Raw genomic sequence first — 144,179 nt, forward strand, 5'->3', positions numbered from 1 at the left:
GCCCTGGGCTTTTGTTTTTTGCGAAATTTTTGACCACTGTTTCAATTTCAGTGTTTGTAATTGGGTTGTTCATAATTTCTATTTCTTCCTGGTTCAGCCTTGGGAGGCTGATCTTTTCTAAGTATCTGTCCGTTTCCTCTAGGTTGTCCATTTTATTAGCATATAGTTGCTCATAATATTCTATGATTCTTTGTATTTCTGTGTTGTTTGTTGTAACCTCTACTTTTTATGTCTAATTTTATTGATTTGATTTTTCTCCCTTTTTTTCTTGATGAGTCTGGCTAATGGTTTGTCAATTTTATTAATCTTTTTAAAGAATCAGCTTTTAGTTTTATTAGTCTTTGCTATTGTTTCCTTCTTCTTTTTTTTTTTTTTTTTCATTTATTTCTGCTCTGATTTTTATGATCTCCTTCCTTCTGCTGATTTTTGGGGGGTTTTGCTCTTCTTTTTCCAGCTGCTTCAGATGTAGAGATAGGCTGTCTCAATTCAATGCTTTTCTTGCTTCTTGAGGTATGATTATATCACTATAAACCTTCCTCTTAGAACTGCTTTTGCTGAGTCTCATAGGTTTTGGGTCATCGTGTTTTCATTGTCATTTGCTTCTAGGAATATTTTGATTTTTAAAAAATTTCTTCAGTAACCTCTTTGTTATTTAGTAATGTATTATTTAAATCTTCATGAGTTTGTGTTTTGTTTTGTTTCCTTTAGTTGATATCTAGTCTCATAATGTTATGGTTAGAGAAGATACTTGATACAATTTCAGTTTTCTTAAATTTACTGAGGCTTGATTTGTGGCCCAAAATGTGGTCTATCCTAGAGAATGTTCCATGTACATTTGAGAAGAAAGTGTATTCTTCTGCATTTGGATGGAAAGTCCTGAAGATATCAATTAGGTCCATTTGGCCTAATGTTTCATTTAAGGTTTGTGTTTCCTTATTGATTCTCTGTTTTGATGATCTGTCCATTGATGACAATGGGGTGTTAAAGTCCCCTACTATTATTGTGTTGCTGTCAATTTCTCCTCTTATGTCTGTTAGTGTTTGCCTTATGTATTGAGGTGCTGCTATGTTGGGTGCATAGACATTTACAATTGTTATGTCTTCTTCTTAGATTGATCCCTTGATCATTTTGTAGTGTCCTTCTTTGTCTCTTATGATATTCTTTATTTTAAAGTCTATTTTGTCTGAAATAAGGATTGCCACTCCAGCTTTCTTTTGGTTTCCATTCTCATGGACTATCTTTTTTCATCCTTTTACTTTCATTCTGTATGTGTCTCTAGGTCTGAAGTGGGTCTCCTGTAGGCAGCATATATATGGGTCTTGTTTTTGTATCCATTCAGTCAGTCTGTATCTTTTGTTGGTGCATTTAATCCATTTACATTTAAGGTAACTATTGATACATATGTTCCTACTGGCATTTTCTTGATTGTTTTGGGTTTGTTTTTGTAGGTCTTTCCTTTCTCTTGTGTTTACTTGCTATGTATGGCCCTTTAGTATTTGTTGCAAGGCTTGTTTGGTGGTGCTGAATTCTCTTAATTTCTGCATGTCTGTAAAGCTTTTGATTTCTCCATAAATTTTGAATGAGATCTTTGCCAAGTATAGTAATCATGGTTGTAGGTTTTTCTCTTTCAGTACTTTAAATATATCCTGCCATTCCCTTCTGGCCTGTAGAGTTTCTGCTGAAAGATCTGCTTTTAATCGTATGGGTTTTCCCATGTATGTTACTTTTTGCTTTTCCCTTGTTGCTTTTAATATTCTTTCTTTGTGCTTAATGTCTGTTAGCTCGATTAATATGTGTCTCAATGTGTTCTCCTTGGGTTTAACCTGTAGGGGACTCTGCACTTCTTGTACTTCATTGTCTATTTCCTTTCCCACATTGGGGAAGTTTTCAACTATAATTTCTTCAAAAATTTTCTCAGTGCCTTTCTTTTTTTCTTCTTCCTCTAGGACCCATATAACTTGAGTATTTGTGTGTTTAATATTGTCCCAAAGCTCTCTGAGGCTTTCCTCAATTCTTTCCATTCCTTTCCCTTTATTCTGCTCTTCAGCAGTTATTTCCACCATTCTATCCTCCAGCTCACTTATCCTTTATTCTGCCTGTTATTCTGCTATTGGTTTCTTCTAGAGTATTTTTAATTTCAATAATTGTGTTTGTTATTCATCTCTGCTTGCTTTTTCTTTATTTCTTCTTTGTCCTTGGTAATTGTATTAACTGTGTTAAATGCTTCCTGCATTTTCTCCATTCTATTTTCAAGTCTTTGGAGCATCTTTATTATCATTTTCTGAATTTTCTTTCAGGGAGATTACTTATTTCTTCTTCATTTATTTGGTCTTGTGTTTCTACCTTGCTCTTTTATTTGTGTTGTATTTCTCTGTCTTTTCATTGTCTTTTTTTTTTTCCTAACTTACTCCACTTGAGGTCTCTTTTTCCCAGGCTTTAGAGTTGTATTACTTCTTCCTTTTGATGTTTGCCCTTGGAGGGAAATGTTGGTTGGGTGGTTTGTGTTGATTTCTTGTTGTGGATGTCTTGTGCCTGTGTTCTGGTGGGAGGAGATCAAGTAGGTAATTAGAGAAATACTGGGAAGTACTGGGACTGACACACACTTCCACACATACAGTTATAACCAAAGCATTCTAAAGAAGACAGTACAGGAGATTGACCTGGTGAGCAAGGGAAACCAGAGGTGATATCAACCAGTTGAAAGCAGAGTTAGCTAATGCTCAATCTAGAAATCTGAGCATGAGCAGAAGGCCAACAGGGGAATACAGCATAGAGAGCTCAGCAATTTAACTTACTTGGTGAAAGAAGAAAGAGTGAAGGAGAAAAGGGAGAATAAAAAAAGAGAGAGAGAGAAAAGAAAGAGGAGAAGGGAAGGAAAAAAGAAAAGGAAAGAGTGGTGAAGAGGATAAAAAAAGATTTAAAAAAGAGAAAAGAAAAGATAGAAAAGTAAAGATGAATGTGTGGAAAAGATTTATATATACTCAGGAATGGCTACAGCTGGTAAAGAACAGTAGGAAAAGCAGTTGAATTTATTTAAAACAAAATCCAAAACACTCATCAAGAAAAAAGAAAAACAAAAAGTGAGGAGAAAAAAAAAAAACAAAGAAAACTAAAATGAATTTTTTCTTGCTTTTTTTTTTTTCTTGCTTTTTTTGACAAGAAACACAAAGAGGAAAAATCCACAGTACCGCAAAAGGCTAATATGAATGTGGAAATATGTAGCGGGAATAAAACATGTGATTTATATGAAAAAAAAACTTAAAAGGAAAACACCACAGCACTGCAAAAAGCTAATGTGATGGTGGAAATATGTTTCAGAATAAGCAGTGTGATTATAAGAAGAAAGAATCCTAATTTTTTTTTTAATAAAAAAAACGAGGAAAACTCCACAGCACTGCTAAATGCTAGTGTGAAGGTGGATATATGTTGGAGGAATAAACAGTGTGATTTATAACAGAAAAAAAAATTTTTTAAGGGTTTTCAAGGTCAGTTCTTGGCTGTCAAGTCTGCCTCAGTGGATAGGGTTGGGTTAGTATCCTGAGACTTTTTCCTGGTCGGCGGAGCTTGTGCCTGTGTTCTGGTTGATGGAGTTGGATCTCCTCTCTCTGAAGGGCAGTGCAGTGTCCAGTAGTAGGTTTTGGAGTGTCTTTGGGTTCAGTATGCTTTTGGGCAGTCGTTCTGGCTTTTGCGGTGTTAGGTGCGTCTACTTCCGCAGCAGTCAAAGTGACTCTCAGCGTAACTGCAGTGCAGCCAGTCCCCTACTTGTCCCTGGGATCATTGCTGGTGCATCTGTTCCCCTGTCCCACCCTGCGTTGCTGGCAGAAACTTGCTAGATAGGTGCTTGTGTGGATCCTTCTGCGTCACAGCAACTTGGGTGGGCAACCCTCAGCCTCCTAAGCTCACCTGCTGTGTTGCAGGGCTGTGTGCACTTGATTCTCAGTTCCCGAAGTCCACCCTCTGAGTCGTCGGCTTGTGCACTTGTCTCAGGGCCCGGCTGGTCTCTGCGTCGAGGAGCTAGTGTGGACTTGTTTCGGCTCCCCGTGCCCGCCCTCTGTGTCATGGGGTTTATGTGCACTTCTTACGTCTCACTGACTGCAATCTTTGTCGCGGGGGTTATTTGTTCTTCTTTTGGCTGTGCTGGGAGGGTTGTATGCATTGCCCAAGTCTGTATGCCTCCCCTCTATCAGCACCACAGTCCCGCCCTTTGCACCGGCTGTGTTTGTCTGCCGGCTACCTGGGCCCGCCCTCTGTGCCATAGGTTTGTATGCGGTGTCACACTCAGCTACCTAGGCCTGCCCTCTGTGCTGCAAGGGTTGTGTGCGCTGGCTGGGTTTGTAAGCCGCACCTCTCTCGGTTCATCTCACACGCTAGCTAAGTAATGCTCAAAATTCTTTAAGCCAGATTTCAACAGTACTGTCCAAAAATACACAAATATGTGAAGATTTTCTGACTATAACCTTCATGTTTCTCACCCTGTGGGTTTTATTTTTTATATCTTTGTGGTTTTGTGTTTCATTCTGGATAGCTATCTCCCAGTTCACTGATTTTCTCTTAAATTGTGTCTGGTTGCTAAATAAATCAGGAACTCCTGATTCCTGGGACTTCCTTGACATTTCAATGATTAAGACTCCACGTTCTCAATGCAGGGGGCATGTGTTCAATTCCTGGTGGAGGATCTGGGATCCTACATGCTACTGGTGGGGCCAAAATAAATGAAATTTTTAAAATGAAATTAAAAGATACATCTACTGAATTCTTAACCTTGATTATTCATTCTTATCTTGATTATTCATTTTCTTAAGCGTATTTTTTCAGTGACAGGAATTATCTTTTGCTCTTACATAAAATATCTTCTATGGGGAAACTGAATAAAATACTAGGAACACAAGCTCTTAAAGAAAGTATCTTCTCCTTTTTTGTAGTGTTAGCTAGAATATGTCAACATCTGCCTTCTATTCTGAGTGCTTTGGTTACCAATAGGATAAAATCATGATTTAGTCATTCTACACCACTTTGGAAGAAACTGAGAGTGGATGACTTCACGTTCTAGGATGTCTGGCTCTAGGGGAGTGATCACACCATCGTGATTATCTTGGCCTTAGAAAGCATCACTAGGAACAAAGCTAGTGGAGGTGATGGAATTCCAGTTGAGCTATTTCAGATCCTGGAAGATGATGCTGTGAAAGTGCTGCTCTCAATATGCCAGCAAATTTGGAAAACTCAGCAGTGGCCACAGGACTGGAAAAGATCAGTTTTCATTCCAATCCCAAAGAAAGACAATGCCAAAGAATGCTCAAAATACCGCACAATTGCACTCATCTCACATTCTAGTAAAGTAATGCTCAAAATTCTCCAAGCCAGGCTTTAGCAATATGTGAACTATGAAATTCTAGATGTTAAAGCTGGTTTTAGAAAAGGCAAAGGAACCAGAGATCAAATTGCAAACATCTGCTGGATCATCAAAAAAGCAAGAGCATTCCAGAAAAACATCTATTTCTGCTTTATTGACTATGCCAAAGCCTTTGACTGTGTGGATCCCAATAAACTGTGGAAAATTCTGAAAGAGATGGGAATATCAGACCAGCTGACCTGCCTCTTGAGAAACCTATGCACAGGTCAGGAAGCAACAGTTAGAACTGGACATGGAAAAACAGACTGGTTCCAAATAGGAAAAGGAGTACGTCAGGCTGTATATTGTCACCCTGCTTATTTACCTTCTATGCAGAATACATCATGAGAAATGCTGGGCTGGAAGAAGCACAAGCTGGAATCAAGATTGCCAAGAGAAATATCAGTAACCTCAGATATGCAGATAACACCACCCTTATGGCAGAAAGTGAAGAGGAACTCAAAAGGCTCTTGATGAAAGTGAAAGTGGAGAGTGAAAAAGTTGGCTTAAAGCTCAACATTCAGAAAACAAAGATCATGGCATCTGGTCCCATCACTTCATGGGAAATAGATGGGGAAACAGTGGAAACAGTGTCAGCCTTTATTTTGGGGGGCTCCAAAATCACTGCAGATGGTGACTGCAGCCATGAAATTAAAAGACGCTTACTCCTTGGAAGGAAAGTTATGACCAACCTAGATAGCATATTCAAAAGCAGAGACATTACTTTGTCAACAAAGGTCCGTCCAGTCAAGGCTATGGTTTTTCCAGTGGTCAGGTATGGATGTGAGAGTTGGACTGTGAAGAAAGCTGAGCACCAAAGAATTGATGCTTTTGAACTGTGGTGCTGGAGAAGCCTCTTGAGAGTCCCTTGGACTGCAAGGAGCTCCAACCAGTCCATTCTGAAGGAGATCAGCCCTGGGTGTTCTTTGGAAGGAATGATGCTAAAGCTGAAACTCCAGTACTTTGGCCACCTCATGCGAAGAGTTAACTCATTGGACAAGACTCTGATACTGGGAAGGATTGGGGGCAGGAGGAAAAGGGGACGACAGAGGATGAAATAGCTGGATGGTATCACTGACTCAATGGACGTGAGACTCAGTGAACTCCGGGAGTTCGTGATGGACAGGGAGGCCTGGTGTGCTGTGATTCATGGGGTCTCAAAGAGTCGGACACGACTGAGTGACTGAACTGAACTAAAGTGTTAATAATGTGGATTTATAATTCCTTTATCACATCCTCATTTTTTCAGTTAATTTAAATCATTTGTAAAATTTAACTAAGATTTAATACTACCATAATCCTGTATTCCTCTTTATTCAGCAATAACTCAAATTACTATGTTATCTATGAGAATATATGGTTCCTGCCTAATATTATTTTCAATAATTTTCTTTCTTTTTTTATGCCATCTAAGCATTTAAATTACTGTAAAATGGAAGACCAATATTGATTGTAAGAAAACAAAAATGCATAGGAATCAAAAAATTATACTGCTGACACTGTGCTACATTTGACTCATAAAATAGTATTTTGCCAGCTATTTAGACCTCCCCATATATTCCTTCTTTTGATAACATTTCTCTTCCCTCCAGACCTCCCTACTATCCCAATTGTTACAATAATTACTCATTTGTTTAACTTGAGAGTTTTGCCACTAATCTTATAAGTTTCAAAAACTATACAGTTTACCTATTTTTAACTATATGAGTCTGGAATTTCAGTGCATTTTTTTATATCTTGATATTTCCCCTCAATTTCCTATGTGCATTATTATCTATATAGCTCTGATTTGTTGATTTTTTGTTATGTAAATTCAATTAAAAACATATAGCTCTATTTTTTCATTTCATTGCTGTGTAGTATTCTATTATACCAGTATTCTATAGTACCCAATTTATCAATGATGGAAACTTTGGTGACATCTCAATTCTAGCCACTCAAGACAATAGCGATATGCACATTTCTATATGTGTATCTTGATGTAGAGGTACAAAGATTCTCTAAGGTACAAAATTACTGAGTCAGCATATTTATCTTCATCTTACTTAAACAGTGTCATATTACTGGCCAAAGTAATTGGACTACTGTATAATCCTAGGAATAGAGTATGAAAATTCTCACTGCTTCATATTCTTTACAAAATTTGTAATGTGAGAGTAATTTTACAATTATATTTATATGAAAATTATTCCACATTACATTTTAAAATCCTTTTCCTATTCCAATTTTGAATTGATGTTTAATTTTAAAAATTATTTTACTCTTTTTGCTTTCTATGATGTGATTTCATACACATTTATTTATATCACATTGGAAATCAGTCCTGAATACTCATTGGAAGGACTGATGCTAAGCTGAAACTCCAATCCTTTGGCTACCTGATGTGAAGAGCTGACTCATTGAAAAAGACCCTGATGCTGGGAAAGATTAAAGTCAGGAGGAGAAGGGGACGACAGAGGATGAGATGGTTGGATGGTGTCACTGACTCAATGGACATGAGTTTGAGTAAACTCTGGGAGTTGGTGATGGACAGGGAGGTTTGGTGTGCTGCAGTCCATGGGGTGGCAGAGTCAGACACAACTGAGTGACTGAACTGAACTGGTATTATATATATTACTATTCCATTACATATTTTTAATCTCTTTCTTAAAGCCTCAAATACTTTTTTTGTTACCAGCAAATGTTATTATAGCAGGCATATTTCCTTTAATCAAACATTGTTTCAAAACACTTTGAGAAAATATAATTAATTAATGACTGGTTGTAAGGGAAACCTTACAAAGACCTGATGAAAGGTCCTAAATGGACCTGATGAAAGATATGTTAAAACTGAAAATGAATCTACAAGTTCTTCCATTAAGGCATTTTCTCCAGAATACATAAAGTACATTTAAATTCTGTCCATGAAACTAATGATCTTGGTTTTCTCAAAGAGAATATAAGATTCAAAATTAAACTCAAGGTGATCTTTCTTAGCTTGCTAATCCCCGAAATTAAAACATAAGAGGACCCAAAGTGAAGACAGTTGAAATCTTCATGACAAACATCATGGCCTGATACTGCTGTACCTTAAGAAAGATCCAGCTCCCTAATGGAGTGGAAAAAGTAAATGATGAACAGGAAGAGGAAGGTTGTCACCCTTTTCACGGTCCTTTTATGGGCCTCTGAGCTGGTGTCTTCTGAGCCATTCAGGTTGAGTTGGAAATTCTTGGTGTGTCTCACCAAGGAGAAAAATAAAAGCACAACGAGGCCAGGGAGAGATGAAAATGGATAACATAGGTCAAGCTAAGAAGAATAAGGCATCTAAGATAGAAAATTTTATTTGCATCTAAATGCAAAGCTGTGTTTCTTTCAGGCTCTCTATAGCTACTCATCCACAACTCACCAAGAGCATTAAGAGGTTAATAGACAGTTAGAGCAAAGAGCCCAGGAAAAGTATAAGAATCACTCTGTTCCTTCTCCACTCCAGCCATGTGAAGAAGAAATGAGAGAAATTGGCTATCTTAAAGAAATGGAACACACTTAGGGGTTAGCAAACCAGGTAGTTAAGTGATTCGTTAGTGCCCAAAAAAGAGTAATCACCTCTGCTAGTTTGCTGGTAGCATACAGATGTGAAAATAGCCCCGCTGTAAATGAACCCAATAGTGTTACCCACATTTGAATGATTCTCTCCACAGCTAAGCAGGTAAGGATGAAACCAGCTGATGAGACTTTCCTGTTCTTGACCCATTTCTCAGCACTCCTAAGATGAGTTCTCCTGTTGCCACTAGTAGAAAGAGCCCTTCATTCCAACTGACATTTGTATTAAAATATTTCCCTTATTGTGCTTCACTGACAGCTTTATGGTAAAACAGTTGTAGACTTACAAACGTTAATGATGCTTTCTTTACTGTTTTCATCATAATTTCAAAAAGAACAGTCAAAACTCTGCAATGTGATTTAGTTGTGAAGATATTCATAGAGAGAGTAGTCTATTCTACTTATACTGTATTTCCAGTGCTACATCAAATGGTCCTGTTAACAGATGCAAAGCTTCATGAATACCTTTTTTATGGCTTACAGTCAGTAGCTATATAATTTCCAGAGTAAACATTAATAATGTCCATTTATCCTTGATGCCAGCTGCAATTTCCCATTTATGCTAAGACTAAAAGGATGATTCAGCTATGTAAACACACAAATATGAGAGAACTGGTTTCCACTAATTTGTGCTTTTATCTCCCCTGAGTCATATATTTGAATGCAAATATTTTAGATTTTGAGTAGGAATTGCTAGGAAAAAAATTATATAGCTCAGACTTTATTCACCATTCATCAATAGGATCCTTCTGTCAAGAATTTTGTTGATTCTATATAATTTATAGGAATAAAGAAATTATGAATAGTTCACATTTCACACCCAAGTCCTAGGAAAAATAACTAGAAACATTAGAACAGAACATTATACTAGCTAAGTCAGAAATTACAAACAGAATAGACAGGCAAAATACATGAAGAAGCTACAAGTGCTACAGTGCACAATCAGCTATGACTTTCAGTTCAGTTCAGTCACTCAGTCGTGTCCAACTCTTTGCGACCCCATGAATCGCAGCACACCAGGCCTCCCTGTCCATCACCAACTCCCGGAGTTCACTCACACTCACGTCCATCGAGTCGGTGATGCCATCCAGCCATCTCATCCTCTGTCATCCCCTTCTCCTCCTGCCCCCAATCCCTCCCAGCATCAGAGTCTTTTCCAATGAGTCAACTCTTCGCATGAGGTGGCCAAAGTACTGGAGTTTCAGCTTTAGCATCATTCCTTCCAAAGAACACCCAGGGCTGTTCTCCTTCAGAATGGACTGGTTGGATCTCCTTGCGGTCCAAGGGACTCTCAAGAGTCTTCTCCAATACCACAGTTCAAAAGCATCAATTCTTTGGCACTCAGCCTTCTTCACAGTCCAACTCTCACATCCATACATGACCACAGGAAAAACCATAGCCTTGACTAGACGGACCTTTGTTGGCAAAGTAATGTCTCTGCTTTTCAACGTGCTATCTAGGTTGGTCATAACTTTCCTTCCAAGGAGTAAGCATCTTTTAATTTCATGGCTGCAGTCACCATCTGCAGTGATTTTGGAGCCCCAAAAAATAAGGTCTGACACTGTTTCCACTGTTTCCCCATCTATATTCCATGAAGTGATGGGACCAGATGCCATGATCTTCATTTTCTGAATGTTGTGTTTTAAGCCAACTTTTTCACTCTCCTCTTTCACATTCATCAAGAGGCTTTTTAGTTCCTCTTCATTTTCTGCCATAAGGGTGGTGTCATCTGCATACTCCAGGTTACTGATATTTCTCCCGGCAATCTTGATTCCAGCTTGTGCTTCTTCCAGCCCAGCATTTCTCATGATGTACTCTGCATATAAGTTAAATAAGCAGGGTGACAATATACAGCCTTGACATACTCCTTTTCCTATTTGGAACCAGTCTGTTGTTCTATGTCCAGTTTTAAATGTTGCTTCCTGACCTGCATACAGATTTCTCAAGAGGCATGACTTTATGAAGATACAAACATGTAAGGTGAACTTGAATTCTTTGCAGTTGATGAAGAAATAGAAAAAAAGAACTCAAGACAAATATAAAGGCATGTAGATATTATCAAAATGACATGAACAAGCTATACCATGCTTCTTAATGGAGAAATTTCTTTTCTTTTACAGTGACTTGTTGCTATTTTAATTGAAATATAACTAAGTGCCCTCCCACTTCCACCATCTCAAGTCCATGTTCTTCGTTCTGGGCTAGAGAGTGACCACATTTCCCGGTCCCCTAACAGATGATTGTGGCAAGCTGATCAAAATCTGAACAATGTCATGTAAGTGAAAATTACATCCACCCTTTTTAGGCCCATTCCAAAATCTTCCCCATTGACAGTATGCCCCACGCCTTTTTCTCCCAGCTTTCTCGTATGGAAATAATCCCAAGCAATCTTAGAAACCGCATGATAAAGATGGTAAACTTGGTTGGCCTGATTCCTGTTATTCAACTGCCTAAAGAAGGCCGCTCAGACATACCAGTCCTCTTCAAAGGGCAAAATGAAATGTGCACTGTGTTTGAGCCACTTTATGCATGAGAGCCTATTTGTGGCAGCAGTTTGTCTACTCAGTTTAATTCAGAAACTGGAATTGAGACTGTGTAGATTTTGTAGAGGCAACTGAATGGTGAGGAAAGAGAACTAGGAAATCCATGCGACCTGCAGAGTTTGTGATTGGTTTCATTTTCATTGGTTTTCAGCCCTCATAGTTTATTCATCCATTTAGTGACTAGAATATCATTTGGATGAACTCTTCTATAGCCTGTTTTTTATGTCCAAGGATAGGGTAGGAAACAGGATAGACATGATTCCCACATTGTAGGGTTTACATTGTCCTAGGACAGAGAGATAATTAAAAAGAATGAATAAGTCAGTGTGGATTAGTAAGTCACAATGAACAAGCACTGTGAAAATGATTTACCTTAAGTTTAGATCATGTTATAATTTTACAACTAAGAATTAATGTAGACATGTAAATTCAGTTGTTGAGCAACATTATACACTTCTTTCCTCTAGCGAAAATTGTTATCAATACCATGTCAACACACTTTTTCTATTTCATCATTTTCCATGAGATTGTTATAAAACAGATCTTGAAGACATTTCCTATAATTATTACATAGACAGCATAGATACGACTTTAATACATACAAAAAAGCCATTCAATCATATAGCAAAATTTTTTACTTTTCTTAAACGGAATGTATTTTTAAGATAGGGAAGGTCTGTGTCTTCTTGTCTCAAGGTTAAAAGGAATTTTTAGGTAGCAAAATGGAAGAGATGATGAGCATTTCAGAGGAAGCCCCAGGTGGTTTAGGGGGAAAATGAATAATCTGACATCAGATCTCCATTTCAACATGTCTTCTTAGTTCAAAATTGTAAAAAGTGACTTTCCTTAGTGCATGTGGAAATATACCAGCCCTGAAAACAAGCCATAATTAATATTTTCTTATTCATCCATATAACAGAACTGATTTTTTTCTAAGCTTTTTTGTCTGCGTATTAAATATAATAGTCCCTTATGGAGTTGATTGTACAAATATGTAAAATTTATCTAAATATGATTGTTATTCTTGAATTTTATTGTGGGCATCTTTTCCTAACAATGTTGCTAATTACTCTCAAATAACCATAAAGTAAGTGATGGATGGAAGTAAGTGATGATGGAGTAACATCTATCTCAACTATATATCCTCAATGTGTGATCTAGAATTGAAGGTCATTACCATCCAAATGATTGGAAGCTCAAACAATAGAATCTAAACACACCATGGTACTAGAGTGAAAATAACGATGAATTCCTAAGTTGTCAGTTCTTTAAAATTCATAACTATAGATCATAAATTTTTCAATTAGAAGGTGATAACATAGAATATGTAGGTGAAACACACATTGCTTCATAATTCTGAAGAATTTCACATAATATTTTGTACAGTTAGAATGCTTATCTGAAATATATTGGTTAACAGTATGGTAATATTGTTATCAGGACTTCCTAGATGGGGCTAATGGTAAAGAACCCACTTGCCATTTCAGGAGACGCAGGAGACTAGGATTCAATCTGTGGGTTGGAAAGATCCCCTGGAGAAGGAAATGGCAACCCATTCCAGTATTCTTGCCTGGAAAATCCAGAGACAGAGGAGCCTGGCAGGCTACAGTCCACAGGGTCTCAATGAGTCAGACATGAATGAAGTCACTTAGAATGCAAGAATGCAATTTTATCATCTTTCTTATATCTTTCATAAACACACACAAAGACACTTTTTGTTATTAGCTTGGGTAAAAGACTTTTCTAGGTAAACCTTTGGATATTTACTCAATTATAACACATTTTTTCAAAAAGCAGAAGAAAATATAAAATGTAACAGACTTTATCCTTTAATTTTCTGCAAGAAGATATATGTCTCTACCTAGTTCCTTTTACTTTTAGCCAGCATCTTGGCTGCCACAGAAATGACAGAAAGGTCTGTGTTAATTTCCTGTTTGTCCAAATCAGGATAAATGAGTGTATTGAAGGATATGTGATTGCAAGAGCCTGGAAAAGCCTTTGGACCAGTTCCTTCTGCAGCTCATTAGAATTCCAAATTGTTAAAATTACAGTCAGCATGTAAGTGGCAAACAGGAAAAGAAAGGAGATGACAGTTTGCATGGCTTTTATGTGGACCTTGGTGCTGGGATCTTGGGATCTTTTGCCGTTGAGCTGCATCTTCCTGAGATGTTTCCACAGGAAAAAGATTAGCAGCAGAAAAGATATCAGAGACATAGTGAAGGGTATGAAGTTTGTTAGTGTGAGCAGGGTCATATTTGAAAGGTGTAAAATGTCCCTTAATTTGGTCTTCTCAGTGATGTTTCTTTCATATTCACTTGTCTGAATAGTCTCATCTATACTTAACACTGCAACTTGAAAAAACAAAATCACTGCAGTCCCCAACATCATCATGAGAACTACACTTTTAACTCTCCACTTCAGGTGAAGAAAAATTAGGCTGGAGAAATTAGCTATCTTGAACAAATAAAATATACTGAGGCTAGTAGCAAGCCAGTTACTAAAATGGTTGCTTACTGTCCAGGCAACACGGATAACAATTCTTAAACTATATAGAGCTGGATTATACATAGTTGCATACCAATTTATTAATATTGTCCAGAGCAAAACAATTCTGCAGACTGCCAGAGCAGTGAGAATCCCATCAGCTAAGGAGACCTTTTGTTTCCTGAGCCAGTCATTGCAGTTCACCAGTGCTATGAAACCATACACAAAATTTCCCAGAACAAATTCTGTCATGATTAGAATGGAAATAATGCTCGATATTAAAGTTATCATGTCTAAAAAATCCAAGTCTAATGTCACTGTTGCGATTCCTTCGATATTCTGACCTTAAATTCTTTATGAAGTTGATTTCTGGTTGTGCAGTGAAGTTCTTATTTCTTTCAAACTCTGTGATGAATGTCAAGCAGAAAAGCACCAGGCAATAATATTGGAAGAGCTCAATGACATCTCGATGAAAAACACTGCTATTCCCTAGCAGCTCAAATTAGCTCTCTTCATATACTTTGTGCCCTACTATGGGATGGATTACTTCATAAGTGACTTTGAAGTAAAATATGAATTCTCATTTGCCAGATGCAAATAAGGACTCATCGTTTTACAAAATTTCCCCTGTCTACCTCTTCATAATTTGTGTTCATCAACTTTTGTTGTTAGTGAGGAAAATTTTGAAACCCAGTGCAGAGGATGCACAGTGAAAGCTTAAATAATTTGATCAAGCTTGATCATAATTATGCTCTACATTATCAGGATAATCATTAGGATCTTGAGGTGATTTGTAATGCAAAACAGACATCTACTATAGTGCTGGAAACTTTCTTTCTTTTTTTTTTTTACAAAGAGAAAAATTGAACTGTTTTTTTTTTTTAAAGCACAAAAACCCTATATACTATTTTTAGACAGAATCAGGATCTATTTGTAAATTTTATATGTGGAATAAAGGGTGGAATTGGAGAGCTGAATAAGTGGGCAACATTGGACAATTGCTACTATTTTTAGTCACCCAGGAACTGAGTTCTATTCCTGAAACCATGCACTATGAGATCTAGCTCTCATTTTAGGAAATGAAATTGAAATACTTTCTGAGTCTGCCTTGAAATTACAAAGCTGCCACTTTAACCACAGAATAAGAGGATGGGAAAAAGTAGCTATCTTCAGGAAAGAGAGGATGCTGAGGCATATGTCAAACAAGACACTCAAGTGGTGGATCATTACACAAAATTGAATATTATTTTTCCCTGTTTGATCAGTGTTATGTAGCTCTGCGTAGAGCATCAAAGTAGATATTAATCAATCAGTACTAAGATTAAGAAACATAACCTACTTATGGGTAAGCTAGTGAGAATGAGGTTAATGAAGTTGATTTTCCAGTGTCTTCCCAGTTGCTTCAGTTCATTATTCCAATCAATGCATTTCCCCAAATGCCAACTATGAATTTCATAGATTAAAAAAAATAGAGTCCTTATCTTGTATGTTTCACATTTCTTCTGAGTGAAAAAAAACTCCCATCCCAAATACCACTACTGATGATTAATGGTTGAGAACTGATAGTTTTGAAGTACTTTTTTGTTTTTATTGTGGTTTCCTTTCCATTCCAATAAATGCCAGCTTCTATTATCACACTGGTCCTCAGCTAACACTGAAAAACATTTAAATTCCTTTAAAATGACTTAGTATGTGATTTCCCTGCCAACAAGAGTGACTATTTCTTCTTTTATTATAATGTCTGATGCAATATTTTGTTATAATATGTATGAAAGAATAGAATTTGGTTTACTTAAATGGTGATCAAGAAAGATTCTCTACCAAAGTTTCACCTCTGAGTTCCCTAAAATAATTTTAAAAAGCATGAAAACCCCCAAGTAGGAGTTTCTAAGAGCCATTTTTCAGAATTAAAATTGTGATTTTAGGAATGAAATTTTATCATCATCTTTGTAATCAGCAGCCTTAATTGACTATAGAGCCAAAGAAGAAAACATGTAAAAAGTAACAATAATTCAACTTGGTCTAGGTGAAGGAAGGTAGGCAACTGAAAATAATTCATAATAATTAAAATAAATAAATTTAAATAAAAAAATAAACTTATACAAGTGAATCTCAGTAATTGAAGTTTAAAGGAAACATACTATTTTTACCAGAATAATCTTCATTTTGATGATTATAATAATAGTAATCAGCATTTAGAAGAAGGCAATGGCACCCCACTCCAGTACTCTTGCCTGGAAAATCCCATGGACGGAGGAGCCTGGAAGGCTGCAGTCCATGGGGTCACTGAGGGTCGGACACAACTGAGAGACTTCATTTTCACTTTTCACTTTCATGCATTGGAGAAGGAAATGGCAACCCACTCCAGTGTTCTTGCCTGGAGAATCCCAGGGATGGGGGAGCCTGGTGGGCTGCCGTCTATGGGGTCGCACAGAGTCGGACACGACTGAAGTGACTTAGCAGCAGCAATCAGCATTTGCTAGATATATCCCTATATATTACAAATATTCTTGTCTTTGACATCATATTTGCTTCTCAAAAACCTCATTTACTAGAGATAATGTGAGTAACTTTCCTCGGATAACAGCTTGTCTGTCATTATGGGGAAAGTCAAGGAATAAAACGTGATCTCAAAACACCATTCAAATGAGCAAACTATATACATTGATGACAGTGACACCATCCTATATGCATGCTACGTGTGCTCAATCATTTTGGTCATGTCCAACTCTTTGTGACCCTATGGACCGTAGCCCTCTCTCCATGGGATTCTTCAGGCAAGAATACTGGAGTACACTCTAAAGCCCTCTGTTAAGAGCTTGTTCATAAAGGTTATTTAGTTTATCTTTTTTATTAAAGGAATTTAATTTAGTAAATGAAATAATTTGTGCAAGTAATACATTTTAAACTAAAAAATTTAATTTATAAATATACTCATTTTGACTTAATTTTTTTTCTTCACTAGGCTAAGACATCACTTCATGGGAAATAGATGGGGAAACAGTGGAAACAGTGTCAGACTTTATTTTTCTGGGCTCCAAAATCACTGCAGATGGTGACTGCAGCCATGAAATTAAAAGACGCTTACTCCTTAGAAGAAAAGTTATGACCAACCTAGACAGCATATTCAAAAGCAGACACATTACTTTGCCAACAAAGGTTTGTCTAGTCAAGGCTATGGTTTTTCCTGTGGTCATGTATGGATGTGAGAGTTGGACTGTGAAAAAGGCTGAGCGCCGAAGAACTGATGCTTTTGAATTGTGGTATTGGAGAAGACTCTTGAGAGTCCCTTGGACTGCAAGGAGATCCAACCAGTCCATTCTGAAGGAGATCAGCCCTGGGATTTCTTTGGAAGGAATGATGCTGAAGCTGAAACTCCAATACTTTGGCCACCTCATGCGAAGAGTTGACTCATTGGAAAAGACTCTGATGCTGGGAGGGATTGGGGGCATGAGGAGAAGGGGACGACAGAGGATGAGATGGCTGGATGGCATCACTGACTCGATGGATGTGAGTCTCAGTGAACTCCGGGAGTTGGTGATGGTCAGGGAGGCCTGGCATGCTGCGATTCATGGGGTCGCAAAGAGTCAGACACGACTGAGTGACTGATCTGATCTGATCTGAGGCTAAGACAATGTTAATCTTTAGGAAATTACTTAGATACTGTCCAAGTTACATTTATAAGCATCACTAAATGACATAGTTCGTGATGATGATGATGTCAGCAGTGAAATGGGAGAACTCTAATAGATGTGATATCATCCAGTTTCCACAGTGGCAAAATTCACTGTGACAGGTGAACACTAGCCAATCTTTCCTATTAGGTACTTCAGTCATTCTCAGCATCAGAGCTAGCATGAAAGACTATCTTTACCTACTACGTCATCAAGAACAACGTCAAACTGACATACTCTAATGATTTACTTGCTGTTTTTTTCCTTTACTTACATTCTGACAATTATGGCTAAAGTTACCTCAAACAGTACTTTGTTTTTATTGAATTTTCATATGGAAATGAAAAAATATATATACAATAATACACTATACAATCTTCTTTCATATTTTAATACCATCATTAGCAAGCTAAGTTCTCTCACCTGCTTATTTATATTTCTAGCTACTGTGATTAAATCTAGGTAATTTATTAAGCAGTCAAAGTACAACAACATACGCACAAACATTTTCAAACATTCCACTGAACCTGTATTGAGTTGTAACAAATTTACCTGTCTATGTCTTTTTTTCCCTAACAAGGAACTAAAAAATTTATAACAACAAAAACATATGCATCAATACACGTGTACATACACATACACACGCACACACATTCTTAGTGTGTGATTGATTATAGATGGAAGCACAAAATTGTTATTTAATTTTAAGATAAACTATCATATTTTTTATATTTAGGTTTAGTTCATAGGAAATTCACTAAATTTTGCTCTCAAAATGTGTGTGTGTCTGTGTGTGCTCAGTTGTGTCCAACTTTCTGCAACACCATGGACTGTAGCCCATCAGGCTCCTCTGTCCATGGGATTTTCCAGGCAAGAATACGGGAGTGGATTGCCATTCCTTACTCCAGGGGATCTTCCCAACCCAGAGACTGAACCCATGTCTCTTGAGTCTCCTGCATTGGCAGGCAGATTCTTTACTACTAGCACCACCCGGGAGTGAGTGGGTATTTGAAAAAAACAAAAAGTGTCTAGGAAAACTAAGATATTTTGAATTTGAGATTTTAATGGGAGCTGGAAGGAAGGTTCAAGAAGGAGAAAACACATGTATACCTATGGCTGATTCATGCTGATGCATGGCAGAAACCAACACAATATTGTGGAGCAATTATCCTTCAATTAAAATTAATAATTTTTTAAAAAGCACAAATAATGTGGATTTATAATTCTTGTATCATGTCTTCCTTTTTTCTATTAATTAAAATTATTTTTAAATTTTAACTCAGGCTTCATACTACCATATGTGGTTTCAGGTTAATATTATTTTTAATAATTTCTTTTTCTGCTTTATATACATATTCATTATTGTAAAACATAATACCTATAGAGATTAAAAGGAAATACAAATACATAGGAATCAAAAAATTATAGTGTTAATACCCCTTTCACATTTGACTCATAATACAGAATTTCACCAGGTATCTAGACCCTCCCCCATATATTCCTTTCTATTGATACTATTTCTCTTCTCTCTCCACCCTCCATACACTCCCAATTGCTATAGTAATCACTAATTTGTTTTACTTCAGAGTTTTGTCACTAATGTAATGCTTCAGAAACTATCATCAACCTATTTTTTAACTTTGTATGTCTGGAATTCCAGTGAATTTTTTAATCTTGATATTTCTCCTCAATTTCCAATGTGCATTATTATCTATATAGCTCTAATTTGTTGATCTTTTGTTATATAAATTCTACTGACATCATGTAGCTCTATTTTTTATTTCATTGCTGTATAACATTATTTTATACCAGCATTCTATTATATCCATCTTACCAATGATGGAAGTCCAGGTGATGTCTTAACTCTAGTTACTCAGAACAATAATGACAGGGACATTCGTATACATGTATCCTGATACACAGTACAAAAATTCTCTAAGGTACAAAATTTCTATTATATATTAAATGTATTAATATTTCATTATATAGTTTTAATCATAATACAAAAATTGTAAGAAATTATTTTCCTGAGTGTGATAACGCTACAGCATTAAAAACAAGTCATGATTATTTTTTTCTTCTTCACCCCTATCACGGAAGTGTTAGTCCCTCAGTCGTGTCTTACTCTTTGTGACCCCATGGACTGGGGCCCGCCAGGCTCCTCTGTCCATGGAATTCTCCAACCAAGAATACTGGAGTGGGTTGCTGTTTCCTTCTCCAGGTGATTTTCCAGACCCAGGGATCAAACGTGGGTCTCTCTGCATTGCAGACAGATTCATTACTGTCTGACCTACCAGGGAAGCTCACCCCTATCTTAGGATTTCATTTTTTCCTAAGATTTTAGCCTACTTATAAAAATCTAATATTCTTCAGTGAAATTTATTACACACATATATAATATACACAAAATGTTTATTACTTTTGAATTTAAGGTGATTCTCCTTTCCTAACAACATTTCTAATTACTCTCTATTGACTATGAAGTAAGAATCCATGATGAAATAATATCTATCCCAAACATACATCAGTTCAGTTCACTTCAGTCACTCAGTCATGTCTGACTCTTTGCAACCCCAAGGACTGTAGCACGCCAGACTTCCCTGTCCATCATCAACTCCCAGAGCTTACTCAAACTCATGTCCATCAAGTTGGTGATGCCATCCAACCATCTCATCTTCTGTTACCCCCTTCTCCTTCTGCCTTCAATCTTTCCCGGCATCAGGGTCTTTTCAAATGAGTCAGCTCTTCTCATCAGGTGGCCAAGCTTCAGCATCAGTCCTTCCAATGAATATTCAGGACTGATTTTCTTTGGGATGGACTGGTTGGATATCCTTGAAGTCCAAGGGAATCTCAGGAGTCTTCTCCAACACCACAGTTCAGAAGTATCAATTCTTCAGTGCTCAGCTTTCTTTATAGTCTAAATCTGACATCCATACATCCTCAGTGTGTAATTTAAAATTCAGAGTTGTTACCATCCGAACAATGGATATATGTGAAAAACACAATGCTTCATCACCCTGATCAATTGCACAATATTTTGTAAAATTGTATTGCTTACCTGAAAAATCTTAGTTAATGGTAAAGTAAACACCATTTTCTTAAACACACACAAAAATACACTTTTTGTAATAAGCTTTGGTGAAAAACTTTTCTAGGTAAACCTGTGGGTATTACTCAATGACATACAGAATTAAGAAAGGAGTAGAAAGTATAAAATGTTACAGACTCCATCAATTCATTTTTTGCTAGAAGACACATGATACCCACCTATTTTCTCTCTTTCAGCCAGCACCCCAGCTGCCACAGAAACAACAGAAAGGCCTGTGTTAACTTTCTGTTTCCCCAAATCAGGATAAATGAGTGGACTGAAGGATAGATGACTTTGACTGTTGGGAAAAGCAAGAGAAATGGTTCCTCATGCAGTTTTTTAGGCCTCCAGATTGATATTATTAGAACCAGAAAGTAAAAGGCAAATAGCAAGAGAAAGGAGATGACAGTTTGCATGGCTTTTATGTGGACCTTCGTACAGGGATCTTGGAATCCTTTGCCATTGAGCTGCATCTTCCTGAGATGTTTCCACAGGGAAAAGATTGGTAGCAGAAAAGATATTAAGAACATAGTAAAGGGTGTGAGGTTTCCTAGAATGAGCAGGGTCACATGTGAAAGCCATAAAATATCCCTGAGTTTGGTCTTCTGTGTGAAGTTTCCTTCAAATTCACTTCTCTGCATAGTCCCACTTACGCTTATAACTACAACTTGTAAAACCAAAATGAATGAAGTTCCCAGAAGCATCATGAGAACTATACTTTTAACTCTCCACTTCAGGTGAAGAAAAGTTAGGCTGGAGAAATTGACTATCTTCAACAAATAAAATATACTGAGGCTAGTAGCAAGCCAGGTGCTATAATGATTGCTTATTGTCCAGGCAACATGAAAAATAGTTCTTACTTTTAGACTATATAAAGCTGGATGAAGCAAAATATAATACCAATGTATTAACATTACACAGAACAAAACAATTCTGGAGACTGCCATAGCAGTGACAATCACATCAGTTGAGGAGATTTTTTGTCTCTTGACCCAGTCAATGCAGTTCACCAGGGCTATGAAGCCATTGGCAAAATTTCCCAGAACAAATTGTATTATTCCTAGGATGGAAAAATGGTTGATAGTAGAGTTACCATGTCTAGAAAAAAAAAAAGCCAAGTCTAATATCACTGTAGTGATTCCTTCAATATTCTGACCTTAAATTCTTTGGGCAGCTGATTTGGGGATGTGCAGTGAAGTTCTTGCTTCTTTTAACTTCTGTGACCAATGTCAAGCAGGAAAGTACCAGCATATGTAAATGAAAGAGCTCAGTACTGTCTTGACGTAATAATTGCTATTACCTAAAAGCTCATATTGACTTCTCTTCATGCACTCTGTATCCTTGCACTCACATTTGTGGGATGGGTTATCGCTCACCTGATGTTGAAACAAAATAAAAATTCTCATTTGCCAGCATGCAAATAAAAACATATTGTGTTGCAACTTTTCCCTATTTAACCTCCCCATAATTTGTGTTCAACAAATTTAGTTGCTGGTGAATAAAATTTTTAAACCCAATACACATGCCAGATTTACAAAGAAAGAATTCATGATTTTCTTATCAAAAATATCTAAGATTTCCTTGGGGACCCCAGGAAAACCAACACACAATAAAAATTGGTTGCTGATAACCAATACAAAAACAAGACTGGGAGCTGACTGTGACTCAGATAATGAATTCCTTATTGCCGAATTCAGACTTAATTTGAAGAAAGTAAGGAAAACCACTAGACCATTCAGGTATGACCTAAATCAAATCCCTTACAATTATACAGTGGAAGTGAGAATAGATTCAAGGGATTAGAGCAGGTAGACAGAATGCCTGAAGAACTATGGATGGAGGTTCATGCCATTGTACAGGAGGCAGTGATCAAGAAAAGAAATGCAAAAGAAATGCAAAAAGGCAAAATGGTTGTCTGAGGAGGCCTTACAAATAACTGAGAAAAGAAAGGATGCAAACGGCAAAATAGAAGAGGAAAAATATATCCATTTGAATGCAGAGTTCCAAAGAATAGCAGGAGAGATAAGAAAGCTTTCCTCAGTGATCAATGCAAAGAAATAGAGGAAGACAATGGAATGGGAAAGACTAAAGATCACTTCAAGAAAACTAGAGATACAAAGAGAACATTTCATGCAAAGATGGGCACAATAAAGGACAGAAATGGTATGGACCTAGCAGAAGCAGAAGATATTAAAAAGAGGTGGCAACAATACACAGAAGAACTATACAAAAAAAGATCTTCATGACCCAGATAACCATGATGGTGTGACCTGGAGCCAGACATCCTGGCATGTGAAGTCCAGGGGGCCTTAGGAAGAACCACTATGAACAAAACTAGTGGAGGTGATGGAATTCCAGTGCAGCTATTTAAAATTCTAAAAGATGATGCTGTGAAAGTGCTGCATTCAATATGCCAGCAAATTTGGAAAACTCAGCAGTGGCCACAGGACTGGTAAAGGTCGGTTTTCCTTTTGTTCCCAAAGAAAGGCAATGCCAAAGAATGCTCAAACTACTATAATTGCACTCATCTCATATGCTAGTAAAGTAATGTCAAGATTCCCCAAGCCAGGCTTCAACAGTACATGAACCGTGAACTTCCAGATGTTCCAGCTGGATTTAGAAAAGGCAGAGGAACCAGAGATCAAATTGTCAACATCCACTGGATCATCAAAAAAGCAGGAGAGTTCCAGAAAACATCTACTTCTGCTTTATTGACTATGCCAAAGCCTTTGACTGTGTGGATCACAATAAACTGTGGAAAATTCTGAAAGAGATGGGAATACCAGACCACCTGATCTGCCTCCTGAGAAATTTGTATACAGGTCAAGAAGCAACAGTTCAAACTGGACATGGAACAACAGACTGGTTCCAAATAGGTAAAGGAGTACGTCAAGGCTGTATATGGTCACCCTGCTTATTTAACTTACATGCAGAGTACATCAGGAGAAATTCTGGGCTGGATGAAGCACAAGCTGGAATCAAGATTGCCAGGAGAAATATCAATAACCTCAGATATGCAGATGACACCACCCTTATGGCAGAAAGCAAAGAAGAATTAAGAGCCTCTTGATGAAAGGGAAAGAGGAGAGTGAAAAAGTTGGCTTAAAGCTCACCATTCAGAAAACTAAGATCATGGCATCTAGCCCCATCAGCTCATCTCTAATAGACGGGGAAACAATGGAAACAGTGACAGAGTTTATTTTGGGGTGCTCCAAAATCACTGCAGATGGTGACTGCAGCCATGAAACTAACAGACACTTGCTCCTTGAAAGAAAAGCTATGACCAACCTATTAAAAACAGAGACATTACTCTGCTGACAAAGGTCCATCTAGTTAAAGCTATGGTTTTTCCAGTAGTCATATATGGATGTGAGAGTTGGACTATAAAGAATGCTTTGAGCAAGCTCTGGAATTTGGTGATGGACAGGGAAGCCTGGCATGCTGCAGTCCATGGGGTTGCAGAGTCGGACTTGACTGAGCGACTAAATGAACTGAGCTGAACTCCTGTACAATGTTATGAACCTCTGTCCATAGTTCTTCAGGCACTCTCTCAGATCTAATCCCTTGAATCTATTTGTCACTTCCCCTTTATAATCATAAGAGATTTGATTTAAGTCATACTTAAATGGTCTAGTGGTTTTCCCTACTTTCTTCAATTTAAGTCTGAATATGGCAATAAGGAGTTCATGATCTGACTCACAGTCAGCTCCCAGTCTTGTTTTTGCTGACCATATAGAGCTTCTCCATCTTTGGCTGCAAAGAATATAATCAATATGATTTTGGTATTGATCATCTGGTAATGTCCATGTGTAGAGTCGTCTCTTGTGTTGTTGGAAGAGGGTGTTTGCTATGACCAATGGGTTCTCTCTGTAAAACTCTGTTAGCCTTTGCCCTGCTTCGTTTTGTACTCCAAGGTCAAACTTGCCCATTACTCCAGGTATCTTTTGACTTCCTACTTTTGCATTCTAGTCCCCTATGATGAAAAGAATATCTTTTTGGTGTGTTAGTTCTAGAAGGTCTTGTAGGTCTTCATAGAACCATTCAACTTCAGCTTATTCAGCATTAATGGTTGGGGCATAGACTTGGAATGCTCTGCTATTGAATGGTTTGCCTTGGAAACAAAGAGATCATTTTGTTTCTTTTGAGATTGCACCCAGGTATGGCATTTCAGACTCTTCTGTTGACTATGAAGGCTACTTCATTTTCCCTAAGGAATTCTTACCCACATTAATAGATATAATGGTCATCCACATTAAATTCGCCCATTCTGGTCCATTTTTGTTCACTGATTTCTAAAATGTCGATGTTCACTCTTGCCATCTCCTGTTTGACTACTTGCAATTTACCTTGATTCATGGACCTAACATTCCAGGTTCCTATATAATCTTGTTCTTTACAGCACTGGACTTTCGTTTCATCACCAGACACATCCACAACTGGGCATTGTTTTCACTTTGGCTCATCCTCTTCATTCTTTCTGGAGCTATTTCTCCACTCTGGTAGAATACAGATGTGGAAAAAGCCCCACTGTAAATTACCCACAGTTAAATGAATTTGGCCACAGCCAAGCAGAAAAGGATGAAATCCGCTGATGAAACGTTCCCATTCTGGATCCACTTGCAGTTTACAGTTTACCCATCCAGTGAGCCCACTTCTCAGCACTCCTAACACAAGTTGCCAGTGTCAGAAAGAGACCTTAATTCCAACTGACATTTTGATGAAATTGTGATATTGTGCTTCACTGAAAACTTTATGATCAAACAGCTGCAGACTGAAATCCATTTATGATGCCTTCTTTAAAGTGTTCATCATAATTCCAGAAAGTACAGCCAAAATTCTGCTTTGATATAGTTTCAGATCTTCACTAAAAGAGTAGCTTATTCTAAATTTCAGTGTTAAACCAAATAATTCTGTAACAGATACAAAGCTTCATGAATATCTTTCTTATGACTTACACTCAGTTACAATATAATTTCTATAGTCAACATTAATAACGTCCACTTATCCTTGACACCAGTGCAGTTTCCCATTTCTGAAAATGACTAAAACGATGAAGTCAGTATGTAAACACGCAAAAATGAGACAAACTGGTTTCCACTAACTTGTACTTTCGTCTCCTCTGAGCCACATGTGCTGAGTGCATGCTAAGTCACTTCAGTCATGTCCAACTCTTTGCAAACTAATGGACTGTAGCCCACCAGGTTCCTCTGTTAATGGGATTGTCCAGGCAAGAATACTGGAGTTGGATGCCATGCCCTCCTCCAGGGGATCTTCCTGACCCAGAGATTGAACCCACGTCTTTATGTCTCCTCCATTGACAGATGGGTTCTTTACCACTAGCACCACCTGGGAAGCCCTGTGAGCCACATATTTGAATGCAAATGTTTTAGATTTTGAATAGGAATTGCTACAAAAAATTATATAACTAAGCCTTTGTCACTCATCAATAAGATCCTTCTACCTAAAAAAGTATTTTGTTGATTTAATTTCATTTATAGAAATAATGTGGTGGTTAAAACAGTAAAGAATCCACCTGCAATGCAGGAGACTTGGATTCAATTCCTGGGTTGGGAAGATGCCCTGGAGAAGGAAATGGCAACCCACTCCAATATTCTTGCCTGGGAAGTCCCACTGACAGAGGAGGCTGGTGGGTTACAGTCCATGGGGTCACAAAGAGTCATACACAACTGAGTGACTAACACACACACATAGAAATAATGTGAGGAAGTTATTTACAGTTCAAATTGCACACCCAAGTGCCAGGAAATATAACTAGAAATATTAGTACAGAATATCATAGTAGTTAAGTCAAAAACTGTAAGCAGGTTAGGCTGGAAATATACATTAGGAGGCTACAAGTACTATAGTACAGAGTCAGTTATGACTTTATGAAGATATAAATATGAAGTGTGAACTTGAATTCTTTGGAATTTGTGAAGAAATAGAAAAAAACTCAAACTGATGTAAGTGTGTGTGCATATCATCAAAATGACATGAAGAATATACATCATGCTTCTAAAGGGAGGAACTTCTTTCCTTTTACAGTAACTTGTTGCTATTTCAAGTGAAACGTGACTAAAGGCTCTCCCATTTCCATGTCCTCAATTCCATGTTCTTCTCTTATTTCTGGGCTAGAGAGGGAGCACATTTCCCAGCCTCCCTTACCTTTGGTTGTGGCAAGGTGATCAAAACCTGAACAATGTTATTTAAGTGAAAATTTTGTGCAATATTTTAGGCCCATCCCCAATACTCTCCTCAGGGACTGTCCTCCCTATGTTTTTTTCTCCCAGCTTTCTTGAATGGAGAAAACTCCACCCAATCGTCCAGATCCACATGTTAAATATGACCAACTTCTGATCAGCCTGATTTCTTGGATAACTACCTAGAGAAGTGTGCTCAGACATATCAGTACCCTTAAAGAACAATATTAAATGTACACTGAATTTGAGTCACTTAATGCTTTGGAACGGAGAAGGCAATGGCAACCCACTCCAGTACTCTTGCCTGGAAAATCCCATGGACGGAGAAGCCTGGTGGGCTGCAGTCCATGGGGTCGCTGAGGGTCGAACACGACTGAGCAACTTCACTTTCACTTTCCATTTTCATTCATTGGAGAAGGAAATGGCAACCCACTCCAGTGTTCTTGCCTGGAGAATCCCAGGGACGGGGGAGCCTGGTGGGCTGCTGTCTCTGGGGTCGCACAGAGTCGGACACGACTGAAGTGGCTTAGCAGTAGCAGCAGCATGCTTTGGAACCTATTTGTCTACTCTGTCTAATGCAGAAACTGGAATTGAGATTGTGTAGATTTGTGTAGAAGCAATTAAATGTTGAGGAAACAAAACTAGAAAATCCATGTGACCTGCAGATTTTGTGAAGAGTTTCATTTTCACTGGTTTCCAGCTTTCATGTAGTTGTTCTTTATCCAAATAATCATTAGAATATCTTTCATATAAACTCTCCTGTAGGGTGATTTTTATGTCCTGGAAAGTTAGCATAAAACAGGACAAGCATGATCCTCACATGCTAAGGCTTATGTTCCACTAAGCAGACAGATGATTAAAAATAGTGAGTAATTCAGATGTGGAAATGATTTACCTTAACATTTAGATAATGTTGTTACACTATCATAATACCAAGAATTAATAGAGTCATAGAAATTCAGTTGTTGAACAAGGTTATATATTTCCTATAGTGAAACTTGCTATCAATCCTGCTATATGTCAACACACTTTCTATTTCATCATTTTCCACAAGATTGTAATAAAACAGATCTTCAAGACATTTCCTATAATTATGACATAGACATCATAGACACCATTCTAATACATGCAGAAAGATCATTGAATTAAGCATCATAATTTTTTTTACTATTCTTACACTGAATGCATTTTTAACATTGGGAAGACCTAAGTCTTTTGTCTGAAGTTTAAAATGAATTTTTAGGTAGCAAAATAGAGGAGAAGATTGACAATTCAGAGGCCCAATTTTGGTTTAGGGGAAAACTGAGCAATTTAAAAAAAATATTTATTTGGCGGTGCTGGGTGTTAGTTGCAGCATGTGGGATCTTCAGATCTTCCTTGATCATGTGAAACCTTCGGTTGTGGCTTGAGTGCTGTTAGTTGTGGCAGGCTAGATGTAGTTCACTGACCAGAGATGGACCCCAGGCCCTCTGTTTTGGGATCACAGAGTCCTAGCCACTGGACCACTAGGGAAGTCCTGAAAACTGAACTTGAATTTGACACCAGATCTCAACTTGAAAAGAGGTCTTCTTAATTGGAAACCTCTAAGAAATAATTTTCCTAACTGCATGTGAAATATAGCAGCTATGAAGACATCATGATTATTTTTTCTTCTTCATCCTTACTGTAGTATTGATTTTTTTCTAAGTTTTTTGACTACTAGTAAAAATCACATATTCTTTAGTACAGTTAATTATACACATACATAAACTTTAATCTAAAAATATTTGTTACATTTGAATTCTATTGCAGACATCTTTGCTAAGCACATTGTGATACTAATTTCAATGGAAAATAGCAATAATGTCCTGAGATAAGCTCAATTCTTAAAAAGACATAAATACAGATTATAAATACTTCATTTGAAGATAATAGCATAGAATATACATGTGAAATACACATTGCTTCATAACCCTGAAATTATACATCATTTTGTAAAATTAGATTGTTTATCTGAAAAATATTGGTTAGTGGTATCATAATCTTATCATCAGTTTTATAGCATTCATAAACATTCACATATATACTTTTCATCATAAGCTTGAGGAAAAGACTTTGCATGTTAACCTTTGGAAATTACTCAGTTATATTCACATTAGAAAAAGCAGCAGAAAGTATAAAATTTTACAAACACCATCAGCTTATTTTTTTGCTGGAAGACACATGATGTCCACCTATTTCTTTTCTCTCAGTCAGCACCTTAGCTGCCACAGAAATGACAGAAATGCCTTTGTTAACTTCCTGTTTCCCCAAATCAGGATACATGAGTGGTTTGAAGGATAGAGGAATCCAAGAGCCTCAAAGAACAAAAAGACAGTTTCCTTCTGCTGCCTTTTAAAACTCCAAATGGATCCCATTTAGAGCCAGGAAATGAATGGCAAACAGCAAGAGAAAGGATATCACAGTTTGCATGGCTTTTATATGGACTTTGGTGCTAGAATCTGGAGATCCTTTACCACTGAGCTGCATCTTCTTGAGATGTTTCCACAGGGAAACAGTTAATAGCAGAAAACATGTCAGGGACATAGTAAAGCATATGAGATTTCCTGGCATAAGCAGAGTCACATGTGGAAGCCATAAACTGCCCCTCAATATGGTCTTCTGAGGAATGTTTCCTTTGTATTCATTTGTCTGGATAGCCTTATCGTTGTATATCACTGCAACATGAAAAACCAAGGAGAATGAAGTTCCCAGAAGTATTATGTGCATGACACTTTTAACTCTATTTCAGGTGAAGAAAAATTAGGCTGGAGAAATGGCTATCTTCAACAAATAAAATATGCTGAGACTAGTAGCAAGCCAGGTGTTATAATGGTTGCTTACTATCCAGGCAATATGAACAATAATTCTTACTTTTAAACTATATAGAACTGGATTCAACACAACTAAGTACCAATTCATTAACGTTACCCAGAGCAAAACAATTCTGCAGACTGCCAGAGCAGTGAGAATCCCATCAGCTGAGGAGATCTTTTGTCTCTTGACCCAATCAATGCAGTTCACCAGTGCTGTGAGGCCATGGGCAAAATTTCCTAGAACAAATTCTGTTAATACTAGGATGGAAAAAATGGTCCATAGTAAAGTTATCATGTCTAGAAAAAAAGCCTAGTCTAATATCATGGTTCTGATTCCTTCAAGTCTGACCCTAAATTCTTTGTGCAGCTGATTTCTGGATGGGCAGTGAAGTCCTCCTTTCTTTTAACTTCTGTGACCAATGTCAAGCAGGAAAGTACTAGCATATGCTAATAGAAGAGCTCACTGCTATCTTGATGAAATAATTGCTATTCCCTAACAGCTCAAATTGACTCCTCTTTATGCACTCTGTGTCCTTGCCATGGGATGGATTACTTCATAAATTTAATGGAGAGATGAAATGTCATTTGCCAGCATGGAAATAAGGACATATCGTGTTGCAACTTTTCCCTGTTTAACCTCTTCATAATTTGTACTTAACAAATTTAGTTGTTAGTGAGCAAAATTTTAAAAATCAACACATAGAATGTACAGAGAAAGCCTAAACTATTAGACGGAGCTCAATCATAACCTGGATCATCATTCCAATGGATTTTTTTTTTTTTCCTAATACTGGATTTATGTAGAAATAATTCAAGCTTTTCTTATCAAAACTATCCAAGATTTTCTTGGGGACCCCAAGAAGACCAAAACACCCTATAAGCTGGTTATATATAACTTTATTGCTTATAAGCCTATGAACACATTAACTCAACCAAATGCACATTCATCTCACTGATGAAATTATTTTCCTATAATTTCCAAAACTGAAGTGAGTCTTGGGGAGGTCACCTGGTTGTAATCTCTTTTCCAGTAGGCTTTTCCTTCCACCATTTAAAGCTGTCAAAAATAACTCTCATGCTTAGGTCTTTAATAAAGCTAACTATTTAATTTAGTTAATATTTAAATATTAATTTTTAAATAAAATATTAATTTTGTCAATATTTCTTGGGCACTTCAAAAGAATATGTGTTTTCCACTGCACATTGAAAACTTCTCCATATATGAATATTCAGTCTTATTTTTCTCGTTTAATTCATTTTTGACTGTAATTTTTTTTAAGAACAGATGTTGAAATCAGGTATACTTTTGGATTCTCTTGTTTCATTTTTTATAGTAGAAGTTTTTAAGGAGAGGATCTTGGAACCGGACTGACAGGATGGAAAATCCAGATTTCCTGCTACCAATCTCTGATCTTTTACTCTGTTTTAAAACTACTGTCTGCTTCAGTATACTCCTCAGCAAAATGCAGATAATAATGATATCCTCTTCCAGAGATTGTTACTTATTCATTTGACCCTGTGTCATTTGATACTTCACAGTTAACCTGTTAGAACTTCCACTTATGAGTTGAAGATAGCAAGTGCAAAAAGGCAAGATTTTCTCCTACAATGACCAGGATAAGGGGAATAAATTTCCAAATTACATTTTAAATTGATAAGAGAGCTGTTCAAGGAAAGAGGACAACTGAACTAAAATCTGGAGTGAGGAGACTCTTTCCAGGTCAAGAGATTATCTATATATTCAGGACAATCTCTATCAAATCCCACAAATCCTTGCAGAAAGCTGAAAAACTATTCTTAAAATGTACATGGAAATACAAAGCTCCCAGAAGAGACAAGGAAGTTTTTTTTAAAAAGGAACATAATTAGACGACTGCAGTTCCTGATATCAAAGCTAATCATTGCTGCTGCTAAGTTGCTTCAGTCGTGTCCAACTCTGTGCGACCCCATAGATGGCAGCCCATCAGGCTCCTCCGTCCCTGGGATTCTCCCCACTAAACGGCATCAATGAAAATAGAGTAGTACTTTCATGAAGACAGACATATATAATAGTTAAGCACAATTGAGAATCCATCTTAACATTTACATTCATGGGCAATTGATTTCAAAAAAGGTATCAAGGCAATCAAGGGAGAAATAGCCTTTATTTTTCCAACAAATGAAGCTAGGACTTTATTAGATACCCATATTCATAAAGATGAATTTATACCATTATTTCTTACCACATAAAGATTAAGTCTAAATTGATCTTAGACCTAAGTACAAATGCTCAAACTACAAACTTTAGCAAAAAAAAAAAAAAAATGGCAGAGAACTTTTGCAAACTTGAGTTAGACCTTTTAGATATAACACCAAGAATATGACTCAGAAAATTCTAAGCTAACCAATTAGAATGCACCAAAATTGAAAACATACTCCACATGATTACTGCTCCCTGATTGTCATACCCTATATAATTCCCTCCACCTCAGTGTGGTGGCTCAGATGGTAAAGAACCTCCCTGCAGTGTAGGAGACCCGGGTTCAATCCCTGGGTTGAGAGGATCCCTTGGAGAAGGAACTGGCAACTCATTCCAGTATTCTTGCCTGAAGAATCCCATGACAGAGGAGCCTGGCGGGATTGAGTTCATGGGACCACAAAAAGTGAGACTTAGTGACTAACATACACACACACAGTGTGAAACAGACCTGCGACTTATAATTCTTGCCCCTTCAGTGTGACAAAGACCTTTTAAGCTGCAGCATTTGGCAAGAATGAAGGGATTTTTCAGTTAAGTTCCATTCAGTCACTCAGTCGTATCCAACTCTTTGCCACCCCATGTACTGCAGCATGCCAGGCCTCCCTGTCCATCACCAACCCCCAGAGTTTACTCAAACTTATGTCTGTTGAGTTGGTGATGCCATCCAACCATCTCATCCTCTGTCAGCCCCTTCTCCTCCTGCCTTCAATCTTTCCCAGCATCAGGGTCTTTTCCAATGAGTCAGCTCTTCTCATCAGGTGGCCAAACTGTTGGAATTTCAGCGTCAACATCAGTCCTTCCAATGAATAATCAGGACTGATTTTCTTTAGGATGGACTGGTTGGTTCTCCTTGCAATCCAAGGGACTCTCAAGAATCTTCTCCAATACCACAGTTCAAAAGCATCAATTATTTGTTACTTAGTTTTCTTTATAGTCCAACTCTCACATCCATGGATGACTAGTGGAAAAACCATAGCCTTGACTAGACAGACCTTTGTTGGCAAAGTATGTCTCTGCTTTTCAATATGCTCTCTAGGTTTGTCATAACTTTTCTTCCAAGGAGTAAGTGTCACCATCACTGCAGTCACTATCTGCAGTGATTTTGGAGCCCAGAAAAATAAAGTCTGACACTGTTTCCACTGTTTCTCTATCTATTTGCCATGAAGTGATGGGAACAGATGCCATGATCTTAGTTTTCTGAGTGTTGAGCTTTAAGCCAACTTTTTCACTCTCCTCTTTCACTTTCATCAAAAGACTCTTTAGTTCTTCTTCACTTTCTGCCATAAGAGTGCTGTCATCTGCATATCTGAGGTTATTGATATTTCTCCTGGCAATCTTGATTCCAGCTTGTGCTTCATCCAGCCCAGCATTTTTCATGATGTACTCTGCATATAAGTTAAATAAGCAGGGTGACAATATACAGCCTTGACATACTCTTTTTCCTATTTGGAACCAGTCTGTTGTTCCATGTCCAGTTCTAACTGTTTCTTCCTGAGGGGCACACAGCTTTCTCAAGAGGCAGGTCAGGTGGTCTGGTATTGCCATATCTTGAAGAATATTCCATAGTTCATTGTGATCCACACAGTCAAAGGCTTTGGCATAGTCAATAAAGCAGAAAAAGATGTTTTTCTGGAACTCTCTTGCTTTTTTGATGATCCAGCAGATGTTGGCAATTTGATCTCTGGTTCCTCTGCCTGTTCTAAATCCAGCTTGAACATCTGAAAGTTCACGGTTCATGTATTGCTGAAGCCTGGCTTGGAGAGTTTTGAGCATTACTTTACTAGCCTGTGAGATGAGTACAGTTGTGTGGTAGTTTGAGCATTCTTTGGCATTGCCTTTTTGGGATTGAAATGAAAACTGACATTTTCCAGTCCTTTGGCCACTGCTGAGTTTTCCAAATTTGCTGGCACATTATGTGCAGCACTTTCACAGCATCATCTTTCAGGATTTGAAATAGATCAACTAGAATTTCATCACGTCTACTAGCTTTGTTCATAATGATGCTTCCTAAGGGCCCCTTGACTTCACATTCCAGGATGTCTGGCTCGAGGTCAGTGATCACACCATCGTGATTATCTGGGTCGTGAAGATCTTTTTTGTAAAGTTCTTCTGTGTATTCTTGCCACCTCTTCTTAATACCTTCTGCTTTTGTTAGGTCCGTATCATTTCTATCCTTTATTGAGCCCATCTTTGCATGAAATATTCCCTTGGTATCTCTTTCTTGAAGAGATCTCTAGTCTTTCCCATTCTATTGTTTTCCTCTATTTCTTTGCATTGATCATTGAGGAAGGCTTTCTGATCTCTCCTTGCTATTCTTTGGAACTCTGCATTCAAACAGGAATATCTTTCCTTTTCTCCTTTGCTTTTCACTTCTCTTCTTTCCATAGCTATTTTTAACGCCCCCTCAGACAGCCATTTTGCTTTTTTGTATTTACTTTTTTGGGGGGATGGTCTTGATTCTCGTCTCCTGTACAGTGTCATAAATCTCTGTCCATAGTTCATCAGGCGCTCTGTCTATCAGATCTAGTCCCTTATCTATAGCTCACTTCCATTGTATAATCATAAGGGATTTGATTTAGGTCATATCTGAATGGTCTAGTGGTTTTCCCTACTTTCCTCAATTTAAGTCGGAATTTGGCAAAAAGGAGTTCATGATCTGAGCCACAGTCAGTTCCTGGTTTTGTTTTGCTGACTGTATAGAGCTTCTCCATCTTTGGCTGCAAAGAATATAAGCAATCTGATTTCGGTGTTGGCCATCTGATGATGTCCACGTGTAAAGTCTTCTCTTGTGTTGTTGGAAGAGGGTGTTTGTGCTGACCAGTGAGTTCTGGTCAACTGCTTGACCAGTTGGCAAAACTCTGTTAGCCTTTGCCCTGCCTCATTCTGTACTCCAGGGCAAAATTTGCCTGTTACTCCAGGTGTTTCTTGACTTCTTACTTTTGCATTCCAGTCTCCCATAATGAAAAGGACATCTTTTTTGGGTGTTAGCTCTAAAAGGTCTTGTAGGTCTTCATAGAACCATTCAACTTCAGCTTCTTCAGCGTTACTTGTCAGGGCATAGACTTGGATTACCGTGATATTGAATGGTTTGCCTTGGAAATGAACAGAGATCATTCTGTCATTTTTGAGATTGCATCCAAGTACTGCATTGCAGACTCTTTTGTTGACTACAATGGCTAATCCATTTCTTCTAAGGGATTCCTTCCCACAGTAGTAGATATAATGGTCATCTGAGTTAAATTCACCCAATCCAGTATTTTAGTTAGCTGATTCCTAGAATGTCAACGTTGACCCTTGCCATCTCCTGTTTGACTACTTCTAATTTGCCTTGATTCATGGACCTAACATTCCAGGTTCCTATGCAATATTGCTCTTTACAGCATCGGACCTTGCTTCTATCACCAGTCCCATCCACAACTTGGTGTTGTTTTTGCTTTGGCTCCATCCCTTCATTCTTTCTGAAGTTATTTCTCCACTGATCTCCAGTAGCATATTGGGTACCTACTGATCTGAGGAGTTCATCTTTCAGTGTCCTATCTTTTTGCCTTTTCACACTATTCATGGTTTACTCAACAGAGTATAGAAAGTCCTAGCAATACCAATTAGGCAAGATAAAAAATAAAAAGTGCCCATACTGAAAAGGATGAAGCAAAACTGTCTTTATTTGCAAATCGCATATGTTAAAAAAAAAAAAAAAAACCCTAAAAACTCCACACACAAAACAAAAACTGCTAGAACTAATAAATTCAGGAAACTTACAAGATATAAAATCAATATCCAAAATTCAGTTGCATTTCTATACATTAACAACAAAATATCAGAAAGACAGATTAGAAAAACAATCTCATTTATAACTGCATCAAAAAGAATAAAACACCTCAGAATAAATTTAACTAGTTAGGTGGAAGATCTGTACACTGAAACCTGCAAGACATTCAAAGAAACTGAAAAAGGTGAAGAAAATAATAAGTAGAAAGCTATTCCATACTCATGGATTGGAAGAATTAATATTGTTAAAATATCCATACCACCCCGAGAGCTGTAGATTGAATGCAAGTTCCATATTATGAGTTTAATTAAAACATTAATTAATTTATAAGTATTATTATAAATTTATAATGTAAAAATTATAATTTTATGTATTTTTCACATAAATAGAAAAACCTCAAAAGACTGTGGACAGCTAAAGTAATCTTGAGAAAGAACAAAGCTGGGAGCATCACACATTCTGGTCTCAAACTATAGTTCAAGCTTTAATAATCAGAACAGATGGTATTGGCATAAAAAACAGACACAGTTCAATGGAACAGAATAGAGAGCCCAGAAACAAACATAATTTGATGTTGCAGCTAATGATTTCCTTCTGTATGACATATATTTGATACTTGAATGTGCAGTCTTATTTCAGAAATTGTAGTTTTATTATGGGATCTAATCATTGGTATCAGCTATTACAATTTTTTTCCTTTTAACAAGTTTACTACCTACATAACAGTTTCCACTAAACTTCAGTTCCTGATGTGATGCCTGCAGAAAGACTAAATTCAATTTGTCAGCCTGCAAACGTGAGACTTTAATTGAGTTGTAATTTTTCTCTTGTGTTTAGGGTTGGATCATTTGATTCAATCCTTGCATTCTGAATGTATTTCTTATACAGTAGAACACTTACATTAGCAAATTCCTTAAAAAAGGAGTTGAGAATTTGCCAATATGGTAATTTTCAGACCCATAACTACCAATTACCAATATGGTAAATTTGGTACCAATTGCCAATATGGTAAATTTCAGACCCAAAATTTACTAATATAGTAAATTTCAGACCCGTAATTACAGCTTACCTTTAAACTTTCAAGCTGCATTAAACTTAACAAGCCATTAAAAAGTACTAAATTTCCAGGCTTCCCTTATAGCTCAGTTGGTAAAGAATCTGCCTAAAATGCAGGAGACCCAGGTTCAATTCCTGGGTTGGGAAGATCCCCTGGAGAAGGAAATGGCAATCCACTCCAGCATTCTTGCCTGGAAAATCCCATGGACAGAGGAGCCTGGCAGGCTACAGTCCATGGGTCGCAAGAGTCGGACACAACTTATCAACTGAACCACCACCAAATTGGCAATTTTAGGGTCAACAATAGGAATATAAGATTTAGAAAGGAAGGGCAAGTTAAAGGGTCAATGAAATATTGTCTTCAGGAATGGATTAATACATGTTGATAACTTACTTATATGTGCCTACTTGGCAACAAGTGTGGATCTGTCATTCAAGTCTAAGTATCAAGGGACAGAATAAAAACCACAATCACGTAAAATACTGATCCTATCCCACTCTCCAGTCACTTTCACACGACAGAAATCTTTCAACAGCTCTACAGTATTAAGGATAGGAGTTGGAGCTTAGTAACTACTCTTTTTTTGCCTGTGTGTGCTTAGTCACTCAGTCATGACTGCGACTCCATGGACTGTAGCCAGCCAGGCTTCTCTGTCCATGGGGATACTCCAGGCAAGAATACTGGAGTGGATTGCCATGCCCTTCTCCAGGGGATCTTCCCAACCCAGGGATTGAAACCAGTTCTCCCACATGGCAGATTCTTTACCATCGGAGCCACCAGGGAATCCCTATTCCTTTCCAATTAGAACAGGAAATCTGTTACTTATAACAGCCATTATAAGTAAACGGCTGCTATTTTCCTGGGGGTTTCCAATGGAAGACCCGGTTTTCACGGAATTAATCAAAGCTAAGGGTGAAGGGAGTGAAGAGCAGAATGGTAGAAGAGGATGAGTCCACATTGTTTTAGGTAGTTGGAAGAGGAAGATTCAGGGACTTAATGATTTGTGTGGCACTAATACCCACAAATTGTACTTCTATACCAAAAATTTACATCTTCTCTTGGTTCTGAATTGTCATTATCTTACACTTTCCTTTAGTCTCCAAATCAGTATTTCATAAATTGCCCTAAGTGAGCAGTCATCAGTTCCTTTAGGTGCTGTCTAGTTGATGGGTTGGTACTGGTCTAACAAAGCAGCAAAAGAAACTAGTTGGGGATACACAATTCAGCTTTACAAATTGCACAAGGGCATGTTATTTGTACCAGTCTTATCATCAGTAGGCTGTACAAAAAAACAGAGGTCCTTCAGGGTACATAAATTGTGCTTTGAACAGTTGCTACAATTATTCAGTGCAGGGTGAATTCTGAGATATTGAAAGAACGCTTTTCGGAACTAGACCATAATCTGAGTTATAATCAGTTACATGTCTGAATAAGTCACGAATGTAGAGGTGGTCTATGAGGAAAAATACAGTGCTTACTAGTTAAAATAGATTATATAAGTTAATGAAATGGGCATCACTTAAACACCAGAAGAATATGGACGATCCATTAAGATGTTACCTTAAGGGTATTCGGGGCTTGGAAGTAATGTCAGTAATATTCTAAGCCTTCCCCGCCTAACCACATATTTCACAGGTGCCCATGAAGAAAATTATAGAAGCCTTCATACATAATCTGAACGTTTCATGGGTTTACATGAGGGAAAATTTGATATTTGCATGTAATATGTACCTCAAAAAATAATAATCTGTGTTTGCTTTACATGTGTTAATTTCCGGCACTTCCAACTGAAACAGTCCTAATACATAGGAAAATCATTGCCTGAGATTGTGACTCTTTAAGTTTTAATAGTATGTTGTGAATACAGAGACTCTGCCCTAACTGGCTTATTTAAACAGATTAATGTTATGAAATCGAACGGGAACAGTTCAGAGCAGAGTAACCCGAGTTTTAACGCGAGCTTTGGACGGGGCTCCAGGGCAAATAACAGAATTTTACTTAGTTTCCTTTCTTCATTTTAAAGTGAAACGAGTATCTGTAAGGCTGTTTGTAATGGCTATATAAAATAACTGTGTGGCATATATGTAAATAAGTAACCCGTTCCGGACCTACCAAGAGTTAAACTCTAAACGCTGAATGTCACTTTAAGCAGCAGACAGGAAGGGGAGGAGCGCCAGCCGCAGCCCCAGCCTCACCGCCGCTCGGAGAGAAGCGGTGTCTGCGTGAGGCGGGAGTGCTGGCCGGAGGCCGCTAAGTCCCCGGCCCCTCCAGGTCATCGCCATCAGTTGGGGGTCCGCGGGGTCTGCGGTCACCCTCGGTTCCAGGCACCGCACCGGGCTAGCGGCAACATCGCGTCCATGGCCACCACGGCGGCTCCGTCATCTTTGGCCCTCAGGGCCTCGAGCCCGGCCGCGACCCCCAGCTCGTACGGGGTCTTCTGCAAGGGGCTTTCCCGCACCCTGCTCGCCTTCTTCGAGCTGGCCTGGCAGCTGCGCATGAACTTCCCGTATTTCTACATCGCGGGCTCCGTCGTTCTCAACATCCGCTTGCAGGTACATTTTTAGAGCCCTGGGGATGCCGCCGGCGTTCCGGGCCTGCGTTATGGCCGACTCCCAGGAGGCGCCGCGGCACCGTGGAGCTTGGGGCGAGCAGTCCCGCTGTCTCGCGAGAGTGCTTGGTCTCCCTCCACCGCTGCGCTCTCGCCTCTCTGCCGTCTGCTCTCCTCCGATCCCCTGAACTGGCACCGAGACCTCCTGAGTGTAGGAAGAGGAAATACGCGATTCCGGGAACCGAGAACTTCAGTTAAAACCCACTACAATATTTAAGAAGCTGTGCATCCTTAAAAACGGGACGAACAGGATGTATTATAACAAGGGAAGGCTGTCAAAACTTTCAGGACAGAAATGTACAAGCTCATGGTCCGTGTTCATAAATAGTAAATTTCGGGAAGATGAGACTGGATTATAAACAGGATCAGTCAGAAGCTGAAGATCTTAAGGATATGCAGTGGAAGGCAAACATCTCTTCATTCCACAACAGAAAACTATGACGATCAGAAACTTTAAGTGAAAAAAAAAAACAACGTTGTAAGAGGAACACATCCTTCAGATAACCAAACAATGTAAAATACTGCAGGGTTTTGACCGAGGGTTGGAGTGTAAGAAGGTGGACTCAATTTCAGTGTCACTCTAATTCGCATTGTGGTTCAGAATCTTGGAGCCAAAAAAAAGGAAATCCAGTCATAGCACAAAGCTTGGTGGTTTATTGAATAACATTTAAATAATCATAATGGAAATGCTGTTTATGGTTTTCATGTTTTTAAGAGAATGCTTAATTACGGTTACAGAGTTGAGTGTCAATATTATCAGCCTTGATGGCGTAAAAGTGCAATTTACAAGGTAGGATGGCAGGGCGGGTGCCTGGAAAAGTAATGGTGTCTTTTAAAGTGGGAAGTCGACAGGTAGAGTCTGTTGTCGATGGGGGAAGAGGTCATTTTATTTTACTTAAAGAGTGATGATAAAGTTCTAAAATATAACCATATAACAGAGAAGAAGGGAGAACAGCATGAGGTCAACAAGAAATGCCTAAAGATGATAGTTCAGGTGGAATGTCTTAGAAAGGAAAACGGATACATTGTCATGTATTTATAAATATAGGGTCAAGAGGTTTTTAGGTGTTAGAGAGTCTGGAGACGAATTAGTGGTCTGCGTATTTTTTTTCTAATTAAGGAAGCAAAATTGAGGCAATTATGAGCCTCAGGAAAAAGAAAAGTTTTCAGAAGTTACACTGCATTAAGTCAACTGTGAATAATGTTAGTCATCATATAAAGTCAGTCATATTTATGTAAACACTGAATACAAATAATAACAAATTATTAGGTAACCCTAGCAGAATTGGAAAGAAGTATATATGTAATGGAGAATACATCAAGATCTGATACAGAAATGTCGGTTTAAAAAAAAAAGCAGTATAACTTGTCACTTAGAAAGAAGTACAGTAACAAATAGCTGAAGAGTTAAAATTGGTAGTCTCTGGTGAAGGAAAATCAGGGATGGGCAGAGAAAAAGTGGAGAATTGCTGTTTTTTACTACTGGTCTAACAGTAAGTGTTTTTTTCTTAGCCCTGTGTGTATGTGTATATCACACACACCTCTGTTAAAATACAAACTAATTTTGTGGTCCAGATGAGCCCAACAGTCTGCCTAAATCCCTGTTTTCTCAAACCTGTTAAATGAGAATAAACATACCCAATGGATAGATCAGTCTGAGAGTTAAAAATAAGCCTGCCTTAGTGCTTGATATATACACAATACAAGTATTTGTTTTATAGAATATCTCATTAACTTGTGAATAAACCTTAAAACTCTGGAGTGCTTGCTTTACAAGTGGAAGGTTTTAGTACTGAAAGATATTTGTAGATTACTGACAGTAAGGGTAGCGGGAAGCCCTTCCAGAAAGATACTGGTGAGACGTTTGAGCAGAAAGGGACAGTCATTCGTCAAGGTAAAGATTGAAACTGTAATGTTCTGTATTCCACATTTCACTAATTGTGTCCAACAAACAAGTGTACTCTAGAGTTGTAAAATAAGTGCCTCCTTCAGCAACATGTCTGGCTTTGAGTAATTGTTCTTCCTACCCTTCATTCCTTGTCTCCAGCTGAACTGGAGCACAACTTCCTCTTTCTTCTTACAGTTTCTTCTGCCTTCTGTACCTGTGGGGTTTTTGTTTGTTTGTTTGTTTTGTCTGTGGTTACTCTGTATTTCAAGGCCAAACTTGGACATCACTTTTTCCACTAAGGTTTTCCCAGATTCTCCTAATCAGATTAGAGTTCATTTCTTTTAGTCCATCTAAAAGGCTGTTAGTATCAACCTATACCAGTATCATAGGCTTCTTTATTCATTCTTAATTGTGCATTAATTAGTGTATTTAGGTGTTTTTTTTTTAATATTCAAGAAGACAGGCTTCCTATACTATAATCTCTTCCCTTGGTAATTATATGTTCCTATGAAAGTACAGGGACTAGAATATCCTAGTCTAAACTATGAGAAATGTAATTAGATCAATGAAATAATTCAGTAATGCCAATGAGCTGGCAAATGGTGGGCATCACTTTCATAGAGGCACTAATATCCCAGTTTGTAACACAAAAGAATGTGGCTGCCATTAGCCCTGGAATGGTGACATACAGGAATACTCCATTTGGGTGGTTCATGAACATATGCTTTCCTCAGCCTTTTCTCTTCTGTTCGTCTTCTGCTACTCTGAAGAAGGGCTTCCCAGGTGGTTCAGTGGTAAAGAATACGCCTGGCAATGGAGACACAGGTTCAATCCCTGGGACTGTCCCCTGAAAGAGGAAATAGCAACTCACTCCAGTATCCTTGCCTGGGAAATCCCATGGACAGAGGAGCCTGTCAGTAGGAAAAGCTGGACACGACTTAGTGACTAAATAACAACACTGAAGACAGTAAGGTGCTTGAGCAGATTTATTAGTATATCATCCAACTAGATTAGAAGCTCTGTGAGGGAAGATACTATATCCTATCAAATTTTACAGCCTATACTGTCAGCAGGTATAGAGTAGGAACTGAATGAAAGCTCTGTGATTTACCACTTATTCTTTTTTAAATTTATTTTTAATTGAAGGATAATTGCTTTACAGTATTATGTTGGTTTCCACCAAACGTCAACATGAATCAGTCATAGGTCTCCACTTATTCTTAACAATTGCTTTTAAAATCAGATGTCTATTTTTCTTCCTACATATTATAGCTCAGTGAATTTTCCCAAAGAAGAAAACAAGATTTTTGCCCTCACTGCTTGTTAACCACTTACTATTCCACTTTACAGGTAATTTTATTCTTCCCGTTATCCATGAAGCCAAAGATTTTGTCTGTTGCTCTGTTTCCAGCCTAGAGCTTTGCCTAATGTGATATTAGGTAAATTGTTGAATGAATGCCATATTTGTTGATTTTCCTATACCTAGTCAGCAGTCAAAGAAATAAGAATATATTTGTCCCTGATAAAGGCATCTACTTTATTGCCCATAAATCAAGTTTTTACAGGCCATGGTGAATATTAATTTGCCCAGAGAGCTCTCAAACTGGAAGAAGCAACAAGGTGGCATAATTCTGATCAAGAAAGGAAAAAACTTGTTTATGCAGTGTAGCTGAAAAAAATTCTAAGAAGTAGAGACTATTAAAATTTAACTGTGAAGGGAGACATAATGATCATAGTAAACACATAACCTAAGTGATTACTTGGCAAAAAAACATAGCATCGCTATCAATAGTTTTTAAAGTGATTAACATTTTTTAAAATTTTATTGAGCTTTTAATATTAGGAACTATGAAAACTTATTTACTTATATGGTCATAATCCTTGTGTGTACCCTACGAGGAAGATACTTTCACCATCATTTTTCAGATAAGGAAACTAGGATTTTGTGAGGTTGAGTATGTTTCCAAGGTCATAGTAACTGGCCAAACCACAAGTGAATCTCAGGTTTATTCCTAAAGATACATTTGATAAGGAATTCAGTTTTTTTTAACTATAGGTAATTATTTTCATTGGAAAAGACCCTGATGCTGGGAAAGACTGAGGGCAGGAGTAGGGACAGCAGAGAATGAGGTGGTTGGATAGCATTACTGACTCAGTGGACATGAGTTTGAGCAAACCGAGATTGTGAAAGATAGGGGAGCCTGATGTGCTGCAGTCCATGGGGCAGCCAAGAGTTGGACGTGACTTACTGACTGAAAAACAACAACAGCAATTCCAAATAATCCCATTGCTTTTCTCAGATTCTCAAACAAAAGTATTACCTATGTAATACTTCAGGACATCTTTTTTTAAATATAATTATTGAGGGCCTTTTGTATTAGAATATATTTAACATTATTTGAGAGCTTTCCTTGAGGCTCAGCTGGTAAAGAATCTGCCTGCAATGTGAGAGACATGGGTTCGATCCCCAGGTTGGGAAGACACCCTGGAGAAGGGGAAGGTTACCCACTCCAGTATTCTGGCCTGGATAATTCCATGGACTGTGTAGTTCATGGGGTCATAAAGAGTTGGACACGACTGAGCGACTTTGACTAACAATATTTGATTGGCTCAGATGGTAAAGAATATGCCTGCAATGTGGGGTACCCAGGTTCGATCCCTGCTCAGGAAGATCCCCTAGAGAAGGGAATGGCAACCTACTTCAGTATTCTTGCGTGGAAAAACGGGGTCACAAATAGTTGGACACAATTTAGCAACTGAACAGTAACAACAATTCTGAATAATCCAATTACTTTTCTCAGATTCTCAAACAAAAGTATAACCCAAATAATATTTGAGGATATATTTAAAATATAATTGTTGAGGGTCTTTTGTGTTAGAATATATTTAACATTATTTGTTAGGGCTTCTGTGCTGGCTCAGGTGTTAAAGAATCTGCCTGCAATGTGGGAGACCCGGGTTTGGTCTCTGGATCAGGAAAATCCCCTAGAGAAGGAAATGGCAACCCACTCCAGTATTCTTGCCTGGGAAATCCCATGGAGAGAGGAGTCTGATGGGCTACAGTCCATGGGGTCACAAAGAGTAAGGCATGACTGAAGGACTAACACTGACTTTTTAACATTATTTGATGTGTAAATTCAAGTGTTTTATACTCTGATGCCTACAGCCATTTGGCCTATTTGTGGAGAAGAGCGGGGAAGATGATGGAAGAGACAGAGGAAAGGACATTTCCCCTAGGATGGAAAGAAAACACTTTCCTTCCCATGATGTAGGTAGAGATCAGTTACAAACATAAATTTTGAAGCTGAATCATCAATGTCCTAAGGAGACCTAACTAAATTTTCTGTTAAAATTTCTGCAGTCCTGTTTTAATGGGGACTTTTCCTGGTGCATCAGCAGTATTTGATAGAGTCAAAAAAAAAATAGGACTTACACATGGAGACATACAGGGGTGGCAGAATAGAAAGCTTATGAGTATAGGGACAAAAGAAGGAGAGGGAAGTCCTAATGCCTGGAAGGTAGTCTGGGGAGTAGATTTGAAATGTTCCAAACAACTGGACCAAGAAAAAAAACCCTGCAAGAACTGTCAGAATTTTCAACACTTGGGCTGGATTGAGTCACATCAAGTCTACTTTTTGAATTACCCTGAGTGTGGGAACTACCTGGAAATTTCAACAAGAGCCCTGGATGTTTCCCAGCAGGGTTTCTACCAGATCAGGTCATGAATCTTTTCGCAGCTGAAGCCAACTCCTCCCCACTTCTGCTTCTCACTGATAGGGATCTCGGCATTGCTCTTAGAGGAGCTGAAAGGCCAAAGGACATTCCTGAGTGCCTACAACTAATGACGAAACAATAGAATTCTTAGTAAAGTACATCAGAGGGCACTCCTGCCAGTTTCTGTCCTAGTTAGGGATCTACAGTGAGCATTAGAAATTCCTGGTCATCCTTAATGGCTTTCAAGGACCAAGTGGGTTTACTCACAGCAAGCTGGATGAAGTGCCATCAATGAACAATAAGGAGGAATAGAGGCCTTCCATATATTGAGTGAGGGAGAGTGGGTATACTTTTTCATGCAAATCAAAGTGAGGAAAAATAAATCATCACACCACCAAAAAGCAAAAACCACTAAGGAAATGCTGTACTATACTTAGAACATCTGACTCTGAAATCATTGGCATGGTAGTATAGATTGTGTCCAGCAGATAAAGAAACAAAAAAGATGTTTAAAAAAAAAAGCTGTTTTTTAAAAGTCTATTTTAGCTTTTTAACTGATAAAACGTCTCAAACTGCAGTCAAAGAGGAATACAATTAATAGAGGCCTTAAAATTTAGAGGTTAAGCTAAATCTGTATAGAAGGAAAAGAAGATATTTTAGAACTCATTTAAACATGGGACTAAGAAATAGAGGTACTAATATACAAGTTAAGATAGTGTCTTAGTCTTCTGAAACAGAAAACTATGTATCTAGTTATCTATGTTGGTATCCCTCCAAAATTGAAAATAACCCATCTGTCACCTGTACTTTTTTTCCCTCCAAAAAATATATATTGTCTAAATTGACCAAACCAACCACCTGATCCGTTTTATAAATGAAGGTTTGTTATGGGCAATCCAGCCCAAAGCATAGATCTCTATACACAGCACTAACCAAGGTCAAAGTGTGTGGACTGTGGAAGAATGGGTTTTTCAGGTGTCCCTCTGGCTTCTGTATTTCAGTTTGAAAGTTATAAAAGTCTCTGGCTCAGAGGACCTGAGGTTTAACCAACAGCAGCGGACAAAATACCTGAACAATCACAGATTCAGCATTCTGTATTAATCTGTGCAGATTTCTGCTGGGATCTCTCCTTTCAGCAAAGTTCAGGACAGCATGGCTTGAACACTAAAATATCTTTACAGTTTAAGTTCTAGCCTCTTTTGACATTGGGGGCTTCCCTGGTAACTCAGCTTATAAAGAATCTGCCTGCAATGCAGGAGACCCCTGTTCAATTCCTGAGTCGGGGGGATCCTCTGGAGAAGGCATTGGCTACACACTCCAGTATTCTTGGGCTTCCCTGGTGGCTCAGCTGATAAAAAATCCACCTGCAGTGTGGGAGACCTGGGTTCGATCCCTGGGTTGGGAAGAGCCACTGGAGAAGGGAACGGCTACCCACCTCAGTATTCTGGCCTGGAGAATTCCTGGACTGTATAGTCCATGGGGTTGCAAAGAGTCGGGACACCACTGAGCAACTTTCACTTTCACTTGACATCAGAAACAGCTTATTTGCAACACTCCTGATCTTAGGTGTGGGCAAACTGAAAAAACAAACAAACAAACAAAATTCTCTACACCGAGACTATAAAAAGTTTATTTTGGAGGGAAGTGATCAGCAGGCAAACATTGACAATCGTTTTATTTTCCCAATAATTTGGTTCCAGTGTAGAATCCAGCACTCTCCAGATTGCATGAGACCAGCTATGAATGTGATACTAGTAGCTTTTCTTGGGTCAAGACTGGGGTCTCTAACACAGGCTGTGCCATGGTAAGGAGAGGCACAGAGTTGTGTTTTGTTTCGTTTTTAATTTTTTGGACTATAATTGGTTTACAGCCTTGTATTAGTTTCTGCTGTACAACAAAGTGATATATTCTCTCTTTTTAAAATTTCCTTCCCCTTTTTAGATGTCCTTTCCTTCATTGATAATATAGGTTGCCACAGAGCATTTACTAGAGTTCCCTGTGATATCCCATAGGTTCTTGTTATCTGTTTTATAAGTGTGTGTGTACTAGTCTCTCAGTCGTGTCTGACTCTTTGCGACCGCATGGACTGTAGCCCTCCAGGCTCTTCTGTTCTTGAAATTCTTCAAACAAGAATACTGGAGTGGGTTGCCATTCCCTTCTCCAGAGGATCTTTCCAACCCAGGGATGGAACCCAGATCTTCTGCATTGCAGGTGGATTCTTTTACCATCTGAACCATCAGGGAAGTCCATTTTATACATAACAGTGTGTATATGTCAATCCCAATCTTCCAGTACATCCCACCCTGCTCCCCCCCCCCCACCCCTTGATATCCATTTGGTGTTCTCTACATTGAGAGGCACAGAGTTTAATCTCTAAATGCCAGTTTAATAGGGAGAAGACACAAAATACATTGGTAGCCACTGTCTGACCTATTCTCCAGGCTCTATCTTTTATAGTCATTTTTCTGTGTGCCTATTATTTGAAATAGGCTCCTACTTCTTACAGCTTATCTCTCCAAGATTAGTACATGAGAAAGAAGGATTTAATCCTAATGAGACATTTGCTGCTAAATCGCCTCATAAGCATCCAGGGCTATGCATAGTTGCTTGAATCTATTTTTTAATCTTAGTCAATAAAGAAAAGTTTAGTAACACTGAAATGCAAATCTAAAAAACTAAAATTGTGCTTCTTATAAGTACAAAGGAATTTTTAGCTTTTTTTACTGAAAGGAATTCTAAATCAAAGTATCCTCCATATTGAATTTAAATATAACCAGTATAATTAGAATTTCACCTTTCCTAAAACAAGGTAATTCCAGTGACAATCATTAGGAAATTCAAGTTTTCTTTCACTTTTATTGAAATATACTTGACACAGCACTCGATAAGTTTAAGGTATACACATAACAATCTAACTTACATATATTGCAAAATGATTACCACAATAAGTTTAGTTAACATCCATCATCTAGTAAGAATACAAAAAAAAGATATATTTTCTCCTGTGATGAGAACTTTTGTAATCTACTCTCTAAGCAGCTTTCAAATTTACCATGCAACAGTGTTAATTATAGTCATCATTTTATACATTACTTTGCTACCACTTATTTATCTTACAACTGGAAGTTTGTACGTTTTGACCATCTTAATCTACTTCACCCACCCAAGAAACTTCTTATATAGTGTCCAACATAATGAATACAGCTAAGAAATCTAAATCTTTATGCTGCTGCTGCTGCTAAGTCGCTTCAGTTGTGTCCGACTCTTTGCGACCCCATAGACGGCAGCCCACCAGGCTCTACCATCCCTAGAATTCTCCAGGCAAGAACACTGGAGTGGGTTGCCATTTCCTTCTCCAATGCATGAAAGTGAAAAAATAAAGTGAAGTTGCTCAGTCGTGTCCGACTCCTAGCAACCCCATGGACTGCAGCCTACTAGGCCCCTCCGTCCATGGGATTTCCCAGGCAAGAGTACTGGAATGGGTAGCCATTGCCTTCTCCACTAAATCTTTATAGACCTGCATATACATGTATCATCATCTCCTCATCATCCTTAACATCAGAGCACACCATCGCTCAGTTCCCTGGAGTAAGGGTACACTTAACAAAGCCCTTATGCTTCCTAGTGTCAGACCTGACCTACTGCTCCATCAAAATCAACTTATAACCACATATTTTCATATATTTCATAAATATTTTCAACATTTATTTTCTGGTTCGCTGGGTGAGTGTTTGTTTTTTTGCTTCTACCATTGAAAAATTATGGCAATTCTAGCAAAGATTTCTTCTTTTTTTATGGTTTTTTTTTTTGGGGGGTGGGGTTTCCCAGGTGGCCCAGTGGTAAAGAATCTGCCAGCCAATGCAGCAGATGCAGGAGACTTGGGTTCAATCCTTGAGTCAGGAAGACTCTATGGAGTAGGAAATGGCAGCCCACTCCAATATTCTTGCCTGGAAAATTCCATGGACAGAGGAAACTGGTGGGTTATAGTCCATAGAGCCTCAAAGAGTTAGACACCACTGAGCAACTGAGCACCACCAATGTCATTAACAAGCACAAATTTGCCACATGCTGGTCTTAAGATGCATATACATTTTCAGCTGCTTTTATTTTATTTTAATTATTATAAACATCAACTCAGCACTACACATACACAACATACACACACACACACACCCATAAACATGTCCAAAAATTCTACAAACAGGTGACATTCTCCTGTAAATTTCCCTTTCTGTTTTTACCCCTAGTAAATTGTTTTTGTTCTCTTTGACAAGCGACATTATTGTTCATACAATTCTTATACACACACACACACACACACACACACCCACACTCACACACACCCCCACACACAAATTTGATATCAAAGTATGATTTTGATCCATGTAAAGTAGACAGAAAAATATTAAGTAGACAGAAAAGTATCATTATACACAGGATAATTATACAGTCTCTTTTTATAGGTTCAGTTAATTTTTTTCTTATTCTACAAGGTACTGGCTAGTCTAGCTTGGATTCCTAATATTAGTCTGCTCCTTTTTCTAAAAGATATGTTGGCCAAGTCAGCTACGAAATGCCACTTGCCATCTATCTCCATAAGGATTAAATCATCTACTGTTGCAGCTGCTGATTTTCGAGATTCCCTAAAGGAGTTCAGGGTGGAAAACAGAAATAAGGTACTCTGAGCTCAGGGAAAAACCGGCAGAACAGGTCTTCAGATAGTTAGATATTTTCAGGAGACAACTTTATGAGCGCCTAGTTCTTGTATCTCCTCATATGTAAAAAACACTAAAATCCTTCATGGTGACGACGCTCTGTGTGACTAGCAGAAACATTCTGCAAAAACCCTGCTTGATTGCATATATTCCCCCTTTACCAAAATCACCTCTGCACTGACCTTCTCCCCTGCCGCTTTGGAGCAGTCTCTCAGAGCTACCTGAGGTGCTGAATCGAGGGCTACTGTCCTCATTTTGCCCTAAGAAAAACCTAACTTGCAAAATTCACACTGTGCATTTTTTTAAGTCGACAGCCATTTTAAGGTTCTGTGCTTTCAACATTTTTAGCCCTTCATTTATCTATTGTTTATAATTCAGCTTCTTTATTTTTCATTTGGGGCTTTCTTGGTGTTCACTGCTGTGCAGGCTTTGCTCTAGATGCGGAGAGTGGGCTTCTCATTGTGCTGGCTTCCCTGGTTGCAGAACACGGGCTCTAGGGTGCACAGGCTTCAGCAGTTGCAGCACAGGGGTTCAGAAGTTGCGGCTTCCAGGCTCCAGGACACAGGCTCAATAGTTGTGTGCAAGGGCCCAGTTGCTCCATGACATGTGGGACCTTCCCCTGTCAGGGACTCAACCCGTGTCTCCTGCATTGGCAGGCAGACTCTCCACCACTGAGCCACCAGGGAAGCCCCCTTGATTTATTTATAGCTTAATATTATACAAATATTTAACCTGCTCTACCTTGCAAAGGATGGGCATGTCCAAATGATTGTGTATTTGTCCTTATATATTCAGTGGTAAACATACACCCATTTTTTGATTAGTAGAACTGTTAAGATGACCATGATGCTTGCTTTGTAAAACATCGATTCACCTCTGTGAGTAGATTGTTAGTTTATAGGCCATTCTAGGGAAAGTTTCTGATGCTCAGTGGAATTTACCAATACAATATTATAAAGTTAAAAAATAAAATAAAATAAAAAAATTTTTAAAGGAATCCAGTAAGAAAAACAGAAGTTAAAAATGAGTCTTTACTGTCTCTTGATTAATTCAATGCTCTTGGACTATAGAAAATTCTGGATAAATCTATGAAGCTAAAGATTTCACTCTTTTCGGGTGGCAGTTAAGATACCACAGTAGTCGTAAGGCATTCTGTCTCAGCTTGCTATTTCCCAAAATTAGGATAAAGGAGTGGCTTGAAGGAAAAACAGTCGAAGTTAACACAACCACCAATTGGGCCAGACGTCCCTGCAGTTTAAGGAAAACCCAAGCTATTAATAGGATGGAAGAGACATGAATGATGAAGAGGAAGAGGAAAGACATCACGATTTTCATGGCTCTTTTATGGGCCTCTGTGCTGAGATCCTTTGAGCTGGGGTTGAACTGCAAATTCCTGATGTGTCTCATCAAGGAGAGAACTAAGAGGAGCAGTGAGGTCAGGGACAGAAGAAAGGGGATTAAGTTGATGAAGTTAAAAACAATCAACTGGTGAAGATAATGAGTTTCACTTACATCTGAGGACCACGTTGAGTTTCTTACATATATTTTGTAGCTGTTAGTTAAGATATGACTAAGTGTATATATTGATTCATAATTCAAAAACAGTAAGGACAAAGACCCCAAGAGAAGCACCAGTACCACACTACGAATTCGCCACCGCAGCCAAGTGAAGCAGGGGTGGGAGAAGTTGGCTACTTTAAAGAAGTAGAAAACACTTAGACAGGTGGCAAACCAGGTAGCTAGGTGATTGGACAATATCCAAAAACTACTAACAACTTTTGTTAGTTTATCAATGGCATATAGGTGTGGCCATAGTACCAATAAAAATGAGTCACATAGTATTACCCAAAGTTGACTGATTCTGGAGATAGCCAGGCCTGTGAGGATGCAGTCAGCTGATGAGAGCTTTTGTCTCTTCACCAGGTCAATGCAGTTAACTAGTACAATGAACCCATTCCCCAAAATTCCAATCAGGAATCCTCCTATTGTTGCTGCTAGAAAAGTGTTTTCAATTCCAGATGGCATTTCTGTAGAAAGAATCCAGAAAGCTAACACTATTTTTCACTGATTTTTTTCTTGCTGCTGTTGCTGTCCAAGTGTTGTAGAACGATACCCAGTTTGATCTTTTTCAAAAATGCTTAATGAACCTCAGATACCATCTCACATATCTTCATAAAGATCTTTCTCTTTTATTCCAGCCGAAGTTCTGAAATTTATGCAAGGAGATCCACTCCCATAGCTCTAAATGGAAAACTTGAATTTTGCTTTCAATCAGCTACTGATTTCCAGATTAAGCAGTGAATGTGCCCACTCATCATTGGTGCTGGCATCAATTTTCTACTTGTGGAGACATCTGGAAAAGGAAAATCAGGTATGCAAACATGCAAATGTGAGACAGATTTCTTTACACTCATTTGTACTTCCTTTCTCAACTCATGTTTCTCAATTTTAACAGTAGTTTCAGAAAATAACCTCCGAAATAGAATCATTGTTCATGGATTTCATTTAATAATATCCATAACATTTCAGATACTGTTACAGATGAAAGAAACATAATAAAGAGAAGTAATATATAGGATATCACAGAGTTACAGAAGAAATAACTTTAAATAAACTATTTCTGATGTATATGACAAAAACTTGACCAAAATGCAGTTGTAACACTGAGGATAGTGTTACAAAATCTATAGTTGATAGTTAATTCTCGTTTCCTAAGGACAAAGACAACTGGCTTAGGGTTTGAAGCTACTTAAGATTTCTTGAAGAAATAGATTAAAAGGGAAGTGATCTTCCAGATAATGTGCAAAGGTACCAAAATCACACCTCTATCTGAGCTCCTACTGTGGATTTTTGAACTTTGTTTCCAAGGAGCTACTGCCTATTTGATTCTGAATTAGCTATCATCAACTGAGAGGACAAAATACTAAGAAAAAAGCCAAAAAAAGCTAGTGATGGATGAATAGGAGATAGGTTCTCCTTTTCATTAATTCTGCTTTTGATAAAATTCTTCATCTCATAAAAAACTGATTTATAAGTAAACTGTATTTTCACTTCAACTAACAACTAACTCTAATACAATGGTTTACAACCTTGACTGTAAACTGGAGCCTCCCTCCCACCGCCCACCCCATCTCATCCCTCTATTTCATCACAGAACCCCAAGCCCATTGAGCCAACTCTGACTGTGGTTGACAAACAACCTACTTCATGTCCATCTCAGCCTCTCTGTGTGATGCAAGGCACTCACCTGGGCTGAAACTACCTGTGGGAGTCCTCACAGACATTTCCCCACCAGCCAGTGTTGCCTCCGGACTGGCTGTTTTGGTTCTTATTATGATTGCAAGACCCACCTCAGTAGCAACCATCAGGTAAAAAGCAAAGTTTATTACTCACAGATCCAGAGGGTACATGACACATCCAGGGCCATACGGTGAAGTCATAAGGAGAGAGGAAGAAAGCACCTGGGACTCTGCCTTTCAAGGGTTGAGGGTAGGGTGCCTAGGGTTTCACAAGTTCACTCTTTAATGGTGAAATTAAAATGTAAGAGAGGGAATTAGGGCTCTTTAGGGGAGGAATGGAGTCACTTGAGTGAATGGTCAGTTATCTAGTTTACCTGGCATTTTCTAAAGGGGAAACTTCATGGGTTGGGGGCAACCTGGCATCTTATCTAGGTGTTGATTAGTACTTACAGACAGCTGGCAGTATGTCCTGTCAAGATGGAGCCTTTAGGACCTCCTTGGTGGTCCAACAGTTTCACTGCCGAGGGAGTGGTTTCAATCCCTGGTTAGAGAGCTAAGATCCCACAAACCACATAGCCCAGCCAATAAAAGTAAAAGACAGAGGTCCTAGAGATGGATGCCTCAGCAATCAAAAGCTTATTGTCAGGCACTTATATTATATGACCTTAGTCACCTTGGCAGTCACCTACACTCCATGAGGAAAGGAACTATTTTCTGTCATCCACTGATATCTTTCCAATTCCTAGAATAAGGAGGGCCTGGCAAATAGAAGGCCCTCAATAACTATTTGTCCAGTGAATGAATGCTAACTCGGTTGGTAATCTTATTGAGAACACAGAAAAAGAGAAAATGAGTTAAGACTTGATGGTGAAGCTAGTATTAGAGCAAGAAAAGATGGAAACCCTTTAAAGCTAGAGACAGTTTTGTAACATATGAACTCATGAGAGATTTCTGTACTCACCTGAAATAACCAACACCACTCTTTAGTCTTCTGGTTCAAATCAGAAGTCATACTGAATCATCAAGGTCATTGTACACATCTGGCAACCAAGATGTGGGAGTTTTTGAAAGAGAACTACTTTAAGCCCAAAGATTTGAAAATGGGTAGAAAACTCTAGATTTTGTGGCAGGGGAGCAAGAAGGCCTAGAGATCACTGATGTTTTCAGAAATGATCTGACCTGGTATAGAAGGCTACCTGAGAAGCAGACTTCACTGATAGGTGTGGCTTAGCAGTGACAAAAAACAGACAGCAAATCAGCCAATAGGTGCTCAGTCATTAAAAAACACTTGAGTTCATAGTTATACACTTTACACTAAAGGAGAAACTCAGTCTAAAGGATATAATAACAAATTTAAAATCACAAGTGCCATACGCTATAAGTTAAATTCAAAGTCCAAGGTAACAATCATAGTTTAAAAAAATCTACATAACTGCAGAACTATCTCAGTTGCTGGGGAACTGCCTTTATGTCCTTTATTCTTACAATGATTGATTTATACATGCAAAAGAAAGTGCTATGGTATGTTTAAATGAAAAGCATATTGTTGCAAAAATTTTAGGTAGATAATGATTCATTAAATTTATGTATATGCTACAATAACAATCCAAACTAATCAGTCTAAACTTACCATAATGACTATAACTGAAGTCAGTAAATTTGTGAACATTGAGTTTCTAGTTGTCAATAGGAAGAATCACATTTCATCCAAGAAATAGTGAGAAAACACATTGAGAGAAGCTAAAGCAGAGGATATGAGGGAAGGCCTGTAGGGAAGGTCCCGTGGGGGCCTTTTCCCTTCCCTGAGCCCACACATTTAGATTTCCCGATAGTCTCAGACATGAGGCAGAATTAGAGGAGAATAAAGTTTATTAGAGTGGGAGACTCTATTAGAACAGTGGGCCAGCTCAAGGAAGAACCAACAAAGAGTCTGACAGTTGCAAAGGGTTGGACACGCCTGAGTGACTGAACTGAATAGTCTCAGAGAAGCCAGCAAATTCTCCCCTAGTTGTGATGCTCTCTGATCCTGTTAAAGATGTCCCATTTATTTGCAAGCAAAGAAATAGCCTCCTAATTCTTTTTGAATCACAACTTAGAGCTTCCACACATTGACCGTAACAACCACTTCTTTTCTAGTCACTAAATGAAAGCACTAGCCTTTGTGTTTTTCAGGTAAAAGGGATCTTCAATGTTTCTTTGCCTTCAGTGTTTCTAGGACAAGAAGCAGTCTACTGGGACCAGGGCCACAGTGTGAAGGGACAAAGATTTAGTCATTCATACCTGAAGGATATTTGCTCAGCTTAATCACTACTGTGGCGCTCCCAAGGTCGCACAGTGGTAAAGAATCAACTTGCCAATGCAGAAGAATCAGGAGATGCAGGTTCAATCCCTGGGTTGGGAAGATCCCCTAGAAAAGGAAATGGCAACTCATTCCAGTATTCTTGTCTGAGAAATGCCATGGACAGAGGAACCTGGAGGGTTACAGCCCATAGTGTCACAAAGAGTCAGACACAACTGAGCACAGGGCACAAGCACACAATCCCTACTGTCTGCAAACATCTCTTGTTTCCTGGTACATTTTTGTTTCACTTAGAATTCTTTTCATTTTTGTAACTGAGGTTACAAAATTAGGTTTTGCTATTAGGTTTCTTTTCTCCCCAAAATCTTTAAAGGGCAAATATATCCCCTGATTCCTCCTCATGGCAAAACTAAGACAATCTAACTTAATAAATTCCCACACTGGTAACCGTTAGTATCTCAAACTCAAAGTAAGAATGCTATGCTATGCTAAGTCACTTCAGTCGTGTCCGACTCTGTGCGACCACATAGACGGCAGCCACCAGGCTCCCCCGTCCCTGGGTTTCTCCAGGCAAGAACACTGGAGTGGGCTGCCATTTCCTTCTCCAATGCATGAAAGTGAAAAGTGAAAGTGAAGTCACTCAGTCGTGTTCGACTCTTAGTGACCCCATGGATTGCAGCCTAACAGGCTCCTCCATCCATGGGATTTTCCAAGCAAGAGTAATGGAGTGGGGTGCCATTGCCTTCTCTGCAAAGTAAGAATAGTTGTGCTTTTTTTTTTTTTTTTTTTTTAGTTTTCTGAGGTTGCATTTATATTGGTGTCCAAGGAGATAAAAAAGGCTCCCCTACATATGTTCCTCAAATAAATCAAAAAAATCTTTCAAATCAATTTGTTTTTGTAATGATTGGTCTTAAGGTCCTTAATAGAACATAGATTACTCTAGACAACATATCCAGTGTCTTATATGACAGAATTGAGAATGACTGTGTGATAAGCAAGCACCTCTTCAAAGGATGTCCCTGGCTCAGAGGACATGGAATCTAATCAGGATCTTGCTAGGAGAAGCCACCTATTGAGAGAGAACAGATAAATGACATGAGACATTAGGAAATCTGCACACCTCTTTCTCAGACATCAGTGAAGTTATGTGTTTCTATCTGATCTGCACATTCAGCAGGGTTCAAGAAAACATGCCCTGATGTGCTTGATTTATGTCTTACCAGATGGGCTGCCCAGGTGGTGCTAGTGGTGAAGAATCCACCTGCAATGCAGGAGACTTCAGATATTTAGTTGGATCACTGGGTGGGGAAGATCCCCTGGAGAAGAAAATGGCAAGCCACTCCAGTATTCTTGCCTGGAGAATCCGCATGGACAGAGGAGCCTGGAGGGCTACAGTCCATGGGGTTGCAAAGAGTCAGACACGACTAAAGCGACTAAAAATGAACTGACTTCAGCACTAGTCTTACGGATCAATGATAACACTCTTCCATCCATAAAAAGTTTATTTTTCCCCTCCTACAAGTTGCCTGAGTGAACAAACTGAAATGAAAATGATTACACCCAGATTCTTAAAATGAACATTTATTTGATGGATGAAAAAAGGGTGGTTAGTGAGAAATCAGTGTTAATCTCCCTCTTACCCCAACATTTTTTGTCACAGGGTAGGTTATTATCTGGAGAAGGAAATGGCAACACAGTCCAGTATCCTTGCCTAGAGAGTCCTGTGAACAGAGGAGCCTGGTGGGCTGCTGTCCATAGGGTCACACAGAGTCGGACATGATTGAAGCAACTTAGCAGCAGCAGCAGCAGGTTATTATCATTCAGTCTTTCTTCTCCAGATTGCATGGGACCAGCAACATACATATTGGGAGTGGCTGTTCTTGTATTGTGGCTTGTCTGCCACTGAGTCACCCACAGAGGCTCTTTTCACAGGGCTGCCAAGCTTGATCTCATCTGCTGTTCAAGCATACTGCTTATAATATCTATACATCAATTGTAATTACTCTAGCCTATGGCCTGGTCTTTTATTAGTCCTTTGGTATACTTCTTTTACAAAAATAGGGCTCTGTTCCTTATAATTCCATCTTCCTAAGGTTGCTGCAGAAGTATGGGCTTACTACTAGTTAGACATTTACACTGAAGGTTCACTTATTAGAAGCAAAGTTTACTTATTATTTTATATACCAAAGAGAAATTTAGTAACTAAAAAAAACAAAGGTAAAACTTAGATGTTACTTTTGGTTATTATCTTATAAAGAGCGCAAGATTATCTTTAAGTAATTTATATGAAAGACTATCCAAGACAAAACAAACTCAACTAAATGTATTCAGCTTGATTTGTACATTACTTTTTACCAATCCAAGATAACTACAATGATAATCTTTGGTAAAATACTAAGTTAGTGTCCAAAACAATGTATGTACATTTTATTTTGTAAAATGAAAGTTACTTTTTATAACAGACACTCTATTTTTTTTTAAACTTTAATAGCCGATTAATGTTGTGATAGTTTCAGGCAGACGGCAAAGTAACTCAGTCATACATATACATGTATCCATTTTCCCCCAAACTTTCCTCCTATCCAGTCTGCTACATAGCATTGAGCAAGACACTCTATTTCTTATCATTAAAACCATCATCAGAATCATTATTGTAACTGATACATAAAAGCACCACAGAGTCTAGATGTGCTAGCCGTTTCAGTTCATTTCAATTCAGTTCAGCTGCTCAGTCGTGTCCGACTCTTCGCAACCTCATGGACCTCAGCACGCCAGGCCTCCATGTCCATCACCAACTCCCAGAACTTACTCATATTCATGTCCATTGAGTCGGTGATGCCATCCAACCATCTCATCCTCTGTCATCCCCTTCTCCTCCTGCCCTGAATCTTTCCCAGCATCAGGGTCTTTTCAAATGAGTCAACTCTTCACATCAGGTGGCCAAAATATTGGAGTTTCAGCTTCAACATCAGTCCTTCCAAAGAACACTCAGGACTGATATCCTTTAGGATGGACTGGTTGGATCTCCTTGCAGTCCAAGGGACTCTCAAGAGTCTTCTCCAACACCACAGTTCAAAAGCATCAATTATTAGGTGCTCAGCTTTCTTTATAGTCCAACTCTCACATCCATACATGACCACTGAAAAAACCATAGCCTTGACTAGACGGACCTTTTTTGGCAAAATAATGTCTCTGCTAGCAATGTCTCTGTTGGCAAAGTAATGTCTCTGTTTAGTTTCCTACATATGATGTTTGAGGGTGGACATAAATATTACTAATTCTAACATCATTCCTAGCTTCAGGAACAGCCCTAAAGCAGTGCCCTTACCTATGGCTTTATTAAGATTAACTTATAGGTCACATATTTATCACCATCTAGTTGCAGCTTTTTGTTTCTTTACTCTAATACAATCTGAAGATTATATCAAAGGTAAACCTTAACAAGGATTATTTCTAATAATTTCCATTATATATACAAGTATAGGATCTGTGCAATATTAAAATTCATACCATCATTTTGAAATTTTATAGTAAACTTTTTTATCCTTAACTTTATTTACAATTTGTAGTCACCTTATATAAATTCAGATAATTTTAGTCAAAACAACACTATACACATGCACGACCAAAATTTACACTAAACATGTAATGTTCTAATAAAAAATTTCTGTGTCTTTACTATTGACCTGTTTCCATTTGTTTCTCTAAGAACTCTACTGATCAGATTACAAGAAAATGTATCTGCACAGACAAAAATATATTCTCAAACTGTAATTATGATATTTTTGTAAAAGCAGTAGTGTGATTTTGAATTAAGGATAATTCTTCCATATATGTTTACTTCTATTACATAACATGATAGAAATATTGACTTCTACCACTCTGAAAATACAGACCCCTTATCCTGGAATTTAGCAAAATTAGTAAGTGCCCAGATACATCATTTATAATTTGGGGTTTGAAATTAAGATTAATATTATAAGCAAGTTTTGAACTTCTACTTAAATATAATTTATTTTATTTTGTACTATGAATATAATTCTTTTTTCCAAGGGAAATAAAAGCAATTTATTTGGATAGATGTCAAAAAGACTTCTGATAAAATTTCACCCTCAATCCAGATATAACCATTAATAGGCTTGGTCTAGGAGAACACTTCTTTAATGTGATAAAAACTATTGAAACCTCAAGATGGAGATGCCTGGTAACCTTGCTGTTTTTCAGTAGTGTTCTTATAACACTGATTGATGTAGGCATAAAGGATAAAGAAATATGGTAATTGATACAATATTGTAATACAAAAACAAACAAATATTGGAAAGGAAGAGGTCTTTTTCATTTTTTTGCAGATAATGTCTATATTGGCAGCAGCACTATGAATATCACTCTTATTCTGAAACATCTCATTCTTTTGTTATCAGTAAGACTCCCAATAACAATGCAAAGCTTTTTTTTTCTTTTTAAGACTTTTGAGCTATGAAGTTATGTTTTTCCCACCTATGACTTTAGCTGCTTAGTTAACTTTTCTATCAATATTTTATAGCTCTTCTACTTAGTCAAGTTTAGATTTATCTTAATTTCTAAGGAGTTACAAGCCTCTTCTCCCATATACGAGTTGAAATTACACACATCTTTTTCAGAAATCTAATTTGACTCTCTTTAAAAGAATATTTGAAACTTTTAAATATTGGTAACCAATGAACATGTGTGAATTATCATCAAAAGCTACCTGTTCTAGGGAAAATTTCAGTTATGCTCAACAATACCTAAAGGAACCCAAGAGGAAAAACAAAATAGTAGACATGAAAATTAACCCTCAAAATCTCCTCATAAAGTTTTCATCTTTGAAAAGACTCTGAAAGTGTTTCTATAAAGCCAATGGATTTTGTCTTTTCAAGGAGCTTTTAAGATGCCTCAGTACCTTCAAGGCTATCTGTCTTAACTGGCTATTTCCCAGAATCAACATGAACGAGTGGCCTGAAGGAAAGACATATAGTGCTAACATGATGAACTTTGTGAACTTATTGTCCAAAAACCTATGAAACATCCAATTTGCCAATTGTGTAAAAAGAAAATGAACCATAATAAGGAGGAGGAACGACGTCACCATTTTCATGGCTCTTTTATGGGCCTTTGTGCTGAAGTCCCTGGAACCCATAAAATTGAGCTGCAAATTTCTGGTGTGTTTCACCAAGGACCAAAATAAAAAAAACAATGAGAGCAGGGACAGAACAATAGGAATGAAATAGGAGAAACTAAGAAGACTCTCGCTTTTAATATAATGAGTTTTACTTTCAACTAAAGTCCAATTGCCTTCATTTATTAAATTCCAGAAGAGATCATTAAATGTTTCTAGCAAAAGAATATCCAAAATCAGAAAGCCCAAAGAAAATGCAAGCATCGCAAGAATGACTCTGTTCATTCTCCACTTCAGCCAGAAAAAAAGAGAGTGGGAGAAATGAGCTATCTTAAGGAGATAGAAAATACTTAGACAGGTGACAAGCCAGGTAGTCAAATGATTAGATATTCTCCAAAGTAAAGTAATGGGTTTTGCTAGTTTAAAAATGGCAAATACCTGTGAATCTAGTCCCATCATAAGTGACTCCACAAAAAACACCAACAGTTGACTGATTCTGGAGATAGCCAAGCCAGTGAGAATGAAGTCAAATAAAGATGTCTTTTGGTTCTTAACGCATTCAGAGCAGAGTACCAGTCCAATGAACACATTGCCTAGAATTCCGATTAAGAATTCCACTCCTGATAGTATCAGAAAGATGGTACTCAACCCAGGGAACATTTCCACTGGAAGAAATCCAGATTTCTAATACTACCTGTCAATGAAAAAATTAGAATGAGGCTACAGCAGAATAGGATCCATTTCTGATCCTTATCTTCAGTGCTTTTATTGCAGTTCCAGTCTGAAGAAGAATTCTTGCTGTGGGATACAGTCTCATACCTAGAAAACCTTTCTGCTTTGATTGTAATGCCAATATCAATCCAGAAAGATTTGCTAAGTTTTACAGTCTTAAGTACTTTCATGGAAATGGTTTTATTTCTTTGAGAGAGCTACTAATTTTCAAGCCAAATAGTTTGTGTGTCCATTTATCATGGGCAGAGACTGAAATTTTCCACTTGTGGTGGTGATGAAAATGTTAAAGGCAAATATGCATGCAAATATGGAGAGGTTCTTTTTCACTGATTGTACTTTCCTCCTCACCAGAAGTCCTATACCATTTGGATCAAAATAGCTTGCTTTAGAAATAAGCTAAGTAATTTAGGTATCATTCAATGATTATATTTTATGAGTGCCTACTTTGTGTCAGAGTTTTTTCCAAATACAGAATAGATTAATACAAAAAAGAACAAAGAAAGCATTAGGAAATCTATAAAATAGTCAAAACACAGAAAGAAATAAAAATATAGAAGTAAAAATAAAATGTAATGTGAACATGGAAAAGGTAACTACAAACATTATTGTCAGGAGAGAAAAGGAGGTGATATTTGCCTTGGATTTTTAAGATATTTAGAATTTCATGAGAAAACTGGCAAGTAATTTGGACTGGTTGAACAATTACAAAAAGACACCAAAACTCACACTTTTCTGAAATAAAAGTCTAACTGAAAGTTTACTTTTAGTAACATGCACAATTAAATAGTAGGCAGAGAATAGATAGAAAACTGTTTTAGTTTAAATAAGAAAATAGTGAACAAATGTATCTGTTCTATATTCTAGGAACAATAATTTTGACCAAAGCCATTAATGCATTAGAGTGAGCTTTACAGCCTTTGTATCTTGGTGTGTTTGCAGGTATTCTATTGTTAGTGTTAATTATTCAAGCATTTAAGTGTTGCCAGATAACATCCCCCTAGAATGAATAAAATCATTAAAAAATTCAGCCTTTTCAATGCTGCTGTCACATGCCTCAGTTAAATTCTACTAATTTTTAAAGTGTATTTTTGAAGAACAATGATGTGTAATGAACTGTTAGTAAGTTATTTTGTACAAAAAATATTTTTATTTAGGACAAATATTTAAAATTATAAGAAGAAAGAAAGAATGGAAGAAAAGGGGAAGGAAAGAACAGGAAGGAAGAAGGGAAGGAAAAAAAAGAGGAAGGAATTTATTGGCTAGAGCAAGAAATTTGTGTATATCTGTGGCAGATTCATTTTGATAATTGGCAAAACTAATACAATTATGTAAAGTTTAAAAATAAAATAAAATTAAAAAATAAATAAATAAATAAAAACTAGCAATAAAACTGCCATATGACCCAGCAAAAATAAATAAATAAATAAATAATAAAAATAAAAATTAAATTAAATTAAAAAAAAAACAAAAAGCTAAAAATAAAAAATAAAGTCAAATGAATCAAAAAAAAAAAGAAATTTGGTTCTGTTTTCAAGAGGAGAATGGTACATACAACTATTAATAAATTAATGTCTAGAGATAGAGAGAAATTCACAACAATGAGAAGCATCCGGGAAGTAGAATCCGTAAGACTTGGTGATGGATTTGGGGGTTATAAAAAAGGAAGAGAAACCAACAATGACAGCAAGCTTGCTTTGCACCTGGATATGTGAAATACAGTGACCTGAGGGAATCATTGGAGAAATAACAGGTTTAGAAGCCATTAGGGTAGAAAAACAGAGAAGGCAATGGCAACCCACTCCAGTACTCTTGCCTGGAAAATCCCATGGATGGAGGAGCCTGGTGGGCTGCAGTCCAAGGGGTCGCAAAGAGTCAGACACGACTGAGCGACTTCACTTTCACTTTTCACTTTGATGCATTGGAGAAGGAAATGGCAACCCACTCCAGTGTTCTTGCCTGGGAAATGCCATGGACAGAGGAGCCTGGAGGGCTATGGTCCATAGGGTTACAAAGAATCAGATGTGATTGAGTGAGAACATACCCTTTAACCAACACACTGTCCCCACTGAGATCAAAATTTATAATATGCCAAATAATGACCGTTCACTTTTATCTTTCTGCTCTCATATTGTTCCAGTGAACACAGAAACAGATACATTTTCAAAGGTAGTACTAATCATTTTACCTTTTATTTACCATTACCTAGCCTCATAAAAACCACTGAAATAAAAATCTATTCATTCATATCAGCAAATATTTATTGAATGCCTACTGTGTTCCTACCATGGAGAGGAAATGGTAACCCACTCCAGTATTCTTGCCTGGAGAATTCGCGGACAGTGGAGCCTGACGGGCTATGGTCCATTGAATCACAGAGTCAGACACGACTGCAGTGACTTAGCACACCCATAAACATGTGTTAAATGTTATGCTAGATCTGAGGCCTCTTTTCCTAACACTTTTATTTTGATTAGCTCTGTTTTTTTCAAAAAATTGCATGTGTGGTATTTCTGGATCCTGGCATTTCCATAAAGGACTTGGTTTTACCTTCACACTAGAGCAATAGCGTCGCTGACAACATAAAGGTCACAACTCTTTCTCTTTGGAGATCTGTAAATACTACTTCCTTGTCTTCCAACTGGAGACCATCCAGCTATCTTCCCTTGGTAGGCAACCTTTGTTTTCATCCAGAAGCATGTGTGGTTTTTCTCTTTATCTTTGGAACATAGTACATTTGCTAGGATGCGTGAAAAAGTATGTTTGTTTATTTTTTCAGTGTGCTTATCGAGGGCTCAGTAGTCCTTTTGAATTGAAAATCAGTCTTTCTTTCCACTCAGGAATATTTTTTCTACTTCTTTGATTATCCTCTATCATTTATATTATCTCCATTTTGATCATTTCTTTTCATTCCCCACATCAGAATAAATGGCTAAGCTGAGGGATAAATAACCACCTAGCACAGCTATGTTTCTCTTGATTGTAAAGTAGCTAAAGATGTTAGAAAAATTTCCAAATAAAAGAAAAAGAAGAGAAAGCAATCAAAATGCTCATGGTCTCTCGTTGGCCTCTGTCCTTTGAGCCAGATGTCTGCTGTTTTCTCCACAGAGGGTTAACTGACAAGGAACGCAAGATGTGAGAAATCCTAAGTGAACAGACTTCAGGTTAACAAGAATCTGATCAACAGAAAACTGGGTTTCACTCACAGTGACCTTCCAATTAGAAGGTCATTTAAAAGGTCCAGTTAGAAGAGAATACAATTCTCTTGTATTTCATTTTGATGACAAATCAAAATGAGAATGGAGTAATCACAGTTCAAGCATACACCAAGGGTGTAAAATGACCATTGAGGATCTAATCTCAGACACCTCTGTCTCACTGAAAACTGGAACTTTCTTTGAACTGTACCAGATCCAAGATTATCACCAGTGGTATTCAGAACACCTGCCAGCTACAACCTTATGGTCTCACCATTAATAAGGAATGTGCAAAAGATTCAGAATACTTTGGAAGTGGTTTATGAATTGAAGCAGTGTATATGTTTACCATGAGTTATTCAGATAAATATTTTCCAGTGTTTATCTGGGTTTAAGGAAATACATTGGAGAAGGCAATGGCACCCCACTCCAGTACTCTTGCCTGGAAAATCCCATGGATGGAGGAGCCTGGTAGGGTGCAGTCCATGGGGTCATGAAGAGTCGGATACAACTGAGCGACTTCACTTTCATGCATTGGAGAAGGAAATGGCAACCCACTCCAGTGTTCTTGCCTGGAGAATCCCAGGGACAGGGGAGCCTGGTGGGCTGCCATCTATGGGGTCGCACAGAGTCGGACACGACTGAAGTGACTTAGCAGTAGCAGCAAGGAAATACAAATTTATTTTGAAAATTTAGATCAAATGCCTACCAGGTACAAGGCACAGTACTGGGTATGGTTCAAAGGCTCATATAAAGAAAACCATATTCTGTCAGTTCTAAGCATAATATTTCAGCCTGAAGTCCTGAAAATAATACTTAATCATTATTATCATTAAAATGCTTTCCCATGTATAAAAGCAATATCTTAAGAGTATGAGGAAAAATTACTTTACATCATTAATTATAATGGTTGTCACATTTTAAAGCTTCTATCCAGTAATAGCTACAGGTAAATATCTCATATACCCTGTATGTGCATGCCACATAAGAAGAGGATGGGAACTATCTGCTCCCATAAAGTGTGTTAGTCACTCAGTTGTGTCCGACTCTTTGCGACCCCACGGACTCCGCAGTCCATGAAATTCTCTCCAGGCCAGAATACTGGAGTAGGTAGCTTTTCCCATCTCCAGAGAATCTTCCCAACCCAGGGATCAAACCCAGGTCTCCCACACTGTAGGCGGATTTTTTACCAGCTGAGCCACAAGAGAAGCCCAAGAATACTAGAGTGGATATCCTACCCCTTCTCCAGTGACCTTCCTGACCCAGGAATTGAACCGGGGTCTCCTGTATTGCAGGCAGATTCTTTACCAACTGAGCTATCAGCTCGCATGAAAGGAGTATTTTATTGCTGAATTATAAGTGCATGAAGATCATAAAAAGTGGACTGACTTTTAGTTCATTGTATTACAGTTTTTAAATTCTCTAAAATCAGCCTTTTATTGTTTGTAGTAAGGACACTCAACTCTCATCCCTCCACACCCAATACTGTGATGCCCTCTACCTTAAGTCCTCCACAAAACTAAAGCTTATTTTATATCTCCATTGTACATAGAGGCAGCAGTAAAGTATAGGAAAGTCATTAGGGTTGCTGATGTAATTTCACTGCATGATCTGAATACAATTATCCCCATGAAAGCAGTAAGAATACAAATAAGAGCTGACATCTACTGGGCTCTTGCTCTGTCTAATCAGTGTCTTCACTGTTTAATTATTTTACTTGTCTCAGTTCAGTCGCTCAGTTGTGTCCGACTCTTTGCGACCCCGTGAACCACAGAACACCAGGCATCCCTGTCCATCACCAACTCCCAGAGCCTATCCAAACTCATGTCCATTGAGTCGGTAATGCCATCCAAACTCACATCCTTTGAGTCGGTAATGCCATCCAACCATCTCATCCTCTGTTGTCCCCTTCTCCTCCTGCCCTGAATCTTTCCCAGCATCAGGGTCTTTTCAAATGAGTCAGTTCTTTGCCTCAGGTGGTCAAAGTATTGGAGTTTCAGCTTCAACATCAGTCCCTCCATTGAACACCCAGGACTGATCTCCTTTAGGATGGACTGGTGGATCTCCTTGCAGTCCAAGGGACTCTCAATAATCTTCTCCAACACCATAGTTTAAAAGCATCAATTATTCTTGGCTCAGCTTTCTTTATAGTCCAACTCTCACATCCATACATGACTACTGGAAAAACCATAGGTTTGACTAGATGGAACTTGGTTGGCAAAGTAATGTCTCTGCTTTTGAATATGCTGTCTAGGTTGGTCATAACTTTTCTTCCAAGGAGCAAGCATCTTTTAATTTCATGGCTGCAGTCACCATCTGCAGTGATTTTGGAGCCCCCAAAAATAAAGTCAGCCACTGTTTCCACTGTTTCCCCATCTATTTTCCATGAAGTGATGGGACCAGATGCCATGAACTTAGCTTTCTGAATGTTGAGCTTTAAGCCAACTTTTTCACTCTCCTCTTCAACTTTCATCAAGAGGCTTTTTAGTTCCTCTTCACTTTCTGCCATAAGGGTGGTGTCATCTGCATATCTGAGGTTATTGATATTTCTCCCGGCAATCTTGATTCCAGCTTGTGCTTCTTCCAGCCCAGCGTTTCTCATGATGTACTCTGCATATAAGTTAAAGAAGCAGGGTGACAATATACAGCCTTGACTAACTCCTTTTCCTATTTGGAACCAGTCTGTTGTTCCATGTCCAGTTCTAACTGTTGCTTCCTGACCTGCATATAGATTTCTCAAGAGGCAGGTCAGGTGGTCTGGTATTCTCATCTCTTTCAGAATTTTCCACAGTTTCTTGTGATCCACACAGTCAAAGGCTTTGGCATAGTCAATAAAGCAGAAATAGATGTTTTTCTGGAACTCTCTTGCTTTTTTGATGATCCAGTGGATGTTGGCAATTTGATCTCTGGTTTCTCTGCCTTTTCTAAAACCAGCTTGAACATCTGGAAGTTCACGATTCACGTATTGCTGAAGCCTGGCTTGGAGAATTTTGAGCATTAAAAAATGGCATTTAATTTGATGTGCTTTCCTGACTATTTACATATTAACAAAATAGGAGATAAATTTAAATTTTTAAATTTACAATCAGAAGCACATATAATGGAGAAAAAAGGCAGAGAAGTTGTAGCATACTAGGGAGATTGGTTTTGGGAGAAAGCAATTTGAATTCATGCTTTCTATAACAGCTCCTTACTACAACCCTACTTGTTCTAGGTGCTCAATTGTGTCCAGCTCTTTGTGACCCCATGGACTGTAGCCTACCGGCTCCACACTTGATGGAAGCAAGAATACTGCAGTAAGTTACCGTTCTCTTCTCCAGGGGATCTTCTCGACCCTGGTTTCAAACCCAGGTCTCATGCGTTGCAGATAGATTCTTTACCATCTAACCCAACTTAAGGTAATAAGTCAGGAGACAATGCTTTTTAAGCTACAAACCATAGTGATAAAGCAAATTGTAAGTGAGACAAAATTTGGAGGCAATAAAACAGACAAAGATGTAGTAAGGGCTGTGATTTAGCAAATGAAAAATGTAGAAAACCAGCTATAAGGAAAGCTGAGAAGCAACCCGATTTGTATTATAAAATATGATGAGGATGAAGGTGAGGTCAGAAACTGATTGGTTGAAAGACACATTGGGGTAATTTGATTTGGAAAGCCCCTTCAGGTTTCCACACAGCTGTGCAGCTAGCCCTCCCTTTGCAACCAGACTTTCCTTCTCTGGAGAGGTCACTTGTCTGGACTGGGGATTGGACACACTAAAGACAGAGAAAGAGTTCTGAAAACTGCAGATTCATTCAGTGTTAATGTCCTCAAAGTTGAAACAGAAACCTCTTTTCCTCCCAATCCCCCAAAATATTAGAGCCAGGGTTATTCCCTCCAGATGGATTGGAAATGTCTTCTTTAGGGATCCTGAGTGGATGTTTTAAAAATACCTAAAGATACTTTGTTTATATGCCAATGATAAGTTTCAAAATACAATTTTAAAAAAATACACACACTACAGCAACAATCAAAACTACCAAAAATATCCAGGAATTAGTTAAGAATTTACAGAATTGATTTGTAACAATACTTTAAAAGTCTACATGTGGGGCAAGTTCTTAATTAATAAAGTGACTTGCCTTGTTTCTTTTTAAAAAGACTAAACATTGTAAAGATGTTAGGCCCAAATCAATTGAGAAATATAATAGCAATACATTGTTTTTATTAAAGATATTTTTAAATTATCATGATGTTCAACTGAAAAACTAAATAAGAGTAGCAGGAAAAAGTCTGAAACATAAAATCAATGGAAGCACAAATGCTAGTCACACATTGAAAGATGACAAGTATGCGGTAAACGGAAAAATTTGGCTTTGATAGAGTAAACCAACAATACAAGAATGGAAAGTACAGATGGAAGAATATGTAAGAACTTATATGATAAAAGTGAATTCCCTAGTCAGTAGGAAAAAGATAAATAATTAAGCAGAGTAACAAATCACCAGTCATGTACTCAAAATTGAAGTTAGATTGATATATATTTTTTGATTGGGGTATAATTGATCTACAATGCTGTGTTAGTTTCAGGTGTACAGCAAAGTGAATCTGTTATACATAAACATATATCCATAGATTGATATGTTTCTGTAACATAGAAGCTGTCCAATAGTAGGTTTTAAATTTCAAAGCAAACTATTCTAAAGCATACTGGAAGAAAAATTAAATATATACAGATAAATTGCATGTAGATAAATTATGTACATATAATACATTAAAAATATATAGATATCTTAGACCAGAAAGTCTTGTTACAAGCATGCAATAAAATCAGAAGCCATAGAGAAGAAAATTCATAGATTGAATACATAATCAAATTTTATTTTAAATGGCACTGAAACATGTATAATATATATGAAATGAATCGCCAGTCCAGGTTCAATGCATGATACAGGATGCTTTGGGCTGGTGCACTGGGATGACCCAGAGGGATGGTACGGGGAGGGAGGTGGGAGGGCGGTTCAGTATGGGGAACACGTGTATACCCGTGGCAGATTAATGTTGATGTATGGCAAAACCAATACAATATTGTAAAGTAATTAGCCTCCAATTAAAATAAATAAATTTATATTTAAAAAAATAAAATAACAAAGCTAACATTTATTCAGCCTGCATTATATGCTGAGTATGATGTTATTTCATTTATTCTTTACACCAGTGTTATGTTATATATTCTATTATTTCCATTTTTCAAACAAAGACACTGAGGTTCATCAAAGAAAGTGATCTGACCAAGGTCCTATAACCTTCAAGTGGTGCATGAAGCCAAATCCTACACTGATTATTCCTAACTGGTCATCCATGGGTTCTCTAGCCAGGGACCCACAGTCGGACGCCTTCATTACTCCAAGATCAGGAGGTGGAGGGAAGTAATTTTTGACAACTTCGGAAGTGATAGGTTCTTCAGGCACAGGCAGCTGAGGCTCAGGGATCTCCGGTGGGAAGGGGAAACCCTGATATCCAGGTGACACAGGGTGCAGGCTAAAGTCTGAATGAAGTAGATCTGAAGTCTTCACTGGTGACAAGACCCTACACGATCTGCCTACACCTGCACCCAGCCCCTCATAGCTGGAAGATCTGCCCCATACTCACACTTTTATTGTTGCGCTGCCCTCCAACTGTTCCTCCAACACTCCAGGCTCCTCCAGCTTCACAGTCTTGAGGGATGGTCCCTCTGCCTGAAATCCACATGTTTCACTGCTAAGTACCACGTCTTTCTGCAAAAGTTCCCTGAGGCCTCCCATGTCTACCCAACCTGATCAACCATCTCCTCCTTCCCCAGTGTTTTTCCCTCCTTAGCACTTATTACTATCAAACATAGATTAGATTGGTTTTGGTTTTGTCTGTTGTCCTTCTTGCCCCTAAAAGGCAAATCCCATGAGAGCAGGAGTTTTCTCTATTTTGCTCACTTCTGTATTCCTGTGCTGTGCTTAGTTGCTCATTTATGTCCGACTACTTGTGACCCCGTGGACTGTAGCCAGCCAGGCTCCTCTGTCCATGGGGATTCTTCAGGCAAGAATACTGGAGTGGGTTGCCATGACCTCCTCCAGGGGATCTTCCCAACCCAGAAATCGAACCAAGGTCTCCCGTCTTGTAGTTGGATTCTTTACCAGCTGAGCCATAAGGGAAGCCCAAGAATACTGGAGTGGGTAGGTAAACCCTCTCCAGCATAACTTCTAGACCCAGGAATTGAACTGGGGGGCTCCTTCATTGTTGGCAGATTCTTTACCATCTGAGCCACTAGGTCCTGACACTTAGAATATTCCTGAGAAATAAATTAATAATATGATTTTTTAAGGGATCACTTCCCCAAACTGCAAATATTAGTGACTCTCTCTTTGAATTTTTTAAAAGTCTTGCATAAAAACCGACTGAGAAACAAGAAAACAAAAGGTGCTTAAAAATTATTTTTTATTTTTTTCTTTGGCTGTGCCAGGTCTTGGTTGTGGCAGGCAAAAATCTTCACTGCAGCAGGATCTTTAGTTGCAGCATGCAGGGTCTTGAGTTGTGGCATGTGGGCAGGATCAGTTCTCTGACCAGTGATCAAACCGGGCTCCTGCACTGGGAGCTCGGAGTCATAGCCCCTTGGTCACCAGGGAAGTCCCTAAAAGCTACTTCTGATCAGACTAAGATGTCCAAAACATCCAGCCAGTAATCACCAAAATGAGTAGAGGACCAGTATAAGAAAAGCAGCTGAAACAGGGATTTTGCCCACTTCAGGTACAGCTGAGTGTGAGGGTCCCATATGAGGCCTGAAGGGGTGGAAGCTGCTGTCACAAACACCCCTACAGCTCCCTTACAAACAGAGCCCTACAGTGAGCAGAAACTGCCAAAGTAATCAAAATTGAGCAGAATAGAGATAAAACAGACAAAGAGAGACAATCCAGACAAAAATGTAGGATAAGAACATGGCCAGGAAATGTCACAAAACAAACCATTACAATTTTTAAAATGATTTTTGTGTTAGATTTCAATACATGGTATTTGATGTTATTGACTGATTGATTTTGGCTGTGCTGGGTCTTCTTTTCTCTATTTGCAGTGTGCGGGCTTCTCTTGTTGCAGAGCATGGGCTCAAGGCTCCTGGGCTTCAGTAGGTGTGGCTGTGGGCTCAAGAGTTGCAGTTCCCAGGCTCTAGAGCACAGGCTCAGTAGTTGTGGTTCATGAGCTTAGTTGCTCCATGACATGTGGGATTTTCCTGGACCAGGGATGGAACCCATGTCTCCTTCATTGGCAGGCAGGTTCTTTACTACTGAGCCAACAGGGAAGCCTCTACAATTTTCAATAACATGAGAAGAGTTAAGCTTTGTGAAGATAGGAAAGTTGTCTATCTGACCCATGCTTCCCTATAAAAGTTTAAGTATATATAAAAGTGATTTCATGTACCAATTTTTAACGCTAAAGAATGTAAGTCAAATCTCCTACAAAATTTTAATGAGGAAAAATGAGAATAATAAAAAGAATAACATCCCTAGGGATAATGAAAATACTTCAAAAAGATGAACACAGAAAAGATACAATAAAAAACAAAAACTCCAGAACCTTCTAATAGAAATGAGATAACAGGACTCAGGGAAGGATTAGAAATAAAAGGAAAAAAAAAAATCAAACACTTCCTAGTCAAAGTCTGAAATAGAAAGAAAATGAAAATAATGCATATGACAAAAGCGCCTAAAAGAAATAAGAGCTGAAAAGGAAAAAAAAAAAAAAAACTTAAAATCAAAAGGAATGAAGAGATTAATTAATTAAAAAAGGGATTTTAGAGAAAGTAAAAATTATTGAGAACTAGCCAAAGAAGAGCCAACCTGCAGTTACTAGGAGGCCTTAAAGAAGGAAAATACAGCAAGGTAATAGAATACATTCTAAAAACACTAACTCAAGAAATGTTTCTGAAATTTCTTTTTAAAAGTTTTTTTTAATTAATTTATTTTAATTAGAGGCTAATTACTTTACAATATTGTATTGGTTTTGCCATACATCAACATGAATCCGCCACGGGTGTACACGTGTTCCCAATCCTGAACCCCCCTCCCACCTCCCTCCCCATACCATCCCTCTGGGTCATCCCAGTGCACCAGCTTCAAGCTTCCTGTATCGTGCATCGAACCTGGACTGGCAATTCATTTCTTATATGATATTACACATGTTTAAATGCCATTCTCCCAAATCATCCCCCACCTCCTTCTCCTACAGAGTCCAAAAGACTGTTCTACACATCTGTGTCTCTTTTGCTGTCTCCCATATAGGGTTATCATTACCATCTTTCTAAATTCCATATATATGCATTAGTATACTGTATTGGTATTTTTCTTTCTGGCTTACCTCACTCTGTATAATAGGCTCCAGTTTCATCCACCTCATTAGAACTGATTCAAATGTATTCTTTTTAATGGCTGAGTAATATTGCATTGTGTATATGTACCACAGCTTAAATTAGAAGTTGAAAGAACAAATTTGCCAACTGAGAATACTGACCCAGAACAACTAACATGAAGCCATGTCTTAATATGATAATTGGACTTTAAATAAAAAGAGAAAATTCCTTGGACATCTATAAAAAACTGCTAATGACTTACAACAGGAATAAAAATAGATTTTTCTAAGAGTTCTTCACAGTAACACTCTTTGATAAAAGAAAGTGGAGTAACCTATTGAAGATGTGGAGAGAAAGCAAGTGTGATGTTTCTATATGAAAAAATAACACTCCAGTAAAAGTGTATAAACAGACTGTTGTTCTTATGAGTCTTTCTTAATGAATTTACTGGAGAATGAGTCTCAGACAACCAAAATGCCTAGGAAAAATCAATATAAATATTGGTAGAGCATAAAACATACAGTTACTTTTAGAACTAAAACAAATGAAAGTTAAAAGAGAGAAAATAATGGCTACATGATCTGTCAATCCAGTTAAATGGGAAACCCAATTAAAAATAGGATAGGGAAATGGAGAGAGCATATGCAAAAAAATAAATAAATAAAATTTAATATTGTCAAAAGTTGTGCAGCTGGTGGTAGTATTAAAATTGTTATTCTGAGGCTGCTTATGTAATGTGACAATATTCATTATCCATGGTTTCCCTAACTTTTTTAGTAAGTCAAGAATTCATATATTCTCAGACATTATTTTTTTTTTATCTCAGACATTATTTTTAAAAGACTTCCTTGCAAGGTGAAATTCATATGGTAACATCTAATGTTGTATAATATTTCTTTGAGTAGAGAACAGGGCAATGACAAAAGAGTCAGAATGACTGAAATGTCCACCTCATTGCTTATTTTAAAAGAACAGTCTTTGCTATCTGTTTTTTAATAGGCTCCAAAGATATCACAGTTGTCATATGATTTAATTTGAGGCCATTAACAATCTCAATATCTAGGACACTTAAGGCATGGGATCAGACATTCATTTCTCTTGGCCTTGGCTATTTGATAATCTGCAGTCTTCCAAGGTGTAACACCATCTTTCCCCAACAAGGAAAGGTCATGCTTTGGAACACTCTTGTTTCTCATGGCTGACTGTGACCATCGTTGGCAGAATTACTTTCCCCTGATCTTCTGCAACATTTAAGCAGGCATGTCCAAGCTTGAGAAACAACCATTACCTCTGTTCTCAATTCAATAGCAAGATTGAGCATTTCTTGTAAGAGATTCCATCATTCAGGAAATTTATACTCTGAGATGTTGTTGCTGTTGTTCTGTCGCTAAGTCGTTCCTGACTCTTTTTTGACCCCATGGACAGTAGGCTGCCAGGCTCCTCTGTCTATGGGATTTCTCAGGCAAGAATACTGGAGTGAATTACCATTTCTTTCCCCAGGGGATCGTCCTGACCCAGGGATTGAACCCTCATCTCCTGAACTGTCAAGCAGATCCTTTACCACTGAGCCACTAGGGAAGCCCCAAAATCTGAGATATGAGTCTTTAAAAATTATTATCCATGCCCTTCTCTTTATTGATTCTTTCCTATAAATTACTAGGAAATGAATCTCTTTAGGAAACTCTGTCAAGGCTTCAGTTCCCTTCCCAAATCTTCTGACAACACTCACTATCTTCTCAGGATTACTAAAAAAATTGGTTAAGTGTCCTTTCAGGTTGTCATGTACCATCCTTGATTATCACTAAAGGAAAAATGACTATTGCATTTTCACACTCATTTCTGTATATCTATTATGTGCTTGTTTCAGACCATTTTCCCCAAAATTTATGATCATTGTCTGCAAACAGCTACAATTTTCTCTAGACCTATAATCTTAGATGTCTAGAGACTTTGCTGACTGTTAGATGTTAGAACAGAAAAAACATTCAGTGTTTTAACCAAGAGATGAGTGCACTAGAGTTCTCTCTTTAGTATTGTTAGGAGAGGCAGAGTGTTAAGATGTGGGCTCTCAATGCAGGTTATCTCAATTAACCATTGCAACATTTCCTTGAAGGCCACCTCCTACTCCTGATATCCACTCAACTTCAATACTGAGCCATTCTCACCTCCTTAACTGTCTCCTCTTGCATGTACTTTTAACTCTGAGGGTTTCCTTCCACTTCTCTCCATTAATCTACAGCTTATGTTACCTTCAGGAAGTCTTTATAAATTTCTACTTCTCAGTTAATAGTCTCAGCTAATGATCTCTGTTAATATTTTCAGTTAATGCTGTTAATTTTCATAAATGTTATGAAATCATTTTTTTGAAAGTATTTTCTATCATTTCAGAGAATTTGGGTCAAAAGGAAATGTAAATATATGTGTTCTATTTCATTTTCTTGATCAAATCTCATGACAAAGAGATATATATATATATATATATATTCATATGGGCTTCCCTGGTAGCTCAGCTGGTAAAGAATCTGCTTGCAATGCAGAAGACCTGGTTCCACTCCTAGGTTGGGAAGTTCCCCTGGAGAAGGGATCAGCTACCCACTCTAGTATTCTTGGGCTTCCCTAGTGGCTCAGACAGTAAAGAATCTGCCTGCAATGCAGGAGAACTGGGTTCGATCCCTGAGTTGGGATGATCCCCTGGAGGAGGGATGGCAACCCACTTCAGTATTCTTGCCTAGAGACAGAGGAGCCTGGTGGGCTACAGTCCATGGGGTCACAAAGAATGGAACACGACTGAATAACTAAGTATGTGTATATATATACATATGTATACATACATATATATATACAGCCACACCACTTGGCTTGTGGGATCTTAGTTCCCTAAGTCACGACTGAGTGACTAAGTATGTGTATATATATACATACATATGTATATATATAGCTACACCACTTGGCTTGTGGGATCTTAGTTCCCTAACTAGGGATAGAACCCAGGCCCTCTGCTGAGCCCTAACCACTGGTGTGTGTGTGTGTGTGTGTGTGTGTGTGCACGCACATGCTCAGTTGCTCAATCATGTCCTACTCTTTGCAATCCCATAGACTGTAGCCTGCCAGGCTCCTCTGAACGTGGGATTCTCCAGGCAAGAACACTGGAGTGGGTTGCCATTTCCTTCTCCAGGAGATCTTCCCCATCCAGGGATTGAACCGAGTCTCTTGCATCTCCTGCATTAGCAGGCGAGTTCTTTACTTCTAGGGCCACCTGAGTAGCCCCTCCCACCCCCAACCACTGGACCATGGGGGGCTTTCCTCATGACAATGATTTTCGTGGTTACATTAAATGATTGAAGAGCAGCAAGATTGTTCTCAATGTTTTTGTTACTTTAAAAAAACTTAAAGGAATTTATAAGCGTATATATTTGTTCATTTTTTGTTATGTAACTGTTACTTCATAAGAAACACTGGGCTGGAAGAAGCACAAGCTGGAATCAAGATTGCCGGGAGAAATATCAATAACCTCAGATATGCACATGACACCAATCTTACGGCAGAAAGTGAAGAGGAACTAAAAAGCCAGATCATGGCATCTGATCCCATCACATCACATCAGTGATCATATTCACATCAGTGGCTGACTTTATTTTGGGGGGCTCCAAAATCACGTCAGATGGTGTTTGCAGCCATGAAATTAAAAGATGCTTACTCCTTGGAAGTAAAGTTATGACCAACCTAGATAGCATATTCAAAAGCAGAGACATTACTTTGCCAACAAAGGTCCATCTAGTCAAGGCTATGGTTTTTCCAGTGGTCATGTATGGATGTGAGAGTTGGACTGTGAAGAAGGCTGAGTGCCAAAGAATTGATGCTTTTGAACTGTGGTGTTGGAGAAGACTCTTGAGAGTCCCTTAGTCTGCAAGGAGATCCAACAAGTCCATTCTAAAGGAGGTCAGTCTTGGGTGTCCTTTGGAAGGACTGATGCTAAAGGTGAAACTCCAATACTTTGGCCACCTGCTGCGAAGAGTTGACTCATTGGAAAAAGACTCTGATGCTGGGAGGGATTGGGGGCAGGAGGAGAAGGGGACGACAGAGGATGAGATGGCTGGATGGCATCTCTGATTCGATGGACATGAGTTTGAGTGAACTCCGGGAGTTGGTGATGCACAGGGAGGCCTGGCGTGCTGCAATTCATGGGGTCACAAAGAGTTGGACATGAATGAGCGACTGAACTGAACTGTTACTTAGATATTTCTGCTTATACAGAATATTTTATTGTCAAAATAGTGATAGCTTTATGAAAATAAGTGGAATTTTCCTTTTTCTCTATGTTGTAGAGTGAATAGCACAGTTGTCTATTCCTGTAGATTTAAAAGAACTAACATTTAAAATGATATTGAACTGTCCTTTTTTTAGTTAATTAATTAATTGGCTAATAATAATGATCAGCCAATTTAAAAAATATCTACTTTACTTACTGATTTAGCTGTGTCAGGGCTTAGCTATGGCACATGGCATCTTCGTTGCATCGTGCAGGATCTTTGTTGTGCTGAATGGTCTCTCTGGTTGTGTCCAGGCTCAGTAGTTCAAGGTGTGAGCTCAGGTGCCCTGCAGTATGTGCTATCCTAGTTTCCCAACCAGAGATCACACCCACGTCCTCTGCATTGAAAGGTGGGTTCCTAACCACCAGACCACCAGCGAGTTCCTGAACTGTCCTTTTTTAACAGGGGTAATTTTTAATACTTTTGGGGCTTCCCTGATGTTTCACATGGTAAAGAATCTGTCTGCCAAGCGGGAGACCTGGGTTCGATCCCTGGGTTGGGAGGATCTCCTGAAGGAGGGCATGCAACCCACTCCAGCATTCTTGCCTGGAGAATCCCCGTGGACAGAGGAGCCTGGCAGGCTACAGTCCATAGGGTCACAAAGAGTTGGACATGACTAAATATAGCAGAGCACACAACTTTTTAATAACTTTCTCAATATCATCTGTTGATATTGGTCTATTCATATAATCCTGACTTAATTGTATTCATTTATATTTATTGATAGTCTTTTTTATTCAGAATTTAAAATCAGTTGGCATAGAGTTGTGCCATAAATTTTTAAACTGATTTCATTTAATCTCTCATGGGTTCTTCTATAATTGACTTAGCTTACTGTTTTATTTATTTACTGCAAATAACAGTCTTGGATTCATATAAAATTCTGTTTTCATTGTGACTTTAGCTTTATATTTTTGTCTCTTCTATTGGGTTTATGTCTTTGTGTTCCCTTTTTCTGTTTTCTTGAATTTAATATTTATTTCACTTATTTGCCTAATATCTTGTTTAGTAGTAAAAGTATTGAATTCCATGAAGTTTTACAAATAAAATGTTGCTTGAATTTTTAACACGTAGGTTTTAGCTTAAAATTCTAGACTTATTCCTTACAGATTTCCCTTAAAATCAAGTAGGGAAGGGTTGTTCATGATAAAGGATATTAGTCAATACATTTCTAATGAAGAAAATGTAAAATCAAAAAAGGCAGATTGTCACTTAGAATAAAACTTGAAGGATTGTTTGGAAGTCTCAACAAAGATTAAAGAACTTACGCTTCTCCAAGCAATTAATTGTTTCTACTTTCCTTCAACCTTAAACCTCATCTTTGGTGGGTGGTTTACATACCTCCTCTTCTGGTGTGTTTTTTTGTCTTGTTTCATTTCATCTAGGGATACAGTTTCTGATATTTATTCTGTTGTGGTACATTGATAACTTCTATTCACTCTCATTTCTTACGAAGTTGGGAAAAGTTCCTGAGTTGAAGGACATTTTTACAATGGGGATAACAAAACTGGTATTTAAAAGGAAACCTGACATTGGGGTTGTTGACATCAATAGAAAGTAAACATTTGGATTTCACTGAGCATTTCCATCTATCTTCAAATCACGTACAATGATGAGGATCTGTCCTGGTATATCTCTACAATGTCACGAAGCCCATTCATAAACTTATCTGAAAAAGACTGACAAACATCATGGATGGAGAAAAGAAAATCTGAGCAACATTCCTTCAGAGCCAGATTCATGATAACTCCAACTCTACTCGCCATACTTCTATTAATGAATGTTGAGTATGATTTTATTTTCTTACCTACTAGATGACACTAGATTTTGCATAAACTGCTACTTGAGTAATTCACTTTTAAATCTAATAGAGAACTTCACAAACAGTTGATTGTATCTTTGAACTTGGAGTATTCCCAAACTTGATTTCAGTATCTACCAAATGTGATAGAACCCTCAGCTTTATGTCCTCAAATTAGTAAATATTCTAATTCTTCTCAAAATAGACATGTACTTCATTTAATTTTAGCAAGTCTTAATAAGAACTTTTGGAAATTTTATTTGTTCTACCAGCTCTAACTAGAAAAGCTTACATTGTTCTCACTGCTAATGGCATTAAGCTAGAAGTACCTACATAAAGGCAGTTTGGAAAAAAATGACATGGAATATCCACTCTCTCTTCTACCTACCCCGCCCCAGAACAGCTCATCAACCAAAGGGAAGCCTGTCTTCGAGCAGGACCACTCCTTCCAAGCCCCTACTCAAGTTGACTGCCACTTCCTTCTCTTCCTTATCTCTGATTTTTTCCCACCAGAAAGTTCTACCAAAAGTCACCAATCAGGACTCATCTTCTCCCCTTTCCTTTCCAAATTGTTGTCTGAGGAAACCAGAAACAGTCATCACAATACCGTAAGAGGACCTGTTTTTCCCAGAAAACTGCTCCTTTTCTCCCATGAAGCCCAGCTGAAACCATGTGCCTCATCAACTAGCTACATAGCTTTCCCACATTGCCAAATGTGGATACAGTCCCCATTCTGAAATAAATCCCTTTTTATGCCAGGAAAAGAAACCAATCTGCCCAGCCACCCTTCAAGGGCACAGTTATCTGTAGAAAACTCCAGTTATCAGGAAGCCTTCCTGTAATGTTATCTGCAATCCATCAGAAAGTCCCAGACTTGTATGCATAGCAAGGGACCTACCTATCCACCCTGGTCAAGGGACCTGTTCTGTGGGATTTCCAGCTCACTATGTATATGGCTTTCCCTCAGATACCCCAAGCACACCATCATAAAATTTCACTAGGTGGCCAGAGCGTTAAATGAACCTGTTTCTGCCAGTACAGGAAACATAAGAGAGGCAGGTTCAATCCCTGGGTGAGGAAGATCCCCTGGAGGAGGGCATGGCAACCCACTCCAGTATTCTTGCCTGGAGAATCCCATGGACAGAGGAGCTTGGTGGGCTACAGTTCATAGGATCGAAAAGAGTCAGACATGACTGAAGTGACTGAGCACACACACAAAAATTGAACAATATAAATGCTACACTAGTTCTGAAATAAGTGGCAGGTGATGATATTGATGAATCTCATTCTAAAATAAAAGGACAAGCAGATAACTATTCAACATAATAGAATACTCAACTGAAAAGAAGAATGCAGATAATTTTTTTTTAATTTGGAAATACAGTACTTCTGAAATACAAGCAACAGGATAGTGAAGAGGAGAAAGGCCTGATTTAGATGATCAAATACAGGAATTCCTCCAAAATGCACAGGAAAAAAGCTAGACATAAGAGGGAAAACAACACAAGGAGAATTGATTCCAGATAAAATATCAACAAATAAGATTCAGATAGATAATGGGGAGATATAAGTGCAGAATACTGCACGGAAAAAATACTTTGTTGGAGAACAAAATGAGAAAATAGACTCTAGTGTAGAAACTAATTGCAAAATAGAAGATTCATGACATGCAGTTGAGGCTTTAAAGCGGGTATCAGACTATCTTGCTGGAGTACACAATTGCAATCACTAAATTATCAGGGGGTAGGGAGTTAAAAATACTTTCTAGAAAAAATAAAACCTAACCAGAATCTTACAAAAGATCCTAGAAAAGGGAAGTGGCTTGGAAGAACTCTTAGAGACATGAAATGACATGATCCATGACCCAATCTAGGAGCTATGTATTTATTGACTTCTTCTGCAGGAGGCCCTGGGTCAGGAAGATCCCCTGGAGAAGGGATAGGCTACCCACTCCAGTATTATTGGGTTTCCCTGTGGCTCAGCTGGTAAAGAATCCATCTGCATTGCAGGAGACCTGGGTTCAATTCCTGGGTTGGGTAGATCCCCTGGAGAAGGGAAAGACAACCCATGCTAGTATTCTAGACTGGAGAATTTCACGGACTGTATAATCCATGGGGTTGGAAAGAATCAAACATGACTGAATGACTTTCACTCTTAGACTCTGTCCTAGAAACTCTGTGGTGGATTTCCTATCTATATTTGCATTTAGTAAATACAACTTTCAAGAATTTTAATAAGAATAGAAAGCCTTAAGTTACATTTTTTTTTTTCTACAACATAAAGGTTTCCCAATTAGAGCCAGGGAATCTTGGATGATGGTTGGGGGCTTGAGTAGGTTGAGAGCCACCCTTCTGCCATGCATGTGAGTCCAAGTATGAGTTTTCCATGTATTTCTCAAAGTTAAACCAAAATGATCTCTATCATAAACATGTTTTGCTACATATCAGGTGGTGCTAGTGGTACAGAATCCACTTGCCAACGGAGAAGACATAAGAGACGGGGATACATGAATGATGGTGCTTCAGCCATAAAAATAGCCAGAAGTATTGATCAGTTCCATTATGGGCAATAGGATCATTGCCAACACACACACACACACACACAAATACACATACATCTATACCCCATTCATGAGAAACACTGGGCTGGAAGAAGCACAAGCTGGAATCAAGATTGCTGGGAGAAATATCAATAACCTCAGATATGCAGATGACACCACCCTTATGGCAGAAAGTGAAGAAGAACTAAAAAGTCTCTTGATGAATGTGAAAGTGGAAAGTGAAAAAGTTGGCTTAAAACTCAGTGTTCAGAAAACTAATATCATGGCATCTGGTCCCATCACTTCATGGGAAATAGATGAGGAAACAGTGGAAACAGTGGCAGACTTTATTTTGGGGAGCTCCAAAATCACTGCAGATGGTGACTGCAGCTATGAAATTAAAAGACACTTACTCCTTGGAAGGAAAGTTATGGCCAACCTAGACGGCATATTAAAAAGTAGAGACATTACTTTGTCAACAAAGGTCCATCTAGTCAAGGCTATGGTTTTTCTAGTAGTCATGTATGGATGTGAGAGTTGGACTATAAAGAAAGCTGAGCGCTGAAGAATTGATGCTTTTGAGCTGTGGTGTTGGAGAAGACTCTTGAGAGTCCCTTGGACTGCAAGGAGATCCAACCAGTCCATCCTAAAGGAGATCAGTCCTGGGTATTTATTGGAAGGACTGATGTTGAAGCTGAAACTCCAATACTTTGGCCAACTGATGCAAAGAGCTGACTCATTTGAAAAGACCCTGAAGCTGGGAAATATTCAGAGCAGGAGGAGAAGGGGATGACAGAGGATGAGATGGTTGGATGGCATCACTGACTCAATGAACATGAGTTTGGGTAAACTCCGGGAATTGGTGATGGACAGGGAGGCCTGCGTGCTGTGGTTCATGGGGTCGCAAAGAGTCGGACACAACTGAGTGACTGAACTGAACTGTACTGAACTGAATATACCCCACACATATGAACAACACTTTGGTAGAACAGAGAAACAGACCACTAAACAGACTGAAAATCACATGATGACAGAACAATTCTAAAATCTGCTCTGATTGCTTGGATATCCTTCCTTCAAAATCTTTGCCCAAGTCACATCCTGTACCTTTAAGAAATGACACACTGATAACACCTAACCTCTCAATCCTGTTGGGCTAAGTCCCAACTCTAACCGTGTCTATACAGCGACAAGTTCTGCCCAGTGTGAAACTCAAAAGATAACATTGTTCTGGTCCCCTTTATAAAGGAAGCTGCCTGGTTTCTCCTAGCCCAGAACTGAGAACATTCCAGAGCTTCCTCCAAGATGCTGCTGATCCTGCTCTCAGTGACCTTGCTGGCCCTGAGCTCAGCTCAAAGCCTGTTTGATGGTAAGAGAAGGAAAGGGGAGAGTGCTGAGACTCTGCTTGGGGCTTAAGGGATGGCACTGCAGTGAGGAAGATGGTAAGAGAGGGCAAAAATGAAAGATGAGGTACAGAGTTCTTAAGACAATGATAAAGCCCTTCACATCCTCATTGACACCAAGGCCTCATACTTTATTTAAAGTGCAATTCCAACCCAATCCAGAATTTTAACCAGAGGAATGACAAGGTAAGTTTTTAACAAAGATCTCTCTATGTGTTATGAAGGATGCATTGGAAAAAAATAAAGACTGGAACAGAGATGTTTCTTTGTGAAGATGTTATGGTAATCAAAGTAGGCTGTAGATGAGGGTGACCCTGTTAGGAGGTGCCAGATGGATGGAGGAGGTGAAGCCCATTCAGAGCTATTTCAGAGAAAGAGACTAGGATAATCTCTCTCTCTCTCTCTCTCTCTCTCTCTCTCTCTCTCTCTCTCTCTCTCTCCCCCATCTCCCTCTCCCTCTCCCTCTCTCTCTCTCCATGTAGATACAGAGATCCCAGGAACCAGTGGTCTCATTTTACCCCCATCCATATTTAATATTTCAGTACATTGCTCCCAATATGGGCAAACTTGTATCCACTTGTTTACTGCTGGTTGCCCCACCTTGAGAAATATAAGTAAAGGATTTCATGAATGGATATCTTAGAATTCCCATAGGATATAAGTCAATATAAGCAAAGGATTTCATGAATTGAGAGGGCAGAAGTCCACTAAAATATGACATTGAAATAGCCCAGCACTTCACCTAAATTAGCATTATGGTTTGAGGGATCCTAGGCTTCCCTTGTAGCTCAGTCAGTAAAAAGTCTGCCTGCAAGGCCAGAGACCCAGGTTCAGTTCCAGGCTCAGGAAGATTCCCCTGGAGAAGGAAATGGCAACCCACTCGAGTATTCCTGCCTGGAGAATCCCAAGGACAGAGGAGCCTGGCAGGCTATAGTCTATAGGGTTGCAAGAGTCAGACACGACAGAACAACTAAGCTACACACACACAGGGAGGACAAAACTGCCTTTTCTCTTAGAGTTTGTGATTGATCCTCAGCACAGGAGCAACCCTGCCATTGCTTCATGTCTGCTTCCCTTTGCAATAGCATCACAGACAGTGACTGACAAGTTAACTTCAGGGATATAGAGATGTAGTTGAAGAGTCCCATTCCCTGTACAACAGCTGTGAGCCCTGAACTTACTTTACACTTCATCTTCTGCTTCTTTCCCTAGAAGGCATCAGCGAAGACTTCCCTGCCCCATATATGGCAAGACTTAATTAGTTCTCATTCAACTGTTGTTTTTTTTTTTCCATTAGCCACTTTTCATTTTTCCGGTGTCCTACTATCATCTTTGTCTTGTCAAGGACTGATTAATGCTAGAAACCCTTCCCAGGTGGCTCAGAGGTCAAGAATCTAGCTGCAACACAGGAGACGAGGGTTCAATCCCTTGGTTGGGAAGATTCTTTGGAGAAAGAACTCCATTCCATTCCATTCCATTGTTCCTGCCTGGGAAATCCCATGGACAGAAGAACCTAGCAGCCGAAAGACCATGGGGTCGCAAAAGAGTCAGATACGATTAAACAACAACAGCAATTAGCTCGGATGACACAGGAGAATTCTGCCTATATACCCTCAGACCAGAAATAACTGTTTAGTACCAACCACTCAACTTGTTCCTTCTTCCCTAATATTCCTCTCTCTAAATATATGGTTTAAGAAGAAATGTAAAGAAATGGAGTCTGGGTCCCTTTGTCCCTGTAATTAATTTTGCTCACTGTTATTTAGTCACTCTTAGGCAAACCATTATTTATGTTTCTCTCTATCTCTCTTTATTGTTGCTTATCAGGTCTTAGAAGAAGTGAATTCCACATATGCATTCAACTGGCCAGACTTGAAGTCACAGATGTCAGTTCACATCACTGACCCAAAATATAACCAGCAACATAACTGACATTGATAATCCATTTGCTTTCTTTTGTCTTTGGAAACATCCTCTGAGAATTCTAAGATATCCAATAACTTCATTTTTGCCAAATTGAGGACACCTATTTGTCTCAAGAACACAGAATTACTATTCAATATCACTAGTATGTGAGTGAACAGGAACCCTGCAAAATGAAGCTGAGGGTAAGAGGGAAATTGGTAGTTCACAAGCAGGTCCTAGGAGAAAGGGAATGTCTGATAAGGTGACCAGAGATCAAAATAAGAGGGGTGCCTTCCATCACCAAGTTCTTCTATTCCTGTGCTGTATCCTACAGATGCAGAAAACCCGGACCAGGGCTCCCCTGAGCACTTTCAGAGATCTACTGAGGGACCTGAAACACCACCACCTGGAGCCCCTCCTAATGGTGAAAACCTAGAAGGTGAATCTCAGCTAGGTCCAGCCTCACAAGATGGTGAACCTCAGCAAGGACCACCCCCAAAAGGTGGTGGACCTCGGCAGAAACCACGTCCAAAAGGTGATGGACCTCAGCAGACACCACGTCCACAAGGTGATGGACCTCAGCAGAGACCACGTCCACAAGGTGATGGACCTCAGCAGAGACCACCTCCACGAGATGGTGAACCTCCGCAGAGACCACCCCCACCAAAGCAACGTTGTCATCACCATCCTCCCCCACTTTCTCCTGAAAGACATCACAGACCACCACCCCCAAGACGTGGACCACAAAGATCTCCCCAAGGCCCACCAACCCAGTAATCTGGAATTCAATGACAGGTATGCCTCAAGCTCACTTTCCATAAAGATCCTAACTACTACAAGTTTCACACTTTATTATGTCATTGAATCAACTGAAAATATGTGGAAATTGCCTACTCCTGGATTCCAGTCTAAATATTTCTGTTCAGATATTCTGGAATAAAGTAGCAAGACCTTGTATTTATTACATGCTATCCAAGGTGATTCTGATTTTAAGAAAGATGGACCATAGATTGCCTTTTCCCTGATGACTACCTGTCGTAGAGTGGGTTGGTGATGAGAAAGTAGAGCTGTGTTCTCCCTTGTCCTCTCCTATCCTCCTCCTCAGGCTCAATGACTTCCCTTCTCAAGTTTCCACCTGCCAGGCCTCTCAGGTCCCATGTGCCTGATAAATGATACTTTAATTTTTATGCCTGTAATGTTACCCAGTTTTTAAAATATTGACTTTTGATTTAATATATGCTCAAAGTAAGAAAAAAGAAAACAAGACAAAAGTATGAGGTAATTCTTAACAGCATATTACATCCTACCTTCCCACTTCCTTCCCCAAAGGCCACCACAATTAGCTCCTTTGAACATCCCCTTGGGAATATTTAGACTTCCCAGGTAGCTCAAATGGTAAAGAATCTGCCTGCAATGTGGGAGACCTGGGTTCGATCTCTGAATCAGGAAGATCCCCTGGAGAAGGGCATAGCAACCCACTCCAGTATTCTTGGCTGGAGAATTCCATGGACAGCGGAGCCAGGCGGGCTACAGTCCATGGGGTTTCAAAGAGTCAGACACAGCTGAGTGACTAACACACACACACACAAACATATGCTATCTTTTTATTTGCAAATGCTATACTATTTTATTTACATATCTATAAGTTCTTATCTCAAATAACATATTTTGGGGGATCTTTTATTTTTATTGAAACACAGTTGATGTACAATATTATACTAGTTTCAGATGTACTACTTAGTGATTTGACATTTATATACATTATAAATTGATCACTACCAGAAGTCTAGTAAGCATTTGTTAAATAACTTATTTCTTAGAAAAATTCCATATCATTTTGTAGAGCTATATGGATCTGTTTGCTCCTGGTTTTATTTTCATTTTAACTGTATTCTATTCCTTTGTCTGACTGTGCCATGATTTCTTTAACTAAAGCTCTATCAATGGACACTTAGGCTAACCTCAGTTTTTTGCTATTATAGGATATGCTGCAGTAACCATCTTTGTAAATATAATGTATGTTTGAACATTATAAATAGCAGCCTAGAGACAAACAGCCTAAGAAAAAACTTTCTTAATCTTGCAAGCAACAATTTAGAACTCACTGTCTGTTACATGCATTCTAATCATAAACAAGAACATTTAGAAGATTACAGGACATGGAGGAAGAAGAGAAAGTGAGAAGTTGGGCTCTCATCAACTTCCTTTCAGTTACCAGCAGGGCTATGAACTCAGTTTCCAATACTCTCTGAACTTCCCTTTTTTTTGTTTCAGAAAATATGAAGATATGTGTCCTTCAGAAAGCCATGGAAGAAGGCAGTCTATCTTCCCTTTATCAATAAAACAATCAGCATCTAATTTCTAAGTGTCATGTCTCATTCTGGGTGTTTGTGAGTCTGAAATTTGAGGGCTGTGAACCCAGCATAGGAGCATCAAAGACCCGTTCTCATCGATAGGTCCAGATGGCTTCCTCTGGGGCCACCTTCCTAGGAAACATTTTTCCTTCGTTCTTTGCTTGAGGACAGGAGTGTGTATCTCCTTTCAACCTGCTTTTGCCTCCTCCTTCCCCCTAGAACCATTACTCATAAGCCATATACCTCTTCCTCTTCCTCTCCCTCCATGGTTTCTATGGCATTAGGCCATATTTATTTTCTTTACACTTTTAACTAAGACTCTAGTAATGTTATGGAAATAAGGAAAATATTTCAAATGTAAGAAGTTGCACAGAATGGAAATTCTTAAAATTTCCGAAATAATTGATGCTATTGCTAGGGAAATGAGTGGTTCTATGTCCTTACTCTCTGGAGTCTACTATATCCCACCTCCATATTTTTTTTAAACATTTCTCAGTTTTTTCCCTCCTTAGATCCCCGGCCTTTCTTTAACAAAACCTGAGTATATTTCATAAAGGAAGTGGTATGCTCCAAAGGAATTTGGAGTTCTTGAGACTTGAGTTTAAATCCTATCTCTTTATGTTAGCTCTGGACTCTTAGCAAGCTGCTTCAGGCCTCAGAGCCTTTGTTTACTCATCCATACAGTGAGGATAATAATAATATCTACCCTAGAGGATGAATATAATGAGTTAACATACATAAAGAAAACCATTTACATCAACAAGTTAACGTTATGGGGAGAAAGAGGATGTCCTTCTCTAGATTAAAAATGAAAAAACTGAATGTGGGAAGGAGCCAGATTTTAAGGAGCCAAAAGCTTATATAATTTAGATTGCTCTCTGTAAGGTAAATAGTTGTTGTACAGTTGCTAAGCAGTATCTTACTCTATGAGACCCCACAGACTGTAGTACACCAGGCTTCTCTGTCCTCCACTATCTCCCAGAGTTTGCTCTAACTGATGTCCACCGAGTCAGTTTTGCTAGCCATTTCATCTTCTGTCACCCACTTCTCCTTTTGCCTTCAATCTTTCCCAGCATCAGGATCTTTACCAATGTATTGGCTCTTCTCAACAGGTGGACAAAATATTGGATCTTCAGCTTCAGCATCACTCCTTCCAATGCATATTCAGAGTTGACTTCCTTTAGGATCCAACGGTTGATCTCCTTGCTGTCCAAGGGACTCTCAAGAGTCTTCTCCAGCACCACAATTTGAGCATCAGTTCTCTGATTCTCAGCCTTCTTTATAGACCAACTTTCACATCAATACATGACTAGTACAGTAAATAGAAAAACAGTACAAAATGATTAATACAAAATTCCCAGGCTTCTCCCAGGGCATTAAAAGAGGCCTGTGAAATAGGGGATCCCAAATTTTAAGTTGCATCAGCTTTGTAGAAAATGTAAATCTGACCAAATATAACACATAAACATTGTTCAAGTCCTCATTTAAATAAACCAGTATTTGTTGGACAAAAATGTACATTTTTCATATAGCCAGGATATTGTGAGTATAGACTAAGTTTAGCTAGAAGCAAAGAAATTTAGTGAAAATTTAAGAAAAATACAAACTTTTTATTTCCCTTAACATAAAGTTGAGTTTCCATCTAGATTAGTTTACTAAAAAGACAAATTGTATTCCTATAATGTTAAGAGGTTCATTTGAACAGTTCTCAGGACTGTTAAGTGGTAGGTTTGAAACTATGGAACTTTGCTGTAGAAAGCTATATTTGTTAATTGTTAAACAGAAAACAGGGCTAGTATACTTAAAATTATTATTCCTATGCTTGAAAAATATGTTATTTACTCATCAATCTTGTAAAAATTACCCAATTGATTCTGAACTCACAGTCATGTTTTATTTGATGCAGCCAATAAAAAAGCACTGTGCAGATTCTTCTCCTAAAATTATGAACATAGCTAACAGTTGTTTGCCTAGGAAAATAACTTAAAAGTGCAAAAAGACAAAACAAACAAAAAACAACGGAGCAGCAAAGGCTGATTTATACAAGTTCTTTTAATCTATCAAGGAATTTGCTCTTTTAACCTAATGATATTGAAATATTGGATATTGGAATGCTATCAGAATGTTAAGCCAGGAAGTTACAGGATCAGACTAGACATTTAAAAGATCATTAAGTTTTTATTTTAAATTAACAAGTTGCCAGTCCAGGTTCAATGCACGATACTGGATGCTTGGGGCTGGTGCACTGGGACGACCCAGAGGGATGGTATGGGGAGGGAGGAGGGAGGAGGGTTCAGGATGGGGAACACATGTATACCTGTGGCGGATTCATTTCGATATTTGGCAAAACTAATACAATTTTGTAAAGTTTAAAAATAAAATAAAATTTTAAAAAATTTAGTACATTGGACACCTATATTTATTTGTTTTTACCAATGCCCAAATAAAACTATAATAATGAAATTTTAAAGTAATTAATGGCCAAGGATAAGAAGAATGTGAGAGAAGACAGCAAACAAAAAAGATGAACAAAATTCTGGAATTGGAATGACTAGATGAAAGTTAACATGGAAGTGAGAAGAGCAGTGCAGATCAAAGTACTTCAGAACCCCTGAGATATTGCCTCTTTTAGAATATTGAATTTCCCTCTCCAGAAGTTCATGTTTATCCACATTTAGTGAAGAACTTGTATTTCTAGTTGTTTGATCCTAGAAATTTTGATTTGTTCTTGTAAGTAAGGTTGTTCTCTCTTTCATTCTCTGTCCATTGAATCTCCTACTAATTTTGATACTTACAAAGTACATAGTGTGGGAAAGTCACTCAATCAGATTATGCCTTTATTCTTTGATCTGAAATGTGAACATGATGCCAAAAATCCAAAGGGATCTTGTGAAAGGTTTCAGCTATATATATGAAGCACTTATGGCTCTGCTGGACACAAAGGAATGATCAATAGACATGTAGCTATACAGCTGTTCATGTAAAGAAGCTTAATATGGGAAAAGGTTAACTTGTCAACCTGCATCTCTGATGCTGTTGCAAAGCAGAAAGACATGAAGGGATGGCAGGGTTGCTCCTGTTCTGAAAATTAACCACAAACTCAAAAGAGAAGAGGTCCTTTTGTCCTCCCTAGGATCTCTCAAACCCTAATGGTTAAGTGCTGGAGCAGTTCAGTGTCATATTTTTGTGTCCTTCTGCCCTCTTTCTTCATGAAATATTTTACTTATATTAACATACTTTCTCAGGGTAGTGGGACCAGAAGTAAATACATGGATACAATCTGGCCTATATTCAGCAGAGCACATAGAAATATTAAATGTGGGTGGGAGTAAAATAAAACAAATGGGCCCCGGAATCTGTATATCTCCATGTAGAGAGAGAGGGGTTTATTACTGTAGTCTCTGTCTCTGAATTACCCCTGAGTGGCCATCCAGCCATTGATATCCCCTAACAAGGCCACTGCCTACTTTGATTACCATAAGTCTTCATGAGAGAACTTCTCTGTCACAGAGAGGCTTTTGTAAAAACACAAATTTTACTTTGTCATACCTCTGGTTAGGATTCTGTATGGGGCTGAAATTGCGCTTTAAATAAAATGTGAGGACTTGGTATCAATACAATGTTAAGGGCCTTATCTTTGTCTTAGGAACTCTGCAGATCATCTTTCCTTTCATTTATGAATGCCAGCAAATTTGGAAAACTCAGCGGTGGCCACAGGACTGGAAAAGGTCAATTTTCATTCCAATCCCAAAGAAAGGCAATGCCAAAGAATGTTCAAACTACTGTACAATTGAACTCATCTCCCACGCTAGTGAAGTAATGCTCAAAATTCTCCAAGCCAAGTTTCAGTAGTATGTGAACCATGAAATTCCAGATGTTCAAGTGGGATTTAGAAAAGGCAGAGGAACCAGAATCAAATTACCAACATCCGTTGGATCATTGAAAAAGCAAGAGAGTTCCAGAAAAACATCTGCTTCACTGACTATACCAAAGCCTTTGACTGTGTGGATCACAACAAACTGTGGAAAATTCTTCAAGACATGGGAATACCAGACCACCTGATGTGCTGCCTGAGAAATCAGTATGCAGGTAAGAAGCAACAGATAGAACTGGACATGGTACAACACACTAGTTCCAAACTGGGAAAGGTGTATGTCAAGGCTGTATATTGTCACCCTGCTTATATGCAGAGTACACCATGCGAAATGCCAGGCATGGTGAAACAAAATCTTGAATCAAGATTAATGGGAGAAATATCAATAACCTAAGATATGCTGATGAAACCAGCCTATAGCAGAAAGTGAAGAAGAACTACAAAACCTCTTGATGAAAGTGAAAAAGGAGAGTGAAAAAGTTGGCTTAAAACTCAGCATGCAGAAAATTAAGATAATGGCATCTGGGCCCATCAGTTCATGCAAATAGATGGGGAAACAATGGAAATAGGGACAGATTTTATTTTCTGGGCTCGAAAATCACTGTAGATGGTGACTTCAGCCATGAAATTAAAAGACACTTGCTCCTTGGTAGAAAAGTTTTGACCAACCTAAACAGCATATTAAAAAGCAGAGACATTACTTTGCCAACAAAGGTCCATGTAGTCAAATCTATGGTTTTCCCAGTAGTCATGTATGGATGTGAGAGTTGAATGCTAAGGAAAGCTGAGCACCAAAGCACTGATGCTTTTGAACTGTGGTGTTGGAGAAACTCTTGAGAGTCCCTTGGACTGTTAAGAGATCAAATCTGTCAATCCTAAAGGAAATCAGTCCTGAATATTCATTGCCAGGACTGATGCTGAAGCTCCAATATTTTGGTCACGTGATGTGAAGAACTGACTCATTGCAAAAAATCCTGATGCTGGGAAAGAATGAAAGCAAGGGGAAAAGGGGACAATGGAAGAAGAGATGGTTGGATGGCATCACCGACTTGATGGACATGAGTTTGAACAAACTCCAGGAGCTAGTGATGGACTGGGAACCTGGCATGCTGCAGTCCATGGGGTCGCAGAGTTGGACACGACTGAGCAACTGAACTGAAGTGATGTCCCTTTACCAGCTTCCTTGCTGCAATGTGATCTCCCAAGTCCCAAACAGAGTCTCAGCATCATCTCCCTTCATTCTTACCAGAAAATGGGCCTTGAACTGAGCTAAGGGCCAGCAAGGCCTCATAGAGCAGGACCAGCAGGTTCTTGGAGGAAGCTCTGGAATGTTCTCAACTCTGTGCTGGGAGAAACCAGGCAGCCTCCTTTATAAAGGGGACAAGAACAATGGAATCTTTGAGTTCTATACTGAACAGTCCTCATCATGGTTTATAGTTGGGACTTAGCCCAGCAGGATGGAGTGGGTAGGCTCTGCCTAGTGTCTCATTTTGAAAATGTTCAGCATGTGAGTTGTGCAAGGTTTTTAAAGGACCGGTGTCCAAGCAGTCAGCACAGATTCTAGAATTATTCTGTCATATTTGTATGTTCTGTGTGTTCCCTGAGACTCTTTCTCTGTCTCCCCTCTGTGTTTTTCATGTGTTTATGTGTGTATGTATGTTTATGTGTTGGCAGTGATCCTACAACCCAATGTGAAGTTGATCAATTTCTCTGGCCATTATTATGACCAAACCCCCATCATTCATGGTATTTGGGTACCTATGTATATGATACATAGCAGAACATTCTGATGATATAGAGTTATTTCTGTTTATCTTTGAAGTGTGTGTGGAAAACCCATGCTTGTGCACACATGGAAGGCAGAAGGTTGACCTTCAGTCAGCTCAGGCCGCCAGAGGTCATCTAAGATTCCTCGGTTCTAAAACCAAAGCTTGTCATTTTTGAACAAAGATAACTTAAGACTTTCTATTGTTATTAATAGTCTTTGGATTTATAATATTAAGGAAAATAAAAATAGATACAAATACAACCATAGGATATCTAGAACAGAACAAGATGAATGCAGTTATTTGAACGTGTGTGCTGAGTCTCTCAGCTGTGTCCAATTCTTTGCAACGCCATGGACTGTATGTAGCCCGCCAGGCTCCTCTCTCGATGGAGGTTCTCCAGGCAAGAATTCTGGACTGGGTTGTCATGCCTTCCTCCAGGGGATCTTCCCAAATCAGGGATCGAACCCAGGTCTCCTGCAGTGCAGGTTGATTCTTTACTATCTGAGCCTCCAGGGAAGCCCAGTTTTTTTGATAGTTCATATTATTTTATGTTTTTAAGACTTTTTCCGTGCTCTTTCTCTTTTTTGAAATCTGGGAGGTTCTAATTGGCTTTATTTCTGCTAGGAAATATTTTTAACCTCCCCTGTCCTGGCCCCCACTGATAATTTAGTGGCCACAATTATGCATTTCAACAAAACAGCCTGATACTCCCTTCAAAACCTTAAATGCATTGTCTTGCTTGATCTGTTGTTTTTCTGTCAATCTGCATGTTAGAAAATATTTTTTCAGGTTGTTATTCAATACAGGGAAATCTCTCTATAATATTCTGACACTCATTTCTCCCCATTCTCTGTCTGAAGCTTTTTTGCTGCTATTTCCTGGTAAATCAATTCTTCTCCTGTTTATTAATTTTTTATGTGTAGCTGTTTTGCTATGCATTTGGGGCAAATTTTTACCTAATGACTTCATGAGGATCTATTCTATTCGTCACTATTCTTTTACATTTATTTCAAAAATTCAGCACAAGCTATTGTGTTTCCAAAATATTTTTAAATAAACTTTATTTTTTACCATTTATGTATTTGCCTGTACCAGGTCTTAGTAGCAGCATGTGGGATCTAGTTCCCTGCTGAGGAATTGAACCTGGGCTCCCTACATTGGGAGCTTGGAGTCTCAGCATCTGGACCACCCGAGAAGTCCCCCAGATATTTTTTGATTACCTGAATTCCACTTTTCAGTTGCTGGTTATTCTATAGTGTTTAGTATTTAACTTCTCATCCTGTTTTTTTCTTTTTTAATAATTAAGATTAGTTAATATGATCAGTAGGAAGTTATTTCAGAACTAGTATAGAGTTTATGTTCTTGTTCATATTTTGACTTTCAGTTCAGTTCAGTTCAGTCACTCAGTCCTGTCTGACTCTTTGAGACCCTATGAACCACAGCATGCCAGGCCTCCATGCCCATCTCCAACTCCCAGAGTTCACCCAAACTCATGTCCATTGAGTCAGTGATGCCATCCAACCATCTCATCCTCTGTCGTCCCCTTCTCCTCCTGCCCTCAATCTTTCCCAGCATCAGGGTCTTTTCAAATGAGTCAGCTCTTTGCATCACGTGGCCAAAGTATTGGAGTTTCAGCTTCAACATCAGTCCTTCCAATGAACACCCAGGACTGATCTCCTTAGGATGGATTGGTTGGATCTCCTTGCAGTCCAAGGGACTCTCAGGAGTCTTCTCCAACACCACAGTTCAAAAGCATTAATTCTTCAGCACTCAGCTTTCTTTATAGTCCAACTCTCAAATCCTACTTGACTACTGGAAGAACCATAGCCTTAACTAGATGGACCTTTGTTGGCAAAGTAATGTCTCTGCTTTTTAATATGCTATCTAGGTTGGTCATAACTTTCCTTCCAAGGAGTAAGCATCTTTTAATTTCATGGCTACAGTGACCATCTGTAGTGATTTTGGAGCCCCCCAAAATAAAGTCAGCCACTCTTTCCACTGTTTTCCCATCTATTTATCATGAAATGATGGGACCGAATGCCATGATCTTAGTTTTCTGAATATTGAGCCTTAAGCCAACTTTTTCACTCTCCTCTTTCACTTTCATCAAGAGGCTCTTCAGTTCTTCTTCACTTTCTGCCATAAGTGTGGTGTCATCTGCGTATCTGAGGTTATTGATATTTCTCCGAGCAATCTTGATTCCAGCTTGTGCTTCTTCCAGCCCAGCATTTCTCATGATGTACTCTGCATATAAGTTAAACAAGCAAGGTGACAATATACAGCCTTGATGTACTCCTTTCCTATTTGGAACCAGTCTGTTGTTCCATGTCCAGTTCTAACTGTTGCTGCCTGACCTGCATATAGGTTTCTCAAGAGGCAGGTCAGGTGGTCTGGTAGTCCCATCTCTTTTAGAATTCTCCACAGTTTATTGTGAACCACACAGTCAAAGGCTTTGGCATAGTCAATAAAGCAGAAATAGATGTTTTTCTGGAACTCTCTTGCTTTTTTGATGACCCAACTGATGTTGGCAATTTGATCTCTGGTTCCTCTGGGTTTTCTAAAACCAGCTTGAACATCTGGAAGTTCACTGTTCATGTAGTGCTGAAGCCTGGCTTGGAAAATTTTGAGCATTACTTTACTAGCGTTTGAGATGAGTATAATTGTGTGGTAGTTTGAGCATTCTTTGGCATTGCCTTTCTTTGGGATTGGAATGAAAACTGACCTTTTCCAGTTCTGTGGCCACTGATGAGTTTTCCAAATTTGCTGGCATATTGAGTGCAGCACTTTCACAGCATCATCTTTCAGGATTTGAAATTGCTCGAATGGAATTCCATCATCTCCACTAGCTTTGTTCATAGTGATACTTCCTAATGCCCACTTGACTTCACATTCCAGGATGCCTGGCTCTAGGTGAGTGATCACACCATTGTGATTATCTGGGTCATGAAGCTCTTTTTTTGTACAGTTCTTCTGTGTATTCTTGCCACCTCTTCTTAATATCTTCTGCTTCTGTTAGATACATACCATTTCTGTCCTTTCAAGCCCATCTTTGCATGAAATGTTCCCTTGGTATCTCTAATTCTCTAATTTTCTTAAAGAGATCTCTAGTCTTTGCCATTCTGTTGTTTTCCTCTATTTCTTTGCATTGGTCACTAAGGAAGGCGTTCTTATCTCTCCTTGCTATTCTTTGGAACTCTGCATTCAGATGCTTATATCTTTTCTTTTCTACTTTGCTTTTTACTTCTCTTCTTTTCACAGCTCAGGCCCCCTCAGACAGCCATTTTGCTTTTTTGCACTTCTTTTTCTTCGGGATGGTCTTGAATCTGGTCTCCTGTACAATGTCACAAACCTCCATCTATAGTTCATCAGGTACTCTGTCTATCAGATATAGTCCCTTAAATCTACTTCTCACTTCCACTGTATAATCATAAGGGATTTGGTTTAGGTCATCCCTGAATGCTCTAGTGGTTTTCTCCACTTTCTTCAATTTAAGTCTGAATTTGGCAATAAGTTCATGATCTGAGCTACAGTCAGCTCCTGGTCTTGTTTTTGCTGACTGTATAGAGCTTCTCCATCTTTGGCTGCAAAGAATATAATCAATCTGATTTCAGTGTTGGCCATCTGGTGATGTCTATGTGTAAAGTCTTCTCTTGTGTTGTTGGAAGAGGGTGTTTGCTATGACCAGTGCATTTCTTGAAAAAGCTCTATTAGCTTTTGCCCTGCTTCATTCTGTACTCCAAGGCCAAATTTGCCTGTTACTTCAGGTGTTTCTTGACTTCCTAGTTTTGCATTCTAATCCCCTATTTTGAAAAGGACATCTTTTTTGGGGTGTTAGTTCTAAAAGGTCTTGAAGGTCTTCATAGAACCATTCAACTTCAGCTTCTTTGCATTACTGGTCAGGGCATAGACTTGGATTGCTATGATATTGAATGGTTTGCCTTGGAAATGAACAGGAATCATTCTGTCATTTTTTGAGATTGCATCCAAGTACTGCATTTTGGACTCTTTTGTTGACTATGAGGGCTACTCCATTTCTTCCAAGAGATTCTTGCCCACAGTAGTAGATATAATGGTCATCTGAGTTAAATTCACCCATTCCAGTCCATTTTAGTTCTCTGACTCCTAGAATGTCGACGTTCACTCTTGCCATCTCCTGTTTGACCACTTCCAATTTGCCTTGATTCGTGGACCTGACATTCCAGGTTCCTATGCAATATTGCTCTTTACAGCATCGAACCTTGCTTCTATCACCGGTCCCATCCACAACTAGGTGTTGTTTTTTTCTTTGTTTCCAGCCCTTCATTCTTTCTGGAGTTATTTCTCCACTGATCTCCAGTAGCATATTGGCCACCTACCAACCTGGGGAGTTCATCTTTCAGTGTCCTATCATTTTGCCTTTTCATACTGTTCATGGGGTTCTCAAGGCAAGAATACTGAAGTGGTTTGCCATTCCCTTCTCCAGTGGACCACATTCTGTCAGACCTCTCCACCATGACCCATCCATCTTGGGTGGCCCTATACAGCATGGCTTAATTTCATTGAGTTAGACAAGGCTGTGGTCCATGTGATCAGATTGACTAGTTTTCTGTGATTGTGGTTTCAGTCTGTCTGCCCTCTGATGCCCTCTATCAGCACCTACTGACTTACTCAGATTTCTGTTACTTGGATGTAGGGTATCTCTTCACAGCTGCTCTAGCAAAGTGCAGCCAAAGCTCCTGACCTTGGAAGTGGGATAGCTCCTCTCAGCCACATTTTTAGGTAGGTTGATAAGAAGTCCAGGATCCCTGAGGAGAGAGGTGTCTGGGGTTTTAGAGGAGGAGATAGGAGCCTGGAATTCTCAAGAAGGAGGAAAGGACAAACTTTTTTTTTCTCTCCATTCCTCAGTCTTAGTCACATAAAACTTTTTCTTTCTTCTTCTTCTTTTTTAAGCCTGGAACTGATGATTACACAACAAGCAACTCAGTTTAAACTCTGTTTATATGGATTATATAACAACAATGTATCCTGCTTGAGGACAGTTTCTCCTTCCTGAAAACTTTCTGACTGGTCCTGAAATTCTTAGAGTGTATATTATGGGAGTATGTCTGGTACAATCTTTCTATTGTTAACTTCTAATCCTGTTATCCTAAAATAGAAATTGTGGGAGTGGGTCTGGTAAAATTTTTACAACCTTGAGACATTCTTTTGATTTATTGTAATAACCAGTTTAAAAAGTATATAACTCCCTTGCTTAGACTCATAAGGGGGGCACTCTCTGTCCACCTTTTGATGTCTATATCAGAAGCTTTCTCTGTCCCTTTTCTTACTTTAATAAAACTCTGCTACACAAAAGCTCTTGAGTGATCATGTCTGGTCCCAAAGCCAAATCTTCTTTGGAGATCATGAATCCAACATTTTTTACTGTAAGCTATCATCTTGGGGGCTCATTCAGGATCTTCAGGACAAGGTAAGAACACTCAGAGCTCTAGCCTCTCTGCTTCCTCAGTATACACATTATCTGCTTTACTTTACTAACTCTTCAGTGTGCTTGTGTGAGTGAATGACACACCCTGCATGAAGCAAGTTATGAGCCCTGCTCTGTGGTTTGCAGTGCCTCATAAGGACTGAAGGCAGCCCCCAAAAGGGGAGCCTTTATGTCAGGGGTTTATACCGACCTGCCAATGCCAAGGACACCTGCAAGCAAAGGGACCAGAAATGGGCAAAACGTGTAGGCCAAACTTTCCTTTCTTGGTCAGCTTTTCCTGCTCTCTTTGACCATTTCATAATTGTGTGGGAATTTAGAACTACCAACCTGATCTGTCGGATCATAGACTTTTAATGGACTCGTGATTCATGCTGTTACTATATACTTTTACTTAGATCCCAAGCTTGGTAGTTATGGAACCCAGACTTGCTAGGAGCATGTTTAGGAACTAATTGGAACTAGTGAGTCTTTGTCATAGCTGTTCATCCAGACTGGATGGAAGCTCTCCTAGCAAGCATGAGGTTTCTAAGAAAATACGTTTGAAATCCCAGTTTGGAAGTACCATGGGCTTCTTCCTTTGGTAGCACTAGCTCTTAGTGTATTAGATAAAGCTCTGCAGTGGCTTACTGATGTGGCAATGATTCATCACTTCTACTGCAGTCAGGACTGTACTCAGGAATGTGAATGGGCACATGGAAGACAGAGGCTTCCCCTAGGAGTACAAGCTTGGGAAACATTCTGTGAAACTACTCTGCCAAATCAAACAAAGGTTGTGGTGGTATGGAAGTAGAAATCAATTCGGGATGCCATCAGGTCTACCCCAGGTGCATCTCCACACCGCCTCAGGTGGTAGAACCTGAAGGGACGAGTAAGGCGCTTGGGTCGGTAAGGGACTGACTAAGTCCAGCCAGGGAAGGGAAGCTTCAGTGAAAACTCTGTCTACACCCCAACCTATTGCAGGGAGGGGCACCACCAGTGGAAGGAAGCAAAGGCGCTGGTTGCTGCTGTTTTCTCTCTTACAGATGAGAGCTACTCAAAGTTCCAGACTCACACCCTTGGATTGTGTCCTGAAAAATGGATAAGTTTGACCCCCAGAGTTTAAAGAAGACATGCCTGACTTTCTTCTGCAAATCTGCGTGGCCACATCATCCATTGGAGGGCAGCAGACAATGGCCAGTTGAAGGGTCTCTTAATTATGATACTGTTTTACAACTAGACTGGTTCTGAAGAAGACAAGGGAAATGGGTAGAAGTGCCATTTGTGTTACCCTTTTTCCTTCTGCAAGATATGCCAGACTTATGTCCTAAGGCTACAGATTTGGATGTAAAGCCTTCAGATCCCTCCTGTCCTCCTACACTGCCTCTGCCTCTGTACCCAGGTCTCACAACTGGGCAAGCTGAAGGTCAAGGAATCCCTCCAGGAAGGGGTGCTTCTGTCTCGATAGAAGTTCAAACAACCCCAGGTCCAATGCAGCCTCAGACTACTTTGGTGTCAAAAGGAACTCAGACAGTCAAAGTAGAGGAGGTGCAGACAACCAAAAATAAGGATGAGACATAGGATGAGAAAGAGGATGAGGAAAAGCAGATTTCTCTAATCTATCCCTGGGAACATATGCGAAGGGTAGCTAGAAGGGCCACACAACTTACCACCTCTTCAGGAGCCTCCCCCCAAGAAAAATAACTAATCCATAAAAATCCATAAGCCCTTTTCTTACCTTGAGGTACAACAAATAAAGAGAAATCTTGGAGACTATCTAGAGGATCCTGAAAAATACATAGACACCTCTACAGGACTAACTTTACTTTATGAGCTTACTTAGAGAGACTTAATGTATGTATGTATTGGGACACATGCTTACTCCTGACTCGAGAGCTCCAGTTTTGGGAGAAGCTACTGCCTTTGGAGATGGATGGCTTGAGTGTGAGGCAAGGGGAAAGAGGGACCCTCCTCCCTACAGGGAGCCAAGCAGTTCCCATAGCAGAGCCAGATTGGGATTATCACAAAGAGAAAGATAATTTTCATGAAGAGAAGACAGCATACATAAAGGACTTATTTTGGGATAAAGCATGGAGCTCTGGAAGAATAGAAAGTGTTTCAATGGATGGAACATGGGGGAAATGGGAGAGGGAGTAAGACATAATTTCAATATGTATTGAGATGAAACTTTGTATCCAAAAGCCTTTAGAACTAACTTCTAGTAAACAGGTAATGCAGAGGATAGAGAATATGAAGTGAAATAACCACATAGCTTTCCCATATTGCCAAATGTGGATACAGCCCCCTTTCTAGAATGCATCCATTTTTGTGCCAGGAAAAGAAAGCAATCTGCTCAGTCACCTTGCAAGGGCACAGTTATCTGTAGAAAACCATAATTATCAGGAAGCCTTCCTGTAATATTATCTGCAACCCATCAGAAAGTCCCAGACTTATATGCATAGCAAGGGACCTACCCATCCACACTGGTCAAGGGACCTGTTCTGTGGGATTTCCAGCTCACTATGTATATGGCTTTCCCTCACATACCCCAAGCACACCATTATAACATTTCACTAGGTGGCCAGAGCGTTAAATGAACCTGTTTCTGCCAGTACAGGAAACATAAGAGATGTGGGTTCAATCCCTGGGTGAGGAAGATCCCCTGGAGGAGGGCATAGCAACCCACTCCAGTATTCTTGCCTGGAGAATCACATGGACAGAGGAGCTTGGCAAGCTACAGTCCATAGGGTCGCAAAGAATCAGACACAACTGAAGTGACTGAGCACACACACACACAAATTGAACAATTATATAAAGGCTACACTAGTTCTGAAATAAGTGGCAGCTGATGATATTGATGAATCTCATTCTAAAATAAAAGGACAAGCAGATAACTATTCAACATAATAGAAAACTGAAAAGAAGAATGTAGATAATTTTTAAAAATTTGGAAGCACAGTACTTGTGAAATAAAAGAAACATAATAGTGAAGAGGAGAAAGGCCTGATTCAGATGATCAAAGACAGGAATTCCTCCAAAATGCATAGCAAAAAAAGCTAGATAAGAGAGGGGAAAAAAAACAAAAGCAAACAGAGAATTCATTCCAGATAAAATATCAACAAATAAGGTCAGATAGAGAATGGGGAGATATGAGTATCAAAATATTGCACAGAAAATAGACTTTGTTGAAGAACAAAATGAGAAAACAAACTCTAGTGTAGAAACTAACTGAAAAATAGAAGATTCATGACATGCAATTGAGGCTTTAAAGGGGCTATCAGACTATCTTATTGGAGTATGTGATTGCAGCCATTAAATTATCCAGGGGTGGGAGTTAAAAATACTTTCTAGAAAAAGAAAATCCAACCAGAATCTTACAAAAGATTCTAGAAAAGAGGAGTGACATGTTAGAATTTTTAGGGACATAAAATGACATGATCCACGCCTCATTCTAGGAACTACGTATTTATTCATTTATTCTGTCCTAGAGTCTGTGGTGGATTTCCTATCTACATTTGCATTTACTCTGGGACTTCCCTGGTGGCTTAGATGGTAAAGCGTCTGTCTACAATGTGGGAGACCTGGGTTCGATCCCTGGGTGGGGAAGATCCCTTGGAGAAGGAAATGGCAATCCACTCCAGTACGACTGCCTGGAAAATCCCATGGACAGAGGAACCTGGTAGACTATAGTCCATGGGGTTGCAAAGAGTCAGACATGACTGAGCAACTTCATTTTCACTTTCCTTTCCTTTTCTCAATATCATATCTTGCAAGAATATTATTAGGTATAGAAAGCGGTTCAGTTCAGTTCAGTCGCTCAGTCATGTCCGACTCTTTGCGACCCCATGAATCGCAGCACGCCAGGCCTCCCTGTCCATCACCAACTCCCGCAGTTCACTCAAACCCATGTCCATCGAGTTGGTGATGCCAGCCAGCCGTCTCATCCTCTGTCATCCCCTTCTCCTCCTACCCCCAATCCCTCCCAGCATCAGAGTCTTTTCCAATGTCTTTTCAACTCTTTGCATGAGGTGCCCAAAATACTGGAGTTTCAGCTTTAGCATCAGTCCTTCCAAAGAACACCCAGGACTGATGTCCTTTAGAATGGACTTGTTGGATCTCCTTGCAAGGGACTCTCAAGAGTCTTCTCCAATACCACAGTTCAAAAGCATCAATTCTTCGGTGCTCAGCTTTCTTCACAGTCCAACTCTCACATCCATACATGACCACTGGAAAAACCATAGCCTTGACTAGATGGACCTTTTTTGACAAAGTAAAGTCTCTGCTTTTGAATATGCTATCTAGGTTGGTCATAACTTTACTTCCAAGGAGTAAGCGTCTTTTAATTTCATGGCTGCAATCACCATCTGCAGTGATTTTGGAGCCCCCAGAAATAAAGTCTGACACTGTTTCCACTGTTTCCCCATCTATTTTCCATGAAGTGATGGGACCAGATGCCATGATCGTTTTCTGAATGTTGAGCTTTAAGCCAACTTTTTCACTATCCACTTTCATTTTCATCAAGAGGCTTTTTAGTTCCTCTTCCCTTTCTACCAAAAGGGTGGTGTCATCTGCATATCTGAGGTTATTGATATTTTTCCCAGCAATCTTGATTCCAGATAAAGTCTGACACTGTTTCCACTGTTTTTCCAGTGCTTCTTCCAGCCCAGCGTTTCTCATGATGTACTCTGCATATAAGTTAAATAAGCAGGGTGACAATATACAGCCTTGACGTACTCCTTTTCCTATTTGGAACCAGTCTGTTGTTCCCTGTCCAGTTCTAACTGTTGCTTCCTGACCTGCATATAGGTTTCTCAAGAGGTCAGGTGGTCTGGTATTCCCATCTCTTTCAGAATTTTCCACAGTTTATTTTGATCCACACAGTCAAAGGCTTTGGCATAGTCAATAAAGCAGAAATAGATGTTTTTCTGGAACTCTGTTCCTTTTTCCATGATCCAGTGGGTGTTGGCAATTTGATCTCTGGTTCCTCTGCCTTTCTAAAACCAGCTTGAACATCTGGAAGTTCACGATTCATGTATTGCTGAAGCCTGGCTTGGAGAAAAGTGGTAGGTCACGTTTTTTTTTTTTTTTTTTTTTACACCATAAAGATTTCCCAATTAGAACCAGGGAGTCTTGGATGATGGTTGGGGTCTTCAGTAGGTGGAGGGTCACCCTTCTGCCATCCATATGTGCCCAAGTATGAGTTCTCCATGTATCTTTCAAAGTTAATCTGAGATGATTTCTATCATAAACATGTTTTGCTATGTATCATATACTAGGTATGGGGCTTTCCAGGTGGGGCTAGCAGTAAGGGACCCAGATGCAAATTTAGGAAGATTAAGAGACACAGATAAACAAATAAATGATGGCATTTTGGCCACAAAAATAGCCAGAAATATTGATGAATTTCACTGTGGACAATAGAACCATTGCAAACACACACACAAATATATATACATATATACCCCATACATATGAACAACACTTTGGTAGGACAGAGAAACAGACGACTAAACAGACTGAAAACCACATGGTGACAGGACAATTCTAATATCAGCTCTGATTGCTAGGATATTGTTCCTTCAAAATCTTTGCCCAAGTCACATCCTGTACCTTAAGAAATGACACACTGATCACACCTAACCTCTCAGTCCTGTTGGGCTAAGTCCCAACTCTAACCATGTCTATACTATAGTGACGAGTTCTGCCCCGTGTGAAACTCAAAGATAACATTGTTCTGATCCCTTTATAAAGGAAGCTGCCTGGTTTCTTCTAGCCCAGAGCTGAGAACATTTTCAGAGCAGTTTCAGAGACCTTCTGAGGGACCTGGAACACCACTCACAAGACCTCATCATAATGGTGCAAACCTAGATGGTGAACCTCAGCTAATTCCACCCCCACAAGATGGTGAACCTCAGCAAAGTCCACCCCCACGAGATGATGGACCTCAGCAGGGACCACCTCCACCAGATGGTGAACCTCCACAGGGTCCACCCCGCCCCAGCACTGTTGTCATCACTATCCTCTCCCACCCGCTGCTTAGAGGCATCACAGACGACCACCCCCAAGGAATGATCCACAAAGACCTCCCCACGGCCCACCATCCCAGGAATCTGGAAGTCAGTGAGTGGTATGACTCAAGCTCGCGCTCCAGCAAAGTCCTAACCCCTACAGTTCTCACCCTTTAGTGTGTCACTGAATCAGCAGAAAATATGTGGAAACTGCATAGTCTTGGGCCCTAGTTCTAAAGGTGTTTATTCAGATATTCTGGAATAAATAGCAATACCTTTTGTTTATTACATTGCTATCCAAAGTGATTCTGATTTTAAGAAACACTGACCATAAACTCTCTTTTCCCTGATGACTACCTGTCATAAAGTGGGTTGGAAATAGAGCTGTGTTCTCCCTTGTCCTTTTCTCTCCACTTCCTGGGCTCAGTGACTTCCCTTTTCAAGTTTCCACCTGACCAGTCTTCTCAGGGCCCTTGTGCCTGACAAATGATACATTAATTTTTATGCTTCTAATGTTAGCAAGTTATTAAAATATTGACTTTGGAATTAATGTATGCTCAAGATAAAAAACAGAAAACAAGAAAACAAGAGAAAAGTATGAGGCTACTTCTTAATGGAATATCACATCCAGCCTTCCTACTTCCTTCCCCAACGGCCACCACAATTAGCTCCTTTGAACATACCCTTGGGAATATTTAAACCTCCTGGGTACCTCAAATGGTAAAGAATTGGCTTGCAATGTGGGAAACCTGGGTTCGATCCCCGGGTCAGGAAGATCCCCTGGAGAAGGGCATAGCAACCTACTCCACTATTCTTGCCTGGAGAATTCCACGGTCAAGGCGCCTGGCAAGCTACAGACCACGGGGTTGCGAAGAGTCAGACACGATTGAGCGACTAACACAAACATATATAATCTTTTTCTTTGCAAATGATATAGTATTTTATATACAGATCTATAAGTTGCTTATTCCAAATAACATAATTTTGGGATCTTTATTTTTATTGAAATACAGTTGATGCACAATATTATACTAGTTTCAGGTATTCTACTTAATGATTTGACATTTATATACATTACAACTATATTTATATATATTATACTACATTTATATGCATTATAACTATTATATACATTAATATACATCATAGCTTATAATAATAAGTTATAATTATTATAAATTTATAACTAATATAACTAAAGTTATATTATAAACTTATAACATAACTTCACTGCCAGAAGTCTAGTAAGCATTTGTCAAGTAACTTATATCTAAGAAATCTTCCATATCATTTCATAAAGCTATATGGATCTGTTTGTTCCTGGTTTTATTTGCATTTTAACTGTATTCTGTTTCTTTGTCTGACTGTGCCTGTGTCAGTGGACACTTAGGCTGGCCTCAGGTTTTTGCTATTATAGGGTATACTGCAGTAACCATCTTTGTAAATATAATGTATGCTTGAACATTATATATTTATAATGAGATAAACAACATAAGAAAGTTCTACTTCATCTTGCAAGCAACAACTTAGAACTCACTGTGTTACATGCATAATAATCATAAACAAGAAGATTAGAAGGTCCGGGACAAGGAGGAAGAAGAGAAAGTGAGAGGCTGGGCTCTCATTGACTTCTTTCCAGTTACCAGCAGGGCTATCAACCCAGTTGCCAAAACTCTCTGAACTGCCTTTTTTGTTTTTTTGTTTTTTTTTTTTTTCAGAAAATATGAATTTACAGGTCTTTCAGAAAGCCATGGAAGATGGCAATCTATCTTCCATTTACCAATAAAGCAATCAGCATCTAATTTATAAGTGTCATGTTTCATTCTGGATATTTTTGAATCTGAAATTTGAGGGCCATGAACCCAGCATAGGAGAATCCAAGGCCAGTTCTCATTGATACGTACAGATGGCTTCCTCTGGGGCCACCTTCCTGGGAAAGATTTTCCCTTTGTCCTTTGCTTGAGGACAGGAATGTGTATCTCTTTTCAACATGATACTGCCTCCTCCTTCACCCTGGATTCTTTAATCATAAGCCAGGTACTTGTTTTTCTCCTTCCCTGGTTTCTATAGCACTAAGGCTATGTTTTATTTTATTTTATTTTATACTTTTCACTAAGACTCTAGCAATGCTGAGAAATGAGGGAAAATATTGCAAATGTAAGAAGTTGCACAGGATGGAAATTCTTAAAATTTCCAAAATAATTGATGCTAGGGAAATGAATGTGGTTCTAAGTCCTTACTCTTGGAGTCCCCTATATCCCAGCTACATATTTTTTTTAAACCTTTCTCCTTTTTCTCCCTCATTACATACCCTGCCTTTCTTTAACACAACCTGAGTGTATTTCATAAAGGAGGTGGTATGCTATATTTTAAATAGTAAGGAATTTGGAGTCCTTCAGACATGAGTTTAAATCCCATCTCTTTTTGTTAGCTTTGGACTCTTGGAAAGCTGCTTCAGGCCTCAAAGCCTTTGTTTACTCATCCATACAGTGAGGATAATAATAATATCTACGCTAGAGCATGAAGAGTAATGAGTTAACATACCTAAAAACCATTTATATCAATAGGTTAATGTCATGGGGAAAAGGAGGACTTCCTTCTCTTTAGATTAAGAAATGAAACAAGTGAATATGGGAAGGAGCCAAATTTTAAGGAGCCAAAATCTTATATAATATGGATTGCTCTCTTTAAGGCAAACAGTGTTGTTCAGTTGCTAAATCATGTCTTACTCTTTGAAGACCCATGGACTGTAGCACATCAGGCTTCTCTGCCCTCCACTATCTCCCAGAGTTTGCTCTAATTCATGTCCATTGAGTCAGCTATGCTAACCATTTCATCTTCTGCCACCCTCTTCTTCTTTTGCCCTCAATCGTTCCCAGATTCAGGATCTTTACCAATGTGTCGACTCTTCTCAATGGGTAACCAGAGGATTGGACCTTTACCTTCAGCATCGGTCCTTTCAATGAATATTCAAGGTTGGTTTCCCTTAGGACTGACTGGTTTGATCTCCCTGCTGTCCAAGGGACTCTCAAGAGTCTTCTCCAGGACCACAATTGAAAGCATCAGTTCTCTGATGCCCAGCCTTCTTTATGGCCCAACTCTCACATCCATACATGACTAGTACGGTAAACAGGAAAACAGTACAGAGTGATGAATACAAAATTCCCAGTCTTCTCCCAGGGCCTTGAAAGAGGCTTGTGCAAATAGGGGATCCCAAATTTTAAGTTGCATTAGCTTTGTAGAAAATGTAAATCTGACCAAATGTAACAGGTAAATCTTGTTCAGGTCCTCAACAAGCATTTAAATAAACCAGGATTTGTTGCACAAAAATGTACAAACACTTTCTATTACAGTCAGGAAATTTTGAGCATAGGCTAGGTTTAGCTAGAAAACAAAGAAATTTCATGAAAATTTGAGAAAAATCCAAGCATTTTCTATCTTTTAACGTAAACTTGAGTTTTTATTGAGATTTGTTTGCTATAAAGACAAACAGATTTCCTAAAATGTTGAGAGGTTTATTTTAGCAATTCTCAGGACAGTTAAGTGGTAGGCTTGAGACTATAGGACTATATTTCTTAACTGTTAAATAGAAAACAGGGTTGATACATTTAATATTTTTGTTCCTATGCTTGAAAAATATGTTATGTATTCATCAATCTTATGAAAAGTACCCAACTGATTATGAATTCACACTCATGGTTTATTTGATGGAGCAAGTAAAAAACCACTGTGCAGATTCGTCTTCTAAAATTATGAACATAGCTAACTGTTGTTTGCCTAGGAAAATAAGTCAAGAGTGCAAAAAGACAAATAAATTAAAAAAAATAATGGAGCAGCAAAGGCTGATTTATATAAGTTTTTTTAATCTATCAAGGAATTTGTATTTTTAACCTAAAGATATTGGAATGCTATCAGAATGTTAAGCCAGGAAATCACAGGATCAGACTGGACATTAAAAAGATAATTAAGTTTTCATTTGAAATGTAGTACATTGGAAACATATATTTATTTATGTTTTTAGCAACGTCCAAATAAAGCTATAATAATGAAATTTTAAAGTAATTAATGGCCAAGGATAATAAGAATGTGAGAGGAGATGACAGCAAACAAGAAAGATGAAAAAATTCTGAAATTGGAACGACTAGATGAAAGTTAACAGAGGTAGTGAATGTGCAGAGGATGAAATCAGACATGGAAGTGAGAAGAGCAGTACAAATCAAAGTACTTCGGAATCCCCGAGATATTGCCTCTTTTAGAACATTGCATTTTCCTCTCCAGAAGTTCACATTTATCCACATTTATTGTAAAACCTGCATTTCTAGTTGTTTGATCCTAGAATTTTTTATTTGTTCTTGTAAGTAAGGTTGTTCTCTCTCTCATTCTCTGTCCATTGAATCTCCTACTAATTTTGATACTTACAAAGTATATGAATGTGGGAAAGACACTCAATCAGATTATGCCTTTATTCTTTCATCTGAAATGTGAACATGATGCCAAAAATCAAAGAGCTCTTGTGAAAAGTTTCAGCTATATATATGAAACACTTATGGCTCTGCTGAACACAAAGGAATGATCAATGGACACATAGGTATACAGCTGTTCATGTAAAGAAGCTTAATATGGGGAAAAGGTAACTTGTCAACCAACATCTCTTATACTGTTGCAAAGGAAGACATGAAGGATGGCAGTGTGGCTTCTGTGCTGACGATCAACCACAAACTCAAAAGAGAAGAGGTCCTTTTGTCCTCCTTCAGTTCAGTTCAGTTCAATTCAGTCGCTCAGTCGTGTCCAACTCTTTGCGACCCCATGAATCACAGCAGGCCAGGCCTCCCTGTCCATCACCAACTCCTGGAGTTCACTCAGACTCACATCCATCGAGTCAGTTATGCCATCCAGCCATCTCATCCTCTGTCGTCCCCTCCTCCTCCTGCCCCCAATCCCTCCCAGCATCACAGTCTTTTCCAATGAGTCAACTCTTCGCATGAAGTGGCCGAAGTACTGGAGTTTCAGCTTTAGCGTCATTCCTTCCAAAGAAATCCCAGGGCTGATCTAGGATCCCTCAAACCCTAATGGTTAAGTGCTGGGGCAGTTCAGTGTCATTTATTAGTGTCCTCTTGCCTTCTTTCTTCATGAAATATTTTACTTATATTAACATACTCTCTCAGGGTAGTGGAACCAGAAGTAAATATGTGGATACAATCTTGTCCATATTTGGCACATAGAAATATTAAACATGGGTGGCAGTAAAATGAAAAAACTGGGCCCTGGAATCTCTGTATCTCCATATATAGAGAGAGGGATTTATTTCCATAGTCTCTGTCACTAAAAGAGCCCTAAATGAGCATCGCCTCCTCCAGCCACTGGTATCCCCTAACAAGGCCACCCTCACCCACTGCCTATTTTGATTACCATCAGTCTTCATGAGGGAACTTCTCCATTCCTGTCTTGTCACTGTCAGAGAAGCTTTTATAGAAACACAAATTTTGCTTTGTCATTCCTCTGGTTACAGTAGTGTACCGGGCATAAATTGCACTGTAAATAAAATGTGAGGACTTGGTATGAACATCATGTTAAGGGCTTTATCCTTGTCTTAAGAAATCTGTGGGACCTAATTAACCTTAAAAGCTTCTGCACATCAAAGGAAACTATTAGCAAGGTGAAAAGACAGCCTTCAGAATGGGAGAAAATAATAGCAAATGAAGCAACGGACAAACAACTAATCTCAAAAATATACAAGCAACTCCTACAGCTCAACTCCAGAAAAATAAATGACCCAATCAAAAAATGGGCCAAAGAACTAAATAGACATTTCTCCAAAGAAGACATACAGATGGCTAACAAACACATGAAAAGATGCTCAACATCACTCATTATCAGAGAAATGCAAATCAAAACCACTATGAGGTACCATTTCACACCAGTCAGAATGGCTGCGATCCAAAAGTCTACAAATAGTAAATGCTGGAGAGGGTGTGGAGAAAAGGGAACCCTCTTACACTGTTGGTGGGAATGCAAACTAGTACAGCCACTATGGAGAACAGTGTGGAGATTCCTTAAAAAACTGGAAATAGAACTGCCTTATGATCCAGCAATCCCACTGCTGGGCATACACACTGAGGAAACCAGACACATGTACCCCAATGTTCATCGCAGCACTGTTTATAATAGCCAGGACATGGAAGCAACCTAGATGTCCATCAGCAGATGAATGGATAAGAAAGCTGTGGTACATATACACAATGGAGTATTACTCAGCCATTAAAAAGAATATATTTGAGTCAGTTCTAATGAGATGGATGAAACTGGAGCCTATTATACAGAGTGAAGTAAGCCAGAAAGAAAAACACCAATACAGTATACTAATGCATATATATGGAATTTAGAAAGATGGTAACAATAACCCTGTGTATGAGACAGCAAAAGAGACACTGATGTATAGAACAGTCTTATGGACTCTATGGGAGAGGGAGAGGGTGGGAAGATTTGGGAGAATGGCATTGAAACATGTAAAATATCATGTATGAAACGAGATGCCATTCCAGGTTCGATGCACGATACTGGATGCTTGGGGCTAGTGCACTGGGACGACCCAGAGGGACGGTATGGAGAGGGAGGAGGGAGGAGGGTTCAGGATGGGGAACACATGTATACCTGTGGTGGATTCATTTTGATATTTGGCAAAACTAATACAATTATGTAAAGTTTAAAAATAAAATAAAATTAAAAAAAAAAAAAGAAATCTGTGGCTCATCTTTCCTCTCATTTATGTATGCCAGCAAATTTGGAAAACTCAGCAGTGGCCATGGGGCTGGAAAAGGTCAGTTTTCATTCCAAGCCCAAAGAAAGACAATGCCAAAGAATGTTCAAACTGCTACACAATTGCGCTCATCTCACACGCTAGCAAAGTAATGCTCAAAATTCTCCAAGCCAGGCTTTAGCAGTATGTAAACCATGAAATTCCAGATGTTCAAGCTGGATTTAGAAAAGGCAGAGGAACTAGAGATCAAAATGCCAACATCCCTGGATCATCAAAAAAGCAAGAGAGTTCCAGAAAAATATCTACTTCTGCCTCACTGACTAGGCCAAAACCTTTGACTGGTGGATCATAGCACACTGTATAAAATTTTTAAGAGATGGGAATACCAGATACCTTACCTACCTCCTGAGAAATCTGTATGGATATTTAGAAGCAACAGTTAGAACTTGACATGGAACAACAGAGTGGTTACAAATTAGGAAAGCATTATGTCAGGGTAATATTTTGTCACCCTGCTTACTTAACTTCTATGAGAGTACATCATGTGAAATGCCGGGCTGGATGAAGCACAAGCTGGAATCAAGATTGCTGAGAGAAATATTAATAACCTCAGACATGCAGATGATACCACCCTGATGGCAGAAAGCAAAAAAGAACTGAAGAGCCTCTTGATGAAAGTGAAAGAGGAGAGTGAAAACATTGCCTTAAAACTCAACATTCAGAAAACTAAGATTATGGCATCTAGTCCCATCACTTCATGGCAAATAGATGTGGAAACAATGGAAACAGTGATAGACTTTATATTTGGGGGCTCCAAAATCACTGTAGATGGTGACTGCAGCCATGAAATTAAAAGATGCTTGCTCTTTGGAAGAAAACCTATAACCAACCTCGACAGCATATTAGAAAGCAGAGACATTACTTTGCCAATGAAGGTCCATCTAGTCAAAGCTATGGTTTTTCCAGTAGTCTGTACGGATGTTAATGTTGGACTAAAAATGAAACTGATGTCAAAGAATTCATGTATTTGAACTGTGGTGTTGGAGGAGATGCTTGAGAGTCCCTTGGACTGCAAGGAAATCAGACCAGTCAACCCTAAAGGAAGTCAGTCTTAAATACTCATTGAAAGGACTGATGCTGAAGTTGAAACTCCAATACTTTGGTCACCTGATGCAAAGAACTGACTCACTGGAAAAGACCCTGATGCTGGGAAGGATTGAAGGCAATAGGAGAAACAGGGGACAGAGAATGAGATGATTGGATGGCATCACCAACTCGATGGACATGAGTTTCAGCAAGCTCTGGAGGTTGGTGATGGAAGGGAAACCTGGTGTGCTGCAATCTGTGGAGTCTCAGAGGGTCAGATACTACTGACTGACTGAACTGAACTGATGTCCCTTCTTTACCAGCTTCCACACTGCAATGTGATCTCCCAAGTCCCAAGCAGAGTCTCAGCATCGTCCTCCTTTATTCTTACCAGAAAATGGGCCTTGAACTGAGCTAAGGGTCAGCAAGGCCACTGAGAGCAGGACCAGCAGCTTCTTGGAGGATGCTCTGGAATGTTCTCAATTCTGTGCTGGGATAAATCAGGCAGCTTCCCTTCCTTTACAAAGGGGACAAGAACAATAGAATCTTTGAGTCCTATACTGAACAGTCCTCATCACTGGATAGACATGGCTTATAGTTGGGACTTAGCCCAGCAGGATGGAGTGGATAGGCTCTGCCTAGTGTCTCATTTTGAAAAGGTTCAGCATGTGAGTTGTGCAAGGTTTTTGAAGGAACATTGTCCAAGCAGTCAGCACAGATATTTGAATTATTGTCATATTTGTATGTTCCATGTGTTCCCTGAGACTCTTTCTCTGTCTCCCCTCTGTGTTCTTTATGTGTTTATGTGTGTATGTATGTATATGTGTTGGCAGTGATCCTACAACCCAATGTGAAGTTGATCAATATCTCTGGCCGTTATTATGACAGAACTCCATCATTCATGGTATTTGGGTACCTATGTATATGATATGTAGCAGAACATTTTGATGATGTAGAGATTATTTCTGTTTCTCTTTGAAGTGCATGTGGAGAACCTGTGCTTGTGCACACATGGAAGGCAGAAGATTGACAGTCAGCTCAGGCCCCAAGAGGCCATCTAAGATTCCTTGGTTCTAAAACCAAAGCTTGTCATTGTTGAACAAAGATAACCTAAGACTTTCTATTCTTATTAATATTCTTGGGATTTATAATATTTAGGAAAATAGATACAAAAACAACTGTAGGGTTTATAGAATAGAACAAGATGAATCCATAGTTCTTTGAATGTGTGTGCTGATTCACTCAGTCGTGTCCGACTCTTTGCAACCCCATGGACTGTATGTAGCCCACCAGGCTCCTCTGTCCATGGAATTCTCCAGGCAAGAATACTAGAGTGGGTTGTCATTCCCTCCTCCAGGGGATCTTCCCATACCAGGGATTGAACCCAGGTCTCCTGTAGTGCAGGCTGATTCTTTACCATCTTAGTCTCCAGGAAAGCCCAGTTCTTCGGATAGTTCATATAATTTGATGTCTCTAAGACTTCTTCTATGTTCTTTCCCTTTTTTTAAATCTTCTGTAAGATTCTCTTTGGCTTTATTTCTGCTAGGAAATATTTTTAACCTCCCCCTGACCTTGGCCCCCACTGATAATTTAGTGCCACAAGTATGCACCCAACACAACATCTGATATCTCTTCAAAATCTCAAATGCATTGGCTTGATAAGCCCTTTTTCTGTCAGTTTGAATGTTGCCAAATGTTTTCAGGTTGTTATTCAACACAGGGGAATTTTCTCTACAATATTCTGACACTATTTTCTCCCCATTTTCAGTCTGAAACTTTTTTCCTGTTTTTCCTGGTAAATCAATTCTTTTCGTGTTTATTTTAATTTTTGTATGTAGCTGTTTTGCTATGCCTTCAGGGAAATTTTTACTTAATGACTTAATTAGGGTCTATTCTATTCTTCACTAGGGTTTTTTACATTTATTTGAAAAATTCAGCACAAGCTATTATGTTTCCAAAATATTTTAAAATGACATTTATTTTTTTATCATTTATTCAGTTGGCCGTACCAGGTCTTAGTTGCAGCATGTGGAATCTAGTTCCCTATCCAGGGATCGAATCTGAGCCCCTAGCATTGGCAGCTTGGAGTCTCAGCCCCTGGACCACCAGGGAAGTTCTCCCAAATATTTTTTGATTACCTGCATTCCACTTCTCAGTTGCTTTTTATTCTACTGTACTTACTAGTTTTCTACTCATCCTTTTTTTTTATATAATTAAGATTAGTTAAGATAATCAGCTGGAAGTTATATCAAAACTAGTGTAATATTCTTGTTCATATTTTGACCGGGGCTAGTGTTAATGTTAGAATGGTATGCTTGGGGTTTCAGAAGGTGAAAGTGAAGGTGAAATTTACTCAGTCGTGTCCAACTTTTTGTGACTCCATGGACTGTAGTCCATGGAATTCTCCAGGCCAGAATACTGGAGTGGGTAGCCTTTCCCTTTTGCAGTGGATCTTCCCAACTCAGGAATTGAACCAGGGTTTCCTGCACTGCAGGCAGATTCTTTACGAACTGAGCTAGAAGGAGGGCCACATAACTGGAAGTCCTAAACACAGTACCCTTGACCAGTGTGGATGAGGGGCTCCTTGCTCTACATATGAGCATCTTCATCTGTGCCTTTGTGAAACTTGCAGATAATTAGCACAGGAAGGCTTCCTGATATTTACAATGGGTTTTTCTACCTTGCTCTTGCAGAGTGACAGTGCAGATTGGTTTCTTTCCCTAGCATAATAAAGGATGTATTTCAGAAAGGGGACTGCATCTGCAGTTAAAGGAAAGCTATGTGGCCATGTGGTGAGGCAGAATGCTTCCAACTGAGTTTGGTGGGATAAAAGGAGATAACAGGCCCCCTTTATTGTATTGGGATGACTGTCTCCGGTTTCCTCAGACAATAATTTGGAAAGGAATGGGGAGAAGAACAGTCCTGACCAGGTGACATTTGGTAGACCTTCCAGTGGGAAAGGAGGGTCAGAGATAAGGAAGAGAGCAAAGTTGCAGTGGGTGGGAAGGAGCAGTCCTGCTGGAAGCCAGGCTTCCCTTTGTCTTTTGATGACTGGAAAAGGGCAGGTGATTCTTCAAAATATCACTCAGTTCAGAACATTTTACTAACCTTCTACAATGTCAACAACACAGGGAAGAGATTAGTGTGCTGTGACAGAAAAAATGTCAGCCTTGAAATCACCAAAACAACAAAAACAGATTAAATGGAAGAGATGAAAGAGAAGGCTGCCATGCAGGAAGGATGGGGAGGACTCAAAGAGCATGATTGCAGCAGAAGCTTGGGTACCTGAAAAGGAATGGAGGGAACCAAGCAATGCACTTGCCTAATATGGACGCTTAATTTAACATGTCCCCAGGAGAATTTCTAATTTTTTTCCCTAAAACCTGCTCTCCTACAATCTTTTCTCAGTTAAAAAGAGCTGTTTCATCCTTTTGTTTAAAACTTGGGGATTCATTCTTTTTTTTTTTAATTTTATTTTATTTTTAAACTTTACATAATTGTATTAGTTTTGCCAAATATCAAAATGAATCCGCCACAAGTATACCCGCGTTCCCCATCCTGAATCCTCCTCCCTCCTCCCTCCCCATACCATCCCTCTGGGTCGTCCCAGTGCACCAGCCCCAAGCATCCAGTATCGTGCATCGAACCTGGACTGGCAACTCGTTTCATACATGATATTTTACATGTTTCAATGCCATTCTCCCAAATCTTCCCACCCTCTCCCTCTCCCACAGAGTCCATAAGACTGTTCTATACATCAGTGTCTCTTTTGCTGTCTTGTACATAGGGTTATTGTTACCATCTTTCTAAATTCCATATATATGCGTTAGTATACTGTATTGGTGTTTTTCTTTCTGGCTTACTTCACTCTGTATAATAGGCTCCAGTTTCATCCACCTCATTAGAACTGATTCAAATGTATTCTTTTTAATGGCTGAGTAATACTCCATTGTGTATATGTACCATTCTTAACTATTCATCCCCAATACTTGCCAATCAGCAAGTCCACTTGGCTGGACCATCAAAATATAGTCCGAGTATGAGGCCATCCTTAATCTCCACCACAGGAATCTGGTGCAGAAAATGTTCCTTTCTCTCCTGGAGGGATATAATAGCATCAAAGTTGGTCTCACTAGCATTCTTGCCCTCCGCCTCATCCCATATCAGTTATCCACCCAACAACCAGAATGATCTCTGAAAAAAAATGTAAACAAGATTATATCAAGTTCTTGCTTAAGATCCCCCAATTTTTCCCTTACATATGTAATCAGCTATGCATTTCCTTGTAGCTCAGTTGGTAAAGAATCTACCTGCAGTGCAGAAGACCCGGGTTCAATCCCTGAGTTAGGAAGATCCCCTGGAGGAGGAAATGGCAACCCACTCCAGTATCCTTGCCTGGAAAATCTCATGGACAGAGGAGCCTGGTGGGCTGCAGTCCATGGGGTTGCAAAGAGTCAGGCACAACTGAGCAACTAATACTTACTTATACGTTTCCTACCTCAGCTTTCAATAACTGTATTGATCTGTGACAGAAAAAGAAGCTCCAAAAGGGGCAGAATATGACTCTTGTTGCATCGAATCCTCCACCTCTAAAAAGTCCAGCTAACAGATGAACGTGAGTCTGGGTGAACTCCGGGAGTTGGTGATGGACAGGGAGGCCTGGCGTACTGCGATTCATGGGGTCGCAAAGAGTCGGACACAACTGAGCGACTGAACTGAACTGAAATGAACAGATTTGAAAGAACTATCCTTGGTTGTTTCACAAAATACCAGCTTTTTATAGGTAAGTCAAATACCCATTGATTCTTGCAGAACTATTTCATTTTTCTGAGATATTTTGTATACTGCAAATAGCATTCTTTTTTTCCCCACCAAGATCATTTTAGTTTCAAATGCAAGAAACCCAGCTAAATTTACCTTTAGGAGAAAAGGAAAATTTAATATGAAAATGACAGGGACCTCAAATGAGTGAATCAGTGGCTCAAAAATGTTACCAAAAGCCTTCTATCCAGGGGTCTCCAAACTTGGACTTTGGACCAGTACTGGAGTACTGGTGTGTACTTGGTGTGTTAGGAACCACACTGTACAGCAGTAGGTGAGTGCTGGGCAAGTGAGTAAAGCTTCATCCATATTTACAGCAACTCCTCATTCCTTACATTACCGCTTAAGCCTCATCTCCCATCAGATGGGCTGCAGCATTATATTCTCATAGGAGGGAGAACCCTACTGTGAAATGCAGATGGGAAGGCTCTAGATTGCATGTTCCTTATGAGAATCTAATGTCTGGTGATCTGAGGTGGACCTGAGGCAGTGATGCTGACACTGGGAAGTGACTGCCACTGTCTCCCATCATCTGTCTAGTCGCAGGAAAACATACTTGGGGCCCTCACTGGTTCTGCAATATAGTGCATTGTATAATATTTCATTATATGTTAAAATGTAATAATAATATAAATAAAGTGCACAATACATTTAATGTGCCTGAATCATCCCCAGAACATCCCACCCCACACTGGTCTGTGGAAAGGATGTTTTCCAGGAAACTGATCCCTGGTGCCAAAAGGATTCTGGACTGCTGCTTTGATCAATTACTCTCTTTTACTATGTGGCTGCCCATGGCTCCATACCTCATCCTCTCATCTTAGGAACTCATTCCTATATTTTCATATGGAAATATTTCTTACAATTAAATCTCTCTCTCATTCTTTCTTTCACTTTCCACTGTATTTCCTAAGTATGCTCATACTCCTGTTTCTTATCTGTGCTGATGCTCATTAAGTGTAGGGGTTTGTGAAAGTCACTGATCTTATTATGCTCAGATTCCCTCATATGAAAAGTGAACATGATGCAAACAAATCAGGAGTGATTATGAAACTAAAGAGCTAATGAATTTTTAAGATTTGTGTCTGTGCTGGGCACAGAGGAATGATCATGGAAATTTAGCTATACAACAGCACATGTAAAAATTTTGTTATGTGACAAAGATGCAATTCAAGTCAAGGACAGAGATAGAGTTATTCCATAGAGTTTAAGAATGATTATCCAATTATTTTTAAACACTAATTTTAGAGCATTACCACACAGCAATCACATTAAAAAGTTTTGAATGCATTAAATAGGTATATGTGATTTTTTTGGCCTCAAAAAAAAATGTGTATGTATTTATGCTGTTGAGGTGGATAAGTAGGAAGTTAATGTTTATAATAGTGAGGTGGAAGGTGAAGTAAGGACACTTACCGTATAAGAGGAGAAAAAAGTCTGAAATAGTACACAAAATCCATAGACATAAAGGAAAAGATAAAGATGCTTTAAAACTTTAAAGATTTTATAATAAAAAATACCCATGAATAAAATTAAAGACATTGAAGAAATTAGAAGCAAATATTTATCCAATATGTTGTACAAGGATTGATATCCATAATATACAATAAACCTACATGATAAGAAAATGTAAAAAATAGATAAAAATGAATGAATACAATTACAGACCATGCACTCAACCTGCTACAGGAGACTGTCAGTGTGATTTTCAAAGGCATCCCTGCCCTCAGATATTGTTACCAGTCTAGAGCTCTATGTGTAGGAATGGGTTGACTAGGCTAGACGAGGCTGAGAAGCTAAAGGTGACAACTGTAATTGTGCCTGGATCCATGCTGCTTTACTCTGTAGCCATCCCCACCACGGAAGCTATAGTACAACTATATTTTTATTTGGCTACACTGTGCAGCATGCAGGATCTCAGTTCCCAGACCGGGGATAGAATCCATGCCCCCTGCACTGGGAGCCGAGTCTTAACCACTGGACAACCAGAAAATCCCTACTACAGCTATTTTTGAGAGAAGTTTATATTAATTGTTTTCTAACTGCAGACATTTTGCCAGAATTTCATTTTTTGGTATGCACTGGTTATATACAGGGCATTCTCCACAAAACACACAAGCATGAGATTAGAGTCTTTGGACATTGCTGGCACTACCATATAAACACTTCAATTTTCACTATATTTCACTGAACCTAAGGTGCTACAGATGATCAAATACACCAAGAAAGAAAAGGCTTAGCCTATTAAGACACTACACACTGTCAGTTGTAGGATTTATCCTATTCCAGTTACCACTGAGTAGAACAAGTCAACCCAAAACTTGGTGACATAGAAGAGCTTTTTTTATTACATGCATGGGTTCTGTGGGTCAGAAATCAAAAAGGCCCAGAGGCATTGCTTCTCTCTGTTCCACATTGATAGGACTTCAACTCCAACAGCTTGAAGGCTGGCAATGACACAACTACTGAGACAGAACTACCTGGGCCATCCTTACTCACACACCTAGAAATTCGTGCTGCTCCCTATGGGACCCTCCACTGAGTTCTCAGCCAGAGCACACACCAGTGGCCTCACTCTGTGGTGTCTTTTCTCAAGCCACTTTTGGCTTCCTCACAACATGCAGTCAGGTTTCTAAGAAAACAAACTGGGCTTGCATGGGATTTTTATGAGCTGGGCTCAAGAGTCACAAAACAGTAAGTCTAACATACTATGTTGGTCAAGGGACTTAAAAAGTTCCACTCAGTTTCAAAGGAAAGACACATACCACATCCCTAGAAAATAGAAGTCCAAACCTCAGAGTGGGCAGTTGATTTTAGGACTTCCCTGGTGGCTTAGATGGTAAAACATCTTCCTACAGTGTGGGAGACCTGGGTTCAACCCCTGGGTCAGGAATATCCTCTGGAGAAGGAAATGGCAACCCACTAAAGTATTCTTGCCTGTAAAATCCCATGGACAGAGGAGCCTGGTAGTATGTAACCTGATATAACCAAGACATGATAGTAGTTGAGGGTAATATGAATGTTCATAAGCAGAAGGAACAAAGTCTCTGTTCTGAAAGAAATTCCCTGTTCTGAAAGAAAGTCCATCTGGAGGAAAAGTGAGTCATTCATTAACCACCTGAACAAAATCCTTCTTTTAAGGATATCTGCTTCCTTGCTTTCTGCATGTCTTCATAAAACCAGGAGGGAGATATGTGTTACTTAGATCCCATAAAAAAGAAGTTGTAGTTGTATTTGTCTATGTTTCGGAGGCAGAGGAATGAATTTCCAGCCCCCATTATTTTGCTGACTCAAGTGAGCTGAGTCTGCAGACACTTGGACACAAAAATGTTGAGAACGTTTGTCATCGCTCTGATCACTGAGGAAGTGGCATCAGCTCTGGAGCCCAGAACCTGGGAAACACTCTCAGGCAAATGACTGAAAGCAGTGTAGGAGATATATAAATGCACACTTTGATAGACAACCCTTTGCCAGTCTTTCTCTCTGGACTTTCTAAATTTTTAGAGTTATTATGACTAAAAAATCAAAGCTCAGCCCAACTAAATGAGGCATCCACAACTGTATCCAACACTAGTGTGCCTCCCCAGAGAAATTCATATCATTGTGCTCAAATGAGTACATGCATGACCTTCATTCCTGTAGTGTTTGTAATACAATCAAAAAAATTAATTTATACAAATATCGTCATATGAAAGGGATAAGAATAAGACTAGAAACCTGTGTTAATTGCTGATATTAAAAACAAACATAACTGTATGGGAAAATAACTTTTTCTCAACTCACCTATTAAGATCACAGGAAAAGTTCAGCAACTGAACAGAGGAACGCAAATAGCCAAAAGGTTTTAAACACAATATCTTGTGGTGAGATTGTTAAAAATCAACACAGCTAGTGAAGGGTTAAAAGACCCCAATCAAATAGTCAAATAAAATTACCCCAAAATGCATAGAAATTAAAGTACATATCAAAGTTAAAAATAGGGAGGATTAATTTAACAGAGAAAATATCAACACATAAGATTTGGATAAACAATGGAGAGAAATGAGTGTCAGAATATGTTAGGCATTATTCGCTGTGTTAAAAAATAAGCAGATACCCAGAGGGATGGTGTGGGGAGGGAGGTGGGAGGGGGGTTCAGGATGGGGAACATGTGTACATCTGTGGTGGATGCATGTTGATGTATGGCAAAACCAATACAATATTGTAAAGTAATAATAATAATAATAAAATTTTTTTAAAAATTTTTAAATGTGGAAAAAATAAATAAATAAACTAAATAGTGGTTCCAGCCAAAAAATAAATAAATAATAAGCGGATAAAACATTTTCTACCATGGGAAATGAAGATAAAGGCAATGAAGCTTTGAAGGGACTGTCAGATTGCCTTTCTGGAGTGCGTAACTGTGGCCATGAAATTATCAGTAGACTACTGATTAAAAATATTTAACTAGGTTAAAAATATTTCCTAGGAATACATAAAACAGAATCTCATAATCATTCTAGAAAAGGGATGCTACATGGGACAAGTCATAGAGATAAAAGATAACATCACCTATTCAAAGAAATATGTATTCATTTCATTCTGTCCTGGAAACCTCATTCTGGATTCTGTGTTCACCTTTCATATGACTAAATATCATACTCTTAAGAATATTCATAAGAATAGAAAATCTTAGGTCAGCTTGTAGGAAAATACCAAAACATTCCTATTAGAGCCAGAGAGACTTGGATGATGAATGGTGGCCTGAGCAGGCCAGGGGTCAATGTTTTGTCATATATGCTTGACAAAGCATGAGTTTTCCACATAAAATTCAAAGATAAACAGAGATGACCTCTATCATCAAAATGTTTTGCTGTGTATCCTATTCACAGGCACACAAATACAATGAGAGATGGGATTTGGACCATAATGACCAGAGATATTGACCAAGTTCATTTGCAGGTACAGGATCATGGCCAACATACTTGCAAACACATGAAGAGCACATTAGAAGGACAGAGATACAGTCTCACCAAAAAGACTGAACATCAAATTATGACAGGCAATTCTAATATGGTCTAATAGGTACTGACTGCTTGGACATGCTCTTCAAAAAGATTTGCCCAAGTCACATGTTGTATCTTTTAGAACTGACACTCTACCCAAACTAAATGACACTCTAATAGCATTCTACCCACTCCATCCTGCTGGGATAAGATCCAACCATATTCCTATTGATTTGGTGACGAGGTCGACCCACTATAGAACTCAAAGATATCATTGTTCTGATCCCCTTTACAAAGAAAGCTGCCTGGTTCCTCCCAGCACAGAGCTGAGAGCAAATCCAGAGCTTCCTCCAAAATGCTGCTGATCCTGCTCTCAGTGGCCTTGCTGGCCCTGAGCTCAGCTCAAGACCCAGTGTCTGGTAAGAATAAAGGGGCAGGGTTCTGAGCCTCTGCCTGGGGCTTGGGAGATCACACCACAGTAAGGAAGCTGGTAAAGAGGGGATGTAAATGAAAGGAAAGATGAGCTGCAGAATTCTCAAGATAAGGATAAAGCCCTTCACACCCTCATTGATGCTAAGGTCTCACATTTTACTTAAAGTGAAATTTGAGGTGTATACAGAACTCTGAGCAAAGAATGACAAAGCATATTGAGATTTTTAACAAAACTCTCTCTGAGTTATGAAGGATGCATTGCAAAATGGCAAGACTGGAACAGAGAAGTTCTCTCATGAAGATTTACGGTAACAGAAAGAGGCAGTGCATGAAAGTGGCCATGTAAGGAGATGCCAGATGGATGGAGGAGGTAAAGCGCATTCAGAGATATTTCAGAGATGGACACGAGGATAATATTTCTCTCTCTCTACATGGATATAAAGAGATTCCAGGACCCAGGGGTCTCATTTGACTCACACTCGCATTTAATATATCTATGTGCTGTCCCCTGTCGTGTCAAGGTTGTATTCACATGTTTATTCCTGGTTGCCCCAACTTGAAAAAACATGGTAATATAAGTAAAGTATTTCATGAAGATAGAGGGCAGAAGGACATTAGAATATGACACTGAAATACCCCAGCACTTAAATTAACATTAGGGTTCAACAGGTCCTACAGAGGATAAAAATACCTTATGTCCTTTGAGTTTGATTGTCCTCAGCACAGGAACAATCCTGCACCCCTTCACATCCTCTTCCCTTTCCAACAACATTGCACATTGTGGTTGAAAAGTTAATTTAGGGGATATACAGATTGTGATTGGAAGTGTCCTGTTCCTGGTAGACTAGTTGTTAGCCTTAATGGATTCAGAACTTCCTTGACACTTCAACTTCTGCTTGTTTCCTAGACAGAAACAGTGAAGAATTTCTCAGCAACATACCAGTTAAGGCTCAACTAACTGTCCATTAACTTTCTTTCCTATCTTTAGCAACTTCTCACTTCTCTGATTTTTTTCATCATCATTCTCTTATAAAGAATTAAGTAGTGTTAAAACCCCTAAAGATATAGACAGTCCTTTGGGAACCATGATTCTGGGGACCATGAACAGGACCCTAACTTGAAAAACAAAGATGTCTACTGTGGATAACCAGAGAGTATGCTGCCTATTCCCTTGGGCCAGAAATGATTGCTGAAAGAGGACAGCATAGGGAAGTAATCTTAAGTCTGACATCTGCTTACCAAGAACCAAACCCTCAGCTGTTTCCATTTCCCCCGTTATTCCTCTCTCTAAATATGTGGTCTAGGAAAAATGCAAAGAAACTAGATCAGGTTCCATTTTCTCTGTTTTTCACTGTTCAATATGTCCCCCATACCTTATTAAATTTTGTAAAAGTTATTTAGTGACCACATCGGGGCCATCACTTTGTCTCTCTCTCAACTACCAGGGCTCCACTTAGTCTTAGAGCCAGAGAGTTCCACATATGCATTCAGCCAGCCAGACTCAGAGTCACAATTGACAGGTTATTTCAGAGACACAAACTATAACTGGCAACGTAACTGACATGCAAAATCCCTTTGCTTATCTTCTGTCCTTGGAGACATCCCCTGGTGATGCTAAGATATACAGCATCTTCACTTTTTTTTTCCAAACTGAAGACACTCTTTTTCTCAAGAGAAAAGAACTAAGACTCAACATCACTAGTATATGGGTGAACAGAAGCACCACACAAGAAAGGAGGAAGTAGGAAGGAACTTGATAGTTAAGAGACAGGTTCTGAAGGAAAGGAGTCTGATAAGGTCATGAGAGATCAAAATGAGAGGGGAGCCTTCCATCACCTACTGCCTCTCTTCTTGTACCATATACTGCAGATGCAAACAACTGAAACTCAGTTGAGGACTTTCAAAGACCACCCCTACAAGGTGATGAAGCTGAGCAAGAAACACCCCTAGAATATGGTAAACATCACCACAGACTACCACCAAAGGATGGTAAACCTCATCACAGACCATCCGCACAAGGTGATGAAGCTGAGCAAGAACCACCCACACAAGGTGATGACAATGAGCAAGGAACACCCCCAGAACATGGTAAACATCACCACAGACCACCACCAAAGGATGGCAAACCTCATCACAGACCACCCCCAAAAGATGATAAACCTCATCACAGACCACCCCCACCAGGTGATGAAGCTCAGCCAGGACAACCCCCACAAGATGGTGAGCCTGAACAGGTACCATCCTCACAAAATGGTGAACCTCAGCAGGGAAGACTCTCAGGTAGAGGTCTTCGTAATCGTAGTTCTCCCCCACCTCCTCCTGAGAGGAATCACGGACCACCCCCACAGGATGGTCAACGTCGACAGGACCACTCCCACCAAGAGGTCCTCATAATCATCATTTTCCCCTGTCTCTCCTGGAAAGAATCAGGGACCACGCCCACAAGAAGATCAACCTTAACAGGGAACACCCCCAGAAGATGGTGAACAGCAACAGGGACCATCTTCACAAGAAAATCAGCCTCAAGAGGAAACACTGCCAGAAGATGGTGAACAGCAACAGGGACCATCTTCACAAGAAAATCAACCTCAATGGGAACCATCCTCATCAGATGGTAAACCACAGCAAGAACCCCACCCCACCCCTACATAAGATGGTGGTCAACAACAGGGATCCACCTCACAAGATGGGGAACAACAGCAGGGACCATCCCCTCCAAGAAGGTCAACCTCAGCAGAGACCACCTCCACCAAGAGGTCCTCCTAATGGTTGTTCTCCTCCACCTCCTCCTGGGAGGAGTCAGATACCTCCACCCCCAGGGCATGGACCACAAAGACCTCCCCAAGGCTCACCACCCCAGTAATCTGGAATTCAGTGACAGGTATGATTCAAGCTCATTCTCCATCAATAATGAGTTCTATATGTCTCAAACTTTGTGTCACTGAATCATCTGGAAACATGTTGAAATTTCATGGTCCTGAATCCTAGTTCTAAAGATTCCTATTCAGATACATGCAAGAGGGCAGCAAGAGCTTTTACTTTTAATGAGCTCCCCAAGGTGATTCTGATTGTGAGAAACATGGACCATAAGTTGTCTTTTCCCGGATGATCACCTGCCCTAAATGGGCTGATAATGAGGAAGTAGAGCCACATTCTTTCCTTTCCTCCTCCTCAGGCAAAATGACTACCCTTTTCAAGTTTCTACCCGACCAGGCCTCTCAGGTCCAGTGTCCCTGTAAATGATACTTTAACTTTATGCTGCTAAATTTATCTAGCTAAAATATTTCCTTTTAAATATCAAAATTTCCTTTAGTGTATGCTCAAGGTAAAAAAAAAAAAAATGACTGAACAGCAAAGCATGAGGCTAATTCTTAAAGACATCCTACCATCCTACCTCCCCACTTTCTTCTCTAAAAGCCACAAGTATCCCTTTTCAACATGCTTTTGGAAACATTGATGCCTACATAAACATAGGGAATGTTTTTTCACCCACAAATTATATTATACTTTACATGAAGATCCATAGACTGCTCATTTCAAATAACATCTAGTAAAACTTTCATACAGCTATAAGAATGTTTGATCCTCATCTTGTTTTCTTTTTAATTTGTACTCTACCATTCTCTGACTAGTGCCCTGATTTCTTTAACCAATTCTTTATCAATGGACATTTAGGCTGGTTTCAGTTTTTCACTAGTGAAAAATTGGTTGTGGTAACCATCTTTGTAAATATATATTTAAACACTTTACATAGCAACTAAGAGATAATCAACCTAAGAATAATTTTTTTTAACCTTTCAAGCAACATTTTAAAGTCCATTATTTGTTAGGTATATGAAAAGAGTAGACCAAAGAGATTTGGAAGGAAACAGTAGAGGGAAGAAGAAGAGAGGGGGAAATGTGGACTCTAAGCTACTTCCTTTCACTGCTTTCTGCAAGGATTATAAGCCACCTCTGCACCTTCTACCGCACAACTGCACTCATCTCACGTGCTAGTAAAGTAATGCTCAAAATTCTCCAAGGCAGGCTTCAGTAATACATGAACCGTGAACTTCCAGATGTTCAAGCTGGTTTTAGAAAACGCAGAGGAACCAGAGATCAAATTGCCAACATTCACTTGGATCATGGAAAAAGTAAGAGAGCTCCAGAAAAACATATATTTCTGCTTTATTGATTTTGCCAAAGCCTTTGACTGTGTGGATCACAACAAACTATGGAAAATTCTGAAAGAGATGGGAATACCAGACCACCTGATCTGCCTCTTGAGAAACCTATATGCAGGTCAGGAAGCAACAGTTAGAACTCGACATGGAACAACAGACTGGTTCCAAATAGGAAAAGGAGTATGTCAAGGCTGTGTATTGTCACCCTGCTTATTTAACTTATATGCAGAGTATATCATGAGAAATGCTGGGCTGGAAGAAGCACAAGCTGAAATCAAGATTGCCGGGAGAAATATCAATAACTTCAGATATGCAGATGACACCACCCTTATGGCGTGAAGGGTGAAGTGAAGAAGAACTAAAAAGCCTCTTGATGAAAGTGAAAGAGGAGAGTGAAAAGGTTGGCTTAAAGCTCAACATTCAGAAAACGAAGATCATGGCATCTGGTCCCATCACTTCATGGGAAATAGATGGGGAAACAGTGGAAACAGTGTCAGACTTTGTTTTTTTGGGGCTCCAAAATCACTGCAGATGGTGATTGCAGCCATGAAATTAAAAGACACTCCTTGGAAGGAAAGTTATGACCAACCTAGATAACATATTGAAAAGCAGAGTTGATGTATGGCAAAACCAATACAATATTGTAAAGTAATTAGCTTCTAAAGAAAAAAAAATGAAAAGCAGAGATATTACTTTGCCAACAAAGGTCCATCTAGTCAAGGCTATGGTTTTTCCAGTAGTCATGTATGGATGTGAGAGTTGGACTATAAAGAAAGCTGAGCACAGAAGAATTGATGCTTTTGAACTGTGGTGTTGGAGAAGACTCTTGAGAGTTCCTTGGACTGCAAGGAGATCCAACAAGTCCATTCTAAAGGAGATCAGTCCTGGGTGTTCTTTGGAAGGACTGATGCTGAAGCTGAAACTCCAATACTTTGGCCACCTCAGGCGAAGAGTTAACTCATTGGAAAAGACTCTGATGCTGGGAGGGATTGGGGGCAGGAGGAGAAGGGGACGACAGAGGATGAGATGGCTGGATAGCATCACTGACTCGATGGACATGAGTCTGACTGAACTCCGGGAGTTGGTGATGGACAGGGAGGCCTGGCATGCTGTGATTCATGGGGTCGCAAAGAGTCGGACACGACTGAGTGACTGAACTGAACTGAACTGAATTGTGCACCTTCTATGAGCTTCTTTTATCTTTTTTTTTTTTTTCAGAGCATGAGTATGAAGATACCAGTCCTTCAGAAAGCCATGACGTTGAAAGAAGTCAGTCTGAATTCAATTTACCAATAAAATAATCAGCATCCAATTTCTATTGAACATGTTGAAAAGGGATACTTGTGGCTTTTATGCATGTCAATTTCTATTGACACAAGATAATGTCATGTCTCATTCTGGGTGTTCATGAATCTGAAATTTGAGGGCCATGAACCCAGCATAGAAACATTCAGGACCCCTTCTCATTGATGCTTCCATCAGGCTTCCTCCTGAACCACTTTCCTGGGAAACATTTTCTCCTTGTTCTTTGCTTGGGGGCAGAAAGATATCCTTTTTTTTTTTTCCTCCCTGTTATTGCATCCCCTCTACACCTCTCACCCAATTTCAGAAGCCAGCTTCATGTTCCTCTCCTTCCCTGATTTCTACCACACTAATACAATGTTTTTATTACTTTCACCCCTTTCACCAAGATTCTAATAATCTTAGAGAAATAAAGAAAGTATTGCAAATATGAAGAAGTGGCACAATCTGAGGGAATCTTTATAACTTCCAAAATAACTGACACTGGTTTCTAGCAAAATAAATGTGGTTCTGGGTCCCTGTTCCCTCGAGCCCACTATGCCCCATTCATCCTTTTTTAAATAATTTCTCAGTTTTCTTCCTCCCTTAATGCCACACCTTTGTTTAACAAAATCTGAGTTAATTTCATAAAGGAGGTGGCATGCTATCTTCTAATTGGAGTCCTTCAGACATGAGTTTAATCTTATCTCTTGTGTTGGCTCTAGACTTCTAGTAAGCTGCTGCTGCTGCTAAGTCGCTTCAGTCGTGTCTGACTCTGTGCGACCCCACAGATGGCAGCCCACCAGGCTCAGCCGTCCCTGGGATTCTCCAGGCAAGAACACTGGAGTGGGTTGCCATTTCCTTCTCCAATGCATGAAAGTGAAAAGTGAAAGTGAAGTTGCTCAGTAAGTGTCCAACGCTTCATGACCCCATGGACTACAGCCTACCAGGCTCCTCCATCCATGGGATTTTCCAGGCAAGAGTACTGGAGTGGGTTTCTAGTAAGCTAGTTTAACTCAAAGCCCTAGTTTCCTCATCTGTATAATGAGGATAATATTAATACTTACCCTAGCGCATAAAGAGTAACAATTGTCATGCATAAAAACCTAGCAGAGATTGCCTTCACCACTTCCCAATAGTTATTATAGAGAACAGTATACATTAAATTGCAAGAAATTAAGTATTCCCCAAATAAAACTGTTCAGAATGCTTTGTCAAAATATCAAATTACAACATTCTCTGACAATGCAGCTTCCAAATTTTAAAAAGAAATGAAAAATTCACTCTATTTTTTGGTGGCACTTTCTGGTGTCTTTTCATTTGGAGGATACTGTTTCTGATACTGATTTTTGTCATGGTAACTTGATAACTTCCACTCAGTTCCATTTCTTGCAAAGCTGGTAAATGTTCTTTGGTTAAAAGACACTTTTAACAATGGGATAACAAAATCAGTATTTAAAAATAAACCTAAAGGACTTCCCTGGCAGCACAGTAGTTAAGACTCTTGTCCTTCCAATGCAGGGGATGTGAGTTCCATCCCTGGTCTCAGAACTAAGATCCCACATGCCTAATGGTGCTGACAAAGGAAAACAAACAAACAAAAAATTTAACAACAAAAACACCTGACATTGAGTTTGTTGACTTGAAATGAAAAACAGAAAGTTTGGATTCCATCAAGGGCTCCCCATACCTTGGACTCACATTGAATTAATGAAAACCTCTCCAGGGATATCTCTAGCATGAAAAGGAGCCCATTCTTGAACCTCTCTGGTGAAGACGGACAAACCTTATCCACTGGAAAGAGGGAATCTGAGGAACATTCCTTCAGAGCCAGATTCATCCTGACTCCAGGTCTACTCACTATATTTCTGTTACTGAATACTGAGTATGATTTTATTTTCTTACCTACCAGCACACATTGTTCACTCACACTGAACCAGCAGTTACCTGAAACAGATTTTGCTAAAATTTCATGAGTTACTGATGTTTAAATCTAATAGATAACTTCATATACAGTGGATTGCAGCTTTGAACTGAGAGTATTTCCAATCCTGATTTTGGTATCAACTAAAAGTAATAGAACATTTAGCTTCCTGTCTGCACAACGGTAACTATATTCTCTGTTTTTTCTCAAAATAGACATGCATTTCATTTATTTGGCAAGTTTTTTTATGTCTAATTAAAAAAAATACATTTGGCAGTGAAAATGAGAGAATTCCAGCTATTTGAGCTATTTCAAATCCTAAAAGATGATGCTGTTACAGTGCTACACTAAGTATGTTAGCAAATTTGGAAAACTCAGCAATGGCCACAGGACTGGAAAAGGTCAGTTTTCATTCCAATCCCAAAGAAGGGCAATAACAAAGAATGTTCAAATTGTTGTGCAGTTGCACTCATTTCACATGCTAGCAAGGTTACGCTCAACATCCCTCAAGCTTGACTTCAGCAGTACGTGAACTGAGAACTTCCAGATTTACAAGCTGGGTTTCAACAAGGCAGAGGAACCAGAGATCAAATTGCCAACATTCGTTGGATCATGGAGAAAGTGAGTTCCAGAAAAACAACCAGTTCCGTTTCATTGACTGCACTAAAGACTTTGACTCTGGGCGCCACAATAAACTGTAGGGAATTCTTAAAGAGATGGGAGTACCAGACCACCTTACCTGTCTCCTGAGAAACCTGTATGCAGGTCAAGAAGCAACAGTTAGAATAAGACATGGGACAATGGACTGGTTCAAAATAGAGAAAGGATCATGACAAAGCTGTATAATGTCACCCTGCTCATTTAATTTCTATGCGAATATACATTATGGGAAATGGCTAGGCTGGATGTAGGACAAGCTGAAATCAATATTGCCAGGAGAAATATCAACAACCTCAGATATGCAGATGGTACCACTCTAATGGCAGAAAGTGAGAGGAACTATAAAGCGCCTCTTCGTGTGGGTCAAAGAAGAGAGTGAAAAGGCTGGCTTGAAACTTAGCATTAAAAAACACTGAGATCATGGCATCACATCCATCAGTTCATGGCATCCCATGCCATCAGTTCATGGCAAATAGAAGGGCGAAAAGTGGAAGCAGTGACTGATTTTATTTTCTTGGCCTCCAAAATCACTGTGGACAGTGACTGCAGCCATGAAATTAAAAGACGCTTGCTCTTTGGAAGGAAAGCTATGACAAACTTAGGCAGCATATTAAAAAGGAGAGACATCACCTGCCGACAAACACTTATTGAAATGCCCACAATATTCCAGGTACTGAGAATACAATCAAAGTCAGGACAGATGCAACCACTCATGCACTTGAAAATTTCAGAGATGTTCTTTATCCTTCAGTAAGTAACCAGGACTTTTCCTCTCCTTTATGTTTCCCTACCTCTCCCGCTTGATCCTTGGAAGGAAAGCTATGACAAACCTAGACTGCATATTCAAAAGCAGAGACATCACTTTGCCGACAAAGGTCCGTATAGTAAAAGCTATGGATTTTCCAGTAGTCATGTATGGATGTGAGAGTTAGACCATAAAGAAGGCTGAGTGCCAGAGAACTGATGCTTTCAAATTGTGGTGCTGGAGAAGACTCTTGAGAGTCCCTTGGACTACAAGAAGATCAAACCAGTCAATCCTAAAAGAAATCAACCCTGAATGTCATTGGAAGGACTGATGCTAAAGCTCCAGTACTTTGGCCACCTGATGCAAAGAGCAGACTCATTGCAAAAGACCCTGATACTGAGAAAGAGTGAAGGCAAAAGGAGAAGGGAGTGGCAGAGGATGAGATAAGTAGATAGCATCAGCAACTCAAAGGACATGGATTTGAGCAAACTCCGGGAGATAGTGGAAGACAGAGGAGCCTGGCATGCTGCATTCCAGAGGTCTCACAGAATCAGTCACAACTTTGGAACTGAACAACAACAACCCTGAACTGACTAAAAGCAAATACAGTTAGAACAAGAGAAATTAAGTTGAACTAGAGAAAAAGAAAGTGAGAGCTTTCACAGGCTTGGGCTCATGGTCTTTGAGTTTCACACCCACCACAAAATCAAAAAAAAACAAACAAAAAAAAATTAGCAGCAGCAGATGACAGAAATATAGAAGGGGCTAAGGGGCCACAGAGCATTAAAGGCCAGAAGGAGGAACATTTAAATTAAGACTGGAAGGATGGACAGAATTTTAACAACAAAACCCATGGAAAGAATTTCCTTGCAGAGAAGACACCATATATAAAGGACTTTGTGGGGGATAAAGCATGGAGCTCTGGAAAAATAGAAAGTGTTTCAAATTGGGTAGAACATGGGAGAAATGTGGGAGGGATTGAGATATAATTCCAATATGTATTAAGCTGAAGTTCTATAACCAAAAGCCTTTAGAACTAACTTCTATTTACCAGGAAATGCAGGGGATAGAGTAAGAAGTCAAATGATACAGCCACTGTATCAGAATGGTGGACAGTCCTAAGAACATATGACCCACTTACATCTATAAGTTAACATCATTGAGAAAAAGAAGAGAGGATGTCCTTCTCTAAATTAAGAAATAAAACAACTGAATGTGGGAATGAACTAGATTTTAATGAGCCAGAAGCTTATGTAATTTGAATTGCTCCCTTTAAGGAAAATGGTACAAAATTCATGCGCTTCTCCCAGGGCCTTAGAAGGAGCCTGTGCAAGTGGGGAATCCCAAAACTTAAGGTGCATTAGCTTTGTAGAAAATGCAAATCTGACCAAATTTAACAGGTAAATCTTTTTTGGACCATCATTTAAATAAACTAGCATTTGTTGGACAAAATGTACAAAGACTTTTGATACAGGCAGGAAATTTTGAGTATAGATTAGGTTTAGCTAGAAAACAAATTTTGGTGAAATTTTAAGAAAAATCTAAAATCTTTCTGTACATTAATATAGAACTGGAGTTTCTAGATTTGTTTACTAAAGAGAACAAGCAGTTTTCCTATAATTTTAGCAGTTCTCAGGACAGTTAAGTGGTAGACTTGAAACCATAGACTTTTGTTGTAGGAAACTGTATTTATTACATTATTATAGTAGAAAACAGGGGGTTTGCTCTTAAAATTATTGTTCCTACAGCTTCCTTGGTGGCTCAGCTGGTAAAGAATCTGCCTGCAATGGAAGAGACCGCGGTTCAATCCCTGGGTTGGGAAGATCCACTGGAGAAGGAATAGGCTGCCCTCTCCAGTATTCTTGCCTGAAGAATCACAAGGACTGTATAGTCCATGGGGTCGCAGAGTCGGACACAGCTGAGAAATTTTCACTTCAGTTCTTCACAGTTGAAAAATATGTTTTTTACCTACCAGTCTTGTGAAAATTAACCAACTGATTATGAATTCACAGTCATGTTTTCTTTGATGCAACTGGTAAAAAAGCACTGTTCAGATTCTTCTCCTAAAATTAAGAACACAGCTACCAGGCATCTGCCTTGGAAAGTAACTTGAAAAACCCCAAAAAAGGATAAAAAGGAGCAGCAGTGGGTGATTTATATTAGTTCTTTTAAACTCCATCAAGGAATTTGTCCTTTTAACCTAAAGATATGAGAACACAATCAGAATATTAAGCCAGGAAGTTACAGGATCAGACTGAACATTAAAAAGACCATTAATTTTTTAATTTAAATGTGGTACATTGGACACATGTGTTTATTTCTATTTTTCCCAATGTGTAAATAAAACTCTAATAATGAAATTTTAAAATAATTAATCCCCAAGGATAAGAACAGGAGAAGAGATGACAGCAAAAAAGAAGAGTGAACAAAATCGTGGAATTAGAATGACTAGAAGAAAATTAACAGAGTTAATGAATTTGCAGTGGCTGAAACCAGACATGGAAGTGAGAATAGCAGTGCAAATCAACTTATCCCAGAACCCCTGAAATTTTGGCTTTTTTAGAATACTGTTTCTTTCTTCAGAAATTCATATTTATCCACATTTAGTATAGAACCTGCATTTCTAGTTATTTAATCCTATGTATGCTCATTGTGACCCTATAACTGTAGCCTGCCAGGCTTCTCTGTTCATGGGATTTTCCTGACAAGAATACTGGAATGCGTTGCCATTTCCTCCTCCAGGGAATCTTCCGCACCCAGGGATGGAACCTGTGTCTCCTGCATTGCAGGCAGATTCTTTACCACTGTGCCACCTGGGAAGCCCAAATATTATTATTTTTTATTTGATCCTAGGAATTTTAAGTTGTTCTTATGAATAAGTTTGTTCTTTGTCTCATTCTGTCTCTGTTTCCACCGAATTTCCTAATTATGCTGATACTTATAAAGTATATGGGCTTCTCTGGTGGCTCAGATGGTAAAGAATTTGCCTGCAATTCAGGAGACCAGTGTTTGATCCTTGGGTAAGGAAGATCCCCTGGAGAAAGGAATGGCAACCCACTCCAGTATTCTTGCCTGGAGAATTTCATGGACAGAGGAGCCTGGCAGGCTACAGTCCATGAGGTCGCAAAGAGTCAGACATGATTGAGCGACTAACTTACTTATAAAGTATATGGATTTTGGAAAATCTCTGAATAACATTACACCTTTATTCTCTCATCTGAAACATGAACATGATGCAGAAAATCAAAGGGCTGCTGCAAAGATTTTCAGCTAGTACATATAAAGCATTTATGGCTGTGCCAGACAAAGGAATGACCAATAGACATGTAGTTCTATAGCCATCCATGTAAAGAAATTTAATATGTGATAAAGTTGGCAAGTCAAATGAGTGAAGGAAATTGGGTTATTCAATAGAGTTTAGGCTTAATTAGCTATCCAATTATTTTTTAAATACTAATTTTAATGCTCTATCACATAGCAATCACAAGAATTAATTTAACACTCCAGTATTCCTGCCTGGAGAATTCCATGGACAGAGGAGGCTGACAGGCTACAGTTCATGGGGTTGCAAAGAGTCAGACACAACTGAGCAACTTTCACTTTGACTTTTCACAGAGTTAAATGTCTTTTTTTTTTTTTTGGCCTGGAAAAAGAGAGGTTTGGATGGGAAAGTGAAGAGAAAATAACTATAAAGGTGAGGTGGGGCAGTGAAATAGAGGCATTTATGTTAGTAAGATAGGAAAACCAGTCTGAAACAGGGCATATAACGCACAGAAAAGATTGAAATATTAAATTACTTCAGTACTTAAGGTTTACAATGCAAATACACCATGAACAAAGTGAAAAGATATTCAAGATTTAGAACAAAAATGTTTATAAAATATATATTATACAGGATTTATACCCACAATATATGAAGAAAATAAGCAATAATAAAACTACAAAATAACCAACATGAATATGGATAAGTATGAAATAAAATCAGACACTCCGGCTGCTATAACAGGCTATCAGCAAGATTCCCAAAGATATCTGGGTTCCTGGTCATTCTATCAAGTCTACAGCTCTGGTCTGGAAATATACTGGATCAGGATAGACTAGGATAAAAGGCTAAGGATAATAATTATGCTGGTATAGGTATATGCTGCTTCATTCTTAGTCATGAGAACTATAAAACTATGAGATGGATGGTGGCCATGCTCATAAGAGGTGTGGATGGCTTTAATCCACACTGGCCTCTACATTCATACAACCATCTCAGCCTGACTTGTGAACTGGTGAATCTGGAGGGAGCAGTTCATTTTCCAGAGATTCTGACCCTCACACAGGCTCTTTTTCCATAACCATGAACACAGGGGAGGCTTTGGAGGACTCTGAACATTGGACCTCCACTTTCCTGCATAATGGTCCTGATCCCTCCATGAGGTATTCTGGTGGTCTGCCCTCTCTATTCTTAGAAAATGTTCATCTGATATGATTCATCCACATTCTTTGGTTTATAGAATATACCATGCTACTTTCTTTATGAAATACACTCAGGTTTGTTAAAGAATGGTGAGTGATCTAGGGAGGGAGAAAATTGAGCAATAATATGATACTGTAGATCCTTGTTCATTATTGATTTTATATATAGTAGTGTGTATATGTTAATCCCAATCTCCTAATTTATCCCTCCACCCCAGCTTTCCCTTTCAGTAACCATATGTTTGTTTTCTAAGTCTAAATTTATTTCTGTTCTGTAAATAAATTCATTTGTATCATTTTTTCAGATTCCACATATAAATGATACCATACTTGTCTTTGTCTGACTTACTTACTTACTGTGTCATATTTACTTCAGTATGATAATTGCTAGGTTTATCCCTGTTGCTGCAAATGGCTCTCATTCTTCTTTATGGATGAGTGATATTCCATTGTTTGTAGGTACCACATCTTCTTTATCCACTCATATATTGATGGACATTTAGGTTGCTTCCATGTCTCGGCTATTGTAGATAGAGCTGCAGTGAACATTGGAGTACATGTATGTTTTCAATTTCTAGAGTGGGATGGCTGGATCATATTGCAGATTTTTAAGATTTTTAGATTTTTTAAGGAACCCCATACTCTTCTCCATAGTGACCTTACCAGTTTTCATTCCCACTGGTAATGTAGAAGAGCTTCCTTCTTTTCAGACCCTCTCGAGCATTTATTATTTGTAGACTTTTTGATGATGGCCATTCTTAATAGTGTGAGGTGATTCTTTACTGTGGTTTTGATTTTCATTTCTCTACTAATTAGTGATGTTGAGGTCAAGTTTTTCAGAGAGTATCTGGACCTCCCCTGAGTGAGGGAGACTCTTGCTAGCCTTTGGTATTGTAGGGATTTCCTCACCTTGTGCAAGTTCTCCACACTTGCAGTATTTTCCATGTTTGCTAAAATTACTAGAATCTCAGAAAAGGTGTGAAAATAATAAAAACATTGCATTAGTGTTATAGAATTCAAGGAAGGAGACAAAGAGTGGTTTTCCATCACCTGGCAGCTGATTTGTGAATAAAGGTGTCAGAAGGAGGAAGGAGGCAAGAGCGGGAATTTAAAAAGAAATCTGGTATTGACCCTAAGCACAAAACAAAGGGAAATGTCTCCAAGGAAGGTGGCCCTGAGGAAGCCTGTTGGAATCATCAGTGAGAAGGGGTCTCAGATGCTCCCATGTTGGGTTCCTGGCCCTCAAATTTCACCCATGATGAGACATGACACTTAAAAATGGATGCTCATTGTTCTATTGGTAAATTCAAGATAAACTGACTTATTCCAATGTCATGGATCTCTGAAGGACTAGTATCTTCTTATTCATTTTCTGAAAAAAAAAAAAAAAAAAGGGAAGTTCAGACAAGGTTGGCAGGGGATTTCTGTGCCTGCTACTAATTGAAGGGAAGTGGGTGAGAATTCACAATATCTCCCTCTTGTTTTCCTCATTTTCTTTCTTTCCTAATTTCTTTTTGTTTATGATTTATATGTACCTAACGGACAATGAGCTCTAAGTAAAATGAATAAAAAAAGATTGCTTGCAAAATGAATAAAAAAGATTCTTGCTTGCAAAATGAATAAAAACAGATTCTTCTAAGGTTATCTTTTGATGACTGTTGATCATGTTCAAATATGTATTTACAAAGACACTTTCTGCAATAGATCCTATAATAACAAAAAAGTGAAACCAGCCTACATGTCCATTGATGGAGTTTTGTTAAAGTAATCATGGCATAGCCAGACAATAGATAGTATAGACTGGTAAAACAGAACACAACAAAAAAAACAGAATAAAATAAATCCACATAGTTCTATGAACTAATATGGAAGTTTTTCAAAAAGTATGTTATTTGAAATGAGCAACATATAAATCTGTATATAAAAATATGATATCATTTTTGGATAAAAAAAGATCACATATATATAAATAGACACAAATGTTTTCAAGAGGATGTTCAAGAGAGTTAATTGTGGTAGCCTTTGGGAAAGGAACTGGGGAAGTAGGGTATCTATGGTTTTAAAAGATAGCCTCATACTTTATGTTCAGTTTTTTTCTAAATTAAACATATGTAAGCAATATTTTTAAACTATGTAACATTTGGCAATAAAAATTTATAGTATCATTTAGCAGGTACACTGGATCTAACAGGTCTGGTCCGGTGGAAACTTGAGATGGGAAATATTTGAACCTGAGAAGGAGGACGGAAGAAGATCAAGAGAGAATCAAGATCTGCTTCCTCATTACCGAACAACTTTAAGATAAGCAATCATTATGGAAAAAGCAGCTTGGGGTCCATGTTTTTCAAAATCGGATGCACCATGGATATTTGTTAAAAACACAAAGTTCTACTGCCCTATTCCATATATCTGAACAGAAATCCCTAGAACTGGGATTCAGGACTATGCAGTTTCTATGTGGTTCCAGTTGATTCAGTGACTCATTAAAGTTTGAGACCTGTAAGGGTTAGGGCCCTTGATGGAGAGTAAGCTTGAATCATACCTGTCATTGAATTCCAGATGACTGGGGTAGTGGGCCTTGGGGAGGTCATTGTGATTCATGCCCTGGGAGTGGTGGTTCCTGATTCTTCCTAGGACAGGTGTTGGAGAAGAGCAGTGACCAAGACCTCTTTGTGGTAGTGGTCGCTGTTGAGGGTGACCATTTTGTGGGCATGGTCTCTGCTGAAAAATCACCTTCTGGTGGAAGTGATCTCTGTTGAGGTTCAGCACCTTGTGGGAGTGGTTGCTGCTGAGGTTGACCTTCTTGTGGTTGCGGGTTCTTTGCTGAGGCTCACCATTAGGATGGGGTCTAGATGGTAGTGCACCAGGTCCCCCAGAAGGTGGTCTCTGAAACTGTTCAAAGGAGCCCTGATCTTGGTTCTCTATATCTGTAGAATACAGCACAGAAATAGAAGAACTTGATGTTGGAAGGTTCCCCTCTCAATTTGATCTCTGGTCACCTTATATAGTCTCTTTCTCCCAGGACCTGCTTTTGAACTATCAACTTCCCTCTTACCCTCAGTTTCATTTTGCATTATTCCTGTTCATCCATATGCTAATGATATTGAATTGTAATTCTGTATTCTTGAGACAAACATGTGTCTTCAATTTCACACAAAAAAAGAAGGTGTTAGATATCTTAGAATTCTCAGAGGATGCCTCCAAATACAGAAGAGCTAAGGGATTATCGGTGCAATCATGTTGTCATGTCAGTTATATTTTGGGTCACTGACATAACGTAACAACTATGATTTCAAGTCTAGCCAGTTGAGTGGATATGTAGAACCATCTGCTCTGAGACCAGGTGGAGCAATAATAAGAGTGAGAGAAAGACAACATGAGGGCCCACACAGGAATCACTGAATAACCATAGGCATATTATATAACTACAGGGACACAGTTGAGTGGAGAAACATAAAGGAAAGGTACCCAAAGTCCATTTCCTTGCATTTTTCCCTAAACCATATATGCAGAAGACATAAGAGATGTGGGTTCAATCCCTGGGTTGGGAAGATCCCCTGGAGAAAGGAATATCAATCCACTCCAGTATTCTTGCCTGGAGAATCCCCATGGACAGAGGAGCCTGGTGGGCTGCATTCCATGGGATCACAAAGATTCTGACATGACTGAAGCAAAATGGCACCACAAAGACAGAAATATTGGGAAAGAAGAAAATAGTTGAAGGGTTGGTTCTCAGGAGTCATTTCTGCACAAAGGGAAATGGCAGCATACTCCTGTGTCATCCAAGATAGACATCTGAGCTATTCGAGTTAGGGCCATGCTCATAGTCCTGAGATCAAGATTGGGTAAAGGGTTGCCTATGTCTTTAGGAGCTCAAACATTAATCAGTTCTTGATCAGAGACTAATGCTAGTAAGACGCCAGAGAAATGAAAAGTTTTTAAGGAAAAAAAAAGAATTGATTGAGGATTAATTGAATTTTATAATACATGCAGCTGAGAAACCTTCACTGTTGTCTTCTAGGAAAAGAAGCAGAAGATGAAAGACAAAGTAAGTACTAAATCCTTCAGGGCCAACAACTATTCTCCAGGAAAAGGGGTGCTTCAAACACTCTTATATTCCCTAAGTTAACTTGTCAATCACTATCTGTGATGCTTTTGCAAAGGGAGGAAGACCTGAAGGGATGGCAGGGTTGCTCCTGTGCTGAGGATCAACCACAAACTCAAAAGAGGAGAGACCGTTTTATCCTCCCTAGGATCCCTCAAACCCAAATGCTAATTTAGGCTAAGTGCTGGAGCATTTCAGTGTTGTGTTTTCATACATCTCTGCCTCTTACATCTTTTAACATGCTTTCTCAGGGTGGGGCAACAGGTATTAAACTTGTGAATACAATCTTGACCATAGTGGACACAGTGCATTGAAACAACGGATGTGGGTGGGAGTAAAATGAGAGCACTGGGCACTGAAAACTCTATATCTTCATGTGGAGAGAGAGGGATTTATTATGATAGTCTCTGTTTCCGAAATAGCCCTGAATGGGCTTCACCTCCTCCATCCATCTGGCATCCCCATCCATCTGGCAAGGCCACCTTCATCCCCTGCCTACTTCAGTTACCATAACATCTTCCTGAGAGAACTTCTTTGTTTCAGTCTTGCCTTTTTGCAAAGCATCCTTCTTAGCACAGTCAGAAAGACTTTTGTAAAAAATGTAAATTTTGCTTTGTCTTTACTCTGGTTTAAGTTGTGTATTGGGCTCAAATTGCACTTTAAATAAAATGTGAGGACTTGGCATCAATGAGGATGTGAATGGCCTTATCCTTGTCTTAAGAACTTTGAAGGTTCACCTTTCTTTTCACTTATGTCCCCTCCTTACCAAGCTTCCTCATTGCAGTGTCATCTCCCAATCCCAAGCAAAATCTCAGCAACCTTGCCCTTTATTCTTACCAGAAATGGGGCCTTGAGTTGAGTTCCTTGGTAGCAAGCCCACTGAGAGCAGGATCAGCAGCATCTTGGAGGAAGCTCTGGAATATTCTCAGCCCTGTTCTGGAAGAAACCAGGCAACTTCTTTCACAAAGGGGAGCAGAACAATGTTAACCCTGAGTTCTATACTGAACAGTCCTAGTCACCAGGTTTTGTTGTTGTTCAGTTGCTCAGTTGTGTCCAACTCTTTGCCCACCCCATGGACTGCAGTATGACAGGCTTCCCTGTCCTTCAGCATTTCCCAGAGCTTGCTCAAACTCACGTGAGTTGAATCAGTGATGCCATCCAACCATCTTGTCCTCTGTCATCCCCTTCTCCTCCTGCCTTCAATCTTTCCCAGCATCAGGATCTTTTCTAGTGAATCAGCTCTTCACATCAGGTGGCCAAGGTCACCAGGTAGACACAGTTATAACTGGGACTTATCCCAGCAGGATGGAGTGGGTAGGCTGTGCCTACTGTCTCATTTCCAAAAGATACAGCATGAAACTTTGAGGGAACTATGTCTAAGCAGTCAGCACTGATACTAGGATTGTTCTGTCACATTTGATTTTCACTGGGTTCCCTGGGACTTTGTCTTACCATTTGTTCTTCTTGTGTTTATGTGTCTGTTTCGGGGTTGACAGTGATCCTATAGCCCAAAGTGAAGTTGGTCAATGTCTCTGGCCATTAGTATGACCAAAGTCCATCATTCATGTATTTTGGGAACCTGATATATCATATGGTGCATAAGATGTATAGCAAAATAATTTAATGATATAGAGATCATCTCTGTTTATCTTTGAAATGTACACATGGAAAGTAGAAGGTTGACCCTGTGTCTGCTCAGACTCTGAGGTTGTCTAAGATTTTTTGGTTCTAATAGAGAAGCTTGGTGTTGTTGAACAAATATGACCTAAGACTTTCTATTCTTATCAGTATTCTTGGGATTTATAGTATTTAGGGAAACAAAGGTAGTCACAGAATCCACCACAGGCTATCTAGGACAGAACAAGATGAATACCTAGTCCCTTGTATAATTCATGTTATTTTATGTTTTTTAAGACTTCTCCCATGCTCCTTCCCTTTTATGAAATCTTCTATAAGAGTTTGTTTGGCTTCATTTCTGCTGCAAAATATTTTTAACCACCCTTTGACTCTGACCACCACTGACAGTAGTGGCAACAATTATGCTCTTTAACATGACAGTCTACTACTCCCTTCAAATCCTCAATTGCATTGTCTTGATCCTCTACTTTCCTGTCAGTATGCATGTTAAAAAAATATTTTTTCAGATTGTTATATAACACAGGGAATTTTCTGTAGAATATTTTGACACTCATTTGTCCCTATTTTCTGTCTGAAATTATTTGGTGATATTTTCTCTGCTTAATCAATGCTCCTTGTGTTTCCTTTAGCTTTTATATGTGGTGGCTTTGCTGTGCATTTGTGGGAAATATTTATTATAGCACTAAATTAGGACCTATTCTAGCTTCTCTGGTTTGGTTCATTTTAATTTTAAAAATTTGGTGACAAAAATTTATTTGCAAAATTTTTTTTATTATCTGCATTCTGCTTTTCAGTTGCTTGCAAATCTGTTATATTTAGCAGTTGTCTCTCCCTCCTTTTATTTGGTGACTGGAATTGTTAATATTATCAGTTGGAACTTATTTCAGAACTATTAATACTATATCTTATGTTCTTATTCAGATTTTGAGTGGGGCTAGTGGTAATTTTAGAATGGTGTACTTGGAATATCAGAAGGAGTGTCACATGGCTGGAAATCCTAAGAACAGTGCCCTTGACCAGTGTGGATAATCCAGTAGTTTCCTTTCCCTGCATATGAGTGTTCTGATCTTTCTGAAAGGTTGCAGATAATATTACTGGAAGGCCTCCTAATACAACAGATTTTTCTACAGATAAAAAACCCTTGTGCCCATGCGGGGTGATTGCAGATTGTTTTCCTTCCCTGGCATAATAATGGATGTATTTGAGAAAAGGGACTGTATCTGCAGTTGGCAATGTAAGAAAGCTATGTGGCTGTGTGGTGAGGCAAATGGTTCCAGTTGAACTTGGTGGAAGAAAGGGAGTAGTTTTAGGGATAAGCAGAGACCCCCTTTATGGTATTGGGGTGACTGTTTCTGGTTTCCTCAGACAATAATTTGAAAAGGAAAGTGGAGACAAACTAGTCCTCACTAGGTAGCTTTTGGTAGACCTTCCATCAAAGAAGATAAGGGTCAGAGATGAGGAGAGCGAAGTGGCAGCCAACTTGAGTGGGGGCTGTGAAGGGGCGGTCCTGTTGGAAGGCAGGCTTCCCTTCTGCTTGGTGAGAACTGGAAAAGAGCAGGTGACTCTTCAAAATGTCACTCAGTTCAGAACCTTTCAATAAACTTTTCCAGTGTCAGCCACGCAGGTAAGAGATTAGTGTGCTGTGACAGGAAAAATATCAGCCCTGAACTCACCAAACAGAACAAAAACATAGGAAACGGAAGAGCTGAAAGAGAAGGCTGTCCATCAGGAAGGGCAAGGAAGAAGCAAAGAGCATGACTTCAGCAGAAGCTTAGGTAATTGAAAAGGAACAGACGCTCTCAAGCAATGGATTTGCCTCCTGATACAGACGCTTAACTTGACACGTGCAAGGAGAATTCCTAATTTCCTTCCCTGAAACCTGCAAACTTTTCTCAGTTAAAAACAGCTGTTTCACACCCCAAGACACATAGTAACCAAATTAATGAAGAGCAAACTCAAATAACAAATATTAAAAGCAGCAAGGGAAAAACAACAAATAACTCATAAGGGGATTCCCATAAGGATAACAGCTGATCTCTAAATAGAAACGCTTCAAGCCAGAAGGGAATGGCAGGACATATTTAAAGTGATTAAAGAGAAAAACCTACAACCCAGATTACTGTATCCAGCAAGGATCTCATTCAAATATGAAGGAGAAATCAAAAGTTTTACAGACAAGCAAAAGCTCAGAGAATTCAGCACCATCAAACCAGTTCTTCAACATACACTAAAGGATCTTCTCTAGACAGGAAACACAGAAAAGGTTTATAAACTCAAAACCACCCCCCCCACCCAAACAACAACAACAACAACAAAGTAAATGGCAACAGGATCATACTTATCAAAAATTACCTTAAATGTAAATGGGTTGAATGTCCCAAATAAAAGACAAAGACTGGCTGAATGGATACAAAAACAAGACCCTTATATATGCTGTCTACAAGAGACCCACCTCAAACCTAGGGACACATACAGACTGAAAGTGAAGAGCTGGAAAAAGATATTTCATGCAAATGGAGACCAAAAGAAAGAAGGAGTAGCAATACTCATATCAGATAAAATAGACTTTGAAATAAAGGCCATGAAAAGAGACAAAGAAGGACATTACATAATGGTCAAAGGATCAATCCAAGAAGATATAAGAATTATAAATATATATGCACCCAGCATAGGAGCACCACAATATGTAAGGCAAATGCTAACAAGTATGAAAGGGAAAATTAAGAGTAACACAATAATAGTGAGAGACTTTAATACCCCACTTAACACCTAGGGATAGATCAACTAAACAGAAAACTAGCAATGAAACACAAACTTTAAGTGATACAATGAACCAGTTAGACCCAATTGATATTTATAAGACATTTCACCCTAAAACAATGAAAACCACCTTTTTCTCAAGTGCACATGTAACCTTCTCCAGGATGGATCACATCTTGGGCCTTGGTAAATTTAGCCTTGGTAAGTTAAAAAAAATTG

At 39.0% G+C, this 144,179-nt stretch overlaps 5 protein-coding genes and 2 pseudogenes across 8 annotated transcripts; 2 read left to right on the forward strand and 5 right to left on the reverse strand.

Moving 5' to 3' along the window:
- Positions 1–13,368: 13,368 nt before the first annotated feature.
- Positions 13,369–14,286, reverse strand: LOC113893640 (taste receptor type 2 member 31-like). Its single transcript, XM_027543537.1, has one exon. It carries the CDS (start codon positions 14,284–14,286, stop codon positions 13,369–13,371), a length of 918 nt encoding a protein of 305 aa, XP_027399338.1.
- Positions 14,287–20,767: 6,481 nt separating this feature from the next.
- Positions 20,768–27,860, reverse strand: LOC113893426 (annotated as a pseudogene). The gene is made up of 2 exons (XR_003511305.1): positions 27,853–27,860; positions 20,768–21,855 (listed from the first exon to the last, which is right to left on the reverse strand). The product of XR_003511305.1 is annotated as a taste receptor type 2 member 31-like (transcript).
- Positions 27,861–29,170: 1,310 nt separating this feature from the next.
- Positions 29,171–30,360, reverse strand: LOC113893427 (annotated as a pseudogene).
- An 8,651-nt stretch (positions 30,361–39,011) lies between these two features.
- SMIM10L1 (small integral membrane protein 10 like 1) lies at positions 39,012–41,461 on the forward strand. Its single transcript, XM_027541350.1, has one exon. It carries the CDS (start codon positions 39,214–39,216, stop codon positions 39,418–39,420), a length of 207 nt encoding a protein of 68 aa, XP_027397151.1. The 5' UTR covers positions 39,012–39,213; the 3' UTR covers positions 39,421–41,461.
- Positions 41,462–49,673: 8,212 nt separating this feature from the next.
- LOC113892482 (taste receptor type 2 member 42-like) lies at positions 49,674–51,973 on the reverse strand. The gene has a single exon (XM_027541351.1). It carries the CDS (start codon positions 51,804–51,806, stop codon positions 50,868–50,870), a length of 939 nt encoding a protein of 312 aa, XP_027397152.1. The 5' UTR covers positions 51,807–51,973; the 3' UTR covers positions 49,674–50,867.
- Positions 51,974–51,979: 6 nt separating this feature from the next.
- On the forward strand, positions 51,980–87,052 carry LOC113892484 (basic salivary proline-rich protein 1-like). 3 transcript variants are annotated; one of them, XM_027541353.1, is made up of 3 exons: positions 51,980–52,152; positions 85,029–85,489; positions 86,969–87,052. In XM_027541353.1, exons 1-2 carry the CDS (start codon positions 52,083–52,085, stop codon positions 85,469–85,471), a joined length of 513 nt encoding a protein of 170 aa, XP_027397154.1. In that variant the 5' UTR covers positions 51,980–52,082; the 3' UTR covers positions 85,472–85,489; positions 86,969–87,052. The 3 variants fall into 3 exon arrangements, with proteins under 3 accessions (XP_027397154.1, XP_027397156.1, XP_027397155.1); XM_027541354.1 differs by lacking the exon at positions 51,980–52,152 and adding an exon at positions 82,298–82,755; XM_027541355.1 differs by lacking the exons at positions 51,980–52,152; positions 86,969–87,052 and adding an exon at positions 67,640–67,678 and having other exon boundaries at positions 85,029–86,122.
- LOC113892483 (taste receptor type 2 member 42-like) lies at positions 58,483–62,493 on the reverse strand. Its single transcript, XM_027541352.1, has one exon. The coding sequence runs from the start codon at positions 61,114–61,116 to the stop codon at positions 60,187–60,189; it is 930 nt and encodes a 309-aa protein (XP_027397153.1). The 5' UTR covers positions 61,117–62,493; the 3' UTR covers positions 58,483–60,186.
- Positions 87,053–144,179: the final 57,127 nt, after the last annotated feature.

The sequence above is a fragment of the Bos indicus x Bos taurus genome, chromosome 5 (assembly GCF_003369695.1).
Source record: "Bos indicus x Bos taurus breed Angus x Brahman F1 hybrid chromosome 5, Bos_hybrid_MaternalHap_v2.0, whole genome shotgun sequence".
Classification (NCBI taxonomy): Eukaryota; Metazoa; Chordata; class Mammalia; order Artiodactyla; family Bovidae; genus Bos; species Bos indicus x Bos taurus.

What these genes read in the sequence shown, in the direction of transcription:
- LOC113893640 (XM_027543537.1), bottom strand. Translation starts at nt 14,286, where the DNA reads ATGATAACTTTAATATCGAGCATTATTTCCATTCTAATCATGACAGAA.
- SMIM10L1 (XM_027541350.1), top strand. Translation starts at nt 39,214, where the DNA reads ATGGCCACCACGGCGGCTCCGTCATCTTTGGCCCTCAGGGCCTCGAGC.
- LOC113892482 (XM_027541351.1), bottom strand. Translation starts at nt 51,806, where the DNA reads ATGCCATCTGGAATTGAAAACACTTTTCTAGCAGCAACAATAGGAGGA.
- LOC113892484 (XM_027541353.1), top strand. Translation starts at nt 52,083, where the DNA reads ATGTGCCCACTCATCATTGGTGCTGGCATCAATTTTCTACTTGTGGAG. An exon ending in ATCTGGAAAAGGAAAATCAG is followed by an intron (nt 52,153 to 85,028) that starts GTATGCAAACAT and finishes TGTATCCTACAG; the next exon opens with ATGCAGAAAACCCGGACCAG.
- LOC113892483 (XM_027541352.1), bottom strand. Translation starts at nt 61,116, where the DNA reads ATGTTCCCTGGGTTGAGTACCATCTTTCTGATACTATCAGGAGTGGAA.